Consider the following 144,179-nt stretch of genomic DNA (forward strand, 5'->3'; position numbering starts at 1 on the left):
GTCTAGCTCATAGCCATTAACTATTTGGTCCATAGAGTGCAGTATTATAGTAGTTATATTCTTGTACATAGGGCAGTATTATAGTAGTTATATTCTTGTACATAGGGGGCAGTATTATAGTAGTTATATTCTTGTACATAGGAGCAGTATTATAGTAGTTATATTCTTGTACATAGGAGCAGTATTATAGTAGTTATATTCTTGTACATAGGAGCAGTATTATAGTAGTTATATTCTTGTACATAGGGGCAGTATTATAGTAGTTATATTCTTGTACATAGGGGCAGTATTATAGTAGTTATATTCTTGTAAATAGGGGCAGTATTATAGTAGTTATATTCTTGTACATAGGGGCAGTATTATAGTAGTTATATTCTTGTACATAGGGGCAGTATTATAGTAGTTATATTCTTGTACATAGGGGCAGTATTATAGTAGTTATATTCTTGTACATAGGGAGCAGTATTATAGTAGTTATATTCTTGTACATAGGAGCAGTATTATAGTAGTTATATTCTTGTACATAGGAGCAGTATTATAGTAGTTATATTCTTGTACATAGGAGCAGTATTATAGTAGTTATATTCTTGTACATAGGGGCAGTATTATAGTAGTTATATTCTTGTACATAGGGGCAGTATTATAGTAGTTATATTCTTGTAAATAGGGGCAGTATTATAGTAGTTATATTCTTGTACATAGGGGCAGTATTATGGTAGTTATATTCTTGTACATAGGGAGCAGTATTATAGTAGTTATATTCTTATACATAGGGGCAATATTATAGTAGTTATATTCTTATACATAGGGGCAGTATTATAGTAGTTATATTCTTGTACATAGGAGCAGTATTATAGTAGTTATATTACTGTACATAGGAGCAGTATTATAGTAGTTATATTCTTGTACATAGGGGCAGTATTATAGTAGTTATATTCTTGTACATAGGGAGCAGTATTATAGTAGTTATATTCTTGTACATAGGGGCAGTATTATGGTAGTTATATTCTTGTACATAGGAGCAGTATTATAGTAGTTATATTCTTGTACATAGGAGCAGTATTATAGTAGTTATATTCTTGTACATAGGGGCAGTATTATAGTAGTTATATTCTTGTACATAGGAGCAGTATTATAGTAGTTATATTGTTGTACCCATGAGCAGTATTATAGTAGTTATATTCTTGTACATAGGAGCAGTATTATAGTAGTTATATTCTTGTACATAGGAGCAGTATTATAGTAGTTATATTCTTGTACATAGGAGCAGTATTATAGTAGTTATATTGTTGTACCCATGAGCAGTATTATAGTAGTTATATTCTTGTACATAGGAGCAGTATTATAGTAGTTATATTCTTGTACATAGGAGCAGTATTATAGTAGTTATATTCTTGTACATAGGAGCAGTATTATAGTAGTTATATTGTTGTACCCATGAGCAGTATAAATTAAATGTCTTGAAGTTGTAGTCAGTTTGTTAGAAGTGCGGCTGATTGATCTTGAGATGTGAGGTAATATGCAGGGTGTTGCAGGTGACTGACGGCTGCTCTGGGATGTATATATCTTGCAGTTCTGCCCATGCAGATAATTGCACTTGAATGTGACAGGGTTTAATTGCTCAGGAAAACAGCCATCAGAATCCATTTAAGTACAAAGTAAGTGATTTTGCTGATGAACCGTTGGCCACTTGCTCTCATCTTTTTTGTGTGATTGTGGTGCCAGAGCTGCGCTCAGTGAAGCCTCCGGGTTGCTATATACAGAGGCCGCTGTGATGGAAAGGCCTCGCTCTCTTTAGGGACGCGGTTACGTGCCCTCAGCTTCTGGTTCCTTTCCTCATTTACACGTGAACATTAGGTAAATAATACAACAATAAGATGATAAAGCATCTAAATCGAGCATTACAAGTACAACCAGTATATAATGTTAGATTGGTGCGGATCCCACTGCTCGCATGTGCAGTGTCCAGTCATTGACTATGGTACTGCCGGAGATAGATAGCCCCAATAGACAGAGAATGAGTCAGTTGTGCACAATTGACGAATATAGATCTTGTCATCATTGAGTTCTCCTATGTTTTAAAAGTGATTTCTAAAGGGAAGAGCTATCATTAAAGGGGTTTTCCGATCTCCATAGATTTTCATCTATTTCTGAACTCAGTTATGTTTGTATCTCTGGTGTCGTCGATTTAAAATAGACAGTGCATAGGGCAAATGTAAGACCCACAACACTAATCAACCAGGTAAACAAGGACACAAGTGCCCCCGGTCTTACCACCAATGAGGGTCTTACAATTATCAGTTATACAGTGGACAATGCTCAATTATGGAGACATGAATACTTCTTTATGCATTAAATAAAAAAATAATTTAACGGTAAGAATAAGTCCAGCTCAAAAATATTTCCTGGATCTGAACATTCCTTTACCAAGATACTGCAAAAACACCTGAGCAAACCTCATCATCTCCCGCCTTGACTACTGTAACCTCCTGCTCTGTGGCCTCCCTTGTAACACTCTCGCTCACCTCAATTCTATCCTAAACTATAGTGACCAATGAAGCCACCTCTCCCCTCACTATTCCCCGGCCTCTGCCAATCTCTTCACTGGCTTCCCATTGCCCAAAGTTTCCAGTTCAAAACCCCTAACCATGATATGCAAAGCCATCCACAACCTCACTCCTCCATACATCTGTGACCTAGTCTCCCGGTACCTACCTGCACACAACCTCCGATTCTCACAAGATCTCCTTCTCTGCTCCTCTCTTATCTCCTCTTCTCACAACCGCATACAAGATTTCTCCTATGCATCACCCATACTCTGGAATGCTCTACCTCAACATATCAGACTCTCACCTACCATGGAAACCTTCAAAAAGAACTTGAAGACCCAAGTCTTCCACCAAGCCTACAACCTGCAGTAACCCTCAGTCCACTGCACAGCTGCACAACCAGCTCTACCTCACCTACTGTATTCTCATCCATCCCCTGTAGTTGGTGATCCTTGCGGGCAGACTACTCTTGTCCTCTTGAGCAGGGTCCTCTCCCCTCCTCAGAGGCAGAGTCCTCTCTCCTCCTCGTGGGCAGGGACCTATCTCCTCCTTGCGGGCAGGAACCTCTCTCCTCCTCGCGGGCATGGACCTCTCTCCTCCTTGTGGGCAGGGTCCTCTCCTCTCTTCGTGGACAGGGTCCTCTCTCCTCCTTGTGGGCAGGGACCTCTCTCCTCCTCATAGGCAGGAACCTCTCTCCTCCTCGTGGGCAGGGTCCTCTCTCGTCCTTGTGGGCAGGGACCTTTCTCCTCCTCGCAGGCAGGAACCTCTCTCCTCCTCGTGGGCAAGAACCTCTCTCCTCCTCGTGGGCAGGCACATCTCTCCTCCTTGTGGGCAGGGACCTCTCTCCTCCTCGTGGGCAGGGACCTTTCTCCTCTTTGCGGGCAGGGACCTCTCTCCTCCTCACAGGCAGATACCTTTTTCCTCCTCGTGGGCAGGGTTCTCTCTCCTCCTCACAGGCAGGGTCCTCTCTCTTCCTCACAGGCAGGGTCCTCTCTCCTCCTCATGGGCAGGGATCTCTCTCCTCTTCGTGGGCAGGATCCTCTCTCCTCCTCACGGGCAGAGACCTCTCTCCTCCTCGTGGGCAGGGTCCCCTCTCTTCCTAGCGGGCAGGGACCTCTCTCCTCCTCACAGGCAGGGTCTTCTCTCCTCCTTGCAGGCAGTACCTCTCTCCTCCTCGCGGGCAGGGTCCTCTCTCCTCCTCATGGGCAGGGTCCTCTCTCCTCCTTGCGGGCAGGGACCTCTCTTCTCCTCGTGGGCAGGGATCTCTCTCCTCTTCATGGGCAGGGTCCTCTCTCCTCCTCGCATGCAGGGACCTCTCTTCTCCTCGTGGGCAGGGACCTCTCTCCTCTTCATGGGCAGGGTCCTCTCTCCTCCTCGCAGGCAGGGACCTCTCTTCTCCTCATGGGCAGGGACCTCTCTCCTCTTCGCGGGTAGGTTCCTCTCTCCTCCTGTACCAGTGTATGTTTTGTATTGTTCATGGTCATTGTACTTATTTTTATTATGTATACCCCTTTTCACATGTAAAGCTCCATGTAACAAATAATGCTATAATAATATAAACTCCACAGTGTGAGGTCCCTGACAATCAGCTCCTCATATCTCAGCATCAAAGAGAGGGAAATATAGAATTTAATGCAGCTACAACTGACTTTCAAGATTTCAGTCTGAATTAGGCTTTAAATTTATTCTAATCAGTTAAATACTAATTAAAGGATAATTAAATAAATGCAAAATAATTAATTTAGCCATATTGATTTGTAGTGTTTCTATGTAGATGTTTCCGTTGTTGCTCCCTTTGCAATCAGTATGTAGTAATTTATTGAGCGCCATCTAGTGGTGACCGCCGGCGGCAGAGATTTTATCATGTATCTCTGTGGCTGGAATCCAATGAATAGAACACATTTCCATTGTTTAGAACTAATTGTTTTATGACCATATAGAAGTAAATTATTGGTCTGTTAGATTTTGGTTGGATTTGTTGTGTTATTGATGATCCTCCCATCTGACTAGTAGCTGTACATTATCACTCCCGGCATCTAGAGTCGTTGTGCTTTTGCCTTCAGATCATTGACCTCCCTGATCCGATGTGTGATAAAAGGCTGCAGTCATAAATGGGTTAACATTACATGATGGTAAGTGGTGCTTGTAGGATATAATGAGTTCCTTTATCTGTGGGGTGTCGCAGCCGCAGGAATCCTGCGCCCATTGATATTTTAGCAGGTTTCCTTTTTTCCCTCTTGCAGGAATCAGCTAATTGTTTTAGTGTTATTGATAGTTGCAGGAGATAATGAGACCTTTTGGTGGAATTCCAGAGACGTTTCTGGCAAGTGGCGGCAAGTCTCCATAGGAGTGTATGGATTTCTAAGAAAAACTATACAAAACTGTCCCAGAAAAGAAAATGTACATAATAACATAATGATAAATAGTGCGCAGAAGCCGAAATGTATGAAGTCATTGACCCCCCAGGAATGTGAGGCATAATGGGCCGAGATTGATGGCGTCTTCTGACGACTGAACTGTAACGTGCTACGGAATATGTTGGTGCTATATAAATAAAATCGTTATTATTTTTGCATGTGGCTAATATTGGAGCAGACAGTGCTGGCACATGGGAACCTGAATGTGCACTGGTCATTAAAAAAAAGACGAAGCACCGACCTGCAGCACTCACACCATGAAACAAACTTTTGGCCTCCATATCAGTTTTATTTGGCTATAAAGTGCTGTGGTCCGGATGCACTATTTCTTGTCATCTACTTTCAGTAGCGTTTTTCATCAGCGTTCTGCCAGCATTATGGGCACTGGTACTTTTTTTTACCTGGCATCTCATCATATGCAGGACAGCAGCAGCAGAGAGTCATTGACCCACATCCATTACTTGCAAAGAGACAAAGATCACCCTGCCTCCACCTCTAAGGAGATAAAGATCTGTCCCAGTTACTGTAGAGAGACAGAGACCCACCCCTGCATACTGAGAGAGACAGAGACCCGCCCCTGCATACTGTAGAGAGACAGAGACCCGCCCCTGCATACTGTAGAGAGACAGAGACCTGCCCCTGCATACTGAGAGTGACAGAGAACCGCCCCTGCATACTGAGAGCGACAGAGAACCGCCCCTGCATACTGTAGAGAGACAGAGACCCGCCCCTGCATACTGTAGAGAGACAGAGACCCGCCCCTGCATACTGAGAGTGACAGAGAACCGCCCCTGCATACTGAGAGCGACAGAGAACCGCCCCTGCATACTGTAGAGAGACAGAGACCCGCCCCTGCATGCTGTAGAGTGACAGAGAACCGCCCCTGCATACTGTAGAGAGACAGAGACCCGCCCCTGCATGCTGTAGAGTGACAGAGAACCGCCCCTGCATACTGTAGAGAGACAGAGACCCGCCCCTGCATACTGAGAGTGACAGAGAACCGCCCCTGCATACTGAGAGCGACAGAGAACCGCCCCTGCATACTGTAGAGAGACAGAGACCCGCCCCTGCATACTGAGAGTGACAGAGAACCGCCCCTGCATACTGAGAGCGACAGAGAACCGCCCCTGCATACTGTAGAGAGACAGAGACCCACCCCTGCATACTGAGAGCGACAGAGAACCGCCCCTGCATACTGTAGAGAGACAGAGACCCACCCCTGCATACTGTAGAGAGACAGAGAACCGCCCCTGCATACTGTAGAGAGACAGAGACCAGCCCCTGCATACTGTAGAGAGACAGAGACCCGTCCCTGCATACTGTAGAGAGACAGAGACCTGCCCCTGCATACTGTAGAGAGACAGAGACCCGCCCCTGCATACTGTAGAGAGAGAGACCCACCCCTGCATACTGTAGAGAGACAGAGACCTGCCCCTGCATACTGTAGAGAGACAGAGACCTGCCCCTGCATACTGTAGAGAGACAGAGACCCGCCCCTGCATACTGTAGAGAGACAGAGACCCGCCCCTGCATACTGTAGAGAGACAGAGACCTGCCCCTGCATACTGTAGAGAGACAGAGACCCGCCCCTGCATACTGTAGAGAGACAGAGACCCGCCCCTGCATACTGTAGAGAGACAGAGACCTGCCCCTGCATACTGTAGAGAGACAGAGACCCGTCCCTGCATACTGTAGAGAGACAGAGACCTGCCCCTGCATACTGTAGAGAGACAGAGACCCGCCCCTGCATACTGTAGAAATACAGACCCACCCCTGCATACTATAGAGTGAAAGAGACCTGCCCCTGCATACTGTACAGACACCGAGACCCACCCCTGCATACTGAGAGAGATAGAGACCCGTCCCTGCATACTGTAGAGAGACAGAGACCCGTCCCTGCATACTGAGAGAGATAGAGACCCGTCCCTGCATACTGTAGAGAGACAGAGACCCGTCCCTGCATACTGAGAGAGATAGAGACCCGTCCCTGCATACTGTAGAGAGACAGAGACCCGCCCCTGCATACTGTAGAGAGACAGAGACCCGCCCCTGCATACTGTAGAGAGACAGAGACCCGTCCCTGCATACTGAGAGAGATAGAGACCCGTCCCTGCATACTGTAGAGAGACAAAGACCAGCCCCTGCATACTGTAGAGAGACAGAGACCAGCCCCTGCATACTGTAGAGAGACAGAGACCCGCCCTTGCATACTGAGAGAGATAGAGACCCGTCCCTGCATACTGAGAGAGATAGAGACCCGTCCCTGCATACTGTAGAGAGACAGAGACCTGCCCCTGCATACTGTAGAGAGACAGAGACCAGCCCCTGCATACTGTAGAGAGACAGAGACCAGCCCCTGCATACTGTAGAGAGACAGAGACCTGCCCCTGCATACTGTAGAGAGACAGAGACCAGCCCCTGCATACTGTAGAGAGACAGAGACCCGCCCCTGCATACTGTAGAGAGACAGAGACCAGCCCCTGCATACTGTAGAGAGACAGAGACCAGCCCCTGCATACTGTAGAGAGACAGAGACCTGCCCCTGCATACTGTAGAGAGACAGAGACCAGCCCCTGCATACTGTAGAGAGACAGAGACCTGCCCCTGCATACTGTAGAGAGACAGAGACCCGCCCCTGCATACTGTAGAGAGACAGAGACCTGCCCCTGCATACTGTAGAGAGACAGAGACCTGCCCCTGCATACTGTAGAGAGACAGAGACCAGCCCCTGCATACTGTAGAGAGACAGAGACCTGCCCCTGCATACTGTAGAGAGACAGAGACCAGCCCCTGCTTACTGTAGAGAGACAGACCCGCCCCTGCATACTGTAGAGAGACAGAGACCAGCCCCTGCATACTGTAGAGAGACAGAGACCTGCCCCTGCATACTGTAGAGAGACAGAGACCAGCCCCTGCATACTGTAGAGAGACAGAGACCTGCCCCTGCATACTGAGAGAGATAGAGACCCGTCCCTGCATACTGTAGAGAGACAGAGACCTGCCCCTGCATACTGTAGAGAGACAGAGACCAGCCCCTGCATACTGTAGAGAGACAGAGACCAGCCCCTGCATACTGTAGAGAGACAGAGACCTGCCCCTGCATACTGTAGAGAGACAGAGACCCGCCCCTGCATACTGTAGAGAGACAGAGACCAGCCCCTGCATACTGTAGAGAGACAGAGACCTGCCCCTGCATACTGTAGAGAGACAGAGACCTGCCCCTGCATACTGTAGAGAGACAGAGACCAGCCCCTGCATACTGTAGAGAGACAGAGACCTGCCCCTGCATACTGTAGAGAGACAGAGACCTGCCCCTGCATACTGTAGAGAAAAAAATCAACATTTCTCCCATCATGACTCAGCCAGTGCTCCCTAAACACAGACCATTGGCCGAACCCAATGATATCAGCGGCTTTGGCCAATATTAGTCTAATGTGTATGGGATCTTTAGACCCTCCAGCTCAGGGGCAATTGGCACCACTTACCTATGTTGGATATTGCCACCACTTACCTATGCTGGATATTGCCACCACTAACCTATGCTGGCTATTGCCACCACTTACCTATGCTGGATATTGCCACCACTAACCTATGCTGGATATTGCCACCACTAACCTATGCTGGATATTGCCACCACTAACCTATGCTGGATATTGCCACCACTAACCTATGCTGGATATTGCCACCACTTACCTATGCTGGATATTGCCACCACTAACCTATGCTGGCTATTGCCACCACTTACCTATGCTGGATATTGCCACCACTAACCTATGCTGGATATTGCCACCACTAACCTATGCTGGATATTGCCACCACTAACCTATGCTGGATATTGCCACCACTAACCTATGCTGGATATTGCCACCACTTACCTATGCTGGATATTGCCACCACTTACCTATGCTGGATATTGCCACCACTAACCTATGCTGGATATTGCCACCACTTACCTATGCTGGATATTGCCACCACTAACCTATGCTGGCTATTGCCACCACTTACCTATGCTGGTATTGCCACCACTAACCTATGCTGGATATTGCCACCACTAACCTATGCTGGATATTGCCACCACTTACCTATGCTGGATATTGCCACCACTAACCTATGCTGGCTATTGCCACCACTTACCTTTTTTGGATAAATGTATTTGTCTACATATCCTATAGAAATCTATGGGGCTGTCACTACCTCCCCAATGACTGTATTCAGCAGTTTGGTGGAGCACACAGCCCACTCTTTACATCCCAGAGCTAATAATGACTGTCCTGTATCCCACCTGCCTAGTCTCGCTTCCGCTGGTTTTGCAGTTCTGTTATGTGGCTGCAGGTAACATTACATTAAATTACTCATTCCACTCAAATCCTCCAGACCAAGAAAAGATCAACTTTACAGATTTAAGGAACTGATTCTCGTGAGAGGTTCCTTATATTATGCACTTTTGAGAGACAACTGACCATGGAGCGGACAAAGCTGCCAGCCCCAAACACTCCCCCCCACACACACACCACACACGAACCCCCCCACACACACCACACACGAACCCCCCCCCCACACACGTTTGTAACGGGGGCAGGGGGTGCCTCAGGGGTTGTAGTCGCGGTCTCCCGCCCAGGGGGCGGCAGGCTGACCCCCGGCCCGGCCGTCACTGTTACCAGGGGAACTACTGCTCTACACTGGCACCTAGTGGGGAAACTGTTTAATCACTACAACAACAGGTAACATTTTACCATTAACATTTACAATTTGCCACCATACTACTGTGGCGTCTTCAGGGGGGGAAAAACAGCTCCTTCACTACCAGGGGTCCGACTACCCCTTACACACACACACACGAACCCCCCCCACACACACACATTTACTTACCAATTCAGACTGGTGCCTCTTATCTGAGCTGTAAACAATGGCTCTCCAGGTAAGAATCCAGCGCTTGGAGACTGATGGGATCCATTGACTAAAATCTAACGTCTGTGAATTATTTACAATTGGAGCAAGTTCTTACTTTAGGCAGCAAAAAGACAAAATGATCCTGTGAGGAATAAAGACACAAAGTATAGAAATGTTATATATAAAATGCTTTCCCATTGTTATAATGGTTACATAATAGGAAAAAGAATCATTGTTTGCTCCACTTCAGCTCGGGTGACCCGTGCTAGCCCTACAGCAAAGAAGCAACATCAATAGGTCACCCAATCACTGGAAACAGCCATTGTGCCCAGTAGAAGCAGGTGTCACCACTAGTGATGTGCGGGCACTACCATGCTCGGGTTATCAGTACTCGTAACTAGTGATGAGCGGGCACTACCATGCTCAGGGGCTCAGTACTCGTAACTAGTGATGAGCGGGCACTACCATGCTCGGGTGCTCAGTACTGGTAACTAGTGATGAGCGGGCACTACCATGCTCGGGTGCTCAGCACTAGTTACGAGTACTGAGCCCCCGAGCATGGTAGTGCCCGCTCATCACTAGTTACGAGTACTGAGCCCCTGAGCATGGTAGTGCCCGCTCATCACTAGTTACGAGTACCGAGCACCAGAGCATGGTAGTGCCCGCTCATCACTAGTTACGAGTACCGAGCACCCGAGCATGGTAGTGCCCGCTCATCACTAGTTACGAGTACTGAGCACCCGAGCATGGTAGTGCCCGCTCATCACTAGTTACCAGTACTGAGCACCTGAGCATGGTAGTGCCCGCTCATCACTAGTTACCAGTACTGAGCACCTGAGCATGGTAGTGCCCGCTCATCACTAGTTACGAGTACTGAGCCCCCGAGCATGGTAGTGCCCGCTCATCACTAGTTACCAGTACTGAGCACCTGAGCATGGTAGTGCCCGCTCATCACTAGTTACGAGTACTGAGCCCCCGAGCATGGTAGTGCCCGCTCATCACTAGTTACCAGTACTGAGCACCTGAGCATGGTAGTGCCCGCTCATCACTAGTTACGAGTACTGAGCCCCCGAGCATGGTAGTGCCCGCTGATTAGTAGTCATTACTAAGACCAATGATTGGCTGCTGCAGTCACATGACAAATCCAGGACCGGATTGCCAAATGAGGATTATATAGAATTATTATTACTTCTTACAATTTCTGCTGTTGGGACGGTTTTTAAATCACTCGGGAAACCCCTTTAAGCTTTATGAACTTGTGACTACAATCTTCCCTTTAAGGAATGGAGTTGAATGTCTTGGAAGTTCACGCCATTCTTCAGAGCTGGGGGCCTCTATTACAGACTTGCTCTCAGATTACAGACTGCTGCTCTGGATCGCAGGGACATAGATGGAGGGCAGATCTCTATCACATGTCCAGGCCGCTCTGCAGCAATGGGAGTCTAGACAGCACCACAGAGAGGGCTCTCATAGACTTCTCACAAGCACAGTACTCCAAGACGTCTGAGATCACATGTCAGGTCATGAAGGCGTCTCTCAGTAGGGTCCTGCTGCCTACCTGTGCCACCTCCACTCCAATAACACAGGCGTGGACCTGACTGACACCTCCACAAGTCATCCATAGGTCACAGAAAGCACTAAACTGCAAAATAAACCCAAAGAAGTCTACAGTTTACTGATATCACATCCAGAACCGCAGCTACTTTCCTGATCATTAGTCAATCAGCCCCTATAACAATAGCAATTATTAAATGTATGGATACATTTGCCTTATTATATCATTTTACAGCTTATATAGAGCAATAATAAGATTAACCACATAAATACATTACTTATCCTGTACTGATCCTGTTACCTCCTGTATTATACTCCAGAGCTGCACTCACTATTCTGCTGGTGCAGTCACTGTGTACATACATTACTTATCCTGTACTGATCCTGAGTTACCTCCTGTATTATACTCCAGAGCAGCATTCACTATTCTGCTGGTGTAGTCACTGTGTACATACATTACATTACTGATCCTGTACTGATCCTGAGTTACCTCCTGTATTATACTCCAGAGCTGCACTCACTATTCTGCTGATGAAGTCACTGTGTATATACATTGTATTACTTATCCTGCACTGATTCTGAGTTACCTCCTGTATTATACTCCAGAGCTGCACTCACTATTCTGCTGGTGCAGTCACTGTGTACATACATTACATTACTTATCCTGTACTCATCCCGAGTTACATCCTGTATTATACTCCAGAGCTGTACTCACTATTCTGCTGGTGCAGTCACTGTGTACATACATTACATTACTGATCCTGTACTGATCCCGAGTTACATCCTGTATTATACTCCAGAGCTGCACTCACTATTCTGCTGGTGGAGTCACTGTGTACATACATTACATTACTTATCCTGTACTCATCCCGAGTTACATCCTGTATTATACTCCAGAGCTGTACTCACTATTCTGCTGGTGCAGTCACTGTGTACATACATTACATTACTTATCCTGTACTGATCCCGAGTTACATCCTGTATTATACTCCAGAGCTGTACTCACTATTCTGCTGGTGCAGTCACTGTGTACATACATTACATTACTGATCCTGTACTGATCCCGAGTTACATCCTGTATTATACTCCAGAGCTGCACTCACTATTCTGCTGGTGCAGTCACTGTGTATATACATTATATTACTTATCCTGTACTGATCCTGAGTTACCTCCTGTATTACACTCCAGAGCTGCACTCACTATTCTGCTGGTGCAGTCACTGTGTACATCCTGCACTGATGCTGAGCTATAGCCTGTATTGTACTCCAGAGCTGCACTCACTGTTCTGCGGGTGGAATGGTCGTGTTCCAGGGCCTCACCTGTGCACTCAGAGAGCCCATTGTTCTGGATGTCAGGCACAATGACCTGGTGATCATGGAGGCGACTTAGGTAAACACAATCTACAGAAGGCTGTAAAGTTGTTGTGTAGTAATTCTATGGTTAATGAGTGTAGAACAGTAGATTACTCAGGGCCATGGGAGTGTCTTCCCCATTATAAGCAGGAGGTGCAGCTCATCTCCATGTGTATTTTATGACTCTTCTCCTGAGAAACAAGTGACTGCAGAACATATAGTAATCTGCTGCCAGGCATATTCAGGCACACTACAAGCACCAGCATGCCCTAACATCAGAATATCTCTACTGCAACATCCAGTGGCTTAGAAACACAGAATTCTGACAGCTAATGATGAACTACAAATCCCAGCCAGCCCTGCCACCTTTATCCTTATATTTCCTCTACAGAGGAGCAGTACAGGCAGTCTGTGCACCTCTGTGGCAGGTAAAGTGTTAATGGCCCAGCCTGTTCACATGCCAGCCTGCTCCTGCACAGGTTTATACATGCATGCCAGCCTGCTCCTGCACAGGTTTATACATGCATGCCAGCCTGCTCCTGCACAGGTTTATACATGCATGCCAGCCTGCTCCTGCACAGGTTTATACATGCATGGCATCATGTGAATGAACTCGGGAAAAGCCACAGGAGGGGCTGCATTTCTGCAGATCAGCCCCTCCCCCTCCCAGGGCTCTACCTGTGCCTATGGGATGAGCAGGTTACATTTTGTCATTCCCAGGGGGGAGTCTCAGCTGAAGAAAGTTTCCTGCGTGCAATACCCGCAGTGGCCACTGGGGGCTCCCTCCTCATTCTGCTGGGGTCGTGCCTGGATGTTCTCCCGTTGGAGAATGAATGTGCTCTGCTCTTAATTATTTGTAGTGAAGTTGCAGGAAGGGGCTGAGCAAGTCAAATCCCTCCAGAGCGGAGAGCAGGCAGTGACTTTCAGGGGGCTGGAAACACAGCTCTGGAATAAAAAGTGCAAGAGGACAGAAGTGAGCAGCAGCAGAGCCACAGAGCCGCAGCTTCATTATCTGCAGAACTCCCTCAGCCTTTGTGCAGGAGGATCGGAGCTGTGTGCAGCCCCCCAGACCCCACACTCGGCCCCAGACCCCCACACTCGCCCCCAGACCCCCGCACTCGCCCCCAGACCCCCACACTCGCCGGAGCCTTGGATTCTATCCTCTACATTCACTTTCCAAAAACTTTCCTAACTTTTTCTTTATGTGCAAACTCGGAATCTGATCTGGACGGACTTTGCTCCCTGGGATTGTCAACACAGGACAAAGTCACAGCTCCCAGTGCTGTCAGTGACTGAAAGCTGGATCTAAAGAAGATTGTCAACACTTGCTCCACCAGCATGCAGAACTACAAGTATGACAAGGCCATGGTGCCAGAGAGCAGGAATGGGGGCAGCAGCACTCTCAACAACAACAATGGCACTGGCAACTGCAAGAAGATCCTCCTCATCTTCCTGGATCTCTTCTGCCTCATAGTCGGTAAGTCCAGGCTTATGTTTCCCTTTAAACCCTTGGTGCTCGGGATAAAGCTTCAGGGCTGTCACTGTCCCCTGTAAGGACTCATACCTATGGGGTCACTTCTGTCTGGCAATTACTCCTCTGACATTGTGATACTATTATGTAAACATTAGAAGCGTTCTAACAAGTTACATTCTATCAAGTTATATTTTGCAATATTTTGTACATGCTTGCTTTATAGTTTGCATTGTATTATAATACATCTCTTTGCATTATTTGTGATTGCATTTTCTTATATTTTGCATTATTTTCTTATATATAGATTTTTTGGCATTATTTCACTTTCTTCTTTTTGCATCATTCTGTGTTTGCATTTTCTTTTTTATACATATATATATAATATAAAAAAAAATGTTCGTTTTAATTTCTATTTTTTCATTTATTATTGCACTTTCTTCTATTTGCATCACTCTGGGTTTTGTATTCACCCACACACACACTTTTTTTTATGTTTCTGCATTATTGCACTTTCTTATATTTTGCATTCTGTGCTTGCATTTTATTTTATATTATATATTTTTTTTTCTATTTTGTCATGTATTATTGCACTTTCTTCTATTTGCATCACTATGTGTTTGCATTTACACACACATACATTTTTTTTAATTTTTTTGCATTATTGCACTTTCTTCTACATTGCATCATCATCATGTTTGCATTTTCTTTTATAATGTCTATATATATATATATATATATTATTTTTCCTTCATTTATTATTGCACTTTCTTCTATATGCATCACTCTGTCTTTGCATTTACACACACATACACACATTTATTTTTTTATTTTTTTTGCATTATTACATTATTATTGCACTTTCTTCTATTTTGCACATTCTGTGTTTGCATTTTCTAATATTTTTTGCATTATTTGTAATTGCACTTTCTTCTAATTTGCATCATTTTGTCTTTGCATTTTGCAGAACATTATACTTCCCTATTACAGAGCAGTCCCCAGTTTATACATAAGCCTGAAGCCCCTCTGCCCCCTCTCTTGTTTCACTTTATACACACTATTTACTTTTTTTCATTCCGCTTCACATTTTCAGGATATTTTTTGTTAGGAAAAAGTGATGTGTAAGATTGTATCCTGCCTGCTCCACTTCTGTAAACCTCATATTACTGGTGCCTGGTGGATGTGTAGTGTTGAGTTTCACTTATGGTGTAAATCTTCATGGCAAAAAAAAAGAAAGTGTGTCATTAATATGTGGAAAGCAAACAAGTAGATCCAGGTTTACTTGTTTTATTTCCTATTTTGAAAGTTCCAATAAAATTGCAGGGCTCAATAAATGGATGTGGTGTGAGTAGATGGATTTGCACTCGAGCAGAACTGCAACTCCCAGCATGCCATGACCAGGTTGTATATGGTTCTCATTATAGGAGTGCGTGTTTGGATTGTAGTTTTTGCTATATAAACCATAGGGATGGAGTTGTACACACTAGTGTGTGGTCCTGGAGATTGCAGCCGCAGCCCCTATAGATTGTATATGGAGAGGTACATGATCTTCCCCAGCAGCTGGTGCCTGTATGGTGGTAGGGGCTGTTATGGCATCGCCTGGCTCCCTGCAGGAATGGGATCTCTGTCCTGGCAGGACTGGTTCAGTCTTATCAGATTTAAGAGAAATCCTTTCAATATCTTCAAAGGAAACCCCTTGTGCCTTTCTTCTGTGCTCTGAATTCTCCACATTGCATTCTGCAATCACTGATGTATGACTTTTCCTCCACTCAGCTGTACAGCTCTGAAATGATTTTCCAAAACCACAATTAGATGCCCCCTCCTCCTTCCAGTGTAAATTCTGCAGCTTACTGTGGGCTGTAACTTGATAACTTGGAGTAAGGAGAGGCGCCGGGTCCACAGTCACTTACTACAGCAGATATATGATCATTACATTATCATTGCTCAGGAGTCAACTATCGCCATATGCCGCTCCTTTAAGAGCATCCTCAGTAGTGACTAATGTCCCACTCACCCTGACCATAAGAGCAGCCGCAGTGACTTGTCTCCTAAGGTCATGGCTTCCACATATTGTAGTGACTTGTCTCCTAAGGTCATGGCTTGCACGTATTGTATTGATTTGCTGTAAGACCAAGACTTGCACATATTGCAGTGACTTGTCCCCTAAGACCAAGACTTGCACATATTGCAGTGACTTGTCCCCTAAGACCAAGACTTGCACATATTGCAGTGACTTGGCTCCTAAGATCATGGTTTGCACATATTGCAGTGACTTGTCCCCTAAGACCAAGACTTGCACATATTGCAGTGACTTGTACCCTAAGTTTATGGCTTGAACTTATTGCAGTGACTTGTCCTCTAAGGTCATGGCTTGCACATATTGCAGTGACTTGTCACCTAAGGTCAAGGTTTGGACATATTGCAGTGACTTGTCACCTAAGGTCAAGGTTTGGACATATTGCAGTGACTTGTCCCCTAAGGTCAAGGTTTGCACATTTTGCAATGACTTGTCCCCTAAGATCATGGCTTGCACATATTGCGGTGACTTGTCCCCTAAGGTCAAAGTTTGGACATATTGCAGTGACTTGTCTCCTAAGGTCATGGCTCGCACATATTGCAGTGACTTGTCCCCTAAGGTCATGGCTTGCACATATTGCAGTGACTAGTCCCCTAAGATCATGGCTTGCACATATTGGTGACTTGGCTCTACAGCTGAGCTGCATGTCAACAATAGAGTAAGTTGCCTGTCAATGGTAGATGTTTAAAGTTGACTTAAAGGGTCTCTAAAGCTGAGCTGAATCCATAAATCACTATATAATTGACATCTGGTTTGCATTGTATTCCATGTAACTGAGAATGCTTGGGGATTGGATAGCATTAGGTCCTTTAAACTTCGTAAGCGCCCCCCTTGATATACGGTCTAGGTTGGCTCGGGTCCATCCCGTATAGTTGAGATCTCATTTTCTTTCTGTCATTGCTGGTGTAAGCTGTGTGAATGATTAGGAAGGCTTGTGTTACAAGTATTGGTGCAGATTGCAAAATTTTTATGCCTTTCGATAAGCCCTGCTGGGCTACAGAGACATTACGACTGAGCCTGGCCTCCGTACTCCGGCGTAGACCATTGACTTCATAGGCTTGTTGATACTATCATCAATGCACTGTCCTGCAGATTACAGGCACTGAATCCAGATAAGAATATCATGAGAGGAGATAAGACTTGGCAGGTTTACTTGACGTTTGCACTGTAAACGTTCCAAATATAGGAGCTAATCCCAAAATGCCCCAGCTAATCTCCCACCATAATCCTCAGATTATTGCCAGATCCGTTTTATGTTGTGGTTTTGTGGTTTGATTTTAGTTATTTAGTGTTTTGCACTCTCGGTACTCTATATACATGGTGGACGGAGGGGCTTACGCCGTGAGATCTATGGTAAATCTTGCATTTGAGTGTAGGTCACGATACTCCTGGGAGGACACTTTAATCTCACAGGACTCTCCTTTTAATGCTGCCAGCTAGGAAATTCGATGTCCTTATGCTCTCTGCAAGGAACAGCTATTGTATGACACTGTGCAGACGCCTCCAGACAATGCTAATGTTGACTGGTAATTGCGATCTGGAAGAAGATGTTGACAATCTTGGCAACTGGGGAGTATTGATTAAATAAAAGCTTTATACGGTGGGACTAAGAAATGTGCAGTGTTGAAGAACAGATGCAATTTAGCCTGTTGGATTTTGGGTCGTGACATCAATAGCTGCTCTAGATTGCTTCCTTAAGTGCTTTACCCAAGAACTCACCATTGACCATGTTTACCCAAGAACTCACAATTGACCATCTTTACACAAGAACCCACCATTGACTGTCTTTACCCAAGAACCCACCATTGACCGTCTTTACCCAAGGACCCACCATTGACCATCTTTACCCAAGAACCCACCATTGACCGTCTTTACCCAAGAACCCACCATTGACCGTCTTTACCCAACAACCCATTATCAACCGTCTTTACCCAAGAACCCACCATTTACCGTCTTTACCCAAGAACCCACCATTGACCGTCTTTACCCAAGAACTCACCATTGACCATGTTTACCCAAGAACTCACAATTGACCATCTTTACCCAAGAACCCACCATTGACCGTCTTTACCCAAGAACCAACCATTGACCGTCTTTACCCAAGAACCCACCATTGACCGTCTTTACCCAACAACCCATTATCAACTGTTTTTACCCAAGAACCCACCATTGACCGTCTTTACCCGAGAACCCACCATTGACCGTCTTTACCCAAGAACCCACCATTGACCGTCTTTACCCAAGAACCCACCATTGACCGTCTTTACCCAAGAACTCACCATCGACAGTCTTTACCCAAGAACCCACCATTGAGCATCTTTATCCAAGAACCCAACATTGATCGTCTTTATCCAATAACGCATCATTGACTGTCTTTATCCAAGAATCCACCATTGACCGTCTTTACCCAAGAACCCACCATTGACCGTCTTTACCCAGGAACCCACCATTGACCATTTTTACCCAAGAACCCACCATTGACCGTCTTTACCCAGGAACCCACCATTGACCGTCTTTACCCAAGAACCCACCATTTACCGTCTTTACCCAAGAACCCACCATTGACCGTCTTTACCCAAGAACTCACCATTGACCATGTTTACCCAAGAACTCACAATTGACCATCTTTACCCAAGAACCCACCATTGACCGTCTTTACCCAAGAACCAACCATTGACCGTCTTTACCCAAGAACCCACCATTGACCGTCTTTACCCAACAACCCATTATCAACTGTTTTTACCCAAGAACCCACCATTGACCGTCTTTACCCGAGAACCCACCATTGACCGTCTTTACCCAAGAACCCACCATTGACCGTCTTTACCCAAGAACCCACCATTGACCGTCTTTACCCAAGAACTCACCATCGACAGTCTTTACCCAAGAACCCACCATTGAGCATCTTTATCCAAGAACCCAACATTGATCGTCTTTATCCAATAACGCATCATTGACTGTCTTTATCCAAGAATCCACCATTGACCGTCTTTACCCAAGAACCCACCATTGACCGTCTTTACCCAGGAACCCACCATTGACCATTTTTACCCAAGAACCCACCATTGACCGTCTTTACCCAGGAACCCACCATTGACCGTCTTTACCCAAGAACCCATCAGTGACCGTTTTTACCCAAGAACCCACCATTGACCGTCTTTACCCAAGAACCCACCATTGATCGTCTTTACTCAAGAACCCACCATTGACCGTCGTTACCCAAGAACCCACCATTGACCGTCTTTACCCAAGAACCCACCATTGACCGTCGTTACCCAAGAACCCACCATTGACCGTCTTTACCCAAGAACCCACCATTGACCGTCTTTACTTAAGAACCCAACATTGATCGTCTTTATCCAATAACGCATCATTGACTGTCTTTATCCAAGAATCCACCATTGACTGTCTTTACCCAAGAGCCCACCATCGAGTGTCCCATTTTCTAGGAAGCCAGTTAATCCAAAAATACTTTTTGAGTGTGGAAAGGAACCCAAGTGAACATGTGCACAGCATACAGACTCATCATAGTGGTTGCTCTTGACTGGATTCTGACTTAACCCTAGTTCAATGATGGACTTGTATTTACTTCTGTGAGGACTTTGATCTCCAGGTGACCATCTGAAAACTTGAGATTCTGCCTACAAGTTTCTGGTTCCTACCTTTTCATAATATGCTGTATTTCGAGTCACATGTGTAAAGGCTAAATCCATAAATCTAGAAGCATAGACATTGGCTGTCAACTAGATGTTTGCTTTGTCAGGGGGTGGCAAACATTTCATTAGTGACTTCTGATCCTCCTTATTGCAAAATTCCACAGAGTGACCCAGAGGGAGTCATCTATCTTGTCTGACGTTTTTTCTTATGTTGTGCCCCCAACTGCTCCAGGACACGGTGCAGAGATATGGAGTAAAAATTACCATTCAGTGTGTGCCGCGTTTACTGTAAACCGTGGAAAATAGTCAATTTGTCCTGCATGGATAAATTGCTGCTGCCCCCTAATTATTATCATTATGCTCAGTTTCATCTGACGCCCTGTCACACTGGAACGCCTTGACAATAGCTCCAATAACGACTATTCTGCATCATAAAGAACCTGCACGAAGCAAAACATTAGCCTCATTACCATGACAAATTGCACTGGTTGTCTTGTAGTATCAGCCATGGTGGAGTTTCTTCATGGATCACCATGAATGTTGTTGAACTTCTCCATTAACATATAAACCATGGTAAATCAACACTCATAGGAAGATAGTCTGACCCATTGATAGGTTTCATTAGTATGCGATACTCTTTATTTGTCTTGATGAGGTTGGAGGTTGCTAGGATAAGCTGGAAGGCATCTCAGATACTTCCCAGGGCTAGCATTCCCTGTCTGCCTGATATGCATTACCTTGAACACAAATGACTGAAAACTGTGGGCAGAACCCACCATCTGGTCATTGTGAGGTTATGTAGAGTGGTACGGCTGTGTACAGTCAGTAGACCTAAGCACTTTGGTTGTCTGACCCCACAAAGACTATCAAGAAGGTTTCTTTGAGGAACACCACGTGTCTGCAGCGTCTGTCTTCATTATGAGTTATTGACAACAGTAAATATGTCTTGGCTTTTCTTAAAAATGTGCTCATACTGTTTATAAGAGATGCCTACTAAGAGTAGTGGTTGACAGTACATGTTAGAAGACAACCTAGATAAGAAGCAGGGTTTCCACTCAACTCCAATTAATGTGGATGAAGTTGAGGGCAGAGCCCACCATCTGGACACTGAGAGGTGAACTGAAGGTTACGTTGGCTGGTACGGCTCTGCACCGTCAATGAAGACCTCACCTTGGTCTCCTTACCTCTTCGAGAAGCTCCACGTTGCAGCAGAAGCCAACGTTTACTTAATGAATGATTGACAGGTGCAAACACTTCTGGGCTTTCCGTAAGAAATGCGGTGGTAGGATTTACAAGAGGACTTTCTTCATCCTTCATTTTCCATGGTCTTAGATGGTATCATAAACTAGAAGGTGGTAGGAAAATCCCAAGTATTTCACCAATGTGCCGGACACCAGATTGGAGTAATTTAACCCACCCAGTTAATAATATTTACAGAAAAGTTTCTTATTCCTGTCTTGCTACAGTGGAAGAGGTTTCAGCACCATCTGGAATAACTTTAGAGAACTTGGAGGCGGGGGGGGGGTTAACTCTTCGTCCACCACTGTTGCCTATATAATTTTTTTCTACCCCCGTCCACCTCTTTGTGGCCCCAGTTGGGTCATTTAGGGACCCTGCAAATATAATAAACCTGAACACGTCTGTTATGTGGGTACAAACCAAATGGGAAATGTATACTTTCCCGGAAACTCCCCATGAAACAGCAGGTAACATGCAATCCTCCTTTTGTGGTTAAGTTTTTCATGAAAAATTTAAGTTACTTCTGACTTATTTTTTCTTAATTAGTCTCCTTTTTTTTGATGGAAACTAGATCTCCCTGTTGGCCTTTTATAGGGGAAACAGGGGAGGGGGCTTCATGCTCCACAGACAGACCTGATGGGGTCTGGAAACTTACAGTACGGTGATATATATGTGTCTGTTAGCATTTTTTTTTCTCTAGAAGGTTTCTGGTCCTTAACTTTTTGGAAATATTAATCCTTTAGCGCTGAGCGTGAAGCCTTTGATCTCAGCCTTGACGTAGGAGATTCCTAAAAATGGAATCAGATCTGTAGCTTTGAAGGTGACCTTGAGCCGGTCATATGATTCCTCATAGGGACAGATCTGTAGCAGATCCAGAATGTGCGCACTTATAGATTGGCGTCCACCTGCTGCCCCCAATCTGCCATGTAGACCCTAATAGCTCTGACATATCGTTTATATCTATGGAAGGAGGATAATCCTAAACCCCCGTGATTAATTTGTAAATCCGTGCAGATTTAAGTTTATTTTTTTGTTTTTTCAAAGTAATGAAAATTTTTGCATTCTAGCGCCACCTAGTGGCAATTTTATTTTGAAAAAGAAAAAAAATGTAATTACTTATTGAAAATATTTGCGTTTTAACGCCACCTAGTGGCAATTTTATTGTTAAAAATACGTGATTACTTAATGAAAATATTTGCATTTTGGCGCCTCCTGGTGGCAATTTTATTTTGAAAAAAAAAAAAGTGATTACTTAATAAAAATATTTGCATTCTAGCACCATCTAGTGGCCATTTTATTTTTGAAAAAAAACCCAAACAAATAAACATGATTACTTAATGAAAATATTTGCATTATAGTACCACCTAGCAGCAATTTTATTTGAAAAAAAATCAAAAAAAACAAAACAAAATTTGAGTACTTAATAAAAATATTTGCATTCTAGCACCACCTAGCAGCAATTTTATTTTGAAAAAAAAACAAAAACGTGATTACTTAATGAAAATATTTGCATTCTAGCGCCACCTAGTGGCAATTTTATTTTGAAAAAAAACCATGATTGCTTAAGGTTACCGTCAGGGTCAGGGCTGCTGATTTACTGATGGCTTCAGGCAGTATTTCCTTTATAGGATCCTTTATGGTTGAAGTGTGAGTCTCAAGTGTCGGAGTGGGCGTCTGTGGTGAACTCCTGTAAATTCAGATTCCTGTAACTGCTGCTTTAAAAGGTTATTATTAAGTGTAGGCCGGGACATGGAGCATTAGATGATTAGAAAAAAATCACTTTGCTGCAATTTATTTAATGCCTTTGGCTACGAAAATGAGGAAAATTGAGTCAAGAAAGGCAAAATTTGGAAATTTGGAAAAGGAATTTTATTATTTTTTTTATTATGAGAGTTTTGCACCCAGGAATACAAAAAATAGAAAAGGCCGATTCCAGAGGATATAGTTAGTGTGTATTCTCCGTTTTTTAGTGGAAATATAATTAGTGCCATTGTCACTCTGACTGTTTGTGGGTTTCGAGGTCAGTTACTAATTAACTTTAAGATAAAGCCTGAGAATGAAAAGTGGAGGATGGAGGCAATGTGCGGGCGGAGGATGGAGGCAATGTGCGGGCGAGGATGGAGGCAATGGACAGGCGGAGGATGGAGGCAATGTGCGGGCGGAGGATGGAGGCAATGTGCGGGCGAGGATGGAGGCAATGGACAGGCGGAGGATGGAGGCAATGTGCGGGCGGAGGATGGAGGCAATGTGCGGGCGAGGATGGAGGCAATGGACAGGCGGAGGATGGAGGCAATGTGCGGGCGGAGGATGGAGGCAATGTGCAGGCGAGGATGGAGGCAATGGACAGGCGGAGGATGGAGGCAATGTGCGGGCGGAGGATGGAGGCGATGTGCGGGCGAGGATGGAGGCAATGGACAGGCGGAGGATGGAGGCAATGGACAGGCGGAGGATGGAGGCAATGTGCGGGCGGAGGATGGAGGCAATGTGCGGGCGAGGATGGAGGCAATGGACAGGCGGAGGATGGAGGCAATGTGCGGGCGGAGGATGGAGGCAATGTGCGGGCGAGGATGGAGGCAATGGACAGGCGGAGGATGGAGGCAATGTGCGGGCGGAGGATGGAGGCAATGTGCGGGCGAGGATGGAGGCAATGGACAGGCGGAGGATGGAGGCAATGTGCGGGCGAGGATGGAGGCAATGTGCGGGCGAGGATGGAGGCAATGTGCGGGCGAGGATGGAGGCAATGTGCGGGCGGAGGATGGAGGCAATGTGCGGGCGGAGGATGGAGGCGATGTGCGGGCGAGGATGGAGGAAATGTGCGGGCGAGGATGGAGGCAATGTGCGGGCGAGGATGGAGGCAATGTGCGGGCGAGGATGGAGGCAATGTGCGGGCGGAGGATGGAGGCAATGTGCGGGCGGAGGATGGAGGCAATGTGCGGGCGGAGGATGGAGGCAATGTGCGGGCGGAGGATGGAGGCAATGTGCGGGCGGAGGATGGAGGCAATGTGCGGGCGGAGGATGGAGGCAATGTGCGGGCGGAGGATGGAGGCAATGTGCGGGCGGAGGATGGAGGCAATGTGCGGGCGGAGGATGGAGGCAATGTGCGGGCGGAGGATGGAGGCAATGTGCGGGCGGAGGATGGAGGCAATGTGCGGGCGGAGGATGGAGGCAATGTGCGGGCGGAGGATGGAGGCAATGTGCGGGCGGAGGATGGAGGCAATGTGCGGGCGGAGGATGGAGGCAATGTGCGGGCGGAGGATGGAGGCAATGGGCGGGCGGAGGATGGAGGCAATGGGCGGGCGGAGGATGGAGGCAATGGGCGGGCGGAGGATGGAGGCAATGGGCGGGCGGAGGATGGAGGCAATGGGCAGGCGGAGGATGGAGGCAATGGGCAGGCGGAGGATGGAGGCAATGGGCAGGCGGAGGATGGAGGCAATGGGCAGGCGGAGGATGGAGGCAATGGGCAGGCGGAGGATGGAGGCAATGGGCAAGTGGAGGATGGAGGCAATGGGCAGGCGGAGGATGGAGGCAATGTACAGGCGTAAGCCGGGGTCAAAGTCTTCTCACAGCCGATACGGGATTTGGCGCACTTTTCAGCTGCCGGTCACCGCTAATAGAAATGTACATAAGCCAGGGCCAAACGTATATATGTCTATCGGATTTTTCACCACCAATTATGGTGACTATGTCTGGTGCGCTTGGAGCACCCCGTCCTGTCCGAGCAATGTCCACTTTTCAAAAAGTTGGCGATGCCGGTCGATCATAGCGTGAAAACCTCACAAGTCACTTTCTTTTTTTACACAACTCTTAGTTTACTATTTGTAGCAGTTTTACATTAGACTTTTGGGGAAGACGCCATGATGAATCCGCTCCATAGCAGCTTAATGCGCTATAATGATGAGCTTAATGAGAGATTTAAGGACACGTAACCGTGAGATTCCGCAGCAGGAATTCCCTTTTTTAGCTTTTAACTTTTTTATGGCTCTTTTTTAGAGATGGAGAGATGTCTTTTCTTCTTCTTCTTGTTGCTCTTCAGTTACGTAAGACCTAGACATAGCTTGTTTCTGTAATGGGCGATGGGGTGTCCAAGTGTGGGGTAAAAAAAAATCTGAGAAATGTTTATTCCCTTATGTCACTTGCCAGGGTCCCTTATGAAAGTCACCTCCCTCCTCGTAGGTTGGCCAGACCTGACTGCAGAGGCTTTAGGTGCCAAGATTAAGGCCTCTTTCACACTGCGTTCCGATCACCATTCAGTGGTCCCATGGGGCTTCCGTCTGAACCCTTGCAAAACGGGTTTCGGATATATGCGCCAACGGGGCCATTGACTACTACATTAGGATGTCTGCCTCCGGAAAGCGTATTCTCCCAAATATGATGCACGACACAGCACACGGTAACTCCGTCTGCACCATTATTGTCAATGGCCCTGTCGGCACATACATCCAAAACCCATTTTGCAGGGGTGTTCGGATGGAAGCTTCGACGGGACCACTGAACGGAGTTCGAAACGCAATGTAAGGCTATGTTCATATGGAAAGCTGAATTTATCAATCTGCCAGTTTCTGATGTGACTGGCTCTGGATAGGTGCATGCACTTGTCCGGTCCGTAAACCTATTCTGAGCTGCGCTTTACTTTTTGCTGCGCTGATGTCCTGAAACGGGCCTGTAATCGCTCCAGCAAATCTCTGGCGTCTGTGGTGATTACCTTGTCAGACAGCCCCTTTAAAAAAATCAGGATGCCATCGCTCTTAGTGGCCAACAATAACCCAACTTTGGTTGTATTGTTGCCCAACCGAAGACGCAAGTTGCAAACTTTTGAAAAGTTTTCAAAAAGTTTCCGAAAGTTTGTACAACCAGATATACTCACACCCAGCAGTTATATCTACCTATCGCCTTATACATTGGTGAAAAAAGTCTAAAGTCATTGTGTAGCCAATATCGTCCAAGTATTGAATGGATCCATATCGGAGAATCGTAAACCTCATCGTTTTCATGGAGGCGCCGTCTTAGAACCTCCTCGTTGCCGAAAAGTCCCATCTCTTTGTGCCGCCTGTCTGCGCTCATTCGCTGTGACTCCGTTGTCTTGTGTCGCCATCTACCTTTTTTCGTCCCTTCCTTCCTGTCATCTATTTGATTAGGAAATCAAGACGAGCGGAGTGGGGGCCGGGAACAATGCCCCTTTCAACTGCCTGATCTAATTTAGTATCTTTGAGAAGTGAATACAGCCTTGTACTATGCGTTTCACCCGGCCATAGAAATGTCTCTGTGAATGCCAATTCATGCCGTACATAACTCCGAGAGGAGCCAAATGGCCGTTATTTTTTTCCCACCAATTCTATTGAAAGGTTTGCACAATGGACATTGTTTCAGGGCCGTCTCCTCGGCAACTGCCATTGATGTCCAATCGTACATCTCAGTCTGGATAATCCGTTATATCGCCCCTCATAAATAATCCAGAAGAAGCGATCCAAAAAGTAGAGGATGGATCAAAATGTATCAAGAAGTAACACCTTGGGTCGGTCACCGGTCGTGTTACTGACATGATTCTCATGGTTGGAGCTGAATTATTATTAATTGATACTTTGTAACCTGTTTGTCACGTTGTGTTCAGACTTGCACTGAAAGTGAGGATCTCTGGGTCCTTAAATTACACAGCGTCGTTTTATGAGCTCTGGCTCTAGTAGGAGCGTGAAAGCAGTATTTAGTGAAAGGGCTGAGCTTTGTGGAGCAGGTTGAATGCGCCCCTGGCCCATTGTCAAAGACCTATTCACATGGAGGCTTTAGCTGAATGGTGCAGTGATTAACATGGGAGACAGTATCTGCCGTGCTGCTGATCAGAGCACTGGACGGGGCGGTATAGTGAGGGAGAGGGGGCGGTATACCGAGGGGGACGCAATGAGAAGGGAACGAAAATCAGGCTCCGTAGAGTAGAGTATGACTGTTATGGTCATGATAAGGGTTGTCGTGTTCTATAACATTAATAATTGTCACGTTGGAGGTCGTGGTGGTCTATGTATAGTACAACGGTATGGTGGTGGTTGGGGGTTGTATATATAATAATATCCTATTGCAAATATAAAAAATAGTAGTGTTCCATGTATAAAGTATGATAGAATTATGTTATTTATGTTGGCGGTTGTAGTCGTCTACGTGTACATACATTTGCTGCTAAAAGTTTTGAGACTGACACAAATTTTGGTTTTCACAAAGTTTACTGCTTAATTTTCATTTTGGCAATTTGCAGTAACTCTAGAGTGTTATGACGAGTGATTAGATGAATGGCAAAAAAAATTCTAAATCATTCCTTGCCATGAAAGTTAATAGAGTCCCAAAAAAAGCTATTCAATCAGAGAGATTCAGTTGCTGTCAAGAAGGCTTCAAGGTGCCGAAAAAGTCTGGCAAGTGCCTTGACGGTCTTCTAAAGAGGATTTACATACAGGAACAGTTCAACACCAGTGCAGAGCTTGCTCAGGAATGGCAGCAGGCACCAGTGCAGAGCTTGCTCAGGAATGGCAGCAGGCACCAGTGCATAGCTTGCTCAGGAATGGCAGCAGGCACTAGTCATGCAGTGTCAGACAAGTTAGTGCACATACATGCACTGCGTCCTGCCGCTGGGTGCGGGCAGGATGCATAAACTGAGGCGCCTGGAAAGAATTCCCCACTTACCTGTCCCCACTGCCTGACACAGATATGGCGGCTTCCTTTACCACTGCTCTTTCATGGCGGCTTCCTTCACCACTGCTCCTCCATGGCAGCTTTCTTCACCACTGTTCCTCCATGGCGGCTTCCTTCACCACTGCTCCTCCATGGCAGCTTTCTTCACCACTGTTCCTCCATGGCGGCTTCCTTCACCACTGTTCCTCCATGGCAGCTTCCTTCACCACTACCCCTCCATGGCGGCTTCCTTCACCACTTCTCCTCCATGGCGTCTTCCTTCACCACTGCTCCTCCATGGCGTCTTCCTTCACCACTGCTCCTCCATGGCGTCTTCCTTCACCACTGCTCCTACATGGTGGCTTCCTTCACCCCTGCTCCTACATGGTGGCTTCCTTCACCACTGCTACTCCATGGCAGCTTCCTTCACCACTACTCCTCCATGGCGGCTTCCTTCACCACTGCTGCTCTATGGTGGCTTCCTTCACCACTGCTCCTCCATGGTGGCTTCCTTCACCACTGCTCCTCCATGGTGGCTTCCTTCACCCCTGCTCCTACATGGTGGCTTCCTTCACCACTGCTACTCCATGGCGGCTTCCTTCACCACTGCTACTCCATGGCGGCTTCCTTCACCACTGCTCCTCCATGGCGGCTTCCTTCACCACTGCTCCTCCTTGGCGGCTTCCTTCACCACTGCTCCTCCATGGCGGCTTCCTTCACCACTGCTCCTCCATGGCGGCTTCCTTTACCACTGCTCCTCCATGGCGGCTTCCTTCACAACTACTGCTCCATGGCGGCTTCCTTCACCACTGCTCCTCCATAGCGGCTTCCTTCACCACTGCTCCTCCATGGCGGCTTCCTTCACCACTGCTGCTCCATGGTGGCTTCCTTCACCACTGCTCCTCCATGGTGGCTTTCTTCACCACTGCTCCTCCATGGCGGCTTCCTTCACCACTGCTCCTTTATGGCGGCTTCCTTCACCACTGCTCCTCCATGGCGGCTTCCTTCACCACTGCTCCTCCATGGCGGCTTCCTTCACCACTGCTCCTCCATGGCGGCTTCCTTCACCACTGCTCCTCCGTGGTGGCTTCCTTCACCACTGCTCCTCCATGGTGGCTTTCTTCACCACTGCTCCTCCATGGCGGCTTCCTTCACCACTGCTCCTCCATGGGGGCTTCCTTCACCACTGCTCCTCCATGGCAGCTTCCTTCACCACTGCTTTTCCTTGGTAGCTTCCTTCACCACTGCTCCTCCATGTCGGCTTCCATCACCACTGCTCCTCCATGTCGGCTTCCATCACCACTGTTCCTCCATGGCGGTTTCCTTCACCACTGCTCCTCCATGTTGGCTTCCATCACCACTGCTCCTCCATGATGGCTTCCTTCACCACTGCTCCTCCATGATGGCTTCCTTCACCACTGCTCCTCCATACCAGCTTCCATCACCACTGCTCCTCCATGGAGGCTTCCTTCACCACTGCTTTTCCTTGGTAGCTTCCTTCACCACTGCTCCTCCATGTCGGCTTCCATCACCACTGCTCCTCCATGGTGGCTTCCTTCACCACTGCTTTTCCTTGGTAGCTTCCTTCACCACTGCTCCTTCATGTCGGCTTCCTTCACCACTGCTCCTCCATGTCGGCTTCCATCACCACTGCTCCTCCATGGCCGTTTCCTTCACCACTGCTCCTCCATGTTGGCTTCCATCACCACTGCTCCTCCATGACGGCTTCCATCACCACTGCTCCTCCATGGAGGCTTCCTTCACCATTGCTCCTCCGGGTGAAGCATTGGTGCAGGGAGACCTGAATGCATTGCTGGGTAGTGGGGAAGCAGCAGACCGCATCCCCTGTCTTGCATTGTCCGGATCCTTGATTACGTGGCTTCCTGGCACCTCCGCTTTTTAAGATACACTGTGTTTCTTTCCCCCACTTTTGGGGGAAAAAAAGGCATCTCATAAAGCGCAAAATACGGTAACTTCTCCCGAATATAAATGTCTATGACAGAGATTGGACTGTAGAAGTCGGGGGGTGTATGGGGGGGAAGGGTTAAGAGGAAAGTTGCTTTCCTTGATGAAACACTGTTTGGAACGTTTTGAGGTATGATTGTCTGGAGAAGAAAAGGTGAGATATTGGTATCTAAACATCCTCCAAGAGCAACTTCTGCCAACAATCCAAGAACAATGTGGTGATTATGGCTTTTCCAGCACAGTGGAGACCAAGTCACAAAGCAAAACATTGAAATTTTGGGTTATGGAATGGAAACCCCCTATGTGGAACCTGTGGTCAATACTCAAAAATCGTGAGGATAAACACAAACCCAGAAATTGTGATAAACTCCAAACACAAATTAGGCAAGAATGGGTCATCAGTGCGGATTTGACCCAGAAGCCGATATCCATCTATCGGGGTCGAAGGGCAGAAGATGAGAAAATTAAGGATCGACCCTGTAAATATTGAGACTTTACATATACTTTATGTATTTTTCAATGAAAGTATAAAAAGTTATGAAATGTTTATAATTGTCCTTCAATAACAATGGAAATATCGGACTAAAAGATCTAAAAACACGGAATCAGTCAACTGTGGAAACCAAAGTTCAGTCAAGCTCAAAACTTCTGGTCCGGACGGAATCCTACGACTCGTTAGTGGACGTCGCCCGTTTTGCCGTCAGTCGTCTTTACCTCTTGATTTTTTTTAGTGTTCGGAAAAATCAAACTTTAGTTTTTAACAGGTAAAATAGAAAAAAAAGACAAAAAAGAGACAAGAAAACCCAAGAGTTTATTAGTTTAGGTTAATCTTTAAGATGAAGTGTAAAGCGGGAGGACGGTGGAAACTGTGAGCCTTGACTTTATCATGGAGCGGAGTCACACAACTCTCTTTGAACCCGCTACACGTTGTTAATCCCTCTTTGTTTTTCTTTTAAGAAATTTGCTTTTATTTCCTTCCCATGAAAAGGTTTCCTTGGAAGGGTCTGTGTTCTAGGATTTCGAGGCCTATTATGAACCACAGAGCCGCTGGCAGAGCTTGGTTTCTTCTCAAACATTTCACCAGTTCTGATCTTCGGGGTTCAAGTTCAGGATACAGAGCTCCGGGGTAAAAACAATGAGGCTTTTCAGGAGGACAGCGGCCGGTTGGCGTGAATGCAAAGTGATTTCTTTAGAGGAGAGCACTGGGGAATGTGCAGAAAACAGCAGCGCGGACCATTACACACTGACCATGTTATTTGGATTTCTTCACTCTTCTTTCTGGTTTTGGTTTTCTTTAGTGGGAAACTCATTTGGAAAAGAAGAAAAAAATCTTCAGACGTTTTTGTGTTTGTCTTAGAGGTGGAGGCGGGCATCCCGAATTTCCCATAATTTAGCGGGAATTGATCCCGCCGTGTTTCATGTGAAGGGAAGCGGCATCTCAGGGCTGGAGGAGCGATCACTTACATCCATTTAAATTGGATTACATTATTTTTTTTGCTTCTCTCGCAGATTTTTCCATTTTTGGCACATCCATGTTTAACTTTCAAAGTTTTTTTTTTAATGCAATTTTTTTTTTCTCTATCGCTTCAAAATCAAATCATAACTTGATACATTCTCCATAAAAAATAAAAGGGATATACAGTGGTGAAAAAAGTATGTAGTCAGCCACCAATTGTGCACGTTCTCCCATTTAAAAAGATGAGATTTGACATCATAGGTGACCACAACTATGAGAGACAAAATGAGAAAACAAATCCAGAAAATCACCGCGTCTGATTTGGCAAGATTTTTTTTGCACATTATGGTGGAAAATAAGTATTTAGTCAACTAAAAACATGCAAGATTTCTGGCTCTCACAGACCTGTAACGTCTTCTTTAAGAGGCTCCTCTGTCCTCCAGTCATTACCTGTAGTAATGGCTCTTGCTGTTTGAACTTGTTATTAGTATAAAAGACACCTGTCCACAACCTCAAGCAGTCACACTCCAAACTCCACTCCAAAGAGCTGTCAAAGGACACCAGAAACAAAATTGTAGCCCTGCACCAGACTGGGAAGACTGAATCTGCAATAGGCAAGCAGCTTGGTGTGATGAAATCAACTGTGGGAGCAATAATAAGAAAATGGAAGACGGGTGCTCAGTACTTGTAACTAGTGTTGAGCGAGCACTACCATGCTTGGATGTTCAGTATTCGTAGCCAGCAGTTGGATGCTCCAATGGGCACAACTCGTTTACCAAGTATAATGGAGGTCAAGATTTCCCAGAAAAATTCTCAAGTTCCCCATTCACTTCCATTATACTCAGGTACTCGAGTCGCGCCCATCTGGGTATTCAACTGCTAGTTATGAGTACCGAGCACCTGAGCATGGTAGTGCCCGCTTATCACTAGTTACGAGTACTGAGCACCCGAGCATGGTAGTGCCCGCTCATCACTAATTACCAGTACTGAGCACCTGAGCATGGTAGCGCCCGCTCATCTCTAATTACGAGTACTGAGCATGGTAGTGCACCTCATCACTAGTTACGAGTACTGAGCACCCGAGCATGGTAGTGCCCGCTCATCACTAGTTACAAGTACTGAGCACCCGAGCATGGTAGTGCCCGCTCATCACTAATTATGAGTATAGAACATCCGAGCATGGTAGTGCCCGCTCATCACTAGTTACGAGTACTGAGCACCCGAGCATGGTAGTGCCCGCTCATCACTAGTTACGAGTACTGAGCACCCGAGCATGGTAGTGCCCGCTTATCACCAGTTACGAGTACTGAGCGCCCGAGCATGGTTGTGCCCGCTCATCACTAGTTATGAATACTGAGCACCTGAGCATGGTAGTGCCCGCTCATCACTAGTTATGAGTACCAAGCACCCGAGCATGGTAGTGCCAACTCATCACTAGTTATGAGTACTGAGCACCCGAGCATGGTAGTGCCCGCTCATCACTAGTTACCAGTACTGAGCACCCGAGCATGGTAGTGCTCGCTCATCACTAGTTACCAGTACTGAGCACCTGAGCATGGTAGTGCCCACTCCTCACTAGTTACCAGTACTGAGCACCCGAGCATGGTAGTGCCCACTCATCACTAGTTACCAGTACTGAGCACCCGAGCATGGTAGTGCTCGCTCATCACTAGTTACCAGTACTGAGCACCTGAGCATGGTAGTGCCCACTCCTCACTAGTTACCAGTACTGATCACCTGAGCATGGTAGTGCCCGCTCATCACTAGCTACCAGTACTGAGCACCCGAGCATGGTAGTGCCCGCTCATCGCTAGTTACCAGTACTGAGCACCTGAGCATGGTAGTGCCCACTCATCACTAGTTACCAGTACTGAGCACCTGAGCATGGTAGTGCCCGCTCATCACGAATCTTTAACTCTATAGTCTATTGCTCATTGCCCCTAACAAGCAGGAAGCAAAGAGGCAGGGGAGCAATATGTGACTGAAGACAGTTCCTGACATATTTGGAGCCTTTTTTTGTAACCAAATGCTCCAAATGTGAAGCCATTGTTGAATTTCTCACCATGCCTCCATTGCTCTCTTATCTCTTTAGATTGCTAGCTCTTGTGAACTTCATCCCCATGGTCTATACATCAGTATTGGTGCGATAAGAGATAAGCGTTTTCTCTCTTCCATGTTGTCATATCCTTCGGCTGCACATCATCGGCACATTATTGCGGTTGCTGATCCTTCGGGCCTCGGTGATATTGTGTCTGTCATTCCACTGGGGTTTTTTCTTGCAGTTTTTCCACTCGCTCTGTCTCCAAAGACAATGGAGAGACAATCTGTCAGCACTCGCTTATCTGCAAACTGTAGATAGCAGCCGGCCCTGTAGAGGCTCTCCAGCATTAATGATTAGATGGTGCCAACTCAAGATGTTGGGTGCGAGAGAGTAAACATGGAGGCTGGAAAGAATGTATTTGATCCGAAGGATTGGTTATAATAGGGAGGCCATGGGTTTATGGAGATGAGCTGCACTCGCAGGAGCAAAATGTTATAATAGACGGATATTAAAGGGTTAACACCACTATCGGCACAAATACTCAACATAATTTAATTTTCCATCGACAGAGCAAATAGAATAACCGGGATTCACACCGCGGAGGAAAGTCACGTACTCAACGCTCTCCAGAATAGATTAAATCCTGCTCTTCCTTCTTAAGGCTTTATAATGACAGGCCTGAAAGACATTTGGAGAAACTAATTAGTCTTTCTTTGTGGGAGGAGAAGAATCTTTAATTACCCCCCTCTTTAATTCTCTCAGACACTTAACTGTCAGCAACTTATCCCTAGTCTTATATTAACTGTGTATTCTATGCAGCCTATCCATTCACTAGAGAGCGGTGACATCACTGAGAATGCAGCCTATCCATTCACTAGAGAGCAGTGACATCACTGAGAATGCAGCCTATCCATTCACTAGAGAGCAGTGACATCACTGAGAATGCAGCCTATCCATTCACTAGAGAGCAGTGACATCACTGAGAATGTAGCCTATCCATTCACTAGAGAGCAGTGACATCACTGAGAATGCAGCCTATCCATTCACTAGAGAGCGGTGACATCACTGAGAATGCAGCCTATCCATTCACTAGAGAGCGGTGACATCACTGAGAATGCATCCTATCCATTCACTAGAGAGCGGTGACATCACTGAGAATGCAGCCTATCCATTCACTAGAGAGCAGTGACATCACTGAGAATGCAGCCTATCCATTCACTAGCGAGCGGTGACATCACTGAGAATGCAGCCTATCCATTCACTAGAGAGCAGTGACATCACTGAGAATACAGCCTATCCATTCACTAGAGAGCAGTGACATCACTGAGAATGCAGCCTATCCATTCACTGGAGAGCAGTGACATCACTGAGAATGCAGCCTATCCATTCACTAGAGAGCTGTGACATCACTGAGAATGCAGCCTATCCATTCACTAGAGAGCAGTGACATCACTGAGAATGCAGCCTATCCATTCACTAGAGAGCAGTGACATCACTGAGAATGCAGCCTATCCATTCACTAGAGAGCAGTGACATCACTGAGAATGCAACCTATCCATTCACTAGAGAGCGGTGACATCACTGAGAATGCAGCCTATCCATTCACTAGAGAGCGGTGACATCACTGAGAATGCAGCCTATCCATTCACTACAGAGCGGTGACATCACTGAGAATGCAGCCTATCCATTCACTAGAGAGCAGTGACATCACTGAGAATGCAGCCTATCCATTCACTAGCGAGCGGTGACATCACTGAGAATGCAGCCTATCCATTCACTAGAGAGCAGTGACATCACTGAGAATACAGCCTATCCATTCACTAGAGAGCGGTGACATCACTGAGAATGCAGCCTATCCATTCACTAGAGAGCAGTGACATCACTGAGAATGCAGCCTATCCATTCACTAGAGAGCTGTGACATCACTGAGAATGCAGCCTATCCATTCACTAGAGAGCAGTTACATCACTGAGAATGCAGCCTATCCATTCACTAGAGAGCAGTGACATCACTGAGAATGCAGCCTATCCATTCACTAGAGAGCAGTGACATCACTGAGAATGCAGCCTATCCATTCACTAGAGAGCGGTGACATCACTAAGAATGCAGCCTATCCATTCACTAGCGAGCGGTGACATCACTGAGAATGCAGCCTATCCATTCACTAGAGAGCAGTGACATCACTGAGAATACAGCCTATCCATTCACTAGAGAGCGGTGACATCACTGAGAATGCAGCCTATCCATTCACTAGCGAGCGGTGACATCACTGAGAATGCGGCCTATCCATTCACTAGAGAGTGATGACATCACTGAGAATGCGGCCTATCCATTCACTAGAGAGCAGTGACATCACTGAGAATACAGCCTATCCATTCACTAGAGAGCGGTGACATCACTGAGAATGCAGCCTATCCATTCACTAGAGAGCAGTGACATCACTGAGAATGCAGCCTATCCATTCACTAGAGAGCAGTGACATCACTGAGAATGCAGCCTATCCATTCACTAGAGAGCGGTGACATCACTGAGAATGCAGCCTAATCATTCACTAGAGAGCAGTGACATCACTGAGAATGCAGCCTATGCATTCACTAGAGAGCAGTGACATCACTGAGAATGCAGCCTATCCATTCACTAGAGAGCGGTGACATCACTGAGAATGCAGCCTATCCATTCACTAGAGAGCAGTGACATCACTGAGAATGCAGCCTATCCATTCACTAGAGAGCAGTGACATCACTGAGAATGCAGCCTATCCATTCACTAGAGAGCAGTGACATCACTGAGAATGCAGCCTATCCATTCACTAGAGAGCGGTGACATCACTGAGAATGCAGCCTATCCATTCACTAGAGAGCAGTGACATCACTGAGAATGCAGCCTATCCATTCACTAGAGCGGTGACATCACTGAGAATGCAGCCTATCCATTCACTAGAGCGGTGACATCACTGAGAATGCAGCCTATCCATTCACTAGAGAGCAGTGACATCACTGAGAATGCAGCCTATCCATTCACTAGAGATCGGTGACATCACTGAGAATGTAGCCTATCCATTCACTAGAGAGCGGTGACATCACTGAGAATGCAGCCTATCCATTCACTAGAGAGCGGTGACATCACTGAGAATGCAGCCTACCCATTCACTAGAGAGCAGTGACATCACTGAGAATGCAGCCTATCCATTCACTAGAGAGCAGTGACATCACTGAGAATGCAGCCTATCCATTCACTAGAGAGCGGTGACATCACTGAGAATGCAGCCTATCCATTCACTCCAGAGCGGTGACATCACTGAGAATGCAGCCTATCCATTCACTAGAGAGCGGTGACATCACTGAGAATGCAGCCTATCCATTCACTAGAGAGCAGTGACATCACTGAGAATGCAGCCTATCCATTCACTAGAGAGCAGTGACATCACTGAGAATGCAGCCTATCCATTCACTAGAGAGCAGTGACATCACTGAGAATGCAGCCTATCCATTCACTAGAGAGCAGTGACATCACTGAGAATACAGCCTATCCATTCACTAGAGAGCGGTGACATCACTGAGAATGCAGCCTATCCATTCACTAGAGAGCGGTGACATCACATTTTCATCCACACTGAAATCCTTACATAGAAGCAGGGAAGGTAAAGCCTTCGTGCAGTAACAGCCTCCATGTATCTATAGGTGAAGCCGTTGCCTCATAATTACACAGTGACCGGTTGGACACTATCCATGTCACTTGCTCGCCTGATTAAACGGTTTTCCAGGCTGCACTGATTAGCGGCTGCCCACCCCCCACCTCCACCCTTGATGATGCTTGGCCGGAAAAGCCACATCTAATTACCAGTTCCCCCTCGTCCTGTTCTGAGCCGCTGCCAATTCCTTTTCTTTTATTAGGTGCCGCTGTTTTCTTGTCTTTCTGGGTCTTGAGGAATTACCTTATAGAAATCCTCACATCCCCCGTTGGTAAAGTTGTTGCTCCCTGATTAATTGGAGCGTTCAGTGGAGCGGTGACTAATGCCTCCCAATGTCTGATTATCCCTGGTGCAGAATGAGGGCCCTGAGACGTGACCGTCTGTCTGTCTGTCTGTCTGGCTCGGAGAGTTTTCCGTGTTTGTCTACAGGCACCTGAGCTGGATACAGTTACTTCCAATCATCCATTTCTGTTACATTTTAGCTGAGTTTTCCCAATTAGTTTCCTAATTCTCCAACTTATGACAACCTTGTTACAATTGCCGCAGTGTGTGGGAGCGGCAGTTCCGAGCCGCAGGATGGCACTTAAAAGGGAGGAAGAAAATCTGTAATGTTTTTCCCTGGTGTAAACGCCGCTGTTCTCCTGAATCCGGTGCTGTTTTTCTTTTCCTTCTGCGCCTCTCCATTCCAGAGATACTGCCTTCTCTTTTCTGTATATTAATCTAACCTATTTAACCAAAGAGGCATGGTTCTCAATAGGCCGCCCACAAAATAGTGTGTTGGCCCCACCCACTTGGCTTATAAGGCTAGATTTACACACCGGGAGAAAGGGGCCATATCTCAGGAACGGAAAGGCGCTGGAACAAAAGAAAAAGTTCTCCGGATTCAGGAAAACGGCAGCTTTTACACCAGGTAAAAAATGTTTAAAATAATTCTGATTGAAATAAAATAGTTAAAGGGATTGTCCATTTTTTTAAAAAATTATAGCATTGTGTGTCATGATTGTCCCTGAGTGATGAGCCCATGTTTTCTCAAAAAATAGCTGCTCAAAATATAAAAATTGCTTTTTTGCTGATTCGTGGAGGTCAACATAATGCAGTCACTACTTACGGGTTGTACAAACAGAAGAGTAGTCAGGAAAGCCAGGGTCTGGTAACAGGAGAACACGTATGGATACAGGGAGTACACAGAGGCGTAGTCAGGTCACAATCCAGGGGCAGGGAGTACACAGAGGCGTAGTCAGGTCACAATCCAGGGGCAGGGAGTACACAGAGGCGTAGTCAGGTCACAATCCAGGGGTCAGAATTCCAGAAAGGCACTTGATAAACTCAGGGAGTAAACTGAGATGTGGTCAGGTAACGGTCCGAGGTCTATAGCCAAGAGGTCACGACAGAAACAGGAAGCTGGCAGAGAGTAGTTAAACAACAGTCCAGGTTCAAAAAAACACATATCAGAACAGTAGCAGAAACACAGGCCAACAGCACAACTGCAGAACCAGAATGTACGACTGGCGAGGTTCTGGGGGAGCATGCTCAGTAAAGAGGCAGAGCAATTACCCGAAAGATGAAACACCTGAGCAATCAGTCAACTTGTCAGCTCAGTGGCCCAGTAAAACACAGTAGAGCATCTCCTAGTGTGCAATATGCTCTGCACAGAGGAATCGTTACAGTCCCTATGTTTATACCAGAGGGCGATACCTAATGATTGGGAGGAGAACCTGCAGTCAGTCACCTTCCTAACTTTTGTAACTTACTCCACGACCAGGGGGATAACTATATAGGGGGCACCTGGAGCTTAGGGGGGCCCAAAAGATCCATTTGCCCCATATGAAAAGACTAAGACCAGCGACAGTTGTGGGAGATTTTGCATTGGGGCTCTGAAGTCCCATGTCCTTCATCCTTCCTACTAGTGCCAAAGAGTTCATGGTGCTTTAGGATTCACATTATTAAGATCCTGGACCTTTGGGAATAATTATTCCTTTTTTTATTGCGTACTTCCCCTTTAAGAAGCTGGCACATTCCTTGCACAATGGTGCGGTTTTATTCATTTTTTAATATGCAGAGGAGGCTTTTCTTCCAGACGAGGCATTTGCCACACGCGAGTCCTGAAGGTGAAGAGAAGAATGGCCGCCTCCCTGTGCGGACGGTGGAGCGTTCTCTATAGGGGACATTCAGCCGATCCGTCTGATTCTCCGCCAGGACACTGCGGATATTGTGCCCGGATCTGGGGAAGGACACATTTTCTTTTTTCCTCATTTGGCTGTAAAGCTTAACCTGTTCACTCCTGGTGGGCATAGGACAGGCGGCACAGTGAGGAGCACGGAGGGGCGCACAATGCCTCCTTCATAGCCGCCCTTTGTCTTTCTGGGAGTAGGAGAGCGTTGAATGGAGGTCAGCGGCTCAGTCACCATCATAGTGAAATCCCTCCCGTGGGAATTGAAAGAACTCGCTTGTCACCATGTGATCCCCCAAACCTGCGTGCCACAACACAAAGGCGGGGGATTTAGTGCCGCAGATTCCTATTCAGGCAGGTGATTGAGCAAATGTAAAAGCACAAAGCCCGATGTGAATGCTCCGCTATTCCCGGGTGCAAATGCTCCGCTATTCCCGAGTGTGAATGCTCCGCCATTCCCAGGTGTGAATGCTCTGCCATTCCCGGGTGTGAATGCTCCGCTATTCCCGGGTGCAAATGCTCCGCTATTCCCGAGTGTGAATGCTCCGCCATTCCCAGGTGTGAATGCTCTGCCATTCCCGGGTGTGAATGCTCCGCCAATCCCAGGTGTGAATGCTCTGCCATTCCCAGGTGTGAATGCTCTGCCATTCCCAGGTGTGAATGCTCCGCCATTCCCGGGTGTGAATGCTCCGCTATTCCTGGTTGCAAATGCTCCGCTATTCCCGGGTGGGAATGCTCCGCTATTCCCGGGTGCGAATGCTCCGCTATCCCCGGGTGTGAATGCTCCGCTATTCCCGGGTGTGAGAGCTCCGCTATCACAGGGTGTGAATGCTCCGCTATTCTCGGATGTGAATGCTCCACTATCCCCGGGTGTGAATGCTCCGCTATTCTCGGGTGTGAATGCTCCGCTATCCCCCGGTGTGAATGCTCCGCTATCCCCGGGTGTGAATGCTCGCACACATGTTCACGGTCTCGGCCGGTGCTCGCACACATGCTCACGGTCTCGGCCGGTGCTCGCACACATGTTCACGGTCTCGGCCGGTGCTCGCACACATGTTCACGGTCTCGGCCGGTGCTCGCACACATGTTCACGGTCTCGTCCGGTGCTCGCACACATGTTCACGGTCTCGGACGGTGCTCACACACATGCTCGCGGTCTCGGCCGGTGCTCACAGTGCGCTGTTTGTGCAGGTGGCAGCTGTCGACACTGAGGAGAGATTTCCGTATCCACAAAAGAGACATTGACGGAGCCGGCGGCTGGGGCTTGGGCCGGGACGCACAAGATACATACATTTGCTGCTTTACGGCCTCATCCTGGGATTCTGCTGAATCGGATATTCCATTGAGCGGCCATTCACCGAGCGACGGCAGGAACCCGGACTTTACTGGGATTGCCTTTTACGAGATTTAGAAATGTCGTTACTGCGGCGGAAATCGCCCATTAAAGCCGCGGCGCACAATCCCGCACTGTCCGTAGATTGGTCGGTAAATAATCTTTTATTTCTCTGCACTGTTTTGCTTTAAAGTGACGCGGAGCCAATAAAATCCTAAATGCTTTTCCCTTAAAATCAGAAATGTCCCTAATCTGATTCTGGAAAAGCTGCGTGTTACCGACATAGCGACCCTGCGGTCTCCGAAACCTGGAGAGCAAAGTATCCACACTATTCTGTTATCCATTCCCTCCTAAGGCTAGGTTCTATGCATCCTCCATGCTGTACACTGCAGCATGGCTTTTCTAGATTTGCTGCTTTGTATAAACACGAGTGCACGAGCTCTTCAACTGCAGACCTGCTTAGTGTTATATCTCTTCTGTGAAGATGCAGACTGTTACGCGACCTGTCCACCATTCTTTACACTGCAGCTCTGCTTAATCATATGCATGTATGTTGCTGCATTTGATCATATCTGACATGAATTTTGCTTTTCTAGAATTTTCCTTTTTGGGGGTGAGGTCAGATTAGTGTCCTTAATTGTGTATCAAGTCAGTCATTAGTCAATAGAAATCTCTAGATGCATCTTATCGCTTTCCTTCCTCCCTTCTCTCTCCGGCTTTCCTGGCATTGTCGCTATTTTGGCGGAGTCTTCTGATTTATGAGTTACCTGGTGCCCGGGGATATCGGGAATAGATAAGGGGCACAGGTGGGAAGGGGACGGGAATTCTCATCCTTGGACTGAAGAACACATGGAATCCTTCTAATGTTTGTTTATTTATTTACTGTTTATTCATTGTGTTTTTGGATACATTAGTTACAAGTGAAAAGGTATCACAAGATTATAATTTTGTTCCTCTCACTGAGAACATTCAATAATTTTTGGATACATTGTATCACTTTGTATCTCAGGATTTCAGCCTCTTCTGTATACAGAGGTACATTCTATGTTACACTGTATACAGGCGCACGGATCAGATCTGGACCTCGCTCCATCCGGTTCTCATGAGGCTGGAATGTTACAAGAAGCCGTAGATCCCAGTATAAGATTATTCGCCATCTGCTATTTTCCCAGGGAATTCAGAACATAGGAGTCGTCACTGGACATGAAAATAAGGACGATGTGCGTCTCCCGGCCGTAGAGGCATCTTATGGATCAGTACATGGGGCAGTAAAGTGCAACGGAATAATGGCGGATTCATAATATACATCGCTTATAATATAAGGAAGGTTTCCATCACTTGGGTCTTTAGGACGCGGTCACACACAGGAGGAAGCCTGCGGGATTGTCTGAGACTCAAAACTTGTGTGTGGTATAATGGGGGATATAAGGGTGGATGGATACAACATTGTAAATGGATAGAACGTTGTAGATAGGTGGACGGATGAATGAATGGACAGATAAGGCTACTTTACACACTGCGATATCGGTCCCGATATCGCTAGTGTGGGTACCCGCCCCCATCTGTTGCGCGACACGGGCAAATCGCTGCCCGTGTCGCACAACAGCCGTCACACATACATACCTGTCCGGCGACGTCGCTGTGACGGGCGAACCGCCTCCTTTCTAAGGGGGCGGTCCGTGCGGCGTCACAGCGACGTCACTGAACCGCCGCCCAATAGCAGCGGAGGGGCGGAGCTGAGCGGGACTTAACATCCCGCCCACCTCCTTCCTTCCTCATAGCAGCCGGGACGCAGGTAAGGGGAGCTTCCTCGTTCCTGTGGCGTCACACGCAGCGATGTGTGCTGCCGCAGGAACGAGGAACAACCTCGTTACTGCTGCAGTAACGAGATTTGAGAATGGACCCCCTTGTCGCCGATTAGCGATTTTGCACGTTTTTGCAACGATGCAAAATCGCTTATCGGTGTCACACGCAACGGCATCGCTAATGCGGCCGGATGTGCGTCACGAATTCCGTGACCCCAACGACTCCGCATTAGCGATGTCGCAGCGTGTAAAGCCTGCTATAGTTGGTGAGTGGATAAATAAATAGACAGATACATGGATAGATTGATTAATTGATATATGTATGTATGGATTGATAGATATGAGTGGATGATAGATGGACAGATACTTCATGGATAGAACATAGGACATTGTTGATAGATGGATGAATTAATGGGTGAACAGATAGATAGATAAATGGATTGATGTATATATTGATAAACATTGGATGGAAAGGTAGATAGATATGAGGCAGATAGGAGGAAGGATAGATCTATTATTACTTGATAGATGGATGTATAGATATTGTAGATATATGATAGATCGATAGATAGAGAGATAGTTACATAGTTGGATGGATGGATAGATAGATATATAGATGAATGGAGCGATAGGTGGATGGAGTGAGAGATGGATGGAGCGAGAGATGGATGGAGCGAGAGATGGATGGAGCGAGAGATGGATGGAGCGAGAGATGGTTGGAGCGACAGATGGATGGAGCGAGGGATGGATGAAGCGACAGGTGGATGGAGCGACAGGTGGATGGAGCGACAGGTGGATGGAGCGACAGGTGGATGGAGCGAGAGATGGATGGAGCGAGGGATGGATGGAGCGAGGGATGGATGGAGCGAGGGATGGATGGAGTGAGAGATGGATGGAGCGAGAGATGGATGGAGCGACAGGTGGATGGAGCGACAGGTGGATGGAGCGAGAGATGGATGGAGCGAGGGATGGATGGAGCGACAGGTGGATGGAGCGACAGGTGGATGGAGCGACAGGTGGATGGAGCGAGAGATGGATGGAGCGAGGGATGGATGGGGCGAGGGATGGATGAAGCGAGAGATGGATGGAGCGAGGGATGGATGGAGCGAGGGATGGATGGAGCGAGGGATGGATGGAGCGAGAGATGGCTGGAGCGAGGGATGGATGTAGCGAGAGATGGATGGAGCGAGGGATGGATGGAGTGAGAGATGGATGGAGCGAGAGATGGATGGAGCGAGAGATGGTTGGCGCGACAGATGGATGGAGCGAGAGATGGATGGAGCGACAGGTGGATGGAGCGACAGGTGGATGGAGCGAGAGATGGATGGAGCGAGGGATGGATGGAGCGAGGGATGGATGAAGCGAGGGATGGATGGAGCGAGGGATGGATGGAGCGAGGGATGGATGGAGCGAGAGATGGATGGAGCGAGAGATGGATGGAGCGAGGGATGGATGGAGCGAGGGATGGATGGAGCGAGAGATGGATGGAGCGAGAGATGGATGGAGCGAGAGATTGATGGAGCGAGAGATTGATTGGGCGAGAGATGGATGGAGCGAGAGATGGATGGAGCGAGAGATGGATGGAGCGAGAGATGGATGGAGCGAGAGATGGATGGAGCGAGAGATGGATGGAGCGAGGGATGGATGGAGCGAGGGATGGATGGAGCGAGGGATGGATGGAGCGAGGGATGGATGGAGCGAGGGATGGATGGAGCGAGGGATGGATGGAGCGAGGGATGGATGGAGCGAGGGATGGATGGAGCGAGGGATGGATGGAGCGAGGGATGGATGGAGCGAGGGATGGATGGAGCGAGGGATGGATGGAGCGATAGTTGGATATATAGATGGATGGAGTGAGAGATGGATGGAGTGAGAGATGGATGGAGTGAGAGATGGATGGAGCGAGGGATGGATGGAGCGAGGGATGGATAGAGCGAGGGATGGATAGAGCGAGGGATGGATAGAGCGAGAGATGGATGGAGCGAGAGATGGATGGAGCGAGAGATGGATGGAGCGAGAGATGGATGGAGCGAGAGATGGATGGAGCGAGGGATGGATGGAGCGAGAGATGGATGGAGCGAGAGATGGATGGAGCGAGGGATGGATGGAGCGAGGGATGGATGGAGCGAGAGATGGATGGAGCGAGAGATGGATGGAGCGAGAGATGGATGGAGCGAGAGATGGATGGAGCGAGAGATGGATGGAGCGAGGGATGGATGGAGCGAGGGATGGCTGGAGCGAGGGATGGCTGGAGCGAGGGATGGATGGAGCGACAGGTGGATGGAGCGAGGGATGGATGGAGCGAGGGATGGATGGAGCGAGGGATGGATGGAGCGAGGGATGGGTGGAGCGATAGTTGGATATATAGATGGATGGAGCGAGAGATGGATGGTGCAATAGATAGATGGAGATTTAGATGGATGGATAGAGAGAGATAGATGGATAGATACATAGATGGATGGATAGAGAGAGATAGATGGATAGATACATAGATGGAGACATAGTTGGATGGATAGAGAGATAGATGGAGATTTAGATGGATGGATGCAGCAGCCATAGACCTCAGGATGAAGCCCGATGCACTAGGTAAGTGCAGGCGGCTAAACACGTGAAGTCATTAATAGACCCCACAAATCACTTCCCGTGTATATTAGAGGTGGTAGCGGAGAGTGGCCGTTTCGGAGGTGTGCACACAGACATCATTTCTTCATAAACGTTCCAGCTTCAAAGCTCTCCGGCGGCGTGTAAGACGTTCACTCTCAGCCACTTTGGCCCGGAGCCAAATTCAATAATTTGAGCCTCTATTACGGCACAAATGAGGTCTCCAGCCCCCCACCACCAGCACCAGTAGCCCTGAACTGCTTAAAATAGCACCCAAGTCACAAGCGTGCAATCATAATATTTGTAATGTGCGCTTACCTCTGGTATCACATGGCTCCCGGCTCCGGCACAGACCTGGCAGGGTGGGTTCTTTTTTTCTTTTCCTTTTTTTTTTCCTTTTCCTTTCTAGTCATTGGCCCAGTGCCTAAAATTAAGCAGCTACCAAATATTAAAGAGAAATTTCCAAGCTCCATCATCAGCCCGGCGAGCCTTGTCATGTGGAGATTAAAGCTAAAGTGACTTTGTGGCTCCATTCACCCGGCTGGTTATAAATGGCTCCTTGTGCATCTACAGCGGGTCTGGATAATCTGTGCTGTATGTATAGGGGTACATGTGGGGGAGCTGTGAATATTTAGGGGGTAGCTGTTGGGGTGCATCTTCTGTGGGTAGGATATTTGGAGGCAACAGAGTGTGTGGTTTGGATATCCGAGGCATGAAGCAGTAGTTAAAGATGAGGGACTGAATCTGGACGCCCCGAAACGCCACTAGAATTACCTGGTCTTGGCTGGAATGTGAACTTCGGCCACGTAAGCTGGGTACCCATATAGTCCACATACTGCCACTGGTGTCGGCTGGCCATGAGCGGATGACGATGCACAAGGCTCACGCTATCTTGCCTTCTGTCTCCTCTGTTCCATTACTATTATTTATTATTACAACGCCATTTATTCCATGGCACTTTACACGTGAGAAAGGGGTCTACATAATAAAAGAAGTACAATAATCGTGAACAAAACAAGGCACAGATTGGTACAGGAAAGGGGACCCTGCCCGCGAGGAGAAGAGAAAACCCTGCCCACGAGGAGGAGAGAGGTCCCTGCCCACGAGGAGGAGATCAGAGGTCCCTGCCCATGAGGAGGAGACAAGACCCTGCCCATGAGCAGGAGAGAGGTCCCTGCCCATGAGGAGGAGATAAGACCCTGCCCATGAGGAGGAGAGAGGTCCCTGCCCACGAGGAGGAGACAAGACCCTGCCCATGAGGAGGAGAGAGGTCCCAATCCACAAGGAGGAGAGCGGACCCTGCCCATGAGGAGGAGAGCAGACCGTGCCCACAAGGAGGGAAGACCCTGCCCACAAGGAGAGAGGTCCCTGCCCACAGGGTTGACCCCTTTCAGGGTGGGCTAGTCCCACAGCGTATTTCACATTAAACAAAACGACAATACATTGATGCGACTGGTGACTTCAGGGGCAGGAATGTGACCTCCATTGTCCACGACTCTTACATTTCTATAGAGGTGCATGATACACCTTAGTCCTGGTATATGAAAGCAGAACATCGGAAGCCAAAAGTATTTTTCACTGTTTTGAAAACCTGCCCTGACTTAAAGGGAACCTGTCATCACAGTGAACCTTCCCCCTCCCCCCATCCCAAATCTCTTAACACTAGAAGTCCCAGGAATTTCGAGCTCCATAGGGTTCCAATGGTAGAAATGTTAAATGACCCCTCTCTGGGACTTCTAGTGTTAAAAGGTCCGGCCCCTCTTGTAAAGATAAGTCAATACATACCTTTCATGATAAAATGCACAGCTCCTTAATCGAATAATCCACATTTTTATCAATATGCAAATGAGGCATCAAGTGCTCTGGGTGTGCCGGAGCCCTTCCCAAACTCCATCCCCCAAAATTAAGCTCATTGACCTTGCAATGTCAAGTAGAGGAAATCTCATGTCAGGCAAGCAAAATAGGAGGCACAAGAAGGAGGTTTGGAGATTAACGTTTCTCCTTGTGGAGAATGTGCCAATGTAAGGAGGCTTATAAGCCATGCAATGCTCCTCTGGGAATTGAAACATGTAAATTGTCTTTTCAGAGATGAAGAATACTTGAAAGCTAGTGCCACTTATTGTAAGTAGCAATCCTAAAAGTCAATATCGATCCTTTAACGAGCCTTGTCATATGATTTAGGATATAGAATTTGCAGACACAGTGTTCCGGGGTGTTGCCTCTCATCAGTGCAAAGCATAAGATCGGATTGGCTGTAAAGGTCACATGCTGAATGTTTGTAAACAAAGAAAGGAAAGAAGGCAGGACCACTAGAACTTCAGTGGGGGGAAAAGGGGAACGGGAATGTTTTTTCTTTTTTTTTTTCATTTTCAGCTGCTACATGAACTATTGGGAGGGTTGGATGTCCCCTTTAATAAGTTTTATTGAATCTGATGACACCATATGACCTTGATGAAGTTATCAATTTTGTTCCAATTCTTTAATAAAATCTCCCAGCAGGCGTAAATCTGTAGACTGTTTGTATATATGGTGTCCTATGGGATTATATTATATTTTATATACTTTAAAGTAGTTAATTTTTTTTATTTTATTACCTTTTATCCTTTTTCTCTTCTGGTTTCTGTGTTCAGCGATTCCTTCCTGGATTCCTGATTTTTTTTACTTTATTAATTCCAATACCCCTGAAGAAGCATGAGGCGAAACGTGTTGTGGCCATCTATTTAGTCATTGGATAATTATTGATTTTTCCATTGCATTATCGGCTATGCACTTTTACATTGTGATACTGTAAAGTTTCTATTACTACTTTTTATATAGGTATACAGAATTTTTTACGTCCTGTATTTGTTTTTTTGTTTTTTTTTTAATAAAATATTGCATGGTAATCTATTCTGTATGTTCACTATGTGATCATGCCTCTAATTTTCTGTCCACCTATATGTCATTTAATTCCTTCTTCCGCATGATTTATTTTTAAGCAGGACGCATGTAAAAAGTATCATATATGTTGCAGAAGTTTTTCAACTTTTTGGCGATAGGAGTCACTGATTGGCTGCAGGGAGTCACATGGGGCAAAGAGTTCTAGAGCCTCAGCGCTGGATTGGTGGTGGGGGATTGTTTTTTTAAGTTTGCAGAATTTGAAGAAAAATTGGTACTGCTGAATCGCCCCTTTAAGCTTTAAAACCCCTTTAATTGCACCATATTGGACATATTGAGACGAAAGCCGGAATATATGTTGCTGATTGTGTCCTCTGCAGCATCTGAAAACACTTAACCTCTTCAGTCCTCATCCCTTCCAGTAACAAAAGGATTAAATGGCTTCCCGCGGAATAACAGAACATGTGCAAAGTTTGTCACGTGCGACCGTCTTCCAGGGATTAAGCGGTTAACGTGCCCGTTTTTCCCTCCCCGGAGCAACATGTGTTTCCCAGATTTGTCATGTGTGAGCCATTTGCAGAAGAAGCAATGTGTAAAATAATAGTAATGACACAAAGCCACGTAATTCGAGTCTCGCAGACCTGGCCACGGACGCATTGTCTTCCTCGTGCAATCTGATTGGTTGGATCTGGACTGCGCTAAAGCGAACCCCTCCAGCCCTGGCTGCGCAGACGGCACAGACTCCGGCTTCTTCTCCAACGCTTGGCACGCACGGCCCGTCTCCTGGCCAAGTTGGCCGACTACGAGAATGTTTAGGTAGTGAAATAGAGATGAGCCTGGTTTATATAAGATGTTTCGCCGCTTTCCTTCCAGGTGCTGAAGGCCGCTCTGTCTGCAGGAGAAAGACGCGACTGTGTGCAGCTGCTCGCCTTTGTTTATTGTGCAATGTGTCAGAGGAGTAATGCCTTTCTTAAAGGAATAAGAAAAACATGCCATCTTTTTTTTTTATTTAAAAAACAGCACCACCCCTGCGCACAGGTTATGTGTGGTATTGCAGCTCGGCCTCATTCACATTAACAGAGCTGAGCCGCAATACCAGACACAACCTGTGCATAGGTGTGGCGCTGTGTCTAGAAAAAAAAAGTCATGTTTTTCTCATTCTGTGCAACCCCTTCAAGAAGTCAATTGCAACATTCTTGTGTATTGTTATGTTTACTGTAAGGCCGGGGCTGCAAAGCAACTGTTTTCCCAGAAAGCGCTGAGTTGTGCAGTTTTCAGTATGTGGAGCAGCCCCGGCCTTACATTTGCTTTATATTATTTGGTTGGAAAAAGAATAAAGAAAAACGCCTCGGTGACATTTACCGGCGGCGTCATTTATTATCATGTCGCTCCTCTTCTCAATATGTTTTACAAAACGTTGCAGATATCTTTATTTGCTTATATTGTGTTTTCTGCTCCAGTCACATCCAGAGCTGCATTCAGTATTCTGCTGCTTTCCGGTAATGTTCTGACACATTATGCAGCCAAATATGTTATGTGTATTTAAGAACCAGTAAGGGGCAGTAGAGAGTAAGGGTATGTGCGCACGTTGCTTTTTACCTGCTTTTTACCTGCTTTTTTGCTGCTTTTTCTTCTGCGCTGTTTAATGCCAAAATGGATGTGTTCTTCTATTCAAGCAAAGTCTATGGGAATTTGGGTTTCTTGTTCACACTATGTTGTTCAAAATGCTGCCTTTTTGTGGCAGAACTTTGGTCAAAAACTCAGCTTTGCAGTGCAAAACCCAAATGGCAAAAACAATTGACATGTTGCTTCTTTGAAAAGCTGAGTTTTTGACCAAAGTTCTGCCACAAAAAGGCAGCATTTTGAACAACATAGTGTGAACAAGAAACCCAAATTCCCATAGACTTTGCTTGAATAGAAGAACACATCCATTTTGGCATTAAACAGCGCAGAAGAAAAAGCAGCAAAAAAGCAGGTAAAAAGCAGGTAAAAAGCAACGTGCGCACATACCCTAATAATAAACAGAAAAATTGTGAATGCAGCTTTGTATGTGATTGGAGTATAAGGCTATGTGCACACGCTGCAGATTAGGTGCAGAAATTTTCAGCACAAAATGCACCAAAAAGTGCATGTGTTTTTGGTGCTTTTTTGGTTGCATTTTTGGTGCTTTTTCTGTTGCATTTTTGGTGCTTTTTTTGTTGCATTTTTGGTGCTTTTTTGTTGCATTTTTGGTGCTTTTTTGTTGCATTTTTGTTGCTTTTTTGTTACTTTTTTTGTTGCATTTTTGGTGCTTTTTTTGTTGCAATTTTGGTGCTTTTTTGGTGTGTTTTTGTGCAATGTGTTTTTTTTTGTGAAATCATTGGGTGGAAGGGCTTAAAAACGAATGAAGAAAATGCACCAACAATTGACATGCTGCTTCTTTTTTTCTGCACCCAAAACTGCAAGACAAAAAGAAGCACTTCAGAAATCTCATTGAGTTTGCTGGGAGGATAGACATGCAGATTTGGGCAACAAACTGCACCAAAAAAAGCATCAAAACTGCATCAAAAATCATAAAAAACTGCACCAAAAAAAGCATCAAAAACTGCACTAAAAAAAAGGATTTAAAAAAGCATCAAAAACTTCACCAGGAAAATGCATCAAAAACTGCATTTTAGGCCCTTTGTGCATGGTGCAGTTTTTGATGCTTTTTTTGGTGCAGTTTATTGTACAGTTTGTTGCCCAAATCTGCAGGCCTATCCTTTTCTCAGCAAAGTCTATGAGAAAATTCTGAAGTGCTGTGTACACTTTGCTTCTTTTTTCCTTCCTTGCAGTTTTTGGTGCAGAAAAAAATAGCGACATCTCAATTGCGGTTCTGTTTTTTCCTGCATTTTTTAGCCCTTCCAGCCATTGAATTCACTAAAAATAAGCACCAAAAAAACACATCAAAAACGTACCAAAACTACATGCGTTTTTTGGTGCATTTTTCGGCCACAAGGTGCATTTTTTTAGCGGAGAAAATTTCTGCACCAAAACTGCACTGTGCGCACAGGGCCTTAACCAGTATCTCCATAGATTGTAATGGTAAATGATTGCATTGTAATTTGTGACGTTTTACGGTTTCTCCTAACAGCCTGCGCCCCGGCAGTCGTGACCAACTGTACATCTGCCATCTTGCCCTACCAGAGGGGCTTTTTCTGCAGTGATGAAAGCATCAAATATGCGATTAAGAGAAGCACAATACCAGTCCCCCTGCTTCTCGCGCTGGGGTTGCTGGTGGCGCTGTTTTGTGTAAGTGACATGTGGCACAGGAACCGGGCACCGCGGAGCCCCTGCCATCCCCCTCCCACAGTAATGATGGCGTCCCGGGCATCATCATTACCCCTGGGAGGTCCTGCATGGCTCCGCGCCGCCCGCCCTGTGCATTCACCTTGTGAATTATTTTGTGCATTGACCATATTTCCCATTTTTTGTGTTTTTTCTCTCTCGCTCTATGGCTATAGCCGCCCTCCCTTTCCTGATAATTGAAACTAACAGAATCCAACCGTATGAGCGGGGGTTCTACTGTACGGATGAGAGTATCCGGTACCCCAACAAATCGGGAGAGACAATTAATGACGCTGTGCTCTCTGCTGCTGGCATTCTTATTTCCATCCTTGCTGTAAGTGCGCAAACTGTCAATTCCCCAAAATCCATTCTGTTTTTATTCTCTATTTATTGCTGTATGCTTCAATGGCGGCTGATCAGAGTTCTTAACCTTCGGGGCCACTCGGGGGGTAAAGTGACCTTAAGATATCAAACCTATACCCCTTCTTTAACTGGGACGACCCCTGTTAAGAAACCTTGAAAACTTCTTAACAGTTTGGATGGAGTTCCCCTTTAATTTTTGATACATTGTTGCAAAATTGAATAATAGAAAAGGAGCACAACTGACAACTGAACAGTCACTGACAACCGGACTGTCACTGCTGCTAAAAAAGTGGTTGTCACCATTGGAAATACTATGTGAATGATGGGTATATATGAAATTTAGGGGGTAAAGTGGTTTTTTAATGTTATTATTGGGTGGAATGCTCCATGTATATTACTAAAGGAGCAAGTTATCCCCAATGCAGCAGGTAGGTAATAACGTTCTGAACTCTGGGACCCCCTCCGATCCGTGATTAGGGCTCCACGACAATTTTGAAAGATGGCTATTAATGCATTCATTGTCTATGGCACTGCCGGAGATAGTGGCTAAAACAGTACAATAGAGAGTGAAATGCACAATATCATGGCATGGGTGGGGTTCCCAGTAGTGTTATCCCAACTATTGTTAGATTTAGGTAAGTAGAGAACTTCATTAAAATTGATATTCATCCAAAGACTGTGCCGAAACAATTAAGTAACCATAAGAATTCAATGAGCCCAAAAAGGTTAAGAACTCTCCAGCCAAATGTTTTGTACCAATTCGGTTTATTAAATATCTGAAAATAATGTCCAAAGTGACAAAAAAAGATACAAATTCCCCTGCAGGATAAAATTCTCTCTTCTGGCATCCACCACTAGAGGGAGCTCACGAGCTTGCTGCATACATTCAGTCTAGTTACTGCATAATAAACAGCTCCCTCTAGTGGTGACTGCAGGCAGAGGGAATTGCATCTTTGTCTCTGACTCCGCAGGGGATTTCTAGCTTTGTATCAGATACAATGCTCTCTTCTGACAGCCACCGATAGAGAGAGCTCACAAGCTGACTGCATAAATTCAACCTAGTTACAGCATAGTATAGTACGCCCTCTAGTCGTGGCCATGGGCAGAAGGTATTGCATCTTCGTCTGTGACTCCGCAGGAGATTTAGAGCTTTGTATCAGATACAATGCTCTCTTCTGGCAGCCACCACTAGAGGGAGCTCATGAGCTGACAGCATACATTCAGCCTAGTTACTGCATAGTAGACAGCTCCCTCTAGTGGTGACTGCAGGCAGAGGGAATTGCATCTTTGTCTCTGACTACGCAGGGGATTTGTAGCTTTGTATCAGATACAATGCTCTCTTCTGGCAGGCACCACTAGAGGTAGCTCACAAGTGACTGCATATATTCAGCCTAGCTACTGCATAGTAAACAGCTCCCTCTAGTGGTGGCTGCGGGCAGAGGTAATTTCATCTTCATCTCTGACTTCGCAGTGGATTTGGAATGTGGTATCAGATACATTTCTCTCTTCTGGCAGCCACCACTAGAGGGAGCTCACGAGCTGACTGCATACATTCAGCCTAGTACTGCATAGTATAGAGCTCCCTCTAGTGGTGGCTGCGGGCAGAGGTAATTGCATCTTCAGATAAAGTTCAGATCCCTATGAAGATATATTGTGAAAACCGACATCTTATTACCAAGCAGCCATTTTTCATCCAGACATTTCCACAAATTACAGTTCATCTCAGAGTTCAGGGGGATTTTCTTTTTTTTTTCTTCTCTCGTTTCTTGAAGCAATTACTATTATTGGCGTTTTATGTGGATCTGGTTTTAATTACTACTGATTTATTCCAAGTTATCTCTGCTTTTGCATCGGTGTTGGGAAAATCTTTTGCTTTTCTTCCATATGTGGTTTAATTCTGTTGCGATCGCCCCGGGGGCCGCACGCTAGAGCTTTCCTTTATAGGAGATGGGGCTCCCGGGACGGAGGACGAGGATCTCGCACAACCCCCCTCTGTGTCGGGCTCCTCGTCCGTGCGTCCATCTTCAGCTTTCTCATTATAGATCCTGTACTTGTTGCCTTATGTTCGGTGATTTACGTTTTTTTGTATCCAGGAATATAAAGGGTTAATTCTCTGTAACAGGTAACGTATGCCCTAACAATACAGATTTAGCATTATTTTAGAAATATCAGAATTGATATTCTTGTCTTCTACTCCAATCACATCCGGAGCTGCATTTACAACTCTGCGCACTTGGAATCAGAAACCCTGTGATGCAGGAGGAAATGTGCAGAATCATGAATGCAGCTCTGGATGTGGCTATAGTAGGAGTAGTTACAAAGTTTTTTGAAAGTTTCTCAACTATTTTATATAATTTATTCAGATTGATATCTAGTTGAGCTTTTAATTTAAAGGGACGGTGTCATCAGAAATTGATTTAATTGTTTAAATGTTGAGGGGGTTTAGTGTTAAAGGGGATCTGTCAGCAAAATTTCACCCCCAAAACTATTTAGTTGCCCACGTAACTCTTTCAAAGACAAGTCCAGCGATACCTTTACGTGGCCGGTCCGTTCCTCCATTACTGAGAAATTAGCCAATGAATTGATATGCAAATGAGGCTGAAGAGCTATAGTAGACCTGAAGCCAAAGGAACCGTCAATCAAGCAGGAGGAGGCGGAGCTGAATAGAGCTGGAGTGACAAAGGCTTCAGATCTACAAATAGCACTTAAGCCACATTTACCTGTCAATTCAAATGCTGGTTTCTTAGTAACAGACCGGCCATGTAAAGGTGTTAATGGATATTTGAAAGCGCTGCTACAAGCTCATACAATTAGTTTGGGGGAGGGGGGGGGGGTAATCCTGCTGAATGTTTATAAATATTAGTATTTTTTTTATATCACATTATAAATTAAAAAAAAAAATAGAAATTCAAAGTTTGAAAGGTTCCCACTGGCTCCTTTAGCTATTTGAGACTCCTATATCCTCTTTTGTACAGAAGCCTTTTCAGCAGTCTCATTATCATCAGAGACAGGATTACAATGACATGTAGCACCGCTGTCCACAGCTGAAAACACAGGATCCACCAATCACAATAGGTGATGTCACAGCTTACCTGCTCCTCTCCCTTCACAGTGATCTTTACACACTCAATACAAAAGACAGTGTCAGAATCAGTCTATTGCTGCTAATGTACAAGTGCATTTCCTGAAAAAACAGGAAGTTAGAGTCTGGAAAAAATCCCTAGTGGCCAGTATGAGTACTGCAAGGTTTTTTTTCATGTAATTTAAGCATAAAACCCCTTAATAATACATTCTCTGATGATACCTTCTCTTTAAATCTAAGGCACATTTAATTCAGAATAAGTGGGCACTGGGGTTACCGATCTGCGTAACCAGCACCGTGACCACTGTGTCCATAGTCTCCCAGAATTCAGAGTGGTGGTAAAACAGTCATGGTCGCTTGAGGTTGCCGGGAAATTGAGGTCAGTGGGCTCTTCAGGTTACCAGGTGCTTGAGGTTACCAGTCACTTGAGGTCACCAGATGATTGAGGTCAATGGGCTCTTGAGGTTGCTAGGTGCTTGAGGTCTCCGGGCGCTTGAGGTCACCAGGCATTTGAGGTCTCTGGGCACTTGAGGTCTCTGGGCGCTTGAGGTCTCTGAGCGCTTGAGGTCACCAGACACTTGATGTCTTTGGGCACTTGAGGTTGCTGGGTGTTTGTGGTCACTGGGCAAAGAGGTCGCTAGGTGCTTGAGGTCTCTGGGCCCTTGAGGTTGGTGGGCGCTTGAGGTCGCTGGTCTCTTGAGGTCAATAGGCCCTTGAGGTCACCAGACACTTGATGTCTTTGGGCACTTGAGGCTGCTGGGTGTTTGTGGTCACTGGGCAATGAGGTCGCTAGGTGCTTGAGGTCTCTGGGCCCTTGAGGTTGGTGGGCGCTTGAGGTCGCTGGTCTCTTGAGGTCAATAGGCCCTTGAGGTCACCAGACACTTGATGTCTTTGGGCACTTGAGGCTGCTGGGTGTTTGTGGTCACTGGGCAATGAGGTCGCTAGGTGCTTGAGATCTCTGGGCCCTTGAGGTTGCTGGGCGCTTGAGGTCACTGATCGATTGAGGTCAACAATCCCTTGAGGTCACTGAGCATTTGAGGTCGTTGGGCCCTTGAGGTCACTGGTCCCTTGAGGTCACTGGTCCCTTGAGGTCACTGGTCCCTTGAGGTCTCTGGGCCCTTGAGGTCACTGGTCCCTTGAGGTCACTGGTCCCTTGAGGTCACTGGTCCCTTGAGGTCTCTGGGCCCTTGAGGTCACTGGTCCCTTGAGGTCACTGGTCCCTTGAGGTCACTGGTCCCTTGAGGTCGCTGGTCCCTTGAGGTCTCTGGGCCCTTTAAGTGATTTCCTTTGGAGCCTCCATAATGATATTAGTGAATAATGACATCTCAGAAATCAAGGTATCGTGACCTGCATGATGCCACCAGCTCAGACAATTCGTAGTTGGGATTTTCAAGGGAATTAAGTTATTAAGTCGGATAGATTAACGAGTGAGAGATTTCACGGAACATCTCATTATGTAACAACCGTAATAACTACATGAATGACCTGATGTAAGATTAATTACAGAAGCGTCTTGTGCATCACAGACAATAACCTAAAGGTTACGATGTATCACTGACGAGGGACCAGACACAGGCACCCTGGCACCAGTGGTGATCACCCATTACACCAGGGGAAGGTTGGGGGTCACCATACAGGAAAAGCAACGGCCGCCAATGTAATACCTGGGTGGGTCGAGTCCTCCGAAGGGACAAAAAGTTTTACTTAGGGGGCATAGCTATAGTGGGTGCAGTCGCACAGCCGAATTGGGCACCCAACAGGTCAAATTGGCCCATACAAAAAAAAGCAAAATTATCCAATACTCCCGAGAGTTGTAGATTTTCCATTGGACCCCGTAAGCTTCCTGGTACCCTACTTGATTAGTGGAGATATGGTTGGAGACCCTGTAGGTCCGAAGGAATGGCCACAATGTAATACCTGCATGACCTAATCTACCAGAGGGGAAAATGATTTTAACTTGGGGGGGCCCACATAGGTCATTGGCACCTTACAGAGCTTTCATATAGATTAACATATCGCATTCCAGTAGCACCCCTTAAAATGTTGGGTCCTTGGGCAATGGACTAATGCCGAATGGTCAAGTCGGCCCCTGGTAGTAATAATAATTCCACGTTTGGTCCTGATAATTGGCAATTAGACACATTTAGCCCCCTGAGATCCCCGGCGTTGTCGGCTACATCTGCGAGGAGTCAGGACCTTTCCTTGCCCCGATGCCCGGCACAGAATGGCCGTCTGTTCTGTCTCCTCTGTTTTCCTAGAAAAATAGAAAAAGAAAATAGAATCTTTGGTTACTTGGTTAATTCTTCAATTAATTCTTTACAGCTTGCAGCATCTGTGTGAGACCACCAGCAGTGTCCGAGGGGGGATGGGACCCTGATAGTAAAATAAATATAGATACAGGGTGTCCCGGGGGTGGAGAACGGCTCAGGGGAAACGTCAGGACTCCTATAATATTGTATCGGGCCACATCAATGGAGAATATCCAACATTGAACGTTTTGGGGGGGTAATAACTGGAAATCGCGGTCCCTACCTCCCAAACCTAAGAACCAGCGCCTAATTCCACCAATATTAGGGGCAGCGTTCCCCGTCCTGTCTCGTTAATCCCCCTTCTCCTGCCCGGAGCACAGATATTGATATAAATTCCTTTACAAGACGTGTAAAGTTCTTGTTGCTTTTACAATGCCCCCATTATTCCTAATTTATATCATTTTGTGTATTTTCTTTTGCCTTACCCCCAATGAACTGTGCCAGACCAGTAAAATATTGGGCAATCTGATCTCCAGAGAGGCCTGGCAATGGCCGGCAGTCTGTAGCACGGAGGAGGGGTGGGCGCTCGGGCCCCGTCCCCTTCTGCAGAGGTGACAGAGTTGGACCTGGTTTCGCCGTCTGATTTTAATTACTCGCCTCGTCAGAAGAGCGGAGCCTCTCCAGGTCATAACTCTGATTTATGGCCACTTTGTCACTTCCAAAAGACTGCGCTGTGCGCTGTGGAGGCCAGGACCACAGAATTTACAGTCCACCTTCTGCAGCAGAGGCTACAATGGGGCTGAAGAATTGCTCCCCTTCTGCGGGGATGACTGGTATTAATGTAGGGGAGGGGGGACGGACCTGGAGTCATTGAGGGATAGTCTGCACACAGTGTATGACAATAGCCTGCACACAGTGTATGAGAATAGCCTGCACACAGTGTATGAGAATAGACTGCACACAGTGTATGAGAATAGCCTGCACACAGTGTATGAAAATAGACTGCACACAGTGTATGAGAACAGCCTGCACACAGTGTATGAGAATAGACTGCGCACAGTGTATGAGAATAGACTGCACACAGTGTATGAGAATAGCCTGCACACAGTGTATGAGAATAGACTGCACACAGTGTATGAGAATAGCCTGCACACAGTGTATGAGAATAGCCTGCACACAGTGTATGAGAATAGCCTGCACACAGTGTATGAGAATAGACTGCACACAGTGTATGAGAATAGCCTGCACACAGTGTATGAGAATAGCCTGCACACAGTGTATGAGAATAGACTGCACACAGTGTATGAGAATAGCCTGCACACAGTGTATGAGAATAGCCTGCACACAGTGTATGAGAATAGCCTGCACACAGTGTATGAGAATAGACTGCACACAGTGTATGAGAATAGCCTGCACACAGTGTATGAGAATAGGCTGCACACAGTGTATGAGAATAGCCTGCGCACAGTGTATGAGGATAGACTGCGCACAGTGTATGAGAATAGACTGTACACAGTGTATGAGAATAGCCTGCGCACAGTGTATGAGAATAGACTGTACACAGTGTATGAGAATAGCCTGCGCACAGTGTATGAGAATAGACTGTACACAGTGTATGAGAATAGCCTGCGCACAGTGTATGAGAATAGACTGTACACAGTGTATGAGCATAGACTGCACACAGTGTATGAGAATAGACTGCACACAGTGTATGAGAATAGCCTGCACACAGTGTATGAGAATAGACTGCACACAGTGTATGAGAATAGCCTGCACACAGTGTATGAGAATAGACTGAACACAGTGTATGAGAATAGCCTGCACACAGTGTATGAGAATAGACTGCACACAGTGTATGAGAATAGCCTGCACACAGTGTATGAGCATAGCCTGCGCACAGTGTATGAGAATAGATTGCGCACAATGTATGAGCATAGCCTGCACACAGTGTATGAGAATAGACTGCGCACAGTGTATGAGAATAGACTGCGCACAATGTATGAGCATAGCCTGCACACAGTGTATGAGAATAGCCTGCGCACAGTGTATGAAAATAGACTACACACAGTGTATGAGAATAGCCTGCACACAGTGTATGAGAATAGGCTGCACACAGTGTATGAGAATAGACTACACACAGTGTATGAGAATAGCCTGCGCACAGTGTATGAGAATAGACTGCGCACAGTGTATGAGAATAGACTGCGCACAGTGTATAAGAATAGACTGCGCACAGTGTATGAGAATAGACTGTGCACAGTGTATGAGAATAGACTGCGCACAGTGTATGAGAATAGACTGCGCACAGTGTATGAGAATAGCCTGCGCACAGTGTATGAGAATAGACTGCGCACAGTGTATGAGAATAGACTGCGCACAGTGTATGAGAATAGACTGCGCACAGTGTATGAGAATAGACTGCGCACAGTGTATGAGAATAGACTGCGCACAGTGTATGAGAATAGACTGCGCACAATGTATGAGCATAGCCTGCGCACCGTGTATGAGAATAGATTGCGCACAATGTATGAGCATAGCCTGCACACAGTGTATGAGAATAGACTGCGCACAGTGTATGAGAATAGACTGCGCACAATGTATGAGCATAGCCTGCGCACAGTGTATGAGAATAGACTGCGCACAATGTATGAGCATAGCCTGCACACAGTGTATGAGAATAGACATTATTCATTTTTTTTGGCCATGCATTATTTACAAATAGACCCAAAATTTTAGTGACTTTCTGGGAGAGATTCCGCCTTATCTAGAGATGGAGCATTGATGTGTAAATCGGGGTTATTGGCTGGAGTGCTGTGTAGGGTCTGGGCAGGAGCGTCCGGAGGTAATGGCTGGAGTCTGGGAAGGGTCTGGGCAGGAGCGTCCGGAGGTAATGGCTGGAGTCTGGGAAGGGTGTGGGCAGGAGCGTCCGGAGGTAATGGCTGGAGTCTGGGAAGGGTCTGGGCAGGAGCGTCCGGAGGTAATGGCTGGAGTCTGGGAAGGGTCTGGGCAGGAGCGTCCGGAGGTAATGGCTGGAGTCTGGGAAGGGTGTGGGCAGGAGCGTCCGGAGGTAATGGCTGGAGTCTGGGAAGGGTCTGGGCAGGAGCGTCCGGAGGTAATGGCTGGAGTCTGGGAAGGGTCTGGGCAGGAGCGTCCGGAGGTAATGGCTGGAGTCTGGGAAGGGTCTGGGCAGGAGCGTCCGGAGGAAATGGCTGGAGTCTGGGAAGGGTCTGGGCAGGAGTGTCCGGAGGTAACGGCTGGAGTCTGGGAAGGGTCTGGGCAGGAGCGTCCGGAGGTAATGGCTGGAGTGCTGTGAAGGGTCTGGGCAGGAGTGTCCGGAGGTAATAGCTGGAGTCTGTGAAGGGTCTGGGCAGGAGTTTCCGGAGATAATGGCTGGAGTCTGGGAAGGGTCTGGGCAGGAGTGTCCGGAGGTAATGGCTGGAGTCTGGGAAGGGTCTGGGCAGGAGTGTCCGGAGGTAATGGCTGGAGTCTGGGAAGGGTCTGGGCAGGAGCGTCCGGAGGTAATGGCTGGAGTCTGGGCAGGAGCGTCTGGAGGTAATGGCTGGAGTCTGGGAAGTGTCTGGGCAGGAGTTTCCGGAGGTAATGGCTGGAGTCTGGGAAGGGTCTAGGCAGGAGTGTCCGGAGGTAATGGCTGGAGTCTGGGAAGGGTCTGGGCAGGAGCGTCCGGAGGTAATGGCTGGAGTCTGGGCAGGAGCGTCTGGAGGTAATGGCTGGAGTCTGTGAAGGGTCTGGGCAGGAGCGTCCGGAGGTAATGGCTGGAGTCTGGGAAGGGTCTGGGCAGGAGTGTCCGGAGGTAATGGCTGGAGTCTGGGAAGGGTCTGGGCAGGAGCGTCCGGAGGTAATGGCTGGAGTCTGGGCAGGAGCGTCTGGAGGTAATGGCTGGGGTCTGGGAAGGGTTTGGGTAGGAGCGTCCGGCGGTAATGGCTGGAGTCTGAGAAGGGTCTGGGCAGGAGCGTCCGGAGGTAATGGCTGGAGTACTGGGAAGGGTCTGGGCAGGAGCGTCCGGAGGTAATGGCTGGAGTCTGGGAAGGGTCTGGGCAGGAGCGTCCGGAGGTAATGGCTGGAGTCTGGGAAGGGTCTGGGCAGGAGCGTCCGGAGGTAATGGCTGGAGTCTGGGAAGGGTCTGGGCAGGAGCGTCCGGAGGTAATGGCTGGAGTCTGGGCAGGAGCGTGTGGGGGTAATGGCTGAGGTCTGGGAAGGGTTTGGGCAGGAGCGTCCATTCTGGCTGAGGGTCCCACTTCTCTCTGATATCTTAGTTCCAGGCTCTGCGGACATTGATTCTTTGTCATGGTATTATCTCACCCCGGAGTGGCAGTGGTGACGGCCATTGTGCTTCATGGCTGATTGGATTTTCTGAAGGAGCCTTTAGCTTCAGGTTGTAGAGGCCCCAGTGGACACTTGTATCTGCAGATAATCCCATCTGAGTGACGGAAGAAACGGATACATTGTATCCTAAAATAAGTGATAAAGGGAAGGAAGGGCTCCAGGTCTGGTGTTAATAGGGTATTTTTTGATTTGAGTAGAAATGATGATTGAAAAGGTTGATTGGGGTCAATAAAAAGGTCTACTTTCCTCTAACAACAGTGCCACCCCTGTACTCAAGGCCCCTTTACAAACTGAAACTTTCTACCTGGCCGGGATCGCTACAAAGTCTCTGGTGAGCTGTCAAACAGGCAGACCTGGCCAACGACGCAACAGCGATCCGGACCTGCAGAACGACCTAGCTAGTCATTGGGGACGTTGTAAAGCAGCTTTTTGAAAGGGAAGTCGCTAACGAAGTCGCTGTAAAGTCCCCTTTACACACTGAGACTTTGCTGCACAGCGGGAAACAAAGGACCAAAGAATGGTCCTGAACGATTTGTAGCGATCAGCAACTTCACAGCAGGGGCCAGGTCGCTGATGTGTTTCACACACTGCAATGTCGCTGGGGAGGTGGCTATTGCGTCACAAAACCGGTGACGTTACAGCGATGTCGTTTGCGATGTTGCAGTGTGTAAAGCCACCTTCAGGCTGTATGTGGCATTGCAGCCCCATTCACTTACATTTGCCCATTCATCCTTTGGAGACCTTTCTGCTTGCACAATGATAGTGGTGGTGGCTCTTGCTCTTCTTCCGTCCACTAATGAAGGTTCCTTGTTTTTGCAGATCATAGTGGGCGAGTTCTTCCGGATATACTACCTGAAGGAGCGCTCCTATTCCTTCATCCAGAATCCCTATGTCTCCGCCTTGTACAAGCAGGTGGGGTGCTTCATATTCGGCTGTGCCATAAGTCAGTCCTTCACAGACATCGCCAAGGTGTCGATTGGGCGTCTGCGCCCCAACTTCATTGAAGTTTGTAATCCGGATTTCAGTTTGATCAATTGTACTGCTGGATACATCGAGAAGTATGAGTGCAGAGGTCTGGAGAGTAAAGTCACCGAGGCCAGGTACGTGACGGAGACGAGTCGGGGGAAAGAGGGAGGTGTGTGGTTGGGGGTTGGGGGGGGACATAGAAAATACCAAAACTCTGCCCAGGGACGGTCCAAGTTTGGTGCCTTTTCTCCTCTATTTTTTGGTAATTTCTGGTGCTTTTTAAAGGGAACTTGCCATTAGGTTCATGCTGCAGCGTTAGTCCACACATTAGACGGTGGAGATGAACATTCTCCAAAGTATTTACTCTGAAACGTCCCAGCGTGCCTGACTCATGCTGTCTGTAGTTCGGGCAGCATGAATCTAATGACAGATTCCCTTTTTAAGACCAGGAAGTAAAGTGAGTGGATCCTCGGGGGCGGTCTCTTTTTCACATAAGCGTGGGTGGAGCTACATCCGAGTAGATCACGCTTATCTGAACATTCTAATCCACTTTAACAAATTAAAAATAATACTTACATAGGTTGAAAAAAGACCTTAGGTCCATGTAGTTTAGATACTATTATTTTTGCTTCTTTTGTCACTTTATGCCTCGCCTCTGCTTATTACACAGTTATAAACCCTCCTTGGTAATAATCCCTGCAATATCCTGTGCTGTGTAATAATGAATCACGCGGCGGATGCAATGGATCCTGCCCCAGGTCACATTGTATCACATTCCGTCTGTCTCTTATCTATCCTCAGTATATATATATGTATCGGAGCATGTCCCGGACGTCAAGTCTTACTCAATTCGATGTCTTATTGATCTTTTTATCTTATCTCACACTCTGTTTTTTTTTTTCTTTTACAGAAAGTCATTTTTCTCCGGCCACGCCTCGTTCTCCATGTATACCATGCTGTACTTGGTGGTAAGTCACATACATTGAATCATCATAGAATTATGTTATAGTGGAGCCCCCTGTAGTTGGACCTCCACCAATTCCCAAAACACAGTGTCCTCCTAGTTCCCACATTCTGGCCATGTCTCTTCACTGTATGGGAACCATGAAAACGTCTCTCCTTCATCTTAAATGGGCACTCCACTTGTCTTAAAGGGGCACTCCACTTGTCTTTAAGGGGCACTCCACTTGTCTTAAAGGGGCATTCCATGGTGCAGTATTTTTAGTAATCCCAGATAGAAAACTCTATTCATAACCACAGAAAAGTTTTAATAAACTTATATTTATGCAGAAATTGTGAAAACTTCTATACCAGTTTTTATCAATTCCCCAATGTAAGGGGTGGGACATGATTAAAGGGGAGTGGTCATTGTAATTACAGGATTTGCGTTAAATTTGGGTTTTGACATAGGACATGATCTGCTTTGTAGTTATAGAAAAAATGTAACCATTTTACTCTTAGGGGTACTTTGCACGCTTTGACATCTCTAGCCCATGCTGCGATGCCGAGCGCGATAGTCCCCGCCCCCGTCGCACATGCGATATCTTGTGATTGCTGCCGTAGCGAACATTATCGCTACGGCAGCTTCACACGCACTTACCTGTCCTGCGACGTCGCTCTGGCCGGTGACCCGCCTCCTTCCTAAGGGGGCGGGTCGTGCAGCGTCATAGCGACGTCACACGGCAGGCGGCCAATAGAAGCGGAGGGGCGGAGATGAGCGGGACGTAAACATCCCGCCCACCTCCTTCCTTCCGCATAGCCGGTGGACGCAGGTAGGAGATGTTCCTCGCTCTTGCAGCTTCATATACAGCGATGTGTGTTGCCGCAGGAACGAGGAACAACATCGTAACAGCGATCGTCCCGAAATTATGGAAATGACCGACGCTACACAGATCGCCGACTTACAACGCTTTTGCGATCATAAATCGGCGCATCTAGGCTTTACACATCGTTACCGTCGCTGGATGTGCGTCACTTTCGATTTGACCCCGACGATATCGCAGGTGCGATGTCGCAATGTGCAAAGTACCCCTTAGACCAGTGATTGTCACAGCCCTTCCCTCGCGGAGCAGGGGAAGTCCTGCCCAGATTTTGAGATGGTCGATTGCTGTTTCTTGAGATGTGGTTGCATCCTTGAATTTCACCATCATAAATAAGACATATAGGAGTCTTGCTGATGACATCCATGTATCAGTATGCTCTGGATGAAATTATCCTTTAAATGGTTTTTGTCATGATCTTATCTTCAGGAGTGCATCGCTCATTGGACTCCCAGCTTACTGTTTGTCGGGAGCTGCTGTGCTCCTGATGATTGACAGTTCAGACCTGCAGCTGTCATGGGTGTGTCACGGTTGGCAGAGAAGCCTGTGGTGTCCGGCTGTAGTAAGTCGCCGTGTTTGGCTGCATAAACTGCTCCTTGATATTCCATTCTTTCCTCTGTGGTGTGCATGGAGTTTTGTGTGTCTTCTCTGTTAGGGTTTACTCCTTCCCCTTTAGGACCCTGCAGAGATCTTTTCCTTTTAGCTGCTAATCATCATTTCGTCTTGTGTCTTTATATACCTGCATTTCTTCTTGGTATGCTGCTGGTGATAGAGTTAGTTTCTATACGGTCCTGATTGCAATCAGTTGCCTTGTCTCGTAATCATCCGGAGAAACGTTGTATGTTGCTGTTCCTCTTCCTAAGGGGTGCTTCACACACAGCGAGCTCACTGCCGAGATCACTGCTGAGTCATGCTTTTTGTGACGCAGCAGTGACCTCATTAGCGATCTCGCTGTGTGTGACACTGAGCAGCGATCTGGCCCCTGCTGCGAGATCGCTGCTCGTTACACACAGCCCTGGTTCGTTTTCTTCAAAGGCGCTCTCCCACTGTGACACACAGATCACTGTGTGTGACAGCGAGAGAGCGACAAATGAAGCGAGCAGGGAGCAGGAGCCGGCGTCTGGCAGCTGAGGTAAGCTGTATCCAAGATAAACATCGGGTAACCAAGGTGGTTACCCGATATTTACCTTAGTTACGAGCCTCTGCAGCTCTCACGCTGCCTGTGCTGCCGGCTCCGGCTCTCTGCACATGTAGCTGCTGTACACATCGGGTTAATTAACCCGATGTGTACAGCAGCTAGGAGAGCAAGGAGCCAGCGCTAAGCAGTGTGCGCGGCTCCCTGCTCTCTGCACATGTAGCTACATTACACATCGGGTTAATTAACCCGATGTGTACTGTAGCTACGGTAGGAGAGCAAGGAGCCAGCGCTCAGTGTGCGCGGCTCCCTGCTCCCTGCACACACAGCTGTGCGCTGGTAACTAATGTAGACATCGGGTAACCATACCCGATGTTTACCTTAGTTACCAGTCTCCGCAGCTTCCAGACACCGGCTCCGTGCAAGCGCAGCGTCGCTTGCACGTCGCTGCTGGCTGGGGGCTGTTCACTGGTCGCTGGTGAGATCTGCCTGTTTGACAGCTCACCAGCGACCATGTAGCGATGCAGCAGCGATCCTGACCAGGTCAGATCGCTGGTCGGATCGCTGCTGCATCACTAAAGGTCCAGTCACACATAACGAGATCGTGAACGAGATCGCTACTACGTCACACTTTCTGGATCGTTTATGAGTCGTTGTTGAAATCGCATGTTGGGTGTCACACATAACGAGTTTATGAACGAGCATGCGCCCCGTATAACGATCTTTCAAATCGCTGGGACCCTGTCACACAGCAACTATGTTAACGATTCTAATCCCATTAGGGGCGTAGTAAAATGCAGTGAGTCACGTAGGCGTGCATTTGCGTCGCCTTTTCCATACCCCCCCTCCGCTTTCATTGGCGGCCAATACTGCGTTCTGATTGGGGGCGTATCTAGCGGTTAAATTTTGGATCGCGTCACCCTTTGTCACTTCTTTTGCGCTTTGCTTTGAGATAGAACCTGCGTCTCCACCCTGATTCCTTCGTCCATTGTACCCGGTCGCTTTGTTGGTGTGTTTTTCGGATCGAAGCCGCACCTGCACCTGGAGCTAACCAATCGGTGCAGAGAGGGGCGCGGAAACGGGGACGCAACAACACGCCTTCGTGCATCTCATCTAGGTCGTCAACGAAATCGTTAATAGGGTGTCAAACATACAGATTCATGCAGCCCAGCAGGACTCCAACGAGCCAGAAATGGCCCAAGCTGTTCGGCATCGATCAGCGATTTCGCAGCAGGGGGTGAATCGTTGGTACGTGTCAAACGTGACGAGATCGCAATTGAAGTCATTCTTGCGTCACAGAAACTGTGACGTAGTAACGATCTCGTTTACGATCTCGTTATGTGTGAAGTGGCCTTCAGTGTGAAGGTACCCTAAGTCATGTTGGAGATAAGTGGTTTGTTTGCTTTCTTTTTGTGTTGTTTAGATCCTAGTGGGATTGACTAGCGCTCATCCCATTCATTCATTACCTAGGGCCCAATTCAGGGTCAGGTATCCTGCTTTGCACATAGGTGCGGACCCTATCTATGGACGTCAGGGGAGCTAGGGGCCAGTGGAAAATTTTATCAGGGGGTCATCATCTCCCCCTCCCCTAGACAAAGGGGCCCCCTCTTCCCTCCCTTCCCTTTTCGTTGATTGCTCAGTATTTCCCCAAACCAGGGGTCAGTCAGGGCCAGGTATTCTGCTTGGCGCATAGGTGCGGAACCTATCTAGAGATGTCAGGGGAGCCAGGGGTCAGTGGAAGGTTTTATCAGGGGGTCACCATCTCCCCCTTCCCTAAAGAGTTTCCCTCTTCCCTTCCCTTCCTTTTCGTTGTTTGCTCAGTATTTCCCTATACCAGGGGTCAGCTTGGGCCAGGTATCCTGCTCGGCGCATAGGTACACAACCTATCTAGGGACGTCAGGGGAGCCAGGGGTCAGTGGAAGGTTTTATCAGGGGGTCACCATCTCCCACTCCCCTAAAGGGTTTCCCTCTTCCCTTCCTTTTTGCCAATTGCTCAGTATTTCCCCATACCTAGCAGCATGGTTTCGCCGCTGGCCCGAATTGTGCATCTTCCCATTCTGCAAACAGGGATAGCTTTGCTTCTGCAGCATCAGAGGCACTGGATCCAGAGCAGCACCTACTAGCCCTGTAGCAAAGAGCTTGTAAGCGCTGCATTGTTTGGCGGTCGTTAGTTAACAAGCATTAAACAAAAAATTTAAATTGTCACACGCTTTTGAAAAATCCTTTAAGTGATATATTATACTTTTTTCACATTTAACTGTTTGCCTTCTGCAATTATAATGTCTCCCAGGAAGACCCTCGGGGGGTGGCTTCACATCACAACGGGGCGCTGTTTTCTAGTAGTGATTCTTTCTTCAGTTTTCTGGTATTTATTTTGCTTCAGTGTCTGGAAAATGATTTGAGACCCCGACAGTAAAATATTACCTGCTGCAGGTGTCAGAGGGGAAAGGTGGTGCTGGATTTCCTCCGTGGTAGCGTAAGACCCCTGCGCCCCCCGTGGCAGTGTCTGCGAGCGTTTAGACCCTCGTCCCTCTCGGATACTATGAAAACATTTAGGCAGCTAAGCCCCTCTGTAACGGCCGTCACTTTTATTTCTCTCTGTTTTTGTAAGCTCCTTCCCCCAACATTTATTAAAACAGAAGTTGACCTATTTCTTCGGCTGAATGAAAGTTTTGTCTTGCCCCCCGACTTCCATTTTCGGAGGTGTCCTGAAGATTGAACAGTGAGTTCTATTTATAGAAACGTTTTTCTATATTTAATTACAAGAAAAATATACGTTCGTGTGTCAGATAGAAAGCTTAGGCGCGATTACCGCAGATTTACAGCTTTTTAAGAGAGGGACGGAGTTCTGGTGATGGATGACGCACAAGTCACCTGAAAGTTTAACTTTTACCAAGAATCCGGTCACATCCAGAGCTGCAATCAAAATTCTGCTGAATGCCATTCGCAAATGCACTGCATGGTCAATCACGTGGCCTGACCGCTTTGCTATACGTCTATATAGAGACCTTTCCAATTGACTTTATTGTGACAGATCCGCTTTAAAGTACTAAAACCAGTAAAAACTGCCTACATTATTAAATAGGTTTATTGGACCTGATGAAACAGGTTTGGTTACTTTGACAATTAATGTCAAAATGATTGTATAATTCTAACATTAAAATTAGCATTTTATGAGCTCAGCTAAAAAGACAGAGATCAGTCTCCACTATCCCAGCCGCAGCTTGTACCGAGCAGTGAGAGAGCTCAGCAGCAGCAGCAGTGAGGAGGGACACTGAGGAGCTGTAAGTAAGGCTAGATAGGCGGAGATTAAGCAGCAGCAACAGGGAGGAGGTACACTGAGGTACGCTGAGGCACTGAGGAGCTGTCCATTAGGCAAGATGGTCAGAGATTCAGCAGCAGCATGGAGGAGGGACACATGAGGAACTGTTAGTAAGGCTAGGTAGGCAGAGATTCAGCAGCAGCATGGAGGAGTTGTTTATTAGGCTAGATGGCCAAAATATTCTGCAGCATTGAGGAAATACACTAAGGAGCTGTCAGTAAGGCTGTGTGGTCAGAGATTCAGCAGCAGCATGGAAGAGGGACACCGAAGAGTTGTCTATTATGCTAGATGGGCAAAAAAATCTGCAGCAGGGAGGAAGGACACTGAGGAGCTGTGTATTAGGCTAGATGGGCAAAAGATTCTGCAGCAGAGAGGAAGGACACTGAGGAGCTGTCAGTAAGTATGGGTGGTAAGAGATTCAGCAGCAGCATGGAAGAAGGATACTGAGGAGCTGTTAGTAAGGCTAAGTGGTCAGAGATTCAGCAGCAGGGAGGAGGGACACTGAGGAGCTGTGTATTAGGCTAGATGGGCAAAAGATTCTGCAGCAGGGAGGAAGGACACTGAGGAGCTGTCAGTAAGTATGGGTGGTAAGAGATTCAGCAGCAGCATGGAAGAAGGATACTGAGGAGCTGTTAGTAAGGCTACATGGGCAGAGATTCAGCAGCAGCATGGAGGAGGGACACTGAATAGCTGTAAGTAAGGCTAGGTAGGCAGAGATAACCAGTAACATGGAAGAAGGACACTGAGGATCTGTCAGTAAGGCTTGGTGGGCAGAGATTCAGCAGTAGGGAAAAGGGATTCTGAAGAGATGACAGGTAGGTGGGCCGAGACTCAGCAGCAGGGAGGAGGGACACTGAGGAGCCATCAATCAGCCTTGTACTGTGAAATCTGGTGACGGATACAGTTTACAATTATTCCAAAGTCTCCGGCCCGGACCTTATTGTGTCGCCGTCACAGGACCTCCCACAATGCACCACGCTCTAGAAACATTAGAATTATGAGATGTGAGTGGAGTATAAAACATCATTTTTCTTTCCCAAAGACCTCCTGAGCGGTTGCAAGCAATCAATGCAGTTTGGCAAGTACCGTGCGATTTTGGCAAACATTCATATTTTTCCTTTCAGAAAATTAGCAATGGCAGAACCTGTCCGGCCAGATATTACATCACCGCGCTTGGCAGCAGGAGCGGGACGGAAAATTGGGGTTTAGCGTAGCCGAGCCTGGCATATTTCTCAGCTCTTTGGACACTGGGAGATAAGATATGTCTTGTGTATTTTCATAAGACTCGGAAGTAAAGGAGTAAAAGTGACTTCCTTATTACACTGACGCAGAAAATGAATCATGAGGTCGATCACCGGCCTTAAATAAACAGACTGAGCAGGTCAGTGGCTTCAAACCGGGCGGCGCCTGTCACTTTAATTAGAACACTCCTAAAATATAAACCATAATGTGGGGCTTAAAGGGGATCTCCACCTTTTGGGACATTTTTTTTTTTTTACTTAAAATGTGAATATTTGGAGCTAAAATTCATTTATGTAATTGGGATTCATTAAAATTTTTTCCCCGTTTGGCTTTTACAGGCTCTTTCTTTCCTCAACATTCAACTTTGATGTGGTCTGTGTTGATATAGTAGAATGAGACAGATAAAAGAGTTACAAATTCCAACGAGCTCACTGATGGATTCTCAGTTAACTCATTCTGCTGCCAGACAAACACAGGCAACACAGAAGCTATAAAAGGAGCAAAATGTGTAACGAAAAATGATTTTTAGTTCCAATTGCATTTAAGGAGGCAGTATAGTAATTACTGTTGTGACCTCTTTGTTAGTGGCTGCCAGTATCTCCCTCATTACCCTGATTGCCACCGCACCAGGGCAATCGGGAAAAGCCGGATAAAGTGCCGACTGTCGCATTTAATAGATGCGGCAATTCTGGGCGGCTGGTGGCTGATATTTTTAGGCTGGGGGGTGTCCAATAGCAATGGGTATTCCCAGCCTGAGAATACCAGCCCCCAGCTTTTGGGCTTTATCTGTGCTGGTATCATAATATGGGGGATCCTACTCCAATTTTTATTTATTTACTTATTTTACTGTACCCTCCCACCAACATCTGTGATTGGAAGCCTCAGACATGCTGTCACTCAGCGTGACCTCAACCAACCAATCACAGACGCCGGTGGGCGGGGGAAGCAGTGAATATGTATGAGCCTAATCAGTAGCCCGGGAGAAGAATGAGAGGCCACAGGAGCAATGTGACAGCCGTCCCGGTGACTCGGTAATCCTTTGCGCCGGATTCTGGCCCCCATAGACTTTATATGGGGACCGGCATCTGGCCAGATTCGAGGGATCAATCCCTCACTGACTCAGAGTCACAGGGGGATTTATCTGCCAGTCCTCCAAAACGCAGGGACAAAACAAAGAAATAATTTGAAATGCTGCATCTTTGTGGTCACCATAAAGATGCAGCCAAAAAAAAGTGCACCATGCGCACAGCAAAAAATGAAATCTCATAGACTTTGCTGGGGAAGGAAATGCATGCAGTTTTGGTACCAAAACTGCACCCAAAAAACGTGAAGAAACGCGGAAAAAAAATGCACACAAGACCGAAGTCCTAGATTAGTGATGGGAGGTGTCTATGAGACACCCCCATCACTAATCTGTAAGTGAAAGTAAATAAACACAAACACCCAAAATATTCTTTATTTGAAATAAAAGACAAAAAAGCACCTTCTCTCACCCCTTTATTAACCCCCAAAAACACCCCTCCAGGTCCGACGTAATCCACCTGAGGTCCCACGACGCATCCAGCACTGTTATATCTGACGCTCACTACGAGCGCCATAGAACATGACTGCCCGCTGTGAACTCCACGCAGCAACTGAAGTGAGCGGTGACGTCACTCAGGTTAGCTGCGGCCACATCTGGAGTCCTCCACCTGTGACTGCAAATCACCTGAGTGATGTCACCGCTGATCACGTCCCTCACTTGGAGCTCACAGCGGGCAGTCATGTTCTATGGCACTTGCTGTGAGCTTTAGATGTACTGTTTGCATTATTTCGGGGTCAAAAACGTACATCTTTGTGGTTTCCACAAAGACGGAGCGTGCACCACATAGCCTTAGGGTCAGATGTAGGACAGGTTGCCTTTAAGATCCCATTGATCCTTGTGTTTCTTGTAGCCAGTGCGGCTTGTCTGAATCACACATAATAGCATCTTTGTTACATTGTAGCCGCTGGCAAAGGTCGTTTCCAGATAACAACATATTTATTCTCGGTGACAAACATTGTGTCTTTATTCTATTATTATGGATCGATAAGTAACAGAAAGGAGAAACGCTGAAAGCACCCGGTGCTTCCCAAGCTGCAAAGTCCGGAGATAACCAGTAGGAAGTGCCTGAAATTAGGTTAATAACTCAGCCGCTGCCGCTGACAGATCTCCGGATTCCCACGTCGGGGCTATGGAGTCATTATTTGTCGTCCCTTTAATTTCCCCCTCAAAGATCAGCGTTGGCCATGTCACTGCTCATCGGATTAAGTAACTTATTGCATCTACTCACTGATGGATTCTCAGTTAACTCATTCTGTAGCCAGACAAACACAAGGCAACACAGAAGCTATAAAAGGAGCAAAATTTGTAATGAAACCCAAGTGCAAAATTTATTTTTAGTCTCGGTTGCATTTAAGGAGGCAGTATAGTAATTACTGCAGTGACCTCTTGTGAGTGGCTGCTGTGGCCTGCCATTAACTCCCTCATCACCCCGATTGCCACTGCTCCAGGGCAATCGAGAAGAGACGGGTAAAGTGCTGGGACTGTCGCATCTAATGGATGCGGCAATTCTGGGTGGCTGTTGGCTGATATTTTTAGGCTGGGGGGTGTCCAATAGCAATGGGTATGCCCAGCCTGAGAATACCAGCCCCCAGCTTTTGGGCTTTATTTGTGCATCTAATGGACGTTACATGATGTTTTCTGATTTTTAATAATCTTTCCTTACACTAGGATCATACACAGCTGTGAATGATAAGAAGCAGTGCTGCAGTGTAAAGCAGGGGGAAAGAGACTGTAGCTTCTTTTTGCAATAGCAGTGGGATATTTGGTTTATTGGTAATGGTGAGTTAGTGCTTATTCATGTCAGTTGATGTGAATAAGCAGAGCTGCAGTGTAAAGCATGGGGGAGGGACAGAGCAATCGCTGTGGCAGGGGATGTATTGTCATGTAACTAGGCAGTGGGAAAATGTCAGATCCCAGTAAGAGCCATTGTTAGAGATGAGTGGTCACCTCTGGCTGTTGTGAGATCATCTGCAGGGTGATCACTGATTACATCCCAGGAGATCAGATTATCCCTGTGATCCCTATCTGTGCCTATTGTGTTAGAGCTGATAATAGGGATTGTGGGGGTCTGATATCTGGACCATGGCTGCAGTCCTACAGACCACCACTTGCCCCTTGAAGGTGATTGCAGGGGTCAAGAGGCCCGGCCGCAGTACACAGTACAGTATTGAGGGTCACTAACGTTATCACTTTAATATTTGCTCTGAAAGTTGAAACTCCTCCATTACCAAACAATGGGAATTCCAGACGCTCCAATATAAACAGTGTGGGGAGGGGGGATGTGGCCAAATATAGAGACTTGTGCCTCCGGGCTATGGTTTATAGACTGTGACTCTTCCTTTGTCGGGGAACTACAACTCCCAGCGAGCCATGCTGCTTCCCGATTTATGAGTAGAATACTAGCAGCGCAGACTGACACACTATCCAGTGCATGGTATATACAATGTGTCCACCCATATCCTGTCCACCGCCATTAAATTGAGAACGGCGGCAGCTATAGGCATAGAAGTGGTGTCTAGGTATAGTAAAGTAGCCATGTGCTACACAATGAAACCGCCTATAGCGCCACCTGGTGGAAAACAACGGAATTAGCATTTTTTCTCGAAAACGGAACGAGATAGAGAAAAAAAGTGAATTACAAAGTTGTAGGGCATCATCAATTCAATACGAATCGACACCTTGCATACAGAAATGCTATGATTAGAATGTGTAAAACTCACAAGGCTGCGGACGTGAAGCGATACCTCATGGAGACCTTCCTACAGGTCATTGGGTATGGTGGCTGTGTGGAGTGGCCTCCACGCTCACCTGACCTGACCCCATTGGACTTCTTTCTGTGAGGTCACATCAAACCAGGTGTATGCGACCCCTCCACCAACATTGCAGGACCTACGACGACGTATCACAGATGCTTGTGCAAACGTGTCACCTGCCATATTGCACAACGTGCAGCAAGATACAGTATGCTGTGCAGAGTCCAGATGTGCATTGCAGCTGACGGGGGCCACTGAGCATCAAAGTTAAATGAGCGCCATATGCGTGACCAGCATTCAATGTTTTGTGGGTTTCATATCATAGCATTTCTGTATGCAAGGTGTCGATTCGTATTGAATTGATGATGCCCTACAACTTTGTAATTCACTTTTTTTCTCTATCTCGTTCCGTTTTCGAGATAAAAATGCTACCTCCGTTGTTTTCCACCAGGTGGCGCTATAGGTGGTGTCATTGCGTAGCGCATGGCTACTTTACTATACCTAGACACCACTTCTATGCCTATAGCTGCCGCTGTTCTCAAGTTAATGGTGGTGGACAGGATATGGGTGGACACACTGTATATCCTTCCTCCTTCTCTGTCAGAGTCTGTGGAAAGTTAGCTGATAGCATCGTTTTCTGAGTGATTTTATTGCGGGTTTAATATTATGCGGAGGAAGTTGGTCAGGACTTATCAGTTACACATTGACCTACAGAACGCTGCACCGCATTCATTACACATAATGACGGATCATTAAGGGGAAAAGTTCCACTGAACTGGAAAAAAAGTTGGAATAAACTTCAGGGTTGACAGCCGCTATTATGTCTGTGCATTCATCTAACTAGGTCACCTTCACATGAGCTTTAGTTTTGGATACTTAATATTATTCTAAAGCAAAAGCATTTAAAGAGTGACTACAAGTCCCAGCATGCCAACGGCAACTTCAATTGGACTTTCAACTCCTTTAATATCACTTATTATAAAGACTTAGACTATCCCTTTAAGAGGACCTGTAACTTGTCAAAATTATAAATTTCTTTACATGATGCACTTATTATAAAGACATACCATCCCTTTAAGGGAACCTGTAACTTGTCAAAATTATCTTTTTTTTTAACCTGATGCAATTGCCGCTGTTCTCCTGAATCCGGCAAAGTTTTTCTTTTGTTTCTGCGCCTCTCCGTTCCTGAGATATGGCCTCTTTTTCCTGTATATAAATCTACTCTTGTTAGCTAAGGAGGCGTGGCTCTCAAGGAGACACCCACAGAGAAGAGCTGATGACCACACCCACCTTGCAGAATAGATACAGGGAAGAGGAGGTCGTATCTCAGGAACGGTGAGGCGCAGAAATAAAAGAAAAACAGCGCCGGATTCAGGAGAATGGCAGCAATTACACAATTCAAAAAAATTCCTAATATTTGGGAATTGCTAAATAAATTTTAAATCCTTCCTGTGTCATTCATTGTAAACGTTTTCTAAATACAGTAAAAAAAATTGTTAAATCCATACTTGATGGAGTTCCTGACACTTTCCCGCTCGCGGACGTTTACATGAGTCACCTTGGATTTTTATAGATCATTTCTAATGACCACAAAGCTGAGTAAGTCAGTAACAAAGGAAACATCGGTTCCTGTGTCAAAGGGCAGCGCAGGGAGACCGAAGCCGATGTCATTTGACGTCATATAAAGACCACCGAAGTCTGTCATCTGTCCCAGGGCAGCAGAGAAAAGCTGCAGACCCTGCTGGAATAATCGGAAATTTAGGGTTAAGAAGGAACAGGAATGAATGGAAACGGATACAGGAAGCAAATGTAGCAAAATACAGACACCCACGGCCACTATACTGTGCCATTCAGGGCCATGGTAAAGCTGGGGGACAACACTAGTCACCATATTTGTGTCCCCCAGTGAAGGATATTGAGGTTTCTACACTTTTTGATCCCTCGTCCCCTGCGTCCTGCCGATTGTATGAAGCCATCTATAAATATACAAGTCACCTCCAGCCGCGGCGTCCGCGGCGTCCTCTCGGTTTCCTTCCTATAGGAAGGGAGGGGTTCATCGTGGGGTCTTGTCCGCCGCCTGTTGTACTCATCCCAACCGGGTCCTGTCCAATCCTTTTTGACTTGTGGAACAAAAGTGTCCAACTTCCCCGCGTCTCTTCCCCTTTGTTTCGGAGGTTCTCACAGAAATCGGACAAGTGGACTGGGCCCGAGGCCAAGGGGAAATGGCAACAATGAAACTTTTACAACATATATATATATATAGATTTAATGTATACACGCATTTCATGATTTCATGGCCTCCTTGAAGACTTTAAAGAGCGGTCCCCTTTAAGGCATGGTGGAGACCCCCTACTGGTACTTCTAAGATTTTGGTTGAGGAGCCCGAAAAAAAATAAATAAATAAATAAAGGTTTATTCCCCCCCCCTACATCCCCTCGTCCAAAAAACAATCCCCTATTGATTTGTTAAGGAGATCGCTGCAGGTCCAACTGCCCAATGATCCCCGCAACCTAGGAACATGGTGCTGCAGAGCCCCCTCTTGCACGGAGCGGAGGTGCGCACCATTGCCGACTGCTCCAATCATTGTCTATGGGAGCCCTGGAAATATCCGAGCGACGTACTCCACTTTCCCCGGCAGTCCCGAAGTCAATGAATGTAGCGAAGGTTCAGCGTGTGTGTACTACGGCATTCAAGACTCCCTTTCTCAGCATCACCGGGGGTCCCAGGGTCAAACCCCCCACGACCAGCAACAAATCACCTGGACTATTCCCTATTGATAGGGAATAATTTGTTGTTTTTGGAGGGGACAATAACCATTTCAATTTTAGAATTTTTGAAAAATTTCAACTCGAAATTTTCCTCCATCCAAATTTTCAGAAATTTAAAAATGAATTTCTAGTGAACGAATAACGGAACCCTCAGATTAGAATGTTAATGATTATTTATATAAATATGAGATTTTTTTTACATTTTGGAGAATTTTTTTTAATATTTTTTCACTTAAAATTGTAACATTTATAGAAAATATTTATGTAATATTTATGGAAATCCCTGTAAATATTTGGCTCCAATTATTAATGATGGATTTTCTTCTTTTCCAGTTTTACCTTCAGTCCAGGTTTACATGGAGAGGGGCTCGCCTCCTGCGCCCCCTGCTGCAGTTCACCCTCCTTATGATGGCCTTCTACACAGGACTTTCTCGAGTCTCGGACCACAAGCATCATCCCACCGACGTGCTGGCTGGTTTTGTGCAGGGAGCTTTGGTGGCTTATTGCATAGTAAGTATCCTACATGGTGGAAAGTCCCAAGAGAGAATGAACCAATTGGTCAAAATGACCAAAAATACAAAAGAATTGTATCCAAAATCAGAATAATGGAGCAGTCAAGAGGACCCGCTCCTGACATGACCATTTTAGTAAACACCGGTATACCCCGTAGCTAGTCTGTGTCCTTTCTTAGAAAGTTTTCTATGTTGTTATCCCTCTATTACACCTCCTGGAAATATATAGGTAAACTAACATTCCGAGTATTTTCTGATTATAAGAGGCACTTTTCCTCCCAAAAATTTGGGAGGAAAATTAGGGGTGCGTCTTGTAATCCGAATGTTGCTTACCGGGGGCGGTGTAGAGGAGTCACAGGAGCAATGCCGCGAGCGCTGTGCTGTGCTGGGGCTGCGGGCGCTGTGCCTGAGCTGTGCTGTGCTGGGGTTGCAGGCTGAGGGCACTGTGCTGGGGCTGCCGGCGCTGTGCTGGAGCTGTGCTGTGCTGGGGCTGCAGGCTGAGGGCGCTGTGCTGTACTGGGGCTGCCAGCGCTGTGCTGGAGCTGCAGGCGCTGTGCTGGAGCTGTACTGTGCTGGGGCTGCAGGCCGAGGGCGCTGTGCTGGAGCTGCAGGCGCTGTGCTGGAGCTGTACTGTGCTGGGGCTGCAGGCCGAGGGCGCTGTGCTGGAGCTGCAGGCGCTGTGCTGGAGCTGTACTGTGCTGGGGCTGCAGGCGGAGGGCGCTGTGCTGGAGCTGCAGGCGCTGTGCTGGAGCTGTACTGTGCTGGGGCTGCAGGCCGAGGGCGCTGTGCTGGAGCTGCAGGCGCTGTGCTGGAGCTGTACTGTGCTGGGGCTGCAGGCTGAGGGCGCTGTGCTGGAGCTGCAGGCGCTGTGCTGGAGCTGTGCTGTGCTGGGGCTGCAGGCCGAGGGCGCTTTGCTGGAGCTGCAGGCGCTGTGCTGAAGCTGTACTGTGCTGGGGCTGCAGGCTGAGGGCTCTGTGCTGGAGCTGCAGGCGCTGTGCTGGAGCTGTACTGTGCTGGGGCTGCAGGCCGAGGGCGCTGTGCTGGAGCTGCAGGCGCTGTGCTGAAGCTGTACTGTGCTGGGGCTGCAGGCTGAGGGCGCTGTGCTGGAGCTGCAGGTGCTGTGCTGGAGCTGTACTGTGCTGGGGCTGCAGGCTGAGGGCTCTGTGCTGGAGCTGCAGGCGCTGTGCTGGAGCTGTACTGTGCTGGGGCTGCAGGCCGAGGGCGCTTTGCTGGAGCTGCAGGCGCTGTTGTGGAGCTGTGCTGTGCTGGGGCTGCAGGCCAAGGGCGCTGTGCTGTGCTGGGGTTGCGGGCACCATCCTGAAAATGTAGACAATGCGGGCTTCAAAACAATGGCGCCCGCAGTCGGCAGCAGTGGTTGAGCGCGGTCACAGGAGGCAGTGGTGGAATAAGGTGATGATGTGGGGGCTGTGATGTAGCTGGACGCGCTGGGCTGGTGCTGCTGATGAGCATCAGCATGAGTGCAGCGTGTGCACAGATGAGATCTTGAGCCGAGAGCCCCATCTGCGCACGCGCTGACTCCTTTCGCCATTATTTGAAGACACCAACTATTGATAAAGAGAACATCAGTGCCCATTCATATATTTCCAGGAGGAATAACAGAGTAACGTCACTATGCAAAATTCTAAAAAAAAAAAAGATGTTCTGCAATTGATATTTTATAAGAAATACAGGTATCTACTAAAATGGACAGTCCATAGGGAGGACTGTTCTCTTTAAATTTGCTAAAGAATTAAGCCAAAAAAAAAAATAAAACAAGTGAAAACGCAGTGGGAAAATCCACTCATCTTGTAAACATGACCATTGTCTGATCCTGTGAAATTTGGCAGCTCCGCCATCAAAAATCTTGCGTCTTTGACCGGGTTAAGTTTGGGACAAGTGCCCCCCCCCCCCCCCCCCCCAGTGCTGTATGGGTCCCTGAGAGCGTCTGCCAGCGGAGAAGTAACCAAACCCTCCTGATTGCAGATTTGTGGCCAGGTCCTGACCATGATTGAGGCTTGCAGCCACATTGCTTGTTCTCAGACCGTTTACACAAAAAGCAGCGTCCTCCTTTTTTGTGACCGGGAGCCATGTGTTACCATTTAATTTAGGAGCAGAGTGGAAAAATGGTCGTGTAATCAAGTTTTGTCTACAGTTTTATCTGAGGAGGAAGCTCCGGGTGAAGTGAAGGAAAACACGGCAAAAATGCTCCGAGATATCACAACGGGCAGCAATTTTCTCCCTTGTAGGTCTAAACCATGAAGCTTCAGTCACTAGAGGAGTTTTCAGAGAAGTTGCTTAGGTTTGGAAAACTTTTTGAGAAGTTTCTCTTGGATGGAAATGATGACTTTTCTGCCATAGATTCCCCAATCCCATAGACTTGGATTATGTGAGAAGTTTCTTTAGTGGCCGGACTATTCGTACATGGCCCACGTCTGGTCACAAGCTTCGAGTCGAGAGACCTTTATCCATCATTAAACTTTTTATAGACTCCTTTGACCTGACATACAGACATCAAATATCATGCCGGAGCGTACTGACACTCAGCGTGCCACACAATACAGGGTTAACAACGGGAATGGTATAAAAGGAAGACCCTGGCGATAGGAAGAAGGGTCTTCTCCTGCAACTCACCGGAGTCTGTACCCTAAGCTCCCTAACTTCCCTATACGGGTCCTTCCCAATGTCACCATCACGTGCCTAGGCCTTCACTTACCCTGAACTCACCCTGGCTAGGGAGAAGGCCAGCAAGAGCAATAGTCTCACCATTACAATAATGCAACACAACATAAGGGAGATGGACAGAGGGAAAAAGACAAACACTCCAAATTTCTTCAATGCAGCTAAACACCACCGCTGCAATAGTCACGACACCTCGGCTTCTTCCAGGGAATGCCTCCTTCCAAAGTGGTCTGCATACAAATGAGATTCTATAACCGGCATCAGATGGTAGGACACATGACTTATTATAATACGCAGCCTTGCTAGTGAGATATCTGGTGAGTACACTAGTCTCACTCCTACAATAACACAACACAAGGTAAGGGAGACAGATAGAGGGAAAAAAACACCACTGCTGCAACTGTCACAACACCTCAGCTTCTTCCAGAGACAGCCTCCTTCCAAAGTGGTCAGCATAAGAATGAGATTCTATAACCGGAATCAGATGATGACTTTTTATAGAGAAGGGGAGTCATCACAAAAGAGCTGCACCTGAGATTAAAGCTGCAAAGGATAGCAAAACAGGAAAGAGTCCTTAAGGGATACTTTGCACGTTGCGACATCGCTAGCATCGGCTAGCGATACCGAGCGCGACAGTCCCCGCCCCTGTCGCACATGCGATATCTTGTGATAGCTGCCGTAGCGAACATTATCGCTACGGCAGCTTCACACGCACTTACCTGCCCTGCGACGTCGCTCTGGCCGGCGATCCGCCTCCTTCCTAAGGGGGCGGGTCGTGCGGCGTCACAGCGACGTCACACGGCAGGCGGCTAATAGAAGCGGAGGGGCGGAGATGAGCAGGAAGTAAACATCCCGCCCACCTCCTTCCTTCCGCATAGCCGGTGGACGCAGGTAAGGAGATGTTCCTCGCTCCTGCGGCTTCATAGACAGCGATGTGTGCTGCCGCAGGAACGAGGAACAACATCGTATCTCCTATTGGGGCGACATTATGAGAATGTCCGACACTACACAGATCACCAATTTTCGACGCTTTTGCGATTGTTTATTGGCGCATCTAGGCTTTACACGTTGCGACGTCGTTACTGGCTCCGGATCTGCGTCACTTGATTTGACCCCGACAATATTGCAGTAGCAATGTCGTAGCGTGCAAAGTACCCCTAACCCCTACAGCACCAAAAGAAAGTAGATTTACTCAAACACAAGCTTCTGACCTTTGCATAATAAGATGTTGTGACTTCTGGTCCCAGACTCTCCAGAGGGCTCCCGAGAGCAGGACACACCCAAGACATCATGGTGGCTTTATAACCATTTTTAGGAGTCATGGCCCCGAAGGAGCACAGGTGTTGTGGTGTACCCAAAGGTACCATATTTCCAAAGCACTATATGGATTATCCAGGACTGCTCTGGACCGGTGGAGGCGCTACAGCCAGCACCAATAGGTCATCCCCTTAAAGGACATATTGCCAAAGCACTATATGGATTATCCAGGACTGCTCTGGACCGGTGGAGGTGCTACAGTCAGCACCAATAGGTCATCCCCTTAAAAGACATATTGCCAAAGCACTATATCTATTATCGAGGACTGCTCTGGACCGGTGGAGGCGCTACAGCCAGCACCAATAGGTCATCCCCTTAAAGGACATATTGCCAAAGCACTATATGGATTATCCAGGACTGTTCTGGACCGGTAGAGGCTCTACAGCTAGCACCAATAGGTCATCCCCTTAAAGGACATATTGCCAAAGCACTATATGGATTATCCAGGACTGTTCTGGACCGGTGGAGGCTCTATAGCTAGCACCAATAGGTCATCCCCTTAAAGGACATATTTCCAAAGCACTATATGGATTATCCAGGACTTCTCTGGACCGGTGGAGGCGCTACAGCCAGCACCAATAGGTCATCCCCTTAAAGGACATATTGCCACAGCACTATATGGATTATCCAGGACTGTTCTGGACCGGTGGAGGCTCTACAGCTAGCACCAATAGGTTATCCCCTTAAAGGAATGGCTTTTTTAAGCCTTGTTGCTTGGTCATGACCATTGAGTCCCACAGTTGCTCCCGCTATGACCAGTTCTTACGGTTTCTCACCATTATTGTCTACATCTACGTATCGGTGATGCCTACAAACGTCATCGCCTGTTTCTTTTCCAGTCTCCATGCTGATCGTCCAAGTCTTGTAAAATGTTTGTGGACAAAGCAGTTTTTATAGACTGACGTATGGGAGCCATGTAGGAAACAGCTGGTCTCAGACGAGGGGTCGTCGGCTATTGTGTGTCTCTACACAATGCTCTTACATTGTGTGTACGGTACAAAAGACCCGAAAAGAGTAGGATTCCGGCATTCGCGTGCTGTGTGCTGCCATATTGCTGAAAATGGGGAAAAAATGTTCCGCATTGCGTGTCGTGTGACATGTATCAGTGAGCAATTTGGATAATAACGGCGGAAATAATAAAATCATTGACACTTTTTGTGTCTGTGTCGGACGGAGCACTGATAAGTCATTGTGTTCGCCGCCGCCAGCGCTGCCGCCGCCGTCTGTGCACGCTCTTCAGTGTCACACAAATGTCAGGGCAGATGCGGCTCCCTACAAAGCTCCGGGCACAGAGTAGGGTCATTCCTCCCGGATGTATAGAGCTGATTACTGGTAATGGTGGCGTGATGAGACTTCACCGCCGGCGCTTCGTGCTGTCATCACAATTCTATAGGAAACGTACACTGTCATGGTCACGCTCATTGCCAGGATGTGAGCACACGCTGACCTTTATCATGGCCCATATGGTTAAAATGACAGCATCTCGCCCGCATCACAGAGGCTCATTGTCATCTCCTTACATGAGTCACTTTGCAAAAGGAACCCCCACCCCACCCCAAAAAAAAAAAAAGTCTGGTGTAACTTCTATAAAGTTCTCCTGATTGCCCCAAACTTCTCCAGAAATGTCTTGAGCAGAAGAAGACAACCCGAGGATTAGTTTTTACTCTTGATTTTTTTTTTTTGCAACATCTGGTTCCAGGTAATTCTCCAAAATTCCAAAGTCAGCACAAATCTATATTTCACCCTGGCAGCCGGTGTCTACAGTGTTTCCAAAGATGTGTTTGATTTCCACTGAGTTTCCCCCAAAAATGTACAATTTGACACATCAGCGGGGAATGAATGCACATTCCTATCCCTAAGCAGACCAGGGGAGTTTATTTTTTGGGTGGAGAACCTCACTTTTCAGGAAGTGGACCAAACCCAGTACAAAAAGCTCACCCCACCCCCCCTTCTCTTCTCGGCTGTATTCGCCGCCCTTCATTGTGTGACCCAGAGAGGAGATTTCGCAGCCTGGAGAGGTTGTATTTCATGAGCCCTGCCAGTTGTTTATATAACCTCCAGCCATTGGGAAATGGTCGACAGCTGCCGGAAAAAAAAAAGACAAAATGCAACATATTAGTAGGGTAACAATTCCCGGCCTGTCACTCTTCAATACCTGGAGAAGCTGGAAAGGAATTTTTAAAGGTTGGTTTTGCATTTATAGTAAATTACCAGCTGTCACCTACAACAAACGACACGGTGGCCGGGTTTTGAAGGTCATCAACCTCGACTTTTATGTTTGTTTTTGCTGCCCCTCTGCTTGGTAACAAAACATGACATTCCATTCTTCTCATCATCCTTCCATCCAAGCAACCATCCCTCTATCTATCCATCATGGATGGACAGCCGAATTTCTGTCCAAAGATGACCTACATCTCTGGAGGAAACCTCTTGGGATCCACGTTCCTCCAGTAGAAGATACCTAGAGGGTCTCGGCTCAAGGCTATTTGAGATCTTGTAGAGTTTATGGAGCGGTTACCCTGCAGTGGGACGGCTCTCATCATCCGTCCATCCAAGCAACCATCCCTCTATCTATCCATCATGGATGGACAGCCGAATTTCTGTCCAAAGATGACCTACATCTCTGGAGGAAACCTCTTGGGATCCACGTTCCTCCAGTAGAAGATACCTAGAGGGTCTCGGCTCAAGGCTATTTGAGATCTTGTAGGGTTTATGGAGCGGTTATCCTGCAGTGGGACGGCTCTCATCATCCGTCCATCCAAGCAACCATCCCTCTATCTATCCATCATGGTCAGCCGGATTTCTGTCCAAAGTTGTCCTCCATCTCTGGAGGAAACCTCTTGGGTTCTATGTTCCTCCAATAGAAGATACCTAGAGGGTCTCGGCTCAAGGCTATTTGAGATCTTGTACGATTTATGGAGCGGTTACCCTGCGGTGGGACGATCTCAGATAAGATAAAAGTCTCGCTGGTGAGAAATGACTCAATGTCCATCCTAATGGTGGCATTCATATTGCTTGTTGGCCAATGTCATCAATTTGAGGGAACCATCCAATGTGTATATGGATGTATATATCCTTCCCCTTTGGTGGAAATTAAGGTCCGGGCAGTTGGATTTCAGTATGCCCGATCCACTCTGGATGTTGCAGCAGCTTACACCCTTTTGAGAAACTTGCTGTTATGGCCGTCTCTCTGCATTTAGAGACCTCTGACCGGATTTGGGCCAGAGTCTCTCTGTATCCTCTGAGACTCCTCACATTAAACATATTTCCCTTTCCTTTGGTGCTGAAAAGGTTAATGTCAGTTTTTTACTTTCCAGCAGCTTCTGACTTCTGGCTTCAGGTGCTTCTGGTTGGGGACCACTCCCTTCCCCTATATATGGTCACATCTCTTACTAGGAGGTGCCTGTTATTCTGAAGCTAGGCCTCGAGGTGGAAGGAGCTGCTGATTCCTTTGTTGTTGGAAGTGGTGTAGGCTGCAGTCCTGGTGTCTGACTGCAGCCATGAAGTTGGGCTTTTCTCCATTTCTTGTTTCCCCTGTCTGCCATACCTTTCCTTCATGTTGTTTTAGTGCAGCAGTGGGACTAGCAACCCTCACCTGCCAGCTCACTAGTCAGGGTTATTACAGGGTCTCTCAAGGTTTGGGGTATCTTGCTCAGCAAGAGGTGCAGAACCTGTATAGGGCTTGCTAGGAGTGCAGAGTGCAGCTACAGGCGAGTGCATTAGGTGTCCCATCGTCCCACTCCCTAGAGCCAGGGCCCACTGTTGATACAGTGTCCCCGCTGTACAACTTGTTTGTTGTGGTGAACCCATTGTTTGTTGTGCGCCAGATCTTCCCCAAATCCGTTCGTGATGTATGCACGCTCTGCGAAATTGAGCATGTGTATAAAAGAGGAGATGAGGAGAAATAACCTCACGATGTATGTAAAGTGTATGACCAGCTTCAGACCACTTTTGTGCTTCACCATTGGTTCCTATCTGCCATAAGAAGTCTATCCGACCGTTGAAGGATCTCATTGTCTTCCAATACATAATCCAATACAATGTGACAACTAGGTCCTCATAGACCCAAATGTAAACTACTAGAGCTCTAACACAACATTGTTGCTTCAATATTTTGACTCCTCATCAGAACCCAGGGGGATTATTTCACGATCTGACAAAAGTAATGGGTCAGGTTGGATTGGTCAGTGTGCAGATGACCAGTAAAACCTCTAATTAGATGCAGGAAAAATAAACCGTGCACTAATAAAATATAGGCCTCCTTGTAAAAATGAGCCGTAAACCAGAAGTCACAGATGACCCCAGAGGGGGAGATTCTTTACGTCTTATCCTACACATTTTTCCGCCTGTATTGTATGTTGTCCCCAGCTGACACTTCACGCTGTAGGAAGTTAGGTGGACCTGGCCGGTGATTTCCCTGCACACACCCGTCGTGACTATATCCCTGCCCTGATATGTTAAATGTCGTCTATTTCACATCCTGCAGGCGGCTTCCGCTATTGGGTATTCAGGAAATCGTGGTCAAATATCTCTTCCTTGCATTGGTTTCTTACCTAGATGTCAGCGGGAAGAGGTGGTGGAGCTATAGCGTACAACATATTTCCAGGAGTGGGATGTGGAAGGAATACTACACGGCAGGAAACGTAGACTTTGCCATTAGTAGAGAAGCCTATAAAGTGGTGCAGACTAAATCCTGGAGCCTGGACTCAGTCTGCAGATTTTATTTTTGTACAATATTTATCAATCATTAAATATTACAAACAATGATACAAAAAATGTTTCCAAAATTACTGAGAAACAAGATGATTAACATTCTGTTATTGATCTTTTTTTTGCAGATGTTATCAAAGGGAACCTATTACCAGGTTTTTCCCTCGTCAGTTGCGGCCACCACCACTGAGCTCATATACAGCATTCTAGAATACTGTATATAAGAGCCCAGACCCCCCTGTATAACGTAGAAAACACCTTTATAATACTCACATAGGGGACGGTTCGGTCAGATGGGTGTCGATGTTCTCAGTCCGGTGCCTCCTCTCTGCTGCGATTGCCGTCCTCCTTTTTCTGAGGCCCCTGTGGATGACGTGGTCTATGTCATCCACACTGGCCGGCATTGCGGTCCTGCACAGACGCACTTTGGTCTGCCTCACTGAGGGCAGATCTAAGTACTGTAATGCGCAGGCGCGATGAAAGGTCAAAGATTGCCTGCGCATGCGCACTACTGGCTGTCAGATCAAAGTGTGCCTGTGCAGGAGCGCAATGCCGACAAGTGTGGATGACGTAGAACGCGTCATCTACAGGGGCTTCAGAAGAAGGAGGATGGCGTTCATGCAAGATGGAGAAGGTGCCGGACCAAGAGCAGCGACAACCATCAGATTGCACCGCCTGCCTAGGCGAGTATTATAAAGGTCTTTTTTACGTTCTACAGAGTGGTCTGGGCTCTTATATACAATATTCTGGAATACTGTATATAAGAGCCCAGTGGTGGTGGCCGCAGCTCATAAAGGAAAACCTTTTGACAAGTTCCCTTCAACCTTCTGTTATTTGTCCTTTTTTTGCATTTGTTATTAACGTTCTATTATTGATCCTTTTTTTGCAGATGTTACTAACCTTCTGTTATTGATCCTTTTTTTGCATTTGTTATTAACCTTCTGTTATTGATCCTTTTTTTTGCATTTAATATTAACCTTCTGTATTGATCCTTTTTTTGCATTTGATATTAACCTTCTGTATTGATCCTTTTTTTTGCATTTGTTATTAACCTTCTATTATTGATCCTTTTTTTGCATGTTACTAACCATCTGTTATATATCCTTTTTTTTTTTTGCATTTGATATTAACCTTCTGATATTGATCCTTTTTTTTCCCAGATGTTATTAACCTTCTGTTATTGATCCTTTTTTTGCATTTGTTATTAACCTTCTGCTATTGCTCCTTTTTTGCATTTGTTTATTAACCTTTTGTTATTGATCTTTTTTTTGCAGATGTTATTAACCTTCTGTTATTGATCCATGTTTTGCATTTTTGCATTTGTTATTAACCTTCTCTTATTGATCCTTTTTTTGCATTTGTTATTAACCTTCTGCTATTGATCCCTTTTTTACATTTTTGCATTTGTTATTAACCTTCTATTATTGATCCTTTTTTGCATTTGTTTTTAACCTTCTGCTATTGCTCCTTTTTTTGCATTTGTTATTAACCTTCTGTTATTGATCTTTTTTTTGCATTTGTTATTAACCTTCTGTTATTGATCCTTTTTTTGCATTTATTAACCTTCTGCTATTGATCCCTTTTTTGCATTTTTGCATTTGTTATTAACCTTCTGTTATTGATCCATTTTTTGCATTTGTTATTAACCTTCTGTTATTGATCCTTTTTTTGCATTTATTAACCTTCTGCTATTGATCCCTTTTTTGCATTTTTGCATTTGTTATTAACCTTCTGTTATTGACCCTTTTTTGCATTTGTTATTAACCTTCTGTTATTGATCTTTTTTTGCATTTATTAACCTTCTGCTATTGATCCCTTTTTTGCATTTTTGCATTTGTTATTAACCTTCTGTTATTGACCCTTTTTTGCATTTGTTATTAACCTTCTGTTATTGATCCTTTTTTTTTTTTCTTGCAGGTGTTTTTCGTATCGGACCTCTTTAAGACACCGAAGAAAACCTCTATCACCCCTCCTCCTGTGTCACCTGTGGACATAATTGACCGAAATATTGTATAAAAAAAAACACCGCCAAAAAAAAAAATTATTCCAGAGGAACTTATGACAGTGAATTCAATGACCTGCTGCTTTCCGATCTCATCAGACAGTAGAATGTAGAGAAAGACTCTTTGACCCCACCAAACGGAGACTCGAAAATGAAAAACAAGAAAAAAAACAAAACCGTCTGCTATGAGGCCTTTTTTAAGTATGCAATATGGCATAATATTGGGGGAAAGTTGAGTCTTACCGGAGAGCCAAGAGATGACGAAAAACGCCGAGTTGGAATTCCAGATGTACAATTGGACTTTATCTGTTCATGTTTTAATGAACAACCTATTGTTCATAAATTTATGAACTCTAAACTTTTTTTTTTTTTTTAACAAAAGGGAGTCATCTTTGACTATAGATATTCTTGGCTCGTAGTAAAGCTGATAATTAACGATAGCACTATATAGATTTCTAGAAGAAATAGCACTCGTATAGTAAGGAGACCATTCAGGACTCATGGTTGGGGATGGTTGTCTCTGTTCTTGACCATAACTGATGGACCTTCTAACGCAAATTTGTAAAAATATATATAAATATATATATATAATGTATCATGGACCCAGCTGAATCCGAGTCTGGCATTCCCACTGAGAACATCAAAGTTGACACCCTTCCCATATCTTTCTAGAAACCGGCAAGAGCGAAACCCAAATCAAACACAAACCCAACACGTTTCTTGGCCAGAGACTCTTAGAAGGTGGAAAACCATTAGTGGCCTGTCTTGCTTGAGACTTTTTTAAGCACTATAGACTGTGGGTTTGATACCCAATGCAGATGAGATACAGCAGTTTTAGATGGGTACCGCTGGACGGTATGAAAACCGAATCAATTGTAGTCTGTCCAATCTCGTTGACGTTCATCGATAGAGTCATGACATTTCACACAATCACGAAACCCTATGATATGAAGTGTTTTCCGAACCATCGAAACTTAAGGACTTAAAAGTCATATAGATTTTTTTTTCTAACCATAACGCCTTAAAAGGGAATATACAATTCTTCCTAAATCAATTGCAATATTAACTAACAAAATAAAAAAAATAAAACAAAATCCGTCCTATCATTTCAACAATAGCAAACAAGCTGATTTTTATTTTTTTTTTTCACTATTTTTTTTATAGTATATATTATATAAATAATGTATAAACAGTACAAAATTAACTATGTAAAATATTATTTTTGAAAAAAATAAACAACAAAAACTAAATAATTTTTAGATATATCCACTATGATCATTAATGGTGTCTCGACCTGTGTTATTATTTTGCTGCTTACAGAAAGAAAAAAGAAGCAACAGTTTTTTTGTTTTTTTTTTCTTGTATAGCCAACAAAAATATTTTTAGATCTGTGGTAGTAATTTCACTATTAAATAAAAGCAATAACTAGTGACAATTGTGTAAAATGAAATAAATTGTCAGTATTTTTGTAATGTTTCATATTGTAAAGGAAAGAAAAAAACATGGAAAAAAAAGAATATTATTCGAATATGTTTTGTAGAATACATCACAATCGTTTTTGGGCTTTTTTTTTTTTTTTTTTGCAAAAATTGCTGTACAAAATGCTTTTTAAATAAAAGCTCATAATGGATAATTATTCTATCCCTTTGTGTCTTGTCTATTGTTCTTTTTTTCTTTTTTGGGGGGGTTGTGTGTGTTTTTTTAGATTTTATTGTGTACTAAAGCCAATAACTCAAAACTGGATATTTTTTATTTTTTTTGGGAGTGGGTGGAGGGAAGAACATTTTTTTTTAGAAATGTTATTGGGGAAAATCTACAAACTACATGTCACAGATATCAAACAATCGTCCTTTGTCCCCAACAAGTGATCCCAACTGAACTTCATAGGTCAGAGTCATTACACACAGAGGGATCTATTCCTATATATTATATAGAGTCATTACATACAGAGGGATCTATTCCTATATATTATATAGAGTCATTACACACAGAGGGATCTATTCCTATATATTATATAGAGTCATTACACACAGAGGGATCTATTTCCATATATTATATAGCTTCATTACACACAGAGGGTCTATTCCTATATATTATATAGAGTCATTACACACAGAGGGATCTATTCCTATATATTATATAGAGTCATTACACACAGAGGGATCTATTTCTATATATTATATAGCGTCATTACACACAGAGGGATCTATTCCTATATATTATATAGAGTCATTACACAGAGGGATCTAGTCTTATATATTATATAGTCATTACACACAGAAGGATCTAGTCCTATATATTATATAGAGTCATTACACACAGAGGGATCTATTCCTATATATTATATAGAGTCATTACAAACAGAGGGATCTATTCCTATATATTATATAGAGTCATTACAAACAGAGGGATCTATTCCTATATATTATATACAGTCATTACACACAGAGGAATCTATTCCTATATATTATATAGAGTCATTACACACAGATGGATCTATTCCTATATAATACAGTGCTGGCCAAAAGTATTGGCACCTCTGCAATTCTGTCAGATAATACTCAGTTTCTTCTTGAAAATGATTGCAATCACAAATTCTTTGGTATTATTATCTGCATTTATTTTGCTTGCAATGAAAAAACACAAAAGAGAATGAAACAAAAATCAAATCATTGATCATTTCACACAAAACTCCAAAAATGGGCCAGACAAAAGTATTGGCACCCTTAGCCTAATACTTGGTTGCACAACCATTAGCCAAAATAACTGCGAACAACCGCTTCCGGTGACCATCAATGAGTTTCTTACAATGCTCTGCTGGAATTTTAGACCATTCTTCTTTGGCAAACTGCTCCAGGTCCCTGAGATGTGAAGGGGGCCTTCTCCAAACTGCCATTTTGAGATCTCTCCACAGGTGTTCTCTGGGGTTCAGGTCTGGACTCATTGCTGGCCACTTTAGTAGTCTCCAGTGCTTTCTCTCAAACCATTTTCTAGTGCTTTTTGAAGTGTGTGTTTGGGTCATTGTCCTGCTGGAAAACCCATGACCTCTGAGGGAGACCCAGCTTTCTCATACTGGGCCCTACATTATGCTGCAAAATGTGTTGGTAGTCTTCAGACTTCATAAGCCATGCACACGGTCAAGCAGTCCAGTGCCAGAGGCAGCAAAGCAACCCCAAAACATCAGGGAACCTCCGCCATGTTTGACTGTAGGGACCGTGTTCTTTTCTTTGAATGCCTCTTTTTTTTCCTGTAAACTCTATGTTGATGGCTTTTCCCAAAAAGCTCTACTTTTGTCTCATCTGACCAGAGAACATTCTTCCAAAATGTTTTAGGCTTTCTCAGGTAAGTTTTGGTAAACTCCAGCCTGGCTTTTTTATGTCTCGGGGTAAGAAGTGGGGTCTTCCTGGGTATCCTACCATACAGTCCCTTTTCATTCAGACGCCGACGGATAGTACGGGTCGACACTGTTGTACCCTCGGACTGCAGGGCAGCTTGAACTTGTTTGGATGTTAGTCGAGGTTCTTTATCCACCATCCGCAAAATCTTGCGTTGAAATCTCTCATCAATTTTTCTTTTCCTTCCACATCTAGGGAGGTTAGCCACAGTGCCATGGGCTTTACACTTCTTGATGACACTGCGCACCGTAAACGCAGGAACTTTCAGGTCTTTGGAGATGGACTTGTAGCCTTGAGATTGCTCATGCTTCCTCACAATTTGGATTCTCAAGTCCTCAGACAGTTCTTTGGTCTTCTTTCTTTTCTTCATGCTCAATGTGGTACACACAAGGACACAGGACAGAGGATGAGTCAACTTTAATCCATGTCACCTGCTGCAAGTGTGATTTATTATTGCCAGCACCTGTTAGGTGCCACAGGTAAGTTACAGGGGCTGTTATTACACAAATTACAGAAGCATCACAGGATTTTTCAAACAGTGCCAATACCTTTGTCCACCCCCTTTTTTATGTTTGGTGTGGAATTATATCCAATTTGGCTTTTTGACATGGAGGCGATCAGCCTGTGGCACTGCTGAGGTGTTATGAAGCCCAGGTTGCTTTGATAGCCGCCTTCAGCTCGTCTGTATTGTTGGCTCTGGTGTCTTTCCTAGGTTCTCTATGGGGTTTAGGTCAGGTGAGTTTGCTGGACAATCAAGCACAGTGATATTGTGGTTAGTAAACCAGGTATTGGTACTTTTGGCAGTGTGGACAGGGGCCAAGTCCTGCTGGAAAATTACATTTCCATCTCCAAAAAGCTTGTCAGCAGAGGGAAGCATGAAGTGCTGTAAAATTCCCTGGTAGACGGCTGCGCTGACTTTGGTCTTGATAAAACACAGTGGAGCTACACCAGCAGATGACATGGCTCCCCAAACCATCACTGATTGTGGAGACTTCACACTAGACCTCAGCAGCTTGGATTGTGTCCTCTCCACTCTTCCTCCAGACTCTGGGACCGCGATTTCCAAGTGCAATGAAAAATTTACTTTCATCTGAAAACAACACCTTGGACACTGAGAACAGTCCAGTTCTTCTTCTCCTTGGCCCAGGTAAGACGCTTCTGGTGTTGTCTATTGGTCATGAGTGGTGACACAAGGAATGTGACACTTGTAGCCCATGTCCTGGATACGTCTGTGTGTGATTGCTCTTGAAGCACTGACTCCAGCAGCGTCCACTCCTTGTGAATCTCCACCAAATTATTGACGGCCTTTTCTTAACAATCCTATCAAGGCTGCGGTTATCCCGGTTGCTTGTGCACCTTTTTCTACAACACTTTTTCCTTCCACTCAACTTTCCATTAATATGCTTGGATACAGCACTCTGTGAACAGCCAGCTTCTTTAGCAATGAGCTTTTGTGGCTTACCCTCCTTGTGGAGTGTGTCAAGGACTGCCTTCTGGACATCTGTCCAGTCACCAGTCTTCCCTATGATTGTGTAACCTACTGAACCAGACTAAAGGCCCAGTCACACACAACGACTTACCAGCGATCCTGAAAACGATGCGACCTGATAGGGATCGCAGGTAAGTCGCTGGGAGGTCGCAGGTGAGATGTCACACAGTCAGATCTTACCAGCGATGCAGGAACGATACAGGTCGCAGTAGCGACCTGTATAACGATCTCAGCAGTCACTGTGGCCCTGTCACACAGTGTCAAACACAGCGATGTGTCCTGCCCAGTAGGACATCGCCTTTGAAGAAAATGACCTGGACCATTCAGCAACGACCAGAGATCTCACAGCAGGGGCCTGATCGCTGGTAGGTGTCACACATAACAAGATCGCTAACTGGATCGCTACTGCGTCACCAAAACGGTGACTCAGTTGCGATCTCGCTAGCGATCTCGTTATGTGTGACAGTACCTTAAGGGACCATTTTAAACGCTTAGGAAGCTTTTGCAGGTGTTTTGTGCTAATTATTCTAATTTTCTGAGATGCCTTTTGGGTTTTCATTGGCTGCGAGCCATAATCTTCAACATTAACAGAAATAAACACTTGAAATAGATCCCTCTGTGTGTAATGATTCTATATAATATACAGTTAGGTCCAGAAATATTTGGACAGTGACACAATTTTCGCGAGTTGGGCTCTGCATGCCACCACATTGGATTTGAAATGAAACCTCTACAACAGAATGCAAGTGCAGATTGTAACGTTTAATTTGAAGGTTTGAACAAAAATATCTGATAGAAATTGTAGGAATTGTCACATTTCTTTACAAACACTCCACATTTTAGGAGGTCAAAAGTAATTGGACAAATAAACCAAACCCAAACAAAATATTTTTATTTTCAATATTTTGTTGCGAATCCTTTGGAGGCAATCACTGCCTTAAGTCTGGAACCCATGGACATCACCAAACGCTGGGTTTCCTCCTTCTTAACGCTTTGCCAGGCCTTTACAGCCGCAGCCTTCAGGTCTTGCTTGTTTGTGGGTCTTTCCGTCTTAAGTCTGGATTTGAGCAAGTGAAATGCATGCTCAATTGGGTTACGATCTGGTGATTGACTTGGCCATTGCAGAATGTTCCACTTTTTTGCACTCATGAACTCCTGGGTAGCTTTGGCTGTATGCTTGGGGTCATTGTCCATCTGTACTATGAAGCGCCGTCCGATCAACTTTGCGGCATTTGGCTGAATCTGGGCTGAAAGTATATCCCTGTACACTTCAGAATTCATCCGGCTACTCTTGTCTGCTGTTATGTCATCAATAAACACAAGTGACCCAGTGCCATTGAAAGCCATGCATGCCCATGCCATCACGTTGCCTCCACCATGTTTTACAGAGGATGTGGTGTGCCTTGGATCATGTGCCGTTCCCTTTCTTCTCCAAACTTTTTTCTTCCCATCATTCTGGTACAGGTTGATCTTTGTCTCATCTGTCCATAGAATACTTTTCCAGAACTGAGCTGGCTTCATGAGGTGTTTTTCAGCAAATGTAACTCCGGCCTGTCTATTTTTGGAATTGATGAATGGTTTGCATCTAGATGTGAACCCTTTGTATTTACTTTCATGGAGTCTTCTCTTTACTGTTGACTGAGAATCAGATACACCTACTTCACTGAGAGTGTTCTGGACTTCAGTTGATGTTGTGAACGGGTTCTTCTTCACCAAAGAAAGTATGCGGCGATCATCCACCACTGTTGTCATCCGTGGACGCCCAGGCCTTTTTGAGTTTCCAAGCTCACCAGTCAATTCCTTTTTTCTCAGAATGTACCCGACTGTTGATTTTGCTACTCCAAGCATGTCTGCTATCTCTCTGATGGATTTTTTCTTTTTTTTCAGCCTCAGGATGTTCTGCTTCACCTCAATTGAGAGTTCCTTAGACCGCATGTTGTCTGGTCACAGCAACAGCTTCCAAATGCAAAACCACACACCTTTAATCAACCCCAGACCTTTTAACTACTTCATTGATTACAGGTTAACGAGGGAGACGCCTTCAGAGTTAATTGCAGCCCTTAGAGTCCCTTGTCCAATTACTTTTGGTCCCTTGAAAAAGAGGAGGCTATGCATTACAGAGCTATGATTCCTAAACCCTTTCTCCGATTTGGATGTGAAAACTCTCATATTGCAGCTGGGAGTGTGCACTTTCAGCCCATATTATATATATAATTGTATTTCTGAACATGTTTTTGTAAACAGCTAAAATAACAAAACTTGTGTCACTGTCCAAATATTTCTGGACCTAACTGTATATAAATAGATCCTTCTGTGTGTAATGATTCTATATAATATATATAAATAGATCCTTCTGTGTGTAATGACTCTATATAATATATAGGAATAGATCCCTCTGTGTGTAATGACTCTATATAATATATAGGAATAGATCCCTCTGTGTGTAATGACTCTATATAATATATAGGAATAGATCCCTCTGTGTGTAATGACTATATAATATGTGTTTCTTTTTTGTATTGAATTACTGAAATAAAAAAAAACTTTTTGAGGATATTCTAATTTATTGAGCTGCACTTGTAGATAGATACACTAGAGATAGTGTTGTATGTATAGATAGATAGCTGGATAGATAGAATAGAGATAGATAGTGTTGTATAGATAGATATTGTAGATACAATAAAGATTGATAGAGATAAAAGCTAGATAGATAGATACATACAATAGAAATATATAGTGTTGGATAGATATGATTGGATGCAATCTTCATCAGTGTTTGGTCTGGTGTATGTTTTTGCTATCTGTTTCATCAGTGATTTTTTCATATGCAACTTTTGGTTGTTTTGTTTTTTAAATATTCCAATTTTAAATTTAAAAACCACAAAAAAATCCCAAAGCAGATGCACCATAAAGGTAACCTGGGCAAACACTCTATTATAATACAATATATGAAACTTTAGAAGATAAAGGGGGGCATGAAAAAGCCCAAACACAAAAGTATGTTCTGTCCAAAAATAATTTATTAAATCAAACAACAAAGTCATAAATTTGTACAACATAGATGAGTAATAGATATTGCTTCAAAACTGCGAGAAAACACTGCATTAGGCACCAGTCCAACTACATGTACTAGCAGAGGTGTATACCGCATAATAGAAAGTGTAGATTGCTTGGGGATAATATGCCACAAAGTGTCACGAGTAGAGTTGAACGAACTTCTAATAATCCGGGTCCGGCGGATCCGTCGCGGGTTGGAAAAGAAGTCCGGATCCGATCCGGACCCATGTATGAATGGGGAGCGGATCTGGGACGAGAGAGAGAGAGAGAGAAGAAAAAAAAAAAAAACCCGGACCGGATCGTGCAGCCGGATTCCCGTGTCCGGGTTGGACCCAGATCGGACGCTGAACCCACGCGGATCCGGATTTTTACAGTTCGGGTCCGCTCAACACTAGTCACGAGAATCGAACAATATCATGCGCCCCGGTGTCACTGTGCCTGGGTTTCTGCGTGGCTCTACCACCCCAATGCACGTTTCGTCCTATATGTTTAAAATTGAAAAGTGTTGTTTTCCTGTCTTTTTCAGTTTTTCTGGTTATGCTTTTTTCTTCCTTTTCTTAGATGTTTTGCCTTAGGCTACATCTATAATTTAAAACGCAGAATCTCCTATATTAATCTATTAATATCTGACATGTATCACTTGTTTACTATTATCACAATGTATCTGCTGTTTGTTCTGTTTTTCCTTGTCGTGGTTGGTGGGCTCGCTCACACGAATAGGCCAATTTGTCTGGCTCAGTCTTATAACTATAGCCACCTACGTGGCTATCTATCTTCCTTTTGGACCTCTGTCCTCCGGCTGAACTTCCAGTTCCAGTTTCCCTCTAAGCTTTTCCATGTATAATGAAATGATTTTTCATAAGCTCCATTACTCAGTGGAGGTGCCCGCTCGCCCCCTTTGGAAAGTTCTAAGGCCAATAATCCTCTCTGGACGCAGCGGAGTTAAATTTGTTTATGGAGTTTTGCAATATCCTGTGGTCCAGGTACCGCGGCTATGAGGAACGTGCGCAGCTTGGCAGAGGCGGCTGGACTGCCCGGTCCCACACACGGCGGCTGGCAGCCTCTGGCGCACAGGGACCTTGTTGTGCCGCTGCTTATTTGCTTGTGACACGGCTCTGACATGGAAGGTTTCAGCTTTTTCACTTTTTCAGCCTGAAAATCTCTCCCTGGATTCGCTTAGTCACAGTCTTTCCCAATCTTAAATTAAATCCAGATACGATGCGCGGCCACAGTTCTCCATTTTCACGGCTCCTTTGGCGTTTTTTTTGCGCTTTTCCCAAACATTGTAAAGAAACAAATTCTATTTGTTTCAATGGATGAAAAATTAACTGTTTTCCGTCTTCACTTCTGTGGAACATGTTGACGCCGTACAAATAAAATATATGATTTTTTGTGTGTGTGTGTGTGTGCAAATCAATTAAAAATGTGATTTTTTTTTTTTTTTGCAATGCGGCAAAAAAAAAATACAAAAAAAAAATAAAAATCACTTTATTAAAAAGGTAGGCTTTTTAGAAGCAACTACAACCTTCATTATTCAAGTTTCTATTTTATCACAATTCACTGCAGCAATCTCCAGTCTGGAAAGGACTTTTACCGGGCGGCACGGTGGCTCAGTGGTTAGCACTGCAGTCTTGCAGCGCTGGGGTCCTGGGTTCAAGTCCCACCAAGGACACCATCTGCAAGGAGTTTGTATGTTCTCCCCGTGTTTGCGTGGGTTTCCTCCGGGTACTCCGGTTTCCTCCCACACTCCAAAGACATACAGATAGGGACTCTAGATTGTGAGCCCCAATGGGGACAGTGTTGCCAATGTATGTAAAGCGCTGTGGAATTAATAGCGCTATATAAATGAATAAAATTATTATTATTATTATTATTACCGCTGATCATCCTGAGCCTTCTGGTGGATAAATAGAATTTAAGAACAACAGTGAAGACTGACACTAAGACAATTTAAATGTCTATTGAATAGGGCTGATCGAATCCCCCGCAATCTGGGATCGGCGGATCCCTGCCGGATTGAAAAAAAAAATCCAGATCCGCTCCGGATTCCTGTGCACGTATAAGTCTATGGGGACCAGAATCCGGAGATTAAAAACTTTTGTGGAAGGGATAGGGCGGTAGGAGCGTGCGCGGTGTACTCACCCGAGGCTGTGTCATGGCAGCAAACTCCTTCCGGGTCACGCTTTTCCCTTCCGGAGTCGAAAATTCAATATTGATTTTTTGCCCACCCACCGGCCGTGTAATTGGTTGCAGCTAGATGCGCCCCCCCACCCTGATTGGCAGCGTGTGAGCTGACTGCAACCAATCACAGGTGGCAGGACGGCCAGTGGGCGGGGAAAGCAGAGCAAGTGTCCGCGGATCAGTATGATGAACGTGCATGTCTTTCAGAAACACATGCACGCTCCTGTTAGAAGTGTGCGTGGCTGTGCCGGTGATGCGCTGTCAGACTCGTACAAATCTGACATGACATCAGCCAGCTCAGCCTATGCTCTCTGAACATGAGCGTGCATGTACACAGAAACACATGCACGCGCCTGTCAGAAGAAGTGTGCGGCTGTGCCAGTGATGCGGCTTTTTTTTATTATTTAAATAAATAATTAAAAAAAATAAACGACATGTGGTCCCCCCTAATTTTCATCGACAGCCATGATAATGCCGGCTTGGGGCTGGTAGTCTCAGCCCGCAGCTGCCCGGTATTGTCGCATCCATTAGATGTGACAATCCTGGTGCAATACCGGCTCTTCTCGACTGCCCTGGAGCGGTGGCAATCGGAGTAATGAGGGGTTTATAGCAGCACACGGCTGCTACTAAGCCCTAGGTTAGTGTGATAGCACAGGGGTCTATTAGATACCTGCATCACACTAAGGGTACCTTCACACTTTAGCGATGCAGCAGCGATCCGACCAGCGATCTGACCTGGTCAGGATCGCTGCTGAATCGCTACATGGTCGCTGGTGAGCTGTCAAACAGGCAGATCTCACCAGCGACCAGTGACCAGCCCCCAGCCAGCAGCGACGTGCAAGCGACGCTGCGCTTGCACGGAGCCGGCGTCTGGAAGCTGCGGACACTGGTAACTAAGGTAAACATCGGGTATGGTTACCCGATGTTTACATTAGTTACCAGCGCACACCGCTTAGCTTAGCGCTGGCTCCTTGCTCTCCTAGCTACAGTACACATCGGGTTAATTAACCCGATGTGTAATGCAGCTACATGTGCAGAGAGCCGGAGCCGGCAGCACAGGCAGCGTGAGAGCTGTGGAGGCTGGTAACTAAGGTAAATATCGGGTAACCACCTTGGTTACCCGATGTTTATCTTGGTTACAGCTTACCGCAGCTGCCAGATGCCGGCTCCTGCTCCCTGCTCGCTTCATTTCGTCGCTCTCTCGCTGTCATACACAGCGATCTGTGTGTCACAGCGGGAGAGCGCCTTTGAAGAAAACGAACCAGGGCTGTGTGTAACAAGCAGCGATCTCGCAGCAGGGGCCAGATCGCTGCTCAGTGTCACACACAGCGAGATCGCTAATGAGGTCACTGCTGCGTCACAAAAAGCGTGACTCAGCAGCGATCTTGGCAGCGAGCTCGCTGTGTGTGAAGCACCCCTAACCTATAAGTGACAGTAAATAAACACAGACAAAAATCCTTTATTTGGAATAAAGTACAAAACACACCCTCCTCCACCTCTTTATTAACCCCCAACACCCTACAGCTCCAGCGTAATCCACACGAGGTCCCACGCCGTTCAGCTCCGCTACATAACACAGCCAGCGGCCATAGAGCACGACCGCTGGCTGTACAGACAATGACTGAGCCGCGATGACTGCACTGCAGGCAGATACTGTCACAACCTGCAACCAATCACAGACAAGAGGATGGCCGGTGGACGGGAAAAACACGGAAAGCTGTGTGTATACGATGCACAGTACAGGAAGGGAATGCGCGACCCGGAAGCAGTGTGCCGCCATGACACCGAGTCTCGGTAAGTATGAAACGCTGTTTTATTTCTGTTTTTCTTTATTTTTCAATTCTTTTCCCCAGTGCCGGATCCAGATCGTGAGCCTGGAATTCCGGATCCGAATTCGGCACCCAGAAATCTTTGAAACCGCACGAATCCGGACTTTAACAGTTCGGATCCGCTCAGCCCTACTATTGAACCCATTCTACGCCCGGGTGACGATGATTTAGCACTGCGGCCGGACTTTGTGGGTCGGGGTCTTCTTTATCTATTACTCCTCGGCTGCTTTCCTCCTCTTTATTTAAATATTGCTCCGCAGTCGCTGCTGCCATTATACCTACAAGCGGTGTGTGCCCAGTGCTATCTTCTCGTTGTAGTTGAATTTTTCTATAAAATGGCGCCATAGTCAGCGCGTGCACATACCGCGATCTCTGGCGCCGTTTTATTGAAGACACTGCGTCTGCGAGTATCATCTGAAACAAACTGGTGACTGGTGATAATCACAGAGACAGTGTCTTCAATAAAATGGAGTTGGCGGTATGCGCACCTGCTGAATCTGGTGCCATTTTATTGAAGGAGACAACTACAATGTGAACATACTGCTAGCATTGCACATGCACCGGCCAAACGGTTCGACCTCCGATTGGGACAGAAGGACGCGTTCAGCATTATATAGTGAATGAATGCATGAATATATGTGTGTGTGTGTGTATCGGCATATAAGAGAGCGCAGCAGCGTGCGGTGTTCGGCACAGGTGAAGTCAGTGAATTGACTGCATGTGTGTGTTTGTATTGTCAGATAACAGAGAGCAGCAGCATTCGGTGTTCAACACAAGTGACATCAGTGAATTGGCCACGTGTGTGTACTGACAGATAACAGAGAGCAGCAGCACACCCTTGCTCGGCGCAGGTGACGTCAGTGAATTGGCTGCATGTGTGTGTGTATTGGCAGATAACAGAGAGCAGTAGCAAGCACCCTTGTGGTCGGTGCAGTGACGTCAGTGACCTCGGCCGGCCCCCGCACTGCTGTGCCGGCTTCAGCTACTCCTCCACCTCCTGCTGCTCGGGCCTCCTGAGACGCCACCGCCGGCCTCTATATACACATAGCACCGTGCAGCCTCCACATAGACCCCGTGCTCCCCGGTGCAGAAGCCAAACCCCTGTATCCTGCACCCCCGGCCTGCACTCTGCACCACAGCGCGCCGGTCAGCAGCCTGCGTACAGGCGCAGCCATCTTCAGCATCTGCTGCCTCCCTCACCATGACCTGTGTGATGTGGGCGGGGGTGACATCCGGTGCCATGTTTACATGAACACAGCACTGCGCACGCGCTGCCTCAGCCTCGGACAGAAGGAGGCGCTATATAGTGAATAGAAGATTATGGGTCTAGTTGTCCGTAGCAACCAATCAGAGCTCAGCTTTCACTTTACCTCACCAGCTTCCATGCTGAAAGCTGCACTCTGGTTGCTATAGTCACCAGAGCGATCTTACTGGGAGGCATTTCTCATAAATGAGGCCCCAGTTTCTTCTGCAGGGGATCACCTTTGGCCAATCAAACGGTTCGATCCCGACTTCGGGCAGCAGGACGCATTCAGCATTATATAGTGAATGTCAATATTTCAGAATTAGACCTTTGCCAGGCAGATGTAGCAGGAGAACGCTTTCACTCATCACCATAGTAATCGCCCACTGAGGCCAGACAGATTCAATAAATAAAGGCCACATTTGTGTCCATTCATGGCTTTTGGGAGCGGCAAACGTGCCATCTATTCTAGGGTCTCGGGGACCTGTCCTCCAAGACGTATACTCCTATCCATTGTTAGAGAACACTATGTGGTGCAGCAAACACTAATTGATAAAGTAATGTCTCCTGATCCTAATGACAATATTATGTAGATACTGTTAGTGTTTTGCTGTTAATATAGGCATTGTATGGCAGCATTATTTGGACATTGGATGTTGTTTGTATTACAGTATTACATCACTGAATATTGAATGTTTGGCAGTAGCTTCAGGTCATTGTCCATTTGGAAGACCCCTTTCCACCCAAGCTTGACGTTCCTGGCTGATGTCTTGAGATGTCGCTTCAGTATTGCACATAACCTTCTTTCCTCATGATGCCATCTATTTTGCGCCAGCCCCTCCTGCAGCAAAACAACCCCACAACATGATGCTGCCGCCACTATGTTTCACAGTTGGGATGATGTTCTTAGGCTTCAAAGCTTCTCCTTGTTTCCTCCAAACATAACAATGGTTATTATGGCCAAACAGTTCAATTCTAGTTTTGTCAGACCACAGGACGTCTACAAAAATTAAGGTCTTTGTTCCTGTGTGCATTTACAAACATTAATCTGTTTTTTTATGCTTCTTTTGGAGTAATGGTTTCTTCCTGGCAGAGTGGCCTTTCAGCCCCTGTCGACAAAGTACTCGTTTCACTGTGGATAATGGCACAATCTTACCAGCTTCCACCAGCATCTTCACAAGGTCTTTTTTGCTTTTGTTCTTGGGTTGATATGCACATGTCTGAATAAAGCATGTTCATCTCTGGTACACAGAACCCATCTCCTTCCTGAGAGGTATGATGGCTGGACATTCTCATATTGTTTGTACTTGTGTATAATTGTTTGTACAGATGAACGAGGCACCTTCAGGTATCTGGAAATTGCACCCAAGGATGAACCAGACTTGTGCAAGTCCACAATTCTCTTCCTGAGATCTTGGCTGAGTTCTTTTGACTTTCCCATGATGCTACACAAGGAAGCCGTGTGTTTAAGGTGTGCATTAAAATAAATCCACGGGTGTGTATCTAATTAACTCAGATGTTGCCAATAAACCTATCAGAAGCTTCCAAAGACATGACATCATCATATGGGCTGTCCTACATTGTTTAAAGACACAGTAATCTTAGTGTATGGAAACTTTTGACTTTGCAGAAAGTAATAAAAATGCCTTAAACATTCTCTCTCTCATTATTCTGGCATTTGGCAAATATGAATAATTTTGGTTTCTAATTGACCGAAAACAGGAAAGGTTTATTCTCATTTCAATCATGTCAGATAGTGAGAAATACCTGCAGACGTGTCTTTATAGAGAGCGGAGGTAAAAACCTGCAGATGTGTCCGTATAGAGAGCAGAGGGAAAAATCTGCAGATGTGTCTTAATAGAGAGCAGAGGGAAAAGTCTGCAGATGTGTCCTTTTAGAGAGTGGATGTAAACATTTGGTTTCAACTGTATATATATATATATATATATATATATATATATAATGTCAAATAGTGACATGAGGGTACTGTACAGCAGTATAATTTAGATACCTTATGGCGGTATTTTCTAATTACTGTAACGTGGTTGTCGCGGGCGGAGGGGTGGGGAACGCCGCTCGTCTGGGATCGTTGGCGCTCGGGTCCAGTGCTTCTGCTCCTCGGTGGCTCGAGCACGCGGCCGGACCCGGGGCTCGAGCAGCGCCTCCTCGCCCACGAGTGAAAAGGGGAGGTTTTTGGTGGATGTTTGGGGATGTCGGTCGTGATACGTGATGCCACCCACGGGTTGTGGTAATGGTGGGCACCACCGCTGCTGGTGATGCGGGATCCCTGGAGCGATGGCAGAGAGCAGCTGAGGTGTTGACCCCTCCGTGGGTAGGGGCTGTCGGTCCCGGGGCCCCGGTTGGGAAGTAGGGAGGAGGTATAGGTGCAGGTGCCGATGCGGGGAGGCAGCGCGGGCACGGGTGCAACGTTGCGGTGCGGTGCCGGATGGCACTGTTGTACTCACTCAGACACAGAAGTACAGAGTCTCTGGTAAACCAAACGGCTGGATGGATGGGGCCCACAGCCGGCTGCGGTGTTCTCACTCTCCCCGGACAGGTTGATGGCGGCAGTCGTTTTCCTGCACCTGTGTAAGTGTATTTGACTCCTATGGCTTCCCACGGGTAGTCCGCTCCCCGGCGTGTACGTGTCGGGAGAGCCCGTTTTGCCCGCAGGCGCTGGCCCTTGGATCTCTGGCCCTTGGCGGTGGCACTTATCCGGACGGGTTGGGCTGTTGCCTTCTGACGGGACTTAGGTGGGAATGAACCCCTGAGGTCCAGACCGCAATCAGATAATTTGACCTTTACGGCGGCTCTGAGCCTGGTCGGGGTCTGAGTACCCTGTCTTGGTGCTTGGCTTCGATCTGCTCCCCGGTTCGGTACAGGCGGGCCACCGCCCGACCCCGGTCCTACGGTTCCGCTGACCTACACCGACTCCTGCAGACGGCCACCACCGTCTGCCGACCTTGCTGAGCGTGCCTGGGCTCCAACCCAGACACCAACAGTTTCACTCCTCTCACTTTCACTGTCTACCACAAAACTACTGTCTTTTCCCGCCTCCAGGCCTGTGAACTCCTCGGTGGGCGGGACCAACCGCCTGGCTCAGCCCCACCTGGTGTGGACAACAGGCCCTGGAGGGTGGCAACAAGGGTTTCTGTTTGACTGGTGTCACCTAACCAGGGGAGGGTGTGTGTGTGTGGTGTTAGTGTACTGTGACCCCTGGGGGTCCAGGGCGTCACATGGTCTTATTTAGTAAATGTATGACAAAATTCTAAAAAAAAGCTGTCTGAAAATGTGTCCTATGAGGAGAGGAGATACTTTGCTTAATACTTCAAGGTCCCAGTGTTTATAAACCCTGCCCAGCAATCAATATAATACTTGTGTAGCGCCCCTGAAGCCATCAGGGTGCTACAAGGTTCTGCATCCCCACCAGGATGCGGGGCCTACCCCCTTAGAGACCCAGAACCCCAGTGCCGGTAATACCAAAAACCCAGGTAATCCCAGTTTTCCCCAACAATCGCCCATACAATGGTACTTAGTTAGGGTGGGACCAATGGATGGCCGCCTAAAGGTGGAGCCACACCAGTCCACTAGTTGACCAGGTGGGAGGGGTAGACTGTGGAGAGTAGTCGGGAAGACAGGAGACAGAACTGAAGTGACTGCTGAAAGTGTCAGACCACAGGAGTGTAAAGGTGGAAGCAAAGTGACTTCCTGACTTGGGTTAACGGTGACCTGGTACCCAGGTGAAGTGGTTGCCGATGGAGTACGGTGGAGTACAGGACCCTGGGACAGGAAAGAGCTTCAAGCCGACCTGTTAACACCTGCACAGCAAAGGGGACCATCAAGGACCTTGCTGACCCTAAAGAATCCGAAGACTCAGTAGCAAAGGGAGAACCGGGGGGAGGACCAGAAACTCCAACCCCACAGGGTTCACGCTACCGTCAGGCGGACAGAAGTGGACAAACCCCCAATGTTCCAAACCACAGAGACCCACTTACCAGAGACAGGTGCAGGGGAAGGAGGTATCAGAGAACCAGACTGCCACTGGGATGAAGGGGACCTGGAGGCGAAACCAGCCGGCCTCGGGAAACCAGTTAACATCTTCTGCAGAAAGTGCGTAAACCTGTTGCACTGAACACCTATGTGGACTACCTTCTTCCGACACCCACCGCACCATACACTCTCTGGGGCAAAACCCTACTTGCGCAGGGATTACCAGACTAGCTGCCAATACCACCAGCCCCAGTAGAGACATTCTGCAGCGGTGGCTCCCTACACTTAGCCGCAACACCGCAAGTGGCGTCGCAAGTGAACATTATCCTAATCTCCACTGTAAATAACCCCATTACAAAAAGGGCCCAGGGCATGGAACCAGGTAACGGCCACCACCGTGACATTGCCAATAGAGACTCTGCCAGGAACCGAGTACCCCATATCCCTGGCTGCTACACTTGCACATCTTCGATTCTCCTCTTTTTCAGGATGGGTTCAGAACCAGCAGGGCTTTATTTATATTTCCATAAAACAGGGGCTTTCTATACAGTTTCACAAGGTTTGGAATAGATTCCCGGAGCATTAGTCCTATCTGGACGGCATGTCATTATAATCTTACATCTGATGCCTTGTGACGTCATTGAGGCGATTATGTCCTACAGTGAAGGATGTTGGCGACGTCCTGAGCCCTGTTTTATATCATACATAGTATCATCACAGCCATTCGTGCCCCTTGACATCTATGGGAGTGGATAAGTCTGTCTGGACTCGGGATATTTATCTGTCTCTGGATGGGAGGACGAAGCTTTGTACAGAGCGGCCAAGGTCGCCCAAGATGAGACTCCCAGACGCAACTATCAAGTTCAAGGATGTTTATCCCGCACAATCAGCAGATACAACTATAGACACAATATATTATTTTATGATTTATTTCCCTACAATGCACTTCTGGGGTCTCTAATAATAGCCTAGGGGGGGAACATGTGAGATATTTGGATGTAAAGGATTTATTTATATATATATATATATATATATATATATATATATCTATATATATATATCTATATATATATATATATATATATATATATATATATATACATACACACATATATATATATATATATATATATATATATAAATCCTTCTAAAGAGTTTTAGCAAAGAAAATGAAATACTTAAGAAAACAAAAGAAATGCCCTTTAAGATTTATTTTATATATATATATATATATATATATATATATATATATATATATATATATATATATATATATATATACAGTTAGGTCCAGAAATATTTGGACAGTGACACAATTTTGGCGAGTTGGGCTCTGCATGCCACCACATTGGATTTGAAATGAAATCTCTACAACAGAATTCAAGTGCAGATTGTAACGTTTAATTTGAAGGTTTGAACAAAAATATCTGATAGAAATTGTAGGAATTGTCACATTTCTTTACAAACACTCCACATTTTAGGAGGTCAAAAGTAATTGGACAAATAAACCAAACCCAAACAAAATATTTTTATTTTCAATATTTTGTTGCGAATCCATTGGAGGCAATCACTGCCTTAAGTCTGGAACCCATGGACATCACCAAATGCTGGGTTTCCTCCTTCTTAATGCTTTGCCAGGCCTTTACAGCCGCAGCCTTCAGGTCTTGCTTGTTTGTGGGTCTTTCCGTCTTAAGTCTGGATTTGAGCAAGTGAAATGCATGCTCAATTGGGTTAAGATCTGGTGATTGACTTGGCCATTGCAGAATGTTCCACTTTTTTGCACTCATGAACTCCTGGGTAGCTTTGGCTGTATGCTTGGGGTCATTGTCCATCTGTACTATGAAGCGCCGTCCGATCAACTTTGCGGCATTTGGCTGAATCTGGGCTGAAAGTATATCCCGGTACACTTCAGAATTCATCCGGCTACTCTTGTCTGCTGTTATGTCATCAATAAACACAAGTGACCCAGTGCCATTGAAAGCCATGCATGCCCATGCCATCACGTTGCCTCCACCATGTTTTACAGAGGATGTGGTGTGCCTTGGATCATGTGCCGTTCCCTTTCTTCTCCAAACTTTTTTCTTCCCATCATTCTGGTACAGGTTGATCTTTGTCTCATCTGTCCATAGAATACTTTTCCAGAACTGAGCTGGCTTCATGAGGTGTTTTTCAGCAAATGTAACTCTGGCCTGTCTATTTTTGGAATTGATGAATGGTTTGCATCTAGATGTGAACCCTTTGTATTTACTTTCATGGAGTCTTCTCTTTACTGTTGACTTAGAGACAGATACACCTACTTCACTGAGAGTGTTCTGGACTTCAGTTGATGTTGTGAACGGGTTCTTCTTCACCAAAGAAAGTATGCGGCGATCATCCACCACTGTTGTCATCCGTGGACGCCCAGGCCTTTTTGAGTTCCCAAGCTCACCAGTCAATTCCTTTTTTCTCAGAATGTACCCGACTGTTGATTTTGCTACTCCAAGCATGTCTGCTATCTCTCTGATGGATTTTTTCTTTTTTTTCAGCCTCAGGATGTTCTGCTTCACCTCAATTGAGAGTTCCTTAGACCGCATGTTGTCTGGTCACAGCAACAGCTTCCAAATGCAAAACCACACACCTGTAATCAACCCCAGACCTTTTAACTACTTCATTGATTACAGGTTAACGAGGGAGACGCCTTCAGAGTTAATTGCAGCCCTTAGAGTCCCTTGTCCAATTACTTTTGGTCCCTTGAAAAAGAGGAGGCTATGCATTACAGAGCTATGATTCCTAAACCCGTTCTCCGATTTGGATGTGAAAACTCTCATATTGCAGCTGGGAGTGTGCACTTTCAGCCCATATTATATATAGAATTGTATTTCTGAACATGTTTTTGTAAACAGCTAAAATAACAAAACTTGTGTCACTGTCCAAATATTTCTGGCTCTGACTGTATATATATATATATATTATATATATATATATATATATATATATATCTATATATATATATATATATATAATATAGATCTTAAAGGGCATTTCTTTTGAGTTTTCTTAAGTATTTCATTTTCTTTGCTAAAACTTTTTATAGCTTTATTTAGCAGTTTTTATTTCTTTGTATTTCTGGGAAAGGCGGGTGACAACCAATATGGCCTCCTTCCCAGCTCGCACTGCGGTTCTCACGCAGCTTTCCCAGATGCTGTCACAGAGGATGGAGGAGGTTTTGGTTTTTTTACCATCATTTAGAACAGATGTAGCTGAGCTCAGATAATTATTTTGTTTGGCACAAGGTGTGAAGATTCTGTTATGGCGACATCAGGTAACAGGACTTAAATGGTCGCTGTCGCTTCAGCAAACTTTGCAAATATCAATAGCACAAGTGAATGTAAGAAACTTTGTAACGCAGTCAGGGCCAAAAGTGTCCCAGAAAATGAAGTAGTTGTCCCAGAAAATTATTGCAATTACACGTTTTGTTATTTACATGTTTATTTCCTTTGTGTATATTGGAACAACACAAATAAATAGAGAGAAAAAAGGCAATTTAGACGTAATTTCACACAAAACTCCAAAAATGGGCCGGACAAAATTGTTGGCACCTTTCCAAAATTGTAGGTGAACAACATTGTTTCAAGCATGCTCATTCAAACTCACCTGTGGCAAGTAACAGATGTGGGCAAGATGAAAATCACACCTGAAACTAGATAAAAAGGGGAGAAGTTGACTCAATCTTTGCATTGTGTGTCTGTGTGTGCTGCACTATGTATGGAGAACAGAAAGAGGAGAAGAAAACTTAGGTCTTGACAACCAAAATTGTTTAAAAATATCAACAATTTCAAGATTACAAGTCCATCTCCAGAGATATTGATGTTCCTTTGTCCACAGTTCACAACATAATCAAGACGTTTACAACCCATAGCACTGTAGCTAATGTCACTGAACGTGGACGGAAGAGAATAATTGATGAAAGGTGGCAATGCAGGATGGTTCGGATGGTGGATAAGCCCCAATCAAGTTCCAAGGAAATTCAAGCTGTCCTGCAGGCTCAGTGGCATCAGTGTCAGCTCTAACTATCCGACCACATCTGATGAAATTAAATGCTATGAGGAGACACAGGAGCACCCCACTGCTGACACAGAAACATTAAAAAATGTAGACTGCAGTTTGCCAAAATGTACGTGAGTAACCAAAATCCTTCTGGGAAAGCGTCTTGTGGACAGATGAGACCAAGATAGAGCTTTTTGGTAAAGCACATCATTCTACTGTTTACTGAAAATGGAATGAGGCCTACAAAGAAAAGAACACAGGACCTACAGTCACATATGGTGGAGGCCAGAGATGTTTTGGGGTTGTTTTGCTGCCTTTGGTGCTGGGAGTTTAGACTGTGTACAACACATCATGAAATCTGAAGATTACCAAAGGATTTTAGGTCACAATGTAGTGCCTAGTGTCAGAAAGGATTGGCAGTACAGTGGTGTGCGAATACAGTCCCACGCAAATCGAGTCACACTATCACCGAGCTGCTAATCTTGTTAAATTCATTAACACTATGGCAATCAGCTTTCATTCTGATGAAGGTCCATATGAGAGACCGAAACATTAACACTGAATATTGATTGTTCATGGATTGCCATTAATACTTTTTGTCCGTTCAATGCCATATTGAGTGCTGAGTTTTCTTCACTAAATTTTATGGACTGGATTCATACTCGCGCACCATAACCTCTGAGCAGTCTATATTAGACTTATACTGAACAATCACCTAAAACTACACGTTACTCACTTGTCTCAGCTCTTTTGCTATGGCTGCCACCCTTACTTGTTGTCCACACCAAGTTTCTCAAGTCCTCCAGCAAACTCCTGTGACATCATCACTCTAAGCCTTTTATGGCGGACTCACTCAGCTCCGGCTGTCTGCATATTCAGTAAACTTTGTGTTTGGCTACTGTGTTCTTTGCTGTTTGCCTCACCATTCAGTTCTCTCAGCTGACAATCATCTCTTCAGAATACGCCTGTTTGATTCTTAACCTTCTACACTTATTTCCTGGCTCAGACCTGCTGACTAACCCATCATCTGCTGTAAGCATAGCAAACTCTTCTCGGGTGTTGTTCACACTTGAAACCCTGCTGCAACCGTGTGTATTTTTTTTTTTGCAACCAAGTATTCTGTTTGCCTGTTCATCACTGTTGCCTTTAAACCTGACAAATAGCATCTGGATTCTGAGAATATACAATTCAGTCTTTAACTCTTTCTTTGCTGCAAGCCCTAGACTCACTGTGCATCTACAATTCTTGTTTGTATCTATAATCCAGGCTGTGTGTCTTCTAGTGTTCCTTGTCTGCTTGTCTGTTGTGCCTTCGCCTTCAGGCCTGAGCTACAGCTTACAGAATTTGAGAATCCTCTTCACCAGTTGGGCCCATAACAACAGGTATCCTTTAATGGACCCCCACTGACACCTATAAAGATATGCATTACTTAATCTACAAATGAAGCAGCACTGAGTTTGTCATTAAGCACAGCTAACTCATCATTCTATGACAATGTAGATTCAGTAGTTTTCATAGTATTAAAAAATCGGCATATTAAAGGGGTATTCTCATTTTATTACATTGCTTTACTTAGTTAGACAGCATGAATATAAGCAAGTTTGCAATTGACTTACTTTTTCTATTTGTTGTAATTCCCTTGCAATCAGAGCTTTTTTCTTACATAGTGTACAGCTGGTTCTCAAGTCCGCCAGCAAACTCCTGTGACATCCTCACTCTAAGACTTTTATGGCTGACTCAGTCATCTCTGGCTGTCTGCATATTCAGTAAACTTTGTATTCAGCTACTTTGTTCTTTGCAGTGTGCCTCACCATTCAGTTCTCTCAGCTGCAATCAGAGCTTTAATCTTTCATAGTGTACAGCTGGTTTCCATAAGTTTGGCCATTAGCGCCTGCCAGACCGTGGCGGAGAGTACGCAGAAGCTACATTCTAGGAAGAAGATTCAATCTTAATTTCTCATTTACCTATCTCCACCCCATTGATTTCTATACAGTCATTAGCTGCTTACTTCCCTCCCCCTCTCTCTCAGCTCCTGAAATGCTGTTGTTATAAATCTTGCAAAATCACCAGCCCACAGCATCGGGTTATACAAGAGCAGTTCTCCTAATCACAGCTCTCACTTTCCAGAGCTGTGTGCTTGTTCAGTTGCAATATCTGTATATGGAAATATAGTGATTGCAATGTACACTCTGATAGTTGCATGTGTCACAGAGAAACGTCTGCTGAGCTTTATAGTTCTACTAACACTACACCTCTGCTTCTCACCAGAACTGTTACTCAAGGAGAAGAGCACGCCCTGCCAGAAACCGGGAAGCGAGGAGACTGTAAGGAGACCGCATTCTTCTGAGCTGCTCAAGAGACATCGAAGGAACACCCCTTTAACAGAGAGTCATTCCAATAGATTAAGAAAACAGTGTTTAATGACAAACTCAGCTGTGCTACATCTAAACTCGGATTACGCAGAGGTGGTTTAGAGTCTGCTGCTATGGAGATAAAGAAGTCTACAAAGGAGCTATAGACACAAAGCAGCATGAAATGTTTTAATTAAAATAGTAAATGTGTTGCATTTTTTATTTTAGAAATATTGGAACAATATAAAAAAAATTAAGCACGAAAATAGACGTTCCCTTTAAGGATTTGCAGTGAAAGTATCTCTCCAGCAAACATTGATTTCTTCTACAATGGTTCTGAGTTGGCTGGAGGGTGAACCGAAAATGAGTTCCAATGTTGTTCCCAGGGTTGGGGCTTGTGACCTCTTCACTGAGCGGATTGTCCTCGGGGTTCTGCTGGGAGAACACACTGTAACGGCTGATAGTCTGCGCTGCCATTGAATCAACCCTTCCTTGTGACTTCCCTGCAAGCCCTTGTTTGGATTGTAATAAAGAGCCTGGGGTGTGTAAATCCAGGGTTATGGAGGTCCAGACCCTAAGGAGCCTCCCGCTATATAGGGGCGAGCGCTAATACCATGCCCACACGACTCCAAAGAAAATACTGCGTCTATCACAGTAAACAAGAAGTAAGATCTCGTGTTCACAGTCAGTTCTCGGGCGTCAGCAGCCTGGAACCTGAGTCAGTAGTTCATTGTCTCCAGCACAGTTTTCGGGAAAATACGACATTTGAACCAAAACCCTTCACCAAAGTAAATTCCCAGGGGGCCAGGAAGCTAAGATATGGGCTGCTGTATGATTTTGAAGCATATCAATCCTCAATATTTATGCTTTTTTGCTTAAAGGGAATCTGTCAGCAGGTTCTTGTTACCTCATCTGAGAACAGTAAGATGTAGGTGAAGAGACTCTGAATCCAACAAAGTATGACTTAGATTACTAGATGCAACTCTGAATCCAACAATGTATTACTTAGATTACTGAGTGCAACTCTGAATCCAACAATGTATTACTTAGATTACTGAGTGCAACTCTGAATCCAACAATGTATTACTTAGATTACTGAGTGCAACTCTGAATCCAACAATGTATTACTTAGATTACTGAGTGCAACTCTGAATCCAACAATGTATTACTTAGATTACTGGGTGCAACTCTGAATCCAACAATATATCACTTAGATTACTGAGTGCAACTCTGAATCCAACAATATATCACTTAGATTACTGAGTGCAACTCTGAATCCAACAATGTATTACTTAGATTACTGGGTGCAACTCTGAATCCAACAATATATCACTTAGATTACTGAGTGCAACTCTGAATCCAACAATATATCACTTAGATTACTGAGTGCAACTCTGAATCCAACAATGTATTACTTAGATTACTGAGTGCAACTCTGAATCCAACAATATATCACTTAGATTACTGAGTGCAACTCTGAATCCAACAATGTATCACTTAGATTACTGAGTGCAACTCTGAATCCAACAATATATCACTTAGATTACTGGGTGCAACTCTGAATCCAACAATGTATCACTTAGATTACTGAGTGCAACTCTGAATCCAACAATGTATTACTTAGATTACTGAGTGCAACTCTGAATCCAACAATGTATCACTTAGATTACTGGGTGCAACTCTGAATCCAACAATATATCACTTAGATTACTGGGTGCAACTCTGAATCCAACAATGTATCACTTAGATTACTGAGTGCAACTCTGAATCCAACAATGTATTACTTAGATTACTGGGTGCAACTCTGAATCCAACAATGTATCACTTAGATTACTGGGTGCAACTCTGAATCCAACAATATATCACTTAGATTACTGAGTGCAACTCTGAATCCAACAATGTATCACTTAGATTACTGGGTGCAACTCTGAATCCAACAATATATCACTTAGATTACTGAGTGCAACTCTGAATCCAACAATGTATCACTTAGATTACTGGGTGCAGCTCTGAATCCAACAATGTTTCACTTAGATTACTGGGTGCAACTCTGAATCCAATAATGTATCACTTAGATTACTGGGTACACCCAGCTTTAGTCATGTAGCACAGTCCAGAGAGCTTCCCCAGCCACACGAGGCTCTGCATAGAGATTGTACATTGACAGTGAGGTCTCAATCACAGCAGGGACGTGACAAACTATCATGCATGTGAGTATCTAGCCCTGTAATGATAAGAGTCTTGCTGCTTAAACAAACATAGCAAATTAATAAAAAGATCTGACTGTTACAAAACAGGCATTCCTGAACTTTCTGTGTTAACCCTTGCAGCATGCTGGCTTCAGTTTACATAGCATAAGCCTGCTGACAGATTCCCTATGAAGGGATTGTCCACCTTTGTGAACTCTAGCTTATACCTACATGCATGACTTAGGGACTAAAAATCATTTTGCAATTTGGGTTTCATTAAAAATGTTGTACATAATACCTCCTGTATCCTTTGTGCTGCACTACGTAATTCTGGCTGTAGAATGAGTTAACTGAGAATCAGTCAGTGAACTCAATCTGATTGGTCTGAGTTTTAGAATGTATAATACGGCTGACTGCTATTTGTTTTATTGGATGGCACTCGGACCAGTGTTATACTATAGGGCAGTGCAGATCTGCAATTTTTTTCTCATGCCGATTGCTGCATGTTGCAGGAGGGTTTGATATTCGGATCACGTGCACAGATACAAGTCTATGGGTGCGTGTGAAACATCAGACTGGACTCGGATGTCATCAGTGCAGTCCGGTATACTATGAGACAGACAATGGAGAAGATGGAGGAATTACGTTCTCTACTCACTTTTGCTCCGATTCATGGGAGACGCCTTTAAAATATAATATATCTTCTTATAATCCTTTATAGTCTCTGTTTACTCCTAATGAATGGATCTTTTCTAGAACAAAGGGCTCATCCTTTAAGGTTTGCTACATTTGTATCCAGTTCTCTTAAATGTAATCCTGCTTATCTAGTCTCCTGCAGTAAATAAATATATGGTTTATACCTGGGTCATCGCCTTAAAGGGAACCTGTCACCAGATTTTTCCCTATTAAACTAAAAGAATCCCCTTCTGCAGCTCCTGGGCTGCGTTCTATGAAGGTGCACCTTGGCCCTGACTCCCCTTCCAGACCCCAAAAATAACTTTATAAAACTTGGCTGTTAGGTATACTAATTACCATAGTTGGTGTTACGGGGGGACCGGCAGATTAGGACCAGGGGTATATATCCCAATCGCCAGTCGGGGCCAACCGTGCTCCAGATGGTAATGGAGCTTCTGGCACCCTGTGGGTTAGGCGGAGACTATAGAGCTGGATGGCTCTGAGATAACTCAAGGAACCGGTCACGTGTGTAGGGACACGTCAGACCAGACGACAACCCAGTTAGCGTTTTGGTGGAGCGGACGCTACTCCGACCACGTGTATAACAACACGTCAGGCCGGATGGGAACCAGTTAGCGTTGACCGATAAGACCGCTGCGACAGCGCCCTGTCGGCCACGTGTGTAAGACACGTCAGGCCGAGCGGTCCTCCGATTAGCGTTTATGGCCAACACTCGACTGGCCACGTGTGTAAAGGACACGTCAGACCAGGTAGTCACACCAGTAGCATTTGACTGGGAAGCCGAGGAGGATAATAGGGTTCACACACCCAATCCAGGAACACCCTGTTAACTTCACAGGAGTTCTGGGGTGCGCTGTCCGTGCACGAAGAGGGCACAACCGGACAGGTGGCGCAGCAGGTACACTGTCCGTGTGCGTAGAGGGCACTCTCGGACCGGTAACGCAACAGGTATACTGTCCGTGTGCGTAGGAGGCACAACTGAACAGGTGACGCAGCAGCCGCAGCCCAGTTAACGCCACTGGACTGGTATAACACAACAGGAACGGCAGTAAGGAAGCACGGCGCCTGACCCTGATGTGCTGAGCCACAAATCTTGGCATGACAGGCACCGTTCGCCTAGCCCTACCTACCGCTTCCAACAAGGCTTATGCCACCAAGAACTCTAAATGAAGACTGCGCACCTCCATGTTGTCTCCAGCCCCTTTTATAACCTGGGTCCACCCCAAACCCAGGGTGGAACCACCAAGGTCCAATAGCAGAGTGCCATGTCATCAGTGACGTCACATGCGACCTATCCGGAACCGCCACGTCATTGATGACCTCATGGCAGCCATGCCCCAAACACTTCACTAGTCATCGTCTGACGACCAATGGTGAGGTGCCAGATTATAGGGGCGGGCCTCTCCGAGCCAGTCTGGAGTGGCCACGTCATCAGGACACCTGACACCCTCTGCCCTATCAGGGCCTGCCACCTCACGGACATGCTCAGTGAGGTCCTTACCGGACCTAGCCTCTGATGCACCAAGTGCCTGAGCATGCTCAGTAGCCTGAGCAACAGGCTCAGAAAGCAGACTATCAGTTTGAGCATGCTCAGTAGGCACATCCCAGAACTTAGACACAGCACGAAGTCCAAGTACCTGTGCAAAGAGGCTGTTAGGGTTAATTGTGGGAGCATGCTCAGTAGCCTGAACTGAGGACTTAGTCTCAGACATAACACCATCAGGCTGAGCATGCTCACTAGGCAAAACACCGGGCTTAGACTGTGGCTGGGGTAAATCGGCGCACGCATGCGCACTAGCCGCCTCTCCACACTTGGACGTGGTGGAAGGAGCAGCAAACTGGACGACCCGAGGCACGGCCATGAACGGCAGCCGGCGCCTGGGCGCAACAGGAACCGCAGCAGGCTGCTTGCGGCTATGGCGGCGCCGGTTCGTAACAGTTGGCGAGATGGGCGGGCTCATTTTGTGCTCCTTCCCCCCTTCTGCTGTTGATCGCCGTCCTCCTGTCTTGATTGACGGAATGATGCCCTCCGTCATCCTCCTCGTCTCATTTTCAAATCTCGCGCCTGTGCAGTTAGGTCGGCTCACGCAGGCACAGTTCGCTCAAATCGCGGGCAGAGCAGAAAACATAGCTGTCCTAGCTCGCGCCGGTGAGCTATATGCACAGGTGTGACGCCCTGGGCAAGCCAGGGGTCACAGGTAATGACATCACCACACCCTACACCCCGGTTAGGTACACCTAACCTAGACCTGAAATCCTTGTTGCCTTCCTCCAGGGGCTGATGTCCACACCAGGGGGTGGAGCCAGGCGGTTGGTCTCCGCCCACCAAGGAGTTCACAGTCCTGGAGGCAGGAAAACACAGGCAGTTAGAGTTTGGAGGAGGAAGAGAGAGGAGATTAGTTTGAGAGTTGAAAGTGTGAGGAGTGAAGTAGAAGGAGGGAAAGTAGTGGAAGAGAAAAGTGACAGTTTGAAAGCCTAAAGTTGGTCCGGGTGTGTGCCCCGGACTGAGACAGCAAGGTTAGCAGACGGCGGTGACCGTCTGCAGTGGAGGCTGATCGGAGTTGCCGTGAGGACCGTGGACGGGTGGTGGCCCGGCGGTACCGGACCGGTACACAAGGAGAAGTCAGCACCATTGGCAGGGGCCTTTCGGATCCCGGCAAGGCTAGGAGTCGCCGTGAATTTGCCAAATCCGTCAGTGAAGGGGACCTCCGGGTCTCCAAACAACTAAGTCCCGATTGAAGGCAACAGTCCAACCGTATGAGAGAGACACCGCCACCGCCAAGGCACCAGTTTCTCAGGGCCAGCGCCTGCGGGCAAAGAGGGGCTTCTCCGGCCCATATCCAAGTCGGGGAGTGGGTAACCGGTGGGAACCCATCGCTACCAACATTACACAAGGTGCAGGGAAAGAGACAGTCACCGTTCACTACCGGGGAAAAAGCAACAGCAGCCGTCCAAGGGAACCGTCTTTCCAGCCGTGTGTTTTACCGAGAACTGTGTCACCGTCTCAGGCTGAGTGAGTACCACCGTGCACAGCGCTGCCCCTGCGACCCTGCACCTCGCCAGGCCCCGCACCCGGCCTGCCATCCACCCCTTCCCCATCACCGGGCCCCGGGACAACCAACCCCCTACCCACGGAGGGGAGAAATAACAACAAAGCTGCTCCCTGTCACCGCTCCCGGGATCCCCATACAGAGCAGCGGTGGTGTCCACACAATCACCACAACCGTGGGTGGCGTCACGGACAATAAATCCCCAAAACCAAACCCCTTTTCACTCACGGGTGAGGAGCGCCGCTCGAGTCCCCGGGATCCGGCCCATCGCTCGAGCCACCGAGCAGCAGCGGCCGCAGCAGCAGCGGCAGCCGGACCTGAGCAGTGGGAGAGCGCAGCGTCCCCTCCTCTGCCCGCGACAACTTGGCGTCACAAACAGGATCTTACCGCTCTGCCGTTGGGTAGAGGTGCGCCTTGTTACCGCCAGAGGTGTCCGGCCGGAAAATTTCAGAAGCCGCCATCTTTGGCGCGAAAAGTTCCCGCTCGAGCGTCCCCTCGAGTAGTGGAGGCGCGAAGGCCAAAATCCCGCCCCGATAGGGGAGGAGCCGGAAAGAGGCTAAGGGGGACGCGGATGGAGGAATGGCGGCATCCTCGAATTGGAGAGCGGGAATACCCGCTACCGGGGCATCCAAGCTCTGGGGAAAAAGAGGAGGAGTAGCCTTTGAAGACTGCGGCCCGGGTGAGCTCCCCGCCGGGACCGCTGAGTGGCTGGAGCGGGAATTGGGTCGGTTCTGCTTGAAGGTGAGGGCGCAGAGCCTGCAGCAATTGATGGACTGGAAGGCGGAGATGCGCAGAATGGTTGCCGTAGTGGGGGCCCGTGAGCAAGGGGCCGCTGCGGCCGTGCCGCATCGCGATCAGTCCACCCAAACCCCAGAACTAGCCCTGATTGAGTGGGAGACGGACATCAGCGCCGCGGCTGGGGGTCCGGAGAGAATGCCGTTGATGGAAGAAGAGGTCCCAAGTATGCTGCCTCCGCCGCCGTTCCTAACGGCTGTCAGTGGTTCGGGGTTAAACTGCCGATGGAGGGAGAACCCCATGTACCGTTCGGTCCCTGAGTGGGCCGACCCCCTGCGGTGGTAGCCGCCTCAAGGTCAGCGGAGGCCCGCTGCAGTTGTCCCCGTTGGGACCACCATGTGTGTTAAAAGTTTTAAAGTTTGAAAGTTTTGAAAAATGAAAATGAATAATTGCTGGAAAGTTACCTGATTTACTGCTGATTGAAACCGGTCGTAGCCGGCAACTGGTCCCCGTTGGGACCCCCTTCACCTTGCATAGAAACTTCTATGAACATGCCTGAGAACTTGCAAGGCAACCACAAACTTGTGGAATGTAAATATGTTTTGTTGCAGCTTCCACCGTTACCGCCTCCGGAGAGGCAGATTGGAGGGAGGGCCCGCAGTGGAGCAGGCTGGGGCCCAGCCACCACCGGAACCGGTGGCTACCCTCTGGGGGTTCCAGGGGCTCCCCATGGACGTGGGTCCCCTGGAAAGGACAGATCCCGCTCGGGTAACTTGGTGCAGGACTGGGGTCAAGGGGTGCTGCCTGTTTCTTAGGGGCAGCATCAGGGCCAGGTTACTTGGGTGGGTGAGAGCGGAAGCCGTAACCGTTAACCGTTTGCAACGTTTAAGAAAAGTGCCTCCCTTTGTGGGATGATGTTATTTTACTTGTATTGTGTTTCTTATCTTTTTTTTCAGAAAAATAAAACCGGTGTTGGACGGGCAGCCCGCGGACGGTCTGCATTTTGCTAAGGGGGAATGTGACGCCCTGGGCAAGCCAGGAGTCACAGGTAATGACATCACCACACCCTACACCCTGGTTAGGTACACCTAAGCTAGACCTGAAATCCTTGTTGCCTTCCTCCAGGGGCTGATGTCCACAACCAGGGGGTGGAGCCAGGCGGTTGGTCTCCACCCACCAAGGAGTTCATAGTCCTGGAGGCAGGAAAACACAGGCAGTTAGAGTTTGGAGGAGGAAGAGAGAGGAGATTAGTTTGAGAGTTGAAAGTGTGAGGAGTGAAGTAGAAGGAGGGAAAGTAGTGGAAGAGAAAAGTGACAGTTTGAAAGCCTGAAGTTGGTCCGGGTGTGTGCCCCGGACTGAGACAGCAAGGTTAGCAGACGGCGGTGACCGTCTGCAGTGGAGGCTGATCGGAGTTGCCGTGAGGACCGTGGACGGGTGGTGGCCCGGCGGTACCGGACCGGTACACAAGGAGAAGCCAGCACCATTAGCAGGGGCCTTTCGGATCCCGTCAAGGCTAGGAGTCGCCGTGAATTTGCCAAATCCGTCAGTGAAGGGGACCTCCGGGTCTCCAAACAACTAAGTCCCGATTGAAGGCAACAGTCCAACCGTATGAGAGAGACACCGCCACCGCCAAGGCACCAGTTTCTCAGGGCCAGCGCCTGCGGGCAAAGAGGGGCTCCTCCGGCCCATATCCAAGTCGGGGAGCGGGTAACCGGTGGGAACCCATCGCTACCAACATTACACAAGGTGCAGGGAAAGAGACAGTCACCGTTCACTACCGGGGAAAAAGCAACAGCAGCCGTCCAAGGGAACCGTCTTTCCAGCCGTGTGTTTTACCGAGAACTGTGTCACCGTCTCAGGCTGAGTGAGTACCTCCGTGCCGTGAGGCACAGCGCTGCCCCCGCGACCCTGCACCTCGCCAGACCCCGCACCCGGCCTGCCATCCACCCCTTCCCCATCACCGGGCCCCGGGACAACCAACCCCCTACCCACGGAGGGGAGAAATAACAACAAAGCTGCTCCCTGTCATCGCTCCCGGGATCCCCATACAGAGCAGCGGTGGTGTCCACACAATCACCACAACCGTGGGTGGCGTCACGGACAATAAATCCCCAAAACCAAACCCCTTTTCACTCACGGGCGAGGAGCGCCGCTCGAGTCCCCGGGATCCGGCCCATCGCTCGAGCCACCGAGCAGCAGCGGCCGCAGCAGCAGCGGCAGCCGGACCTGAGCAGTGGGAGAGCGCAGCGTCCCCTCCTCCGCCCGCGACACAGGCGCAAGATTATTGGCAGGTACGAGCATGGCGCTGGTGAGGTTTGCGCTGTGTATGACCTCTCTAGCGCCATCCTTGTACCCGCCCATAATCTCGCACCTGCGCATTTAGCTCACCGGCACGAGCTGGGGCAGCTATGTTTTCTGCTCAGGCCGCGATATACCAGAGCCAACTGCGCTTGCGCGAGCCGACCTAACTGCACAGGCATGAGATTTGAAAATGCAACGAGGAGGATGACAGAGGGCGCCATCCCATCAATCAAGAAAGGAGGACAGCGATCAGCGGCAGGAGAGGGGAAAGGAGCAGAAAATGAGCCTGCCCATTTGGCCAACCAAGGTAATTAGCATACCTAACGGCCAAGTTTTATAAAGTTATTTTTGGGGTCTGGAAGGGGAGTCAGGGGCAAGGTGCACCTTCATAGACCGCAGCCCAGGAGCTGCAGAAGGGGATTCTTCTAGTTTAATAAGTAAAAAACTAGTGACAAATTCCCTTTAAAGCATTTAATATCTGTGAAAATGTCGTCTTCATTCTTTGTTTACTTCCTTGTTGGAAAAAAAAAAGAATAAGAAGAAAGTCTTCCTCACCCGGTGCCTTAAACGTGGCTTGGCAGGAGTCTTTCTCTTTTGATTTGCGCAGTAACCGGGATCTGCTCTCACAGAAAATGTGACATTATATAAGCAGACACTTTTATATCGAGCCACTTCATTTTTAATCAAATTTCCATTCCCCTCCAGGAAGCAGTTCCAGGAAAAACTTCACTCTAATTCCCTGACAAGAAGCTCTGCAGAAAAAGCCTTCACTGACGAAGAGAAACAAAAGCCTTCACGAAGGTCTCGGGGGCGGAAGGTTTAACAATATTTGAAAATATCACAACTCTGCCGGTGTCATCTTGGCAAAAATTACCGGCGTGTGGGCACCGAAACCCAAACAGAAGCCGAGGTCAGCAGAGATCACGGCTCGGAGGCAGCCCGGTGTCTTATTGCTCAAGGATGGTTTCTTAAAGGGTAATTCCAGCCACGGCTGATAATAACCTGTATGGTGCAGAAAATATTCCTAACTTGGAAGGGGAAGATATTATTACAAAATAGCTGCCAAAATTGTTTTTTTATCATTGTTTTGGATGGAGTAGAGTTTCATATTGTCTTAGGAGAAGACTGGGAGGAATTATCGTGCTCATTTTTGGCCCCTACTAGTTTCTATAGGTTGACATGATGACTTAAAGGGCCCCGCCGCCTACCATTTGTTATACTGATGTCTTATGTAGCTGTCACGATGATTGGGGAGAGCAGGGGACAGGGGCTTCTAGACTGACTTTTAGACTAGAGGGCCCTAGCAATCCCTTATCTCAGAGTTACCTCTGAAGGTGAGGATGTTTGAGCCGCCTTCCTGATCTTATACCCCCTCTTCCCTACTCCTGGGGAGCCGGGACAGGAGTGTAATAAAACCAACAGAGATAGACAAACAGGGGAAACCAAAACTCTATCTCACCGCATGCTCATAATGTGGCGCCCTGGACTAGCCAGGGGCCACAGGTAACAACACACACACACCCTTACCCCCAGCAGTTCACAGCAGACATCCCCAGTGAGACCTGATTTCCTCCCTAGGGTTCAGACAGACACACCAGGTGGGCGGAGTCAGGCAGATGGAGACGCCCACCCAGGAGTCTAGCTGGTCTGAAGCAGGAAACAACGCAGACAAGTCCAGGCAGAGAAAGAGAGAGAAGGTCTGCAGAGAGGCAGACGCAGACTGGGGCCTAGGTTGGAGTCTAAGTCCCTCATGTAGCCAGTGAGGCAGACGGTAATGGCCGTCTGCAGGAGCCGGGAAGACAGTCTTGGTGGAACCGTAGGTAGCTGGGGCTGGGCGGTGGCCCACCGGTACCGAACCGGGGAGCCAGCTGGAAACCAGAGCGCAGGAGGAGCGTACAGAAGGTGCAGGAAAGGACTTACATTACCAACCTGGGGTCAGGGGAAAAACACCGCAGCCGTCTGTGGGACCCGTCCATCCAGCCGTTTGTTTGACCAGAGACTCCGTGTAAATTACTGGCTGAGTGAGTACCACCGTGCCGTGCGGCACAGCGCTGCCCCCGTGACCCTGCACCTCACCAGGCCCCGTAACCCGGCTGCCATCCATCCCTACCCCCTTACCGGGGCCCCGGGACAACCAACCCCCCTACCCACGGAGGGGAGAAAACAACATCCAAGCTGCTCCCTGTCACCGCTCCCGGGATCCCCGTCCAGAGCAGCGGTGGTGTCACCAACCTCACCACAACCGTGGGTGGCGTCACGGACAATATTCCTAAACCAAACCACCCCCTTTCACTCACGGGCGAGGAACGCCGCTTGAGTCCCCGGGATCCGGCCCACCGCTCGAGCCACCACCGAGCAGCAGCAGTAGCCGGACCCGAGCAGTGGGTGAGCACAGTGTCCCCTCCTCCGCCCGCGACAATAAGGTATAAGACAATAAGGGGTAAGGAGAAAAAGAAAATCAGGGAGGAATCAACAAGAGAACTCCACAGCAACTCCAAACACCACACAATATAATCTCCAGCAGGACTGGGACACAACGGCACACAGACCAACACAGCAATAAACTGTAGTCGGCATGGGAAGACAGATTCCACCATCTTAAAAAGGTGGGAAACAAATGTGATACATTTCCAACAACCTGGTCCCAGAGGTAACCAGCAGGCTAGCAGAGGTTAACTCTTGCTAGAATGACCATGAATGAGTACACAGCTGGTCGATGCCCGAACCTGCCTGTGTAAACCAGAAACACCAGAGAACCATACTGTGGAGTGTCGGAATCTGTAGTGTGAACAGCATCTGATGACGCCATCACACTCTGCGCGTTTTGAGCAAAACTCCATGTGACAGTGCCCCTCCCTGTACGAGGGGCCCCTGGACCCTCAGGACCAAGTCTCTCCAGATAACAGTGGACCCTCGGGACCAGGTCTCTTTGCATGATGGTAATGAAATGTTAGAAAGCAGCCTTTATGTACCATGTGTCTTGCTTTGGATCCCAATGGTCATCCAAATTGCATACAGCCAAAAGGCACAAATTTACAAAGGCAGTTACCATTTATTTACCAAGTGATAGAGAATTGTGATTACTAACGCATTTTCAATCTGTTCCCTTGTTTTCCAGCAACACGATGCACATTCAGAATATTGTACAATGGTTGCCATAGACTTACTGAGTAGCAACAACTATAGTGTCAATAGTGTTATAGTGCCAAGCAACCTGTGAATCAGAGAAGGTGCAACATGACCAAGTGTTACTCAAATCACTCAATCAGTGCTCCATTTTCAAGGGTGACAGGTAGTTGTAATCCTGCCTATCTTGTCTCCTGCAGTAAATAACTCCTACTGTCATGAATGTGTCACGGCCTGATGTGACCTCAGGGGGATCTGGGATCAGAAGGTCACAGCGTATAGTTGATCGCAGATCCGCTTTCGTACCTAGTCATCATTTACCCTGAGTTGGAGCTTATTTAATTCCATCTGGTACTGAAGGGGTTAAGGTTCCTTTCTATCCTACAAGGTTGCTGTAATCTCAGTTACAGCCACTCCCTTCTCCTATAAATATCCACTCGTCACTCCTCCCTATGCTGGCTATAGCTCATACCTATGCTGTCCACTTGGAAGGAGCCAGTCTCTGGAGCAAAAGCTGCAGTGTTTCTTCTGTTGCAGCTGAGAAGTTCCTGCTGGAATATTTGTTCTCGTGTCTTTCACCTATTTGTCTTTCCTACCTTATGTTGTCTTATCATTGGCCTTCACTAGTCAGGGTGAGTTCAGAGCCAGCGAGGGCCTAGGCATGTGACGGTGCACGGGCATGGTCTTGTCTAGGGACATTAAGGAGAGCAGAAAACAGCCTCAGGTGAGTGTCAGGAGGTGACCCCACTCTATGTGTCGCCGCTCACCAAGTTACTTCTTGGATATGGCGAGACAGATGCAGTCACATTGTGACACCGACCCGATCCTATCTATTTTCTTTCATTAATAATTCATTTTTGAGAATAAGTTGCAAACAACACTAATAAAATACCGTACCACAATGTGGCAATCTTCGGAGCAGCAGCGGCTGCGGGATTAGTGACTTTTGCAGCATCTCCTTGTACATTTGCTGAAGCTTCTTTTTCCTTATTAAGTTTGCAAAACTTCTCTGCAGAGTAAACTGTAAACGCTTTCACGTCCCGTCCACATGCTTTAGCGCTTATCCAATATCCTTGAAAACAGCTGTTCCTTGACTTTTTCCAGCCTTCTGAATCAACTGTGCCTCAAGGTTTGCCAAACTTGCCTTGTTTTTTTTCGTGTGTGTGTGACTTCGCTTTTTTTCCTTTGCCCTTTGCACATTTTCTTTTCTTTTTTATCCTTCCAGCATGGAAATTTTACATGCGAATGGCCGTACCCACAAAGGCCACAAGCTCCCGATAGCCCATATTATCCGGTTCACACAACACCAGGTTGGTTTTTAAATCCATTTTCTAACCACTATACTGGCAGAAACAGTGCGGAGACGTAAACCAGGTGTCCTCCATACCAAGAAGTCACCGTGAGAAGTCCCCGTAGTTTCTCCTCCATCTTAGCCCCCACATATTAAGGGTTTCTCAATTTAGAAAAATCTGATTAATAATTGCCGTCTACCAGGGTCATATTAATCAGAATTTGGTAAAAAAGCCCACATTTCTCTTAAAGGGAAACTCTCATCAGAACATTAGACCTCTTGTGTGTAAGGGCTCTTTAATGCTTATTAAAGGGGATACGACCACAGGTATTTATTATGGCATCTGAGAGCAGCATCATGTAGCGACAGAGACCCTGATTCCAGCGATGTGTCACTCATGTAGGAGTCAGCACTTTTGCCTTTATATTCAGTGGCTCCATTGGGGTTCATATCCAAAACGCTGCAAAATGGGATTGCGGCGTATGCTCAGATAGAGTCATTGATAATAATGTTGGAGACAGAGAAAAAGACTACCTTTCTATTGTGAACAGGTGCAAACTGAATATGAAACATAGTAACAAAAAGGATTCAGTTGCACTCTGTAGTGCTAAAATATGTGTAATAATGAATATGGGAATATAGACATGTATTACTGCTATGAAAAAGATGTAAAAATTGACATACTTAGCAAACACAAATGGGCAGGTTTATGTGAGCCCAACAGCCAATGGCAAGGCAACCTCTTTTTGTTGGGTCCTTGACCTGCAATTTTAATTCTTCATTTGCAGGTTCCTGTCCACCCATAAATTTGAGGGTTTTTTTAACCCAAAAGAAAGGCATTAGAGTAGGCAAGGACCCAGCAAAAAGAGGTTGCCTTGCCGTTGACTGTTGGGCTCACATAAAACTGGCCATTTTTGTGTGCCAGGTATCTCAATATTTACATATTTTTCATAGCTTTAATGCGTGTCTATATTCCCATATTTATTGTTACACATATCTTAGCACTACAGAGTGCAACTGTCTCTTAAAATGATAGAGACAGAGTCACAGTGTGCTGTTTTGCATCATTAATAGCCGTATTCGCATAGCGAAGTAGACTCAGGATGACATACCCGAATACATCTTACCACCTGCTTCCAAAAGACATAAAATAGTGCATGGCAGTGCACACAGTGACACCATCTGCTTCATTATAGTAAGAACAAACACAGGGAAAATAAAATCCAGACAACTCTGATGGTGACGTCTCTTTCCAAAAACAAAGGATTGCGCATGTTGAAATCCATATGTCTCATCATTCCTTCCCCAAGATCTGCTATTGGAGGACAATCAGTACACCTCTATTACCCGTATTAACCAATGGTCATCTAATATGTAGTATTTGGCAATTAGTCTTATCTTATCTATAAATGTGTGAAAACGTGTAATGAAATGAGGTCCATACAGGATGGACAGAACGGAGCAGCAACCAGATGTCAGCCGCTCAGCCACTACAGGAAGGTGACTCTTCCATCTTTAAACCTTCTCTAAAGTAGAGTTAAGGCCGCTTTACACGCTACGACATCGGTAAATTGATGTCGTTGGGGTCACGGAATTCGTGACGCACATCCGGCCTCGTTAGCAATGTCGTTGCGTGTGACACCTACGAGCGAACGAAAAAGGTCGCAAAATCGTGCAAAGTTGTTAATCGTTGACACGCTCCTCCATTCCCAAATATCGTTGCTGTTGCAGGTACGATGTTGTTCGTCGTTCCTGCGGAAGCACACTGTTACGTCACCACCGGAGCCTGCTCCAGCGACTTATGCTCCGATCACAAGGCGACGCCGTGTTCCTGCCGTGGATGGTGCTGGTGATGGGAGAGGAGTCGATGACACCGATCATCCACTGGGCTGGGTTATCTTGGGATCTGCAGTACCGCTGGCTGACTGTGGGTGGTGTGTGTCTTCCGGCTGAAGATGCCAGCGTTCAGCCACAGCCAATGGGAAGACACCACACCCTTCTTAGTTCCCCTCCTGTCTGCTGACCTCTGCCAGAGATAGTTCTGATTTCCTGGCACCTGGTCCACCCTATTCTGCTTTGTGATTCCTGTGTGCTGACTTCTGCGTGTTTTCTGACTACCCTCCTGCCTGCTGTTTTTGTACCTCGCTGCCCGATCCGGATTTGACCTCTGCTCCGTTTTCTGATTACGTCCTTGTCTGCCGATTCTGTCCCTGTTCTGGTATTCCTGGTTTGACCCTGCCTGACGACTACTCTCATCGGACTGCAGCCTTCCACTGGTAGTGATCTCCAGGGCCCTGTATAATTCCAAATCCCTGTATAGGGGTTAAAGGGTTTCAGGGTTCTGGGGGTCCTGCTTGGTGAGTGGCTTCCCTCTACTCTGTCTATTACATCTCCCCTGAGTCTGTTGATCCAGGCAGGCGTTAAACACACATCGCTATGTGTGACACCTCGGGAACGAGGAACCTCACCTTACCTGCGGCCGCTGGCAATGAGGAAGGAAGGAGGTGGGCGGGATGTTACAGCCGCTCATCTCTGCCCCTCCGCTTCGATTGGGAGCCCGCTTAGTGACGTTGCTGTGACGCCGAACGATCCGCCCCCCTTAGAAAGGAGGAGAATCACCGGTCACAGCGATGTCGCTAGGCAGGTAAGAAGTGTGATGGGCTTGAGCGATGTTGTGCGCCACGGGCAGCGATTTGCCTGTGACGCACAACCGACGGGGGCGGGTACGCTCGCTAGCGAGATCGCAGCATGTAAAGCGGCCTTTACACTGAAAGATCTTTTTTTATATAGTGAATAAGCTTTGATACATTTCCATTCTGTCCAATCTTTCTCTGCTGTGCAATCCTGCTTATCTAGTCTCCTGCAGTAGATCTGAGAGACGACAATCGTCATCTTCCTGAGTAGTGCTACTCCTATTATCCTCCTTCAATCTTGGATGTTTGGTGTGGGTTTTAGTTCGGACAATTGGCCATTGTTCGTCTCCCCGCGAGCAGCAGAAGTCTCCAAGGACAAGGTGAGGAGATCTTAAGAACATACTGTACATTATATGTATTTATAACCGCTCTGTCCCGTAATGTACAGTATTCACGGATGAATTGGTGGCAGGAAAATAATAATAGAAGACACCGACGAGTCAAGGAAGCAATATTTATATATCTAAAGGAAAACACTGTTTCCTTTCCAAGCAGGAAACTGAAGTTATTCTCGCAGCTTTTGACCAAGTCGGTGAAATAAAACATTGGCCGCCTTGTCCTTTAAATTCCTAATAGAAGGTGTTTGTTTTAGCTAAAGATAAAATAGAAGATTATTATTATTAAGCTCAGAGGCGGCGTGCGGAGACGTAACCTGCGGCCGGGATCCTTAGGCGGAGACTCTGTTTCCCGATGTAACTGATGATTGGATAGGGAATGTTTTATCGGTCTTGTGAATCTGGTTGCAGGTTAGATGTTAAGTTGAGTAACCTCAGTCCTACAGACAGGTCTTGTTGATGTGGTCGATTTGTATTATTCTTGAAATCCATCCCCTGCGTTGACAGATTTGTATTTATTCTTTGAGTCCTTAGGTGAAAGAGTCTGGGGGCCTTAGTTTGGGAAAAGACCACATGGAAAAAACAAACCCCATAAGTCTATGCCCCACCCTGATTGCAAGACTTCTTGGTAAACTATTTCCAGAACATCTTCTGGGGATTTATTTAGAAATAAGAAAGGCCCAAGAAAATGTAAGTCCTTGGGTCGTTATTATTAATCAAAACATTTGCTAGTGGTATGTGGGACGCTATAGAGCGTGGCTGTGATGCTAGTCACTACTTACAGATAGTATTGACCGGTGGTTCCCAAACTCCAGTCCTCATGGCCCCCAACAGGTCATGTTTTCAGGATTTCCTTAGTATTGCACAGGTGATGCCTTGATAATGATTACATCACCTGTTCAATGTTAAGGAAATCTTGAAAACATGACCCGTTGGGGGCCATGAGGAATGGAGTTTGGGAAACACTGGCATAGACGGGAGGGTAGTCAGAGAAGCCGGGGTGAGGAAACAGGAGGACACGACAGGGCACAGAGAATAAGCTAAAATGCAGTAAAGTCACAAGCCGAGGGTCAGAATTTCAGGAGATCACGTATTAGATTCAGGGAGCAGACAGAGACGTGGTCAGGTAACGGTTTGAGGTCAGAAGCCAGGAGGTAATGACAAGAACAGGGAGTGGGCAGAGAGGAGTCAAATAATGGTTTGGGGTTAAGAAACATAGATCAGAACACAAGCACAAACACAAGCCAAGAGCACAGCTGCAGAACCAGAGAGTACGACTGGCAAAGTTCTGGGAGAGCATGCTCCGTACTGAAGCACAGCAATTGCCAGGAAGGTGGAACACCTGAGTAATCAGCACCTCCCAGAACTTGCATGGAATCCTGTGCTGTCAAACATCCTGTCAGCTAGTGCTCAAAGTAACACAGCAGAGCATCTCCAAATGCAAGATGCTCTGCACAAAGGAAACATGTCACTATTGGCTCTGTAGTTCAGGAAGGCGCGGCAGAGCATCACCTGTGTGCAAGAAGCTCTGCACAGAGAAATAAAGTCATTGCTGGCTCCTTGATTCAGAAAGGCATAGCAGAGCTTCTCCTGTGTGCAAGATGCTCTGCACAGAGGAATCGTGACAGTGGCTTCATAAAAGTCGCAGAGGTTTTCCTCTGTATTGCAAGAAATCCATGACAAATTGCTTGCTTATTGTTAATGCTTGCACTAAAGGCAGCGTCACACGCTACGAGATATCTAACGATGTCATCAGGGTCACGGAGTTAGTGACGCACATCCAGCATCATTCGAGATATCGTACCGTGTGACACCTCCGAACGACTGTTAACGAGCAAAAATACTCACCTTATCGTTGCTCGTTGACACGTCATTCATTTTCATAATGTCGTTCCTCCCTCTGCGCGACGGTGGTTCGTCGTTCCCGAGGCAGCACACATCGCTCCGTGTGACACCCCGGGAATGACGAACACAGCTTACCTGCGCCCTCCGGCAATGCGGAAGGAAGGAGGTGGGCGGGATGTTACGTCCCGCTCATCTCCACCCCTCCGCTTCTATTGGGCGGCCGCTGTGTGACGTCGCTGTGACGCCGAACGTCCCTCCCCCTTCAGGAAGAGGATGTTCGCCGCCCACTGCGACGTCGTGAGGGAGGTAAGTATGTGTGACAGGGGTTAACGACTTTGTGCGCCATGGGCAACGAATTGCCCATGACCATGGCCGGCTTTAGGCATGTGCGACCTGTGCGGTCGCACAGGGCGCCGCCGGCCATGCTTCAGGGGGGGCGCAGCAGAGAGGTAAGAAGTTGTACATTTTCTAGCTTCTCCGGTCCCAGCACAGCGATTTTATTGTAACCGCCGCCGGTTACTTACTTAACTTTATGTAGCACCTGGCCATCCGGGCCCACCAGCTTCACCGAGCCCCAGTCACAGCTGCAGCAGAGGGGCACGGTGTCACTTCAGCCACTACTGCAGTCTGCACATGACTAAGGTGCATGCGAAGTCCTTCTAGGGCATCGCATGCAAATTAGCCATGTGGTGGGGGAGGCACTGTGAATGGAGCAGAGCAGGAAGGTGGCGCGTCATCCCGCAGCCCAATGTGAGGAGGTCATCACTCTGCACCTCATCACAGTGCTGCGGGCAACGCGGCAGGGAGAGGTAGGTGCTCTATGAGCTGAAGATTGCCGGGGGTGGTGGGGGAGCCGCTGACTACAGCCGCGGGGGGTCGCTGACTACAGCCGCGGGGGGCTGCTGACTACAGCCGCGGAGCCACTGACTACAGCTGTGGGGGGTGGGGGAGCTGCTGACTACAGCCGCGGGGGGTGGGGGGGCCGCTGACTACAGCTGCGGGTGGTGGGGGGCTGCTGACTACAGCCGCGGGTGGTGGTGGGGGCCGCTGACTACAGCCGCGGGGGGCGGGGGAGGCCTCTGACTACAGCCGCGGGGAGCGGGGGAGGAGCTGCTGACTACAGCCGTGGGGGGCGGGGGAGGGGCCGCTGACTACAGCCGCAGGGAGGCGGGAGAGGGGCCGCTGACTACAGCCGCGGGTGGTGGGGGAGGGGCCGCTGACTACAGCCGCGGGTGCTGATGGGGGGCCGCTGACTACAGCCGCGGGTGCTGATGGGGGGGCCGCTGACTACAGCCGCGGGTGGTGGGGCAGGGGGCGCTGACTACAGCTGCGGGTTGTGGGGGGGGAAATTTGGTTGCAGAAATTTCTGCACCATAATCTGCATCTCTTGGCAGAAAAAAAAACACATTGTTTTTGATGCATATTTTGCAGGCATTCTTTCATTTGTTTTCTTTGCATTCTGGTTTGGAAATATACTGCAAAAATGCTGAATTGACATGCTGCAGATTTATTTCTGCTCCAAATGTGACAGGTAGCTGAGGTACTGGAATCCATAGGAAGACAGGTAGCTTAGGTACTGGATGCCATAGGCAGACACGTAGCTGAGATACTGGAAGCCAAAGGTAGACAGGTAGCTGAGATTACTGGAAGCCATAGGAAGACTGGTAGCTGAGGTACTGGAATCCATAGGCAGACAGATAGCTGAGGTACTGGAAGCCACAGGCAGACTGGTAGCTGAGATACTGGAAGCCACAGGCAGACAGGTAGCTGAGATACTGGAAGCCACAGGGAGACAGGTAGCTGAGATACTGGAATCCATAGGAAGACAGGTAGCTGAGGTACTGGAATCCATAGGCAGACAGGTAGCTGAGGTACTGGAAGTCACAGGCAGACAGGTAGCTGAGATACTGGAAGCCACAGGCAGACAGGTAGCTGAGATACTGGAAGCCACAGGCAGACAGGTAGCTGAGATACTGGAATCCATAAGAAGACAGGTAGCTGAGGTACTGGAATGCATAGGCAGACAGGTAGCTGAGGTACTGGAAGTCACAGGCAGACAGGTAGCTGATATACTGGAATCCATAGGAAGACAGGTAGCTGAGATACTGGATGCCATAGGCAGACAGGTAGCTGAGGTACTGGAATTCATAGGAAGACAGGTAGCTTATATACTGGATGCCATAGGCAGACATGTAGCTGAGGTACTGGAAGCCATAGGAAGACAGGTAGCTGAGATACTGGAAGCCATAGGCAGATAAGTAGCTGAGGTACTGGAAGCCAAAGGTAGACAGGTAGCTGAGATACTGGAAGAAATAGGCAGACAGGTAACTGAGGTACTGGAAGCCACAGGAAGACAGGTAGCTGAGATACTGGAAGCCACAAAGGAAGACAGTTAGCTGAGATACTGGAAGCCACAAAGGAAGACAGTTAGCTGAGATACTGGAAGCCACAAAGGAAGACAGTTAGCTGAGATACTGGAAGCCACAAAGGAAGACAGTTAGCTGAGATACTGGAAGCCACAAAGGAAGACAGTTAGCTGAGATACTGGAAGCCACAAAGGAAGACAGTTAGCTGAGATACTGGAAGCCACAAAGGAAGACAGTTAGCTGAGATACTGGAAGCCACAAAGGAAGACAGGTAGCTGAGATACTGGAAGTCAAAGGTAGACAGGTTTAAGGACCACTAAAGTCTTGCTACCAAGACACAGATGTGCGTCTTGGTAATCATTATATAGGCCTGGCCAGATGATCACAAGGGAGTACCAGGCCATCTGCAAAGCCCGACGTGGATCTGGGACAGGTGTGTAAGTATCTTTTGCTTACAACTCTCAACATCATATTAATGAAATCTTTAATACATATCCATATCAGTCATCGTGGTTTTAAATATCAGAAATACAGCTCCACAAAAGGAAACTCACCTATTGCCTAAAATATAATTGAAATGAGTTGTGCCACCCTTATAACTAATCACCTGTTACTAACTATATAACTGAAGTTTTGCAGGAGGCATTGATCTATAAGGTGAGATATTGGCTCCTTATGTGACATCGGTCATCAGATAAGACCCTGCTGACCGGACTTTGCACCAGGAATGACTTTGCAGATTACAATTGGCACAAACAGTGGAATTATATCAGGATGAAACATCTTCAGTTCCGGCTTGTGCAATATCTGAGACATAATGAGTTATAATGGAAAAAAGAGCAGGTTGTGAAGATGTAATTTACCCTCTAACTGTATATGCTGTGATACTATGTCATGATATGTATATTTCCCTGTCATTTATTTTGTATAATTGTCATGATGTATTTTACCTTCTCACTGTATTTGCTGTAATATACCTTCCCCCCATCTCCTGTGTCTCTGGGCCCATAATGCAATTATCTCTTGTCCACACAGCCAGGGGAACTTCTCATTGTTTCGTAAGCAGTGGATAACGCCAACTACACAAACCTGTAGACATCTCGGAGCCAACCTTCTAGAATCTTCTAGTGGGCCCAACCATTGCATAGACCCCTACCCTTGAGGGGCGGGCCCACGAGCTCAGACAATTCACTCCTGTTTCTAAATGCAGTTGGGAGTTGAGTTCTTGAAGAGGAAGGGAGCGAGATCTGAATCTGCGGACAGACCTCGCCGTCCAGTGGATTGTGTGGGATTTCTGGGACTCTGAAAAGGACTATTACGTTGTGATCTGGCACTTTGGATTATCGGGAGGTGCCCCCGAATCTGTTTTATTTGGACTTGTCGTGTGCTGTTCCTGTATTCCTGTTAGTAAACCTGTTGGATCATCCTCGGCCTGTTGTCTCTCTTTGCTCTGATGTACACCCCGTCACAAACTGGTGGCAGCGGCGGGATCAGAGCAGAAGAAATGGAGGACAACAGCCAATCGACGTCTGAAACCAGAACCTCAGGATACAGGAACTGGACTGTGGCGAGTCTACAAACAAAGGCCCGTGAATTAGGTGTCGGCTACAAAGGACTCTCTAAGGAGCAACTAATTGAGGCATTGGAACACGCTTTCCTGCAAGATGGCACCGAGGAACAATTTCCACAGCAAGGGGAGCAAAGACGGGAGCCGGAGGTAAATACCCAAAAAAGTCAATGGGTTGTGTGGTACAAGGAGGAGATGGCACTGCTTGGAGATGAGGCCACCATAGAAGATAAGAGGGAGGCCATGCGTGGAGCTAAAGAGAAGGAGCGCAGGATGGAGGAGATGGCATTGCTGGATAAGCAGCTCGTTGTGGAAGCCGCGAGAGGTTCCAGACAGACTGTAACCCCAGCACCCAACATGAGGGAACTTCCCAGGGTGTCCCGCAAAGACTTTAAGCCGTTTAATGAGGCTGCAGGCGACATTGAGGGCTTCTTCCAGGACTTTGAGCATCAGTGTCAATTAATGGAAGTCCCGGACAGGGAGCGTGTCCGGCATCTGGTTGGGCTCTTAGAGGGTGGAGCTGCTGAAGCCTATAGAGCTATGGACCCTCGGTGGAACTGTGAGTATGCGGATATTAAACAGACTATTCTAGAACATTATGCTGTGACCCCAGACACTTACAGGACTCAGTTCCGTGCTTTAGCCTGTGATGGGGAAGTGTCTTTTAAGATATATGCTCATAGACTCAAACAAATATGTAATCGCTGGCTGGAGGCAGAGGAGGCCTTATCTTGGGAGACCTTCCTGCAGGTCATCCTTAAAGAACAATTCTTTGCCCAGTGCCCCGCTGAGATCCGGGAATGGGTGCGTGAGAGAAAGCCGTCAACTGTGGAACAAGCTGCTGCTCTAGCTGATGAGGTGCTCACCATCAAGCCTCAGTGGAGGGTTCTGTTGGAGGATGGAGAGACGCCTAACAGCTCCACAACACCGGATGCCCCCAGTTATTCTGTCCCCATTGTTCCCCGTTCCTCTAAGCCACCACATGTTGATACCCGTGTTAATGTGCCTCCAGTTGCTTCTACTGCACTTTCTGGAATACGCCGGGGAGAGGAAGTAACAGAGCGCAGGTGTTATGTTTGTAGGCATCCCGGGCATTTGCAGGCCTCATGCCCAGCCAGCCCATGGAGGAATCATCCTCAAACCCCTACAGCACCTTCAGGTGGGAGCCGGCCTCCAAGTTCCCCTACCCCTTACCCAAGAGGACGCCTTGGATGGAGGGAGACCCAGCTCAGATGCTATCAATGTGGACAGCCAGGGCATCGGCAAGTCTCCTGCCCAGCTGTTCAAATGAGGACTGATCCTGCACCCAATCGGATTGTTAATTATTTACAGCCCAGTGCCATGGAGGAAGATGTGGCACCGCTAAGTGAGGACTGGCCTAGTGACTCAGCCCCCCATGTTGCACCACCAGGAGTTTACGGGGTGCGACCCGCAGTTATGACGACTTCTGCTCATCGAGGTAAGCACTTGCAGGAGGTTGTGCTGGATGGACAGAGACTTGTTGGATTTTGTGACTCGGGTGCTTTCCTCACACTGGCTGATCCCCGAGTGGTTCGGCCTGAGGCAATCCATAGAGGACCTGGGATTGTCATTGAACTGGCTGGTGGACAATGGAGGACTATTCCCACAGCCACTGTGGATCTGAACTTTGGTTTTGGGGTCAGGCGATGTGTGGTTGGGGTGATGGGTTGTCTGCCTGCAGCTGTTCTCCTGGGTAATGATGTGGGAGAGCTACGATGCCAATTCGTGGCTGCATGAAGCCACATGTAAGTAACGCTCTGCCTGTGTGTACTTAACCAGTGACCTGTAGAGGTCCCTAGTACGTACACAAGTTGGGAGGGGGAGGGATTGTGAAGATGTAATTTACCCTCTAACTGTATATGCTGTGATACTATGTCATGATATGTATATTTCCCTGTCATTTATTTTGTATAATTGTCATGATGTATTTTACCTTCTCACTGTATTTGCTGTAATATACCTTCCCCCCATCTCCTGTGTCTCTGGGCCCATAATGCAATTATCTCTTGTCCACACAGCCAGGGGAACTTCTCATTGTTTCGTAAGCAGTGGATAACGCCAACTACACAAACCTGTAGACATCTCGGAGCCAACCTTCTAGAATCTTCTAGTGGGCCCAACCATTGCATAGATCCCTACCCTTGAGGGGCGGGCCCACGAGCTCAGACAATTCACTCCTGTTTCTAAATGCAGTTGGGAGTTGAGTTCTTGAAGAGGAAGGGAGCGAGATCTGAATCTGCGGACAGACCTCGCCGTCCAGTGGATTGTGTGGGATTTCTGGGACTCTGAAAAGGACTATTACGTTGTGATCTGGCACTTTGGATTATCGGGAGGTGCCCCCGAATCTGTTTTATTTGGACTTGTCGTGTGCTGTTCCTGTATTCCTGTTAGTAAACCTGTTGGATCATCCTCGGCCTGTTGTCTCTCTTTGCTCTGATGTACACCCCGTCACACAGGTTCTAAAGACTTGTCCAACTCCATTGGAGGAGTGAAGGAAAAGATAAATGGAGAAGGTTTATAGGTATTTCTACATTTTGTGGATATTTCCCTCAAGATTCAGTATCAAAACAAAATCTGCCTAAAAGCTAAAGTTGATACAAATCAATCTGCACGTCCCATTCCATCAGCCACAAATGTCCTTGGAGTGTGAGTATCGCCTCTTGCCTCCTTCGATTAGCCGGCACAGTTTGACTTCATCGTTGCGTATCAGCAAGGTAAATCAAAAGTAGAGCCAAAGATACTGGGAAGAGATGGTTCTGGAGACACAAGGGTCAGTGGGTGTTCTCGTCCGATGGCCTGGATGTCTGCAGAAAGACCGCACAGATCAGGGCTCATCCCACTGAATGCCCGCACTCCTACCCCATGGGCAAAACACTACTCGGACAACACAGGGTGAGGGAACCACACTTTGGTAAGACTTTACTGATTCACCAAAAGGCAAAAACATATTGTACATTCCCAGCAAGAACACAAGATGGTACAAGCAACAGAGTCTCATCCTTCCGCTGGCTCACTAGGAATTAGAATTTTTGTGACTTCGGAGTTTCCAGGGCTAATTATCCTGCTTTGGCGAGCACCCAGTGGGATGAGATAGTCCCAGTCAGAGTTTGTCCCAGCCTGGGTTCTCCCAGGGAATTTGTGGGCTCAACATTTAGCAGTGAAGCAGTTTTGTGTTCCTTCAGCTGAAGCCATAGCTCCTAAGCTGAAGTCTTGTAGAATATCCAAAGTGAAGCAGCTATGAGATTTCCCAGCTGGAACCATAGCTCCTCAACTGAGGCCCTGGTGACAAAACAAGGCCCTTTTATATCCCTCAGTTCTTTTACAAGATTGGTGGAGATGGCTGCTTTTTCAATGTTCGCTTGATAAATCTAACTGCATAATTTTCCTCTGAATTATGTAGTTAGAAAGGCTGATGCAATCCACATTTACAGACAGTAGGGCTCTGGTCAGTCTGACATGAGACAATAGCTAACGCCTCTTGATTTCACAAACAAAGGAACCATGTCTGGCCTAATTAAGAACAGTTCACCTCCACACAAGTGGCCAAATGCAAAGTCATCATAGTGGTATCCCTGCTTCAGTGCAGTGGCCACAGATCACTGCTGTGGCCAATGGAATAGGCCACGTGAACAAATTCGATATAACTATATTAAAAACTAATTCCTCACTTCCTTTTCTTTTTACTCTCAGGATTATCCTAGACCAGAAACTACAAATAATTTACAGGAAAATAGGAGGAGCCACAGAGAAAGGCAGAGAGTGCAGGGGCTATGCATTACTATGGAGCATGGGTGACTCTGTGACACAATGGCAGTTTAAAAAAATAGTTGTCAAGTTTGATAAATCCTGGACCCATCTTTGAAAATATAACTATATCAGGGGCATAAATAATGGTCTGATATAAGTGCTATGTCTCACTGGAGAGGTCGACCCCTAAGCTCTAAGTCCAGAAGAGCAGTTACAATGCAGCACAGTCACAAGATGTAGGCACAGCATAGACATTCAGTGATAACTATGCAGTAGTGACAAAGCCAAATCGCACCAGCGTTTCAGTGAAGTGAAGAACCAAAGTAAGCAGAGTCCAGTGATGTAGCAGAGTTTAGTAAGAAAGGAAACAAGCACTTTCAATGTAGCAGAGCCCGGTGATGTAGCAAACTTGGACATGTCAGGAGGCATTTACTGGTTATGGAGAAATTAAGCAGAACGGAGTATGCTTAGACAATGTAGTAGAGTTCAGTGACGTAGCAGAGCGCGATTTGTCAGGAGGCACAACAAACACATAGTAAAGTGGTAATAGACTGGATAAGTGGAGGACACCAACTACCCGAATTCTGAGATGGGCTAAATGGCCCATTTGTCGTGCGGTGTTCTGCGTTGTAGTCGCTGGGTGTCATGGCGGTGTCGGACTCTGTTCAGACTGCAGTGTCCGACAAACTGCCTTGGATTATGTAGTTGCCCAGCCTATCATTGGCATCGGCTGGTTTGAGATTCACTTCTCTCCAGTACAGCAGAAGTTCATTTCTGTTGGCCTGTGATCAACTGCTGGGAGCTCAGGCTGCTTATCAGCATCTCTAGCCTTTATAAGTTTCTGGATTCTGGAGCTGAGTGTCGGATATAGCTTCTGCTTCCTTGGTTCCGGGGATTAGCCAGTCCTATGGTGAGCTACAAGTTGTAGTTCTGTGTGATGTGTGAGTCCTCCATTTGTTTCTTTCCTACCCCTTTTGCGTTATTCCCCAGTTCACATACTGTCTCTCCTTTATGTTTGAGTGCAGTGTGCACAAGTTTTCGTTTACCCTTGTCTGTGATTATTTGTGGGGTTTGGTAACTGGGTTTTTGGTCCCCTCCCTGGGTGGGGGGGAAGTAGTTTCAGTGCTTGGACAGGAGATAGGGTAACGTTGGAGGATTGAACCTGGCTACCATAAAGTCTACCTTCGAGATACGGGACAGCACAGGGGCCCCAATTGTAAGGTCACCCTAGGAGCCCCTGTTCCATCCGTACACCCCCGTGACACCATGTGTGTGATGTCCTGGAACAGCAGAGACAGCCAGTGGCTGCAAAGGAAGAATTAAGTGGTCAGCACTGGATCCAGCAGAGGTGAGTAATAGTAGGAAAAAAAATAGCACTCAAAACTTGGACAAAAAAAGTGTTTATTGATGGCCCCATCTATGCTCAGCTCTAAACTTTGTCAGACAATATTCAAATTGTCTCTCCAGTAAAGGAGACAAACTCTAGCACAGCGCCACCTATTGGAAGTAGCGATCCTAAAAGTCACAAGTGGATTTTCAACAATCCATTGCAATATGACTCAGGATATATAAGCCAGATCAGAATCCCAATTTGCAGACACGGTGTTTCGGGGTGCTTGCCCCTCGTCAGTGCAAAGTATGGGGGTGTCTGATCTGGCTCATGAGAAAGCTATGTGGGGACCACGGGGGAACACTATTCTCCTTAAGGAGACTTTGCAAGCCAGTCTGGCTGCCAGGTAAGGGGACTTATAGCTGCAATGCCCCTCTGGGAAATATTCAAATTGTCTCTCCAGTAAAGGAGACAAACTCTAGCACAGCGCCACCTATTGGAAGTAGCGATCCTAAAAGTCACAAGTGGATTTTCAACAATCCATTGCAATATGACTCAGGATATATAAGCCAGATCAGAATCCCAATTTGCAGACACGGTGTTTCGGGGTGCTTGCCCCTCGTCAGTGCAAAGTATGGGGGTGTCTGATCTGGCTCATGAGAAAGCTATGTGGGGACCACGGGGGAACACTATTCTCCTTAAGGAGACTTTGCAAGCCAGTCTGGCTGCCAGACAATAGGCATCCTTCAGGTCTTATATGATGAAGATAAAGACCCAAAAATGTGGAGAATACAAAAAAGCAAATCATCTATATACCTCATGTGATTTCTAATACAAAACGACTGCACACATGAAATTCTTCTGTTACCGTTTTTATGTCTGCCGTCTATTAACAGACTCTTCAGACGTAATCTTTTATGGGTTTATTTGTAGATGTCATGGAAAAGCCTCGCTTCCCATTCTCTGGTCTTGCTCTGGAGACGTCAGAAAGACAATGTCACGATCCAGCTGTGATTTTTTTTCCCTTTGTAAAGTAGAAGAATGGACAGAAGAAGTAGCAGAAGTATGATGAATATCTATATAGGATAGGGACAACCAAAGATTTCACATCTTGCACTCATTGCCCCCAACAAACCTCAACATCTTCCAACAGGGTCAACAGTGGGAAAATAATTACAGATACTTAGATATTTAATAGGCTGAGGTACTACGCAGCACGGCCGCGGCTCAGTCCACACCATGTGTTTTAGTCTCTGCATGGAAATGTGTGGAAAATCAAAGATAGAAATGTGCGGACATCTGCTCCGAGCTGCTAAACGCCTGGAACCGAGCAGATGGGAAACGTCTTGTGGTTAAAACAGAGAGAAGATATAAGAATGTTACCTAGATGATTCAGTCTGGAAAGTGGGAGAAACGATGCGGTGCAAAATCTCCAAGAAATTGCAATTAAGGAAAAAAAGTTCACAATTTTCTGTAATTCTCCAATGGTCAAATTAAGAAGAATCGAGCTCTTGACATCCAAATGGACGACTTTAGGAGGCAAAACAGCATTGTCTGATATTTATTTATTTTTTTTAATATTTTTAAGTCAACCATGGACACCACTAAATTACATATATTATTGGTCCCCACATAGCTTTCTCATGAGCCAGATCAGACACCCCCATACTTTGCACTGACGAGGGGCAAGCACCCCGAAACACCGTGTCTGCAAATTGGGATTCTGATCTGGCTTATATATCCTGAGTCATATTGCAAAGGATTGTCGAAAATCCACTTGTGACTTTTAGGATCGCTACTTCCAATAGGTGGCGCTGTGCTAGAGTTTGTCTCCTTTACTGGAGAGACAATTTGAATATTTCCCAGAGGGGCATTGCAGCTATAAGTCCCCTTACCTGGCAGCCAGACTGGCTTGCAAAGTCTCCTTAAGGAGAATAGTGTTCCCCCGTGGTCCCCACATAGCTTTCTCATGAGCCAGATCAGACACCCCCATACTTTGCACTGACGAGGGGCAAGCACCCCGAAACACCGTGTCTGCAAATTGGGATTCTGATCTGGCTTATATATCCTGAGTCATATTGCAAAGGATTGTCGAAAATCCACTTGTGACTTTTAGGATCGCTACTTCCAATAGGTGGCGCTGTGCTAGAGTTTGTCTCCTTTACTGGAGAGACAATTTGAATATATTATTGCATTCATTTATCTTCATCGTGGTTGTAGCTTTCTGATATAGAACTCTCTTTTAAAGAAAGTGGAAAATGTATCACTTGATTTGCACCATGGTCACACATCATTGCGTTAGATATTAAATGTCTGCTTGCTTGCAGCCAACACTAGGGGGAGCTAACTGCAGAACGGGATATATTGAATTTGTAAAGTCCTTTAATGTAATATAGGGCCCATATTAATTTCCATAGCTGTGCTTGGCTTCAGCTGTCATATATACCTACTGACAGCCTCTGTACAGCCTGTTCTGGGCACGCAAACACGTGACTAATGCCGCCAATTACTGGCATTCATCATTAATGGAGCCACTGATTAGTTGCAGTGGTCACATTCCAACTTACACAAAAAAAAAACAGAAAGCAAGGAGAACTGTTATGATTCAGGGACCGAGGAGGATCAAAAAATGCGGATGCCCAAAAAGTATCCAGAGTTGCTGGAACCTTAACAGATTGCAGACCTAATCCTGACACACAACTAGAAGTAGCCGTGGGATGAGCCTACGATGACCTAGTCGTCTCGACACAGCCGGAGAACTAAATATTCTTACAGATAGAAATATAAGAAAAGCTAATCTGCCTCAGAGCAATCCCCAAAGATACAGATAGCCCCCCACATGTAAAGACTACGGTGATATAGGAAAACACAATACAAAGCTAGAAAACAGATTCAGCAAAGATGAGGCCCAAACTATCTTTATAGGAGAGGCTAGGAAAGAGCACTGTCTGCAGCCGTACAAACCCTAATAAATCTCAGCACGCCTGACATGGAAAAACCCTGAGACCACACGGCCTCTCCCCCACTATTTCAGTACTCTGATGTTACTGGGATCCAAAAACACCAATATAGATGAGGGAAAGCATTTAATACCAAGCATGATAAAACACAATACATTGCAGAATCATGGAGCTAAATATACAGACACTCCCAGCAGGGAATGATCCAATTCCACCAGGAACTCCACACAGGCAAACTAGGAATCAAGCAATAGTATCAAAATAGAAAAAGCAACAAGAAAGGGGAAACAATAAGCAGAGGTATAAAGACCAACTTATCTTGAGAGGAGTTCTGGTAGAGAACAGGGCTGGTTTCAGAATGTCCTTAACACACAGGAAATAAATTGAGCACCAGCAAGTAACAGGAGAAAACTAGTCAGTTATATAGTCCCAATCTGAAAGGCCTGATTGCCAGTCCTCCACAGGTGTGTGGCTCTCATTCCACAAATCAACTGCACCTCCAGCACTAACCACAAGAGGGAGCCCCAAACTGGAAAATGTATTCACAACAGACAACTAACCAAGCAGAACTACAGAGAAGTAGCAAAGGCTGACAGGGGACCCAGACAGCACTACAGAGAAGTAGCAGAGGCTGACAGGGGACCCAGGCAGCTCTACAGAGAAGTAGCATAGGTTGTCAGGGAATCCAGGCAGCACTGCAGAGAAGTTATAGAAAGAAGGGAGATTGCGACAACGCCAGTAGGTGGAAGTGATGAACTTTATTAAACACAGGGTCGGTGAAATAGCGGCACAATTACAGGTGAGACAACAGGTCACAGTAGATCCAGGGTCTATTTATACATAATGAGTGTAAAAATAGAAGGCTGAAACAAATGTTTAATACAGTATTCACCCACAACCAAAATTGGCCATGGGGACAGCACAACAACCCAACCAGGTAAACAGACCAATCTCCCTTCTTTCTATATGTTGTATACCAGCGACCTGCCAGGGTCCATATTTTGCCATGTATAATTATGACACTAATTTACACATAGCATCTTGTTAAATCATGGTGTGGCTGTGGTTTGTATGTAGCACTGCAGAGAAGTAGTATAGGCTGACAGGGGATGCAGGGAGCACTACAGAGGAGTATCAAAGGCTGAGTATCAGAACCAAAGTAGAAAAGTTGTTTCCATAACAAAAAAATGTTCACGTTCATTGTTTGGAGAGGTTCCTTTCAATTAAAACAAACGAAAATAGCATTTGCAAATTTAACCAACATTCTGTGTTGATGATTAATTTATATATGTCCAGGGGCAGATTAAGAGTAGCCAGGCGGGGAAGACCCTAACCTTGTGTAATGGGAAGGCGATGCCCCCATAATATAACTGTGCAATACATAATTCATATACCCCGTCTGAAGCCTTGCCTGCACACAGGGGCTCCTTGGCCAAGGAGAGCGGCGCCTGTGCCCCCTGGGGCTGGCTCTTTCCTTCAGTTGCACAAGATCGATCTTCCTACACAGCATTCATCTATCAAAGCTGTTAAAAAAAGAATATACATATATATACATTTTTTATTTTAATGATGCTGCTTGTGATATACATTAAAACAGATGGTGACATCTTATCCATCTGGAATTCCTTAAATGTTAGATGGATTTGATCAAAGTTTTGAAATCCAAAAGAAAAAAGAAAAAAACAAATATTGTAAATTAGGTTTAGTTAATACAAGGCTGATACCCTCTGCAGGACATTCAACGTTGACATGTAACCGAATGAACCGACATGTGTTCCTGGATAAATAAATAATTACATTTGTATTATTTAGCTAAAAACTTAATCTATTTGTCTTGATCCTGAATGATCCCTTCTGTTTCTCTGTTAGAAAACAACAGCTGTAGATTATCTCACATGACAGCGATACAGAATCCAAATACAAACAGTCAGATCAGAGCACGAGGAATATACGACCCAAGTATAGAAGACTCAAGAGTACAAGACTAAAGAACTCAAGAATACAAGACTCAAGAATATAAGACTCAAAAATACAAGACTAAAGAACACAAAACTAAAGAATACAGGTCTTAAAAATGCATACCCAAGAATACAAGTCTCAAGAGCTCAAGACTCAAGGACACAAGACTCAAGAACTCAAGACTCAAAGAACTCAAGACTCAAGAACTGAAGACTCAAAAATGGAAGACTCAAGAATACAAGACTCAAGAACTCAAGACTCAAGAATACAAGACTCAAGCATACAAAACTCAAGAACTCAAGACTCAAGAATACAAGACTCAAGAGCTCAAGACTCAAGAATACAAGACTCAAGAACTCAAGACTAAAGAACTCAAGACTAAAGAACTCAAGAACTCAAGACTCAAGAATACAAGACTCAAGAATACAAGACTCAAGAATACAAAACTCAAGAACTCAAGACTAAAGAACTCAAGAACTCAAGACTTAAGAAGTCAAGATTCAAGAACTCAAAAATACAAGACTCAAGAATTCAAGACTCAAGAATACAAGACTGAAGAATGCAAGTCTTAAAAATGCATACCTAAGAATAAAAGACTCTACATTTATAACGCTCAAGAACACAAGAACCAAGAGTACAAGTTTCAACAATGCAAGACAAAAATAGAACACTGAAGAATACAAGCCCTAAGATTGCAAGCCTCGAGAGTAGACTATATAATAATACTAGACCAGAGAATAGAAGAATCAAAGATATAAAAGTCAGGAACACGAAAAGTTCCAAAAAACAAGACTCAAGATTACAAGACAAAAATCGAACACCCAAGGGATTATAGAGTACAAGACTTAAGAATAGCATATTAAATGATACAAAAGTGTAGAAAACATTTCTCAGGAACAGACATTTTAACAATATAAGACAAAAAAATAAAAGGCTTGAAAATACAAAAATACAGGAC

General features: G+C 46.5%; 1 protein-coding gene across 2 annotated transcripts; it reads left to right on the plus strand.

The window, feature by feature from the left end:
- The first annotated feature begins 13,602 nt into the window (after positions 1-13,602).
- PLPP3 (phospholipid phosphatase 3) lies at positions 13,603-87,821 on the plus strand. Of its 2 annotated transcripts, none has more exons than XM_075320428.1 (6): positions 13,603-14,239; positions 50,908-51,065; positions 61,959-62,239; positions 63,016-63,073; positions 76,563-76,739; positions 87,365-87,821. In XM_075320428.1, the coding sequence occupies exons 1-6, from the start codon at positions 14,101-14,103 to the stop codon at positions 87,461-87,463; spliced, it is 912 nt and encodes a 303-aa protein (XP_075176543.1). In that variant the 5' UTR covers positions 13,603-14,100; the 3' UTR covers positions 87,464-87,821. The 2 variants fall into 2 exon arrangements, with proteins under 2 accessions (XP_075176543.1, XP_075176542.1); XM_075320427.1 differs by lacking the exon at positions 50,908-51,065 and adding an exon at positions 51,278-51,435 and having other exon boundaries at positions 13,606-14,239.
- Positions 87,822-144,179: the final 56,358 nt, after the last annotated feature.

The sequence above is a fragment of the Anomaloglossus baeobatrachus genome, chromosome 8, assembly GCF_048569485.1.
Source record: "Anomaloglossus baeobatrachus isolate aAnoBae1 chromosome 8, aAnoBae1.hap1, whole genome shotgun sequence".
Classification (NCBI taxonomy): domain Eukaryota; kingdom Metazoa; phylum Chordata; class Amphibia; order Anura; family Aromobatidae; genus Anomaloglossus; species Anomaloglossus baeobatrachus.

What these genes read in the sequence shown, in the direction of transcription:
- PLPP3 (XM_075320428.1), top strand. Translation starts at nt 14,101, where the DNA reads ATGCAGAACTACAAGTATGACAAGGCCATGGTGCCAGAGAGCAGGAAT. An exon ending in TGCTGGTGGCGCTGTTTTGT is followed by an intron (nt 51,066 to 61,958) that starts GTAAGTGACATG and finishes TTGTTTTTGCAG; the next exon opens with ATCATAGTGGGCGAGTTCTT. An exon ending in AGTAAAGTCACCGAGGCCAG is followed by an intron (nt 62,240 to 63,015) that starts GTACGTGACGGA and finishes TTTCTTTTACAG; the next exon opens with AAAGTCATTTTTCTCCGGCC.